The 137243-nt window shown below is 55.0% G+C and overlaps 7 protein-coding genes and 1 pseudogene across 11 annotated transcripts; 6 read left to right on the forward strand and 2 right to left on the reverse strand.

The window, feature by feature from the left end:
* Positions 1-1808: 1808 nt before the first annotated feature.
* Positions 1809-14504, forward strand: TMC8 (transmembrane channel like 8). Of its 3 annotated transcripts, none has more exons than XM_003931684.4 (16): positions 1809-2672; positions 3139-3598; positions 3755-3903; positions 4201-4350; positions 4620-4702; positions 5235-5371; positions 5685-5832; positions 6236-6406; positions 6719-6858; positions 10651-10774; positions 11125-11222; positions 11428-11611; positions 11741-11871; positions 11964-12122; positions 12555-12633; positions 13962-14504. In XM_003931684.4, exons 2-16 carry the CDS (start codon positions 3450-3452, stop codon positions 14238-14240), a joined length of 2181 nt encoding a protein of 726 aa, XP_003931733.3. In that variant the 5' UTR covers positions 1809-2672; positions 3139-3449; the 3' UTR covers positions 14241-14504. The 3 variants fall into 3 exon arrangements, with proteins under 3 accessions (XP_003931733.3, XP_010340655.3, XP_010340656.3); XM_010342353.3 differs by having other exon boundaries at positions 13965-14504; XM_010342354.3 differs by having other exon boundaries at positions 11813-11871.
* Positions 14505-19143: 4639 nt separating this feature from the next.
* Positions 19144-39816, forward strand: C17H17orf99 (chromosome 17 C17orf99 homolog). Its single transcript, XM_003931683.4, is given in 7 exon segments — positions 19144-19734; positions 20173-20205; positions 33302-33601; positions 37125-37394; positions 39526-39552; positions 39555-39627; positions 39629-39816. Coding segments are annotated over 7 exon segments (792 nt in total). The 5' UTR covers positions 19144-19697; the 3' UTR covers positions 39681-39816.
* Positions 39817-41714: 1898 nt separating this feature from the next.
* SYNGR2 (synaptogyrin 2) lies at positions 41715-46175 on the forward strand. Its single transcript, XM_039475731.2, has 4 exons — positions 41715-41871; positions 44243-44480; positions 44971-45110; positions 45198-46175. Exons 1-4 carry the CDS (start codon positions 41773-41775, stop codon positions 45393-45395), a joined length of 675 nt encoding a protein of 224 aa, XP_039331665.1. The 5' UTR covers positions 41715-41772; the 3' UTR covers positions 45396-46175.
* On the reverse strand, positions 44968-59202 carry TK1 (thymidine kinase 1). Its single transcript, XM_003931682.4, has 7 exons — positions 58905-59202; positions 58764-58795; positions 56471-56581; positions 54687-54780; positions 48974-49063; positions 48475-48594; positions 44968-48376 (listed from the first exon to the last, which is right to left on the reverse strand). The coding sequence occupies exons 1-7, from the start codon at positions 58968-58970 to the stop codon at positions 48185-48187; spliced, it is 705 nt and encodes a 234-aa protein (XP_003931731.1). The 5' UTR covers positions 58971-59202; the 3' UTR covers positions 44968-48184.
* A 108-nt stretch (positions 59203-59310) lies between these two features.
* Positions 59311-74307, forward strand: AFMID (arylformamidase). 2 transcript variants are annotated; one of them, XM_039475732.2, is made up of 11 exons: positions 59311-59418; positions 61396-61486; positions 69531-69638; positions 69734-69782; positions 71671-71756; positions 71842-71914; positions 72107-72204; positions 72427-72505; positions 72590-72725; positions 72929-73033; positions 73827-74307. In XM_039475732.2, the coding sequence occupies exons 1-11, from the start codon at positions 59356-59358 to the stop codon at positions 73851-73853; spliced, it is 915 nt and encodes a 304-aa protein (XP_039331666.2). In that variant the 5' UTR covers positions 59311-59355; the 3' UTR covers positions 73854-74307. The 2 variants fall into 2 exon arrangements, with proteins under 2 accessions (XP_039331666.2, XP_039331667.2); XM_039475733.2 differs by lacking the exons at positions 72590-72725; positions 73827-74307 and having other exon boundaries at positions 72929-73032.
* An 11575-nt stretch (positions 74308-85882) lies between these two features.
* On the forward strand, positions 85883-96761 carry BIRC5 (baculoviral IAP repeat containing 5). Of its 2 annotated transcripts, XM_039476473.2 has the most exons (4): positions 85886-86069; positions 86948-87057; positions 88915-89032; positions 95369-95556. In XM_039476473.2, exons 1-4 carry the CDS (start codon positions 85959-85961, stop codon positions 95456-95458), a joined length of 429 nt encoding a protein of 142 aa, XP_039332407.1. In that variant the 5' UTR covers positions 85886-85958; the 3' UTR covers positions 95459-95556. The 2 variants fall into 2 exon arrangements, with proteins under 2 accessions (XP_039332409.1, XP_039332407.1); XM_039476475.2 differs by lacking the exon at positions 88915-89032 and having other exon boundaries at positions 85883-86069; positions 95369-96761.
* A 6097-nt stretch (positions 96762-102858) lies between these two features.
* On the forward strand, positions 102859-109259 carry TMEM235 (transmembrane protein 235). Its single transcript, XM_074388017.1, is given in 8 exon segments — positions 102859-102961; positions 103052-103419; positions 105437-105510; positions 106074-106106; positions 106109-106219; positions 108763-108946; positions 108948-108998; positions 109229-109259. Coding segments are annotated over 7 exon segments (744 nt in total). The 5' UTR covers positions 102859-102961; positions 103052-103159.
* A 27866-nt stretch (positions 109260-137125) lies between these two features.
* The window catches only part of LOC101030752 (uncharacterized), a 1185-nt pseudogene continuing 1067 nt past the window's right edge, over positions 137126-137243 (reverse strand).

A 137243-nucleotide genomic window follows, 5' to 3' on the forward strand; every position in this document is an offset into this window, starting at 1 on the left:
CCCAGGGAGAGCCGCAACCGGGCCCCGGAGCCCAGGGCGGCGGCAACTCGGGGCCACCGGTCCCCGCCCAGCCGGCCTCCCTGTTCCCCGCCCCTCGCGGCCAGTGGTCCCGCACGCGCGACCCGGCCTCCCCGCCCCTTCCCATCCCGGCCGCTTCCCTCCCTTCCCCGGTGCCCCGGGGCCCGGCTGGGGGTTCTGGGGCTGCCCTCCCCGCCCCTCCCGCTCCCAGCTCGGTCCAAAGCCGGAGAGTCAACCCCTGGGAGCTCCGGGAGCAGCGGGGAGTGAACCCGGCTGCCAAGGAGCCCCAGTGGCCGAAAGGAGTTCGGGAGGGGTTGCCGCCGTCCCCGCAGGGGAAAAGCGACCGCGGCTGGCAAGACCCGCGCGCCGCCCCCACGCCCACCCCGCCGCGAGCTGCAGCCCCGCGGGACCCGGAACCGGGATCGCGGCCGCTCACCTGGGACGCGCGGGGAGGAGGGGCCGCGCGCGCAGCCGGGCTCACCTGTGCCCCGCCAGGGCCGCCGGGAACCGAGGGAGGGGCCGCGGGGTCCGTGGGAGGGAGTGGCAAAGGACCCCAGGGGGCCCCTGGGCCGACGCAGGTCTGGCGGGGCCGGGTGGAGCTGCAGCGCCCGGCCCACTGGGCGACTGGCCTCGGCTGTCACGTGGTCCTGCCCGCGGCGCCCCCTTCCCTCCTCCGGGCGCCCCGCGGCGACTGTGCCTTCCTCCTCTGCCAACTTGCGACCCCTCCTCGCACCGCATTCTGAGGTCTGAGCCGGGTGAGGGGGGCCGAGTGTCTGGATTCATCCAAGTCCCTGGTGGAAGTCCCCACTTTTTGTGAGACTCAGTTTCCCCAAGTTCCAAAAAGGGACGATAATTCCAGACCCATCTGCTTCCCATGGTTAGGGATCATCCATGAAAGATGCCGCTGAAAGCCCGAGGAACACAGAGTCTTTCACACCAGATTGGGCAAACCCCCCCCCCACACACACACACACACACACAACTGCAAGCCTCCGGCTGACTCTCCCCGACCCACGCTGGGGGGGCCTGGTTATCTCCCCCTCCTGACACCCCGGTGGGGCTCATTGTTTATCTGTAAGAGTTCTGGCTCACTTCCTGTGTGCTGTGTGGAGAGGAGGGGGTGAAATGAGGTCACAGTGACAGTTAACGTGAACGTCCCCAGGTGCTGGACCCGAAAGTGCTTTACCTGTTGCTCTGTTTTCTGTTATTCCCCATGAGCCAGGAAGGTATGCACTGATATTCCCATTTTGCAGGTGAGGAAACTGAGGCTGAGGGAGATTAATCACCCTTTAGGGTGCCCCCATGCAAAGCATGAGACTTGGTGGTCCACCTGGGAACCCTATGGAGGAAAGTGGCTTTGGGATGGCAGCCCCCACCCCAAGCCCATTTGAAAGGGAGGGTCATTCCTGGTGGGGAGAGGCCATGAAGCAGGAGAGTGAATGTGAGCTGGGGCCCAGGAGGGCAGGAGAGGGTGCTGCTGCCAGGGAGAGCAGGCAGGCAGAAGCGAGGCCCAGGCAGGGGCCGAGGACAGGGCCTTTTGCAGCTGCCAGTGTGGTCCTCAGATGGCTACCCCAAGCTGGTTCTTGACAAGTGGCACCCTGGCATGGAGGCCAAGCCCCTGCCTCTCCTCCCACTCTTCCCCTTCCCTGCATACCCACACTGAATTTGCATGAATGCCACCTCCTCTGGGGAGCCTCCCCAGATTGAACCCTGGTGGAGCACCTGCCACTTCCTATTGACATGCACATCTGTGGCACTGTGCCCCCTCCCACCCCAGCCCACTGTGTGCCCAGCACCAGCACACGGCTCCGACCTGACACACAGCAAGGACTCTGGAAATCAGGAAGGATGCCTCGGGCAGAGAGGGAGAAAAGCTATGAACATTCAGACCTGAGATGACTGGGCCCTATAGCAGGTGGAGACAGAGCAGGGAGGAAGGGCTGTGGGCCCCCCAGGGGCCGGGGACAGGAAATTGGCAAAGGTGTGTCTTAAACATCTAGCCTGGGCAAGCACGAATGGAGCCGATTCCTGGGCACTTACTATGGACCAGGTGCCAGGCCTGGGCCTTGGCACAATGGTAGTACCAACGACAGAGGCAAGAAGTCCAGCAGTAACATCAGGAGTATCTGGAAACCCAGCAGCTGGGTTTCAGGGGACCCCACCATTCTGTCATATCACACCCTCCAGGGACCCTGTGGCAGGCAGATAAAGAGCTTGGCCCCTGCGCCCCTGGCGTCCACATCCCCACCCATGTCAGCCTCCCAGGTCAGGCCCCAAGGGCAAACAGAGAGGGCCTCAGCCAGGGGGCAGACCCGGACCAGTGGACCCTAAGGCCACAGGAGACCAGGCTCCTGCGCAGAGGGGAAGGAAGGGCCCATCCCCAGACCAGTGCACACGGAGCTGCCAGGGAGCACGAGCCGACAGCGCCTGTCACCTGCAACTCTGCGTCTCAGGGGCCCTCAGGAAGTGCCTGCTCAGCCTCAGTTTAGAGCAGAGGAAACAGTGGGGTGGGAAGGGAGGAGGGAGGTAGTGGAGGGGAAGCTGTGGTTCCTGTCACGTGAGCCCTCCCCTGGACTCCCTTACGGCCTTGCCTGCTTCGGCAGGAGCCATCTGAGAACGGGACTCCTCCAGGGACTTGATCCCTTGGTCCCCAGGTGAGCTGGATGTCGAGTGGAGGGAGGATGCAGAGGGTGACGGGCTGTGGAGGGCCGGCTAGAGCCTCACAAGGGCAGCAGTGGGTCCCCTGCTCCTGTCCCCACGGCTGGGGCTATAGCCACAGCTCCTCCTCGGGAGGTCTTGGGGATACCTGGGCAGACCCAGGCTTGGAGGCTGGACCAGGAGAAGGAAGATGGAAGGGGATCCCCTGACATCAGATGCAGCAGATGCTGAGTCCCAAGAACTGTGGGGTTGGGGACACGGGCTCTTCCAGAAGGGCAAACTGGCACATGGAGAAAAGCGGGAATTGTCTCTCCGCAGGGCGCAGGTGGGCGCCGGCGGGCTCGGGCACAGGTGGGCACCGGTGGGCTTGGGCACAGGTGGGCGCACAGTGCAGCAGGTCTTGGCTTTGCCTGTAACCGTCCTTCTTTCTGTGCCCTTTGGGTCTTTCACCCCATTTGACAGATGGGGAGACTGAGGCCGGGGCTGTGTGTCCCTCTGAGAGTTGGAGCAGGACTGAGTCCGGATTCGACCACACCAGGATTCTCTCTCCTCATTTCCGAGCCCCGGAGGCGGCCAGGCCACAGACCCCTGCAAGTGGACCCTCGGGCGGCGGGAGACCAGGCCCTGACGCCAGTGTGGAGGGGAAGGAAGGGCCCGCCCCCAGCCCAGCGCGCACAGAGGCCAGGGCCGAGGCCTTGCGACTCATCCACCCAGGGCCCCACATCCCCCCCACCCGCAGCCCCGCGCCCCAGCCTCTACCCACACCCGCCGAGATGCTGCGACCACAGTCGGTGACGTCGGAACGGGGCCCTGGGGGGCCGGAGCCCGAGGAGCTGTGGGAGGCGGAGATGGAGCGGCTGCGATGCTCCGGGGCACCCGTGCGCGGGCTGCCCTATGCCATGATGGACAAGCGCCTCATCTGGTGGGTGCCACGCGGGCGCCGGATGGTGGATGGGGGGCGCTTCGAGGCTGCCCCGTCAGATGGGGCGGGAAGACTCCCCCAGCCCGTGCGCGTCTGCCTGGCGCGGGCGGGCAGGGCGGGTGACTCAGGGTCGCCCCTGTCCCCACCCGCGTCCAGGCAGCTGCGTGAGCCCGCGGGAACGCAGACCTTGCGCTGGCAGCGGTGGCAGCGCCGGCGGCAGACGGTGGAAAGGCGCCTGCGGGAGGCGGCACAGCGGCTGGCCCGGGGCCTGGGGCTCTGGGAGGGGGCTCTCTACGAGATCGGGGGTAGGACCCGCGCGGACCCCGCCTCCCCTTGCCCTCTCCGGAGCCCCACTGCCCAGATCGGAAAAAATGAGTGAGGCGTCATCCCACCCGGGTCCCCAGACCAATCAGCCCCTCCTCCCTCCTGCCCCTCCGCCCTCGGGCACCGCAAACCCCAGGCCCACGCAGCACCCCCAGGTGGCTGTCAGCCGCGCCGCCGGACTCGCGTGGGTGGGAGCCGGGCGGCCACCCCGCCCTTGGACTCTCAGCCCGGTCCCGGCCTCCCCGGCCCACCCTGCTCCCCCTCCCACGCCCCCGCAGGCCTGTTCGGCACCGGAATCCAGTCCTACTTCACCTTCCTCCGCTTCCTGCTGCTACTCAACCTGCTGAGCCTGCTGCCCACCGCCAGCTTCGTGCTGCTACCCCTGGCCTGGCTCAGCCCCGCTGACCCAGGCCCCGCCCTGAACTTGAGTAAGCGCGGGGCCCACCAGGGGGAGAGCTCCGGTGCCCACCTGCGCCACCGGGGGGCTGGCCCAGGACCCAGAGCGCGGGGCAACCCTGGGCGTGCTCCCGCCATGCCAGGCCGGGGCTCTCTCTCCCTGACCCCGCCTTGTGTGGGGCACACCCCGGCACAACCATAGCGCCCTGCTCAGGCCTCCCCGGGGTCGGGGCTGTGGAGCGGTATCCGGTATCTGCACCGCCGCGCGGATCCCTCTCGATCAGCACCTCCCTCCCAACAGCCCTCCAGTGCCCCGGAAGCAGCCAGTCCCAGACCGGCGTTTTGAAGTTCCACAATCAAGTTTGGCATGTTTTAACTGGCAGGGTGAGTGGTGTCCGTCCTGGCTGTGGTCCACAGAGTCTGGGAGACCCAGGGAAGTGGCTTCAGGGGACACAAGTCTCAGAGGATCTCTACCTCTCCAGGGGCATTTCGGCTCCTCCGTGATGGTCTTACACAGACAGACTGGGCTGGCCATTGGTGGGGTTAGAGACAGGCAGAGGCCGCTGTGCCCCACACGGACTCAGGGGCACGTGCCCATGGCCCCCGGAGCCCAGCTGGTGTAGGGTTGCAAGGGACAAAAGGGGAAAAGTGTTCCCGCCTCTGGGAGAAGCACTTCCCCACCCTCATCGGGGAAGCCGTTGGGGGAGTGGTTCCCATCGGGGGTCCTGGGTTCCAGTCCTGGCTCTTTCTCAAAGCCCTGTGACCTGGGGCAGTTGCCAAACCTCTGTGGGCCTCTGTACGATGGGACACTCCCTACCTGGTGGGGATTTCAGGGGGTAAATGAGATCCTCTATGGAAAGCCTCTGAGCAGCGCCTGGCGCTCACCTGGGCTGGGCATCTCCATCGCTGTCCCCAGGCCCTCACCAACACCTACCTCTTCTATGGAGCGTACCGGGTGGGGCCTGAGAGCAGCTCAGCATACAGCATCCGCCTGGCCTACCTCCTCAGCCCACTGGCCTGCCTGCTCCTCTGCTTCTGTGGAACTCTGCAGCGGTGAGAGCGAAGCCCACGCCTTCACCCATTGCCGGGGCCATCTTCCCTGATCACCCCTTCCTTGGCAGGGTACCCTCCCACTGGCAGGAAGGCCCCTGGCCCCGCACCGCTGGCTTCTGGGTGATTCCTTAGCCCAGGCTCTGGCAGACCTTATGAACACGGCCACCACCCCCTGCCCCGACTCCTCACTCACCAGGGCCTGCACCTGGGGCTGCCAGGGCTGTCCCCACCCCAGACCCAGAGCCCAGCCGAGGCTGACGCTGGATGGTAGAGGTGCCCCTCCTCCAGAATCCCCTGGTCTCCTGCCCCGCAGGATGGTGAAGGGGCTGCCGCAGAAGACTCTGCTGGGTCAGGACTACAAGGTGCCTCTCAGCAGCAAGGTCTTCTCCTCCTGGGACTTCTGCATCCGGGTGCAGGAAGCGGCCACCATCAAGAAGCATGAGATCCGAAATGAGTTCAAGGTGTGTGTGTGAGCCTGTGTGACCACGCCAGGGTGTGTGAGCGTGTGTGACCGGTGTGACCGCGCCAGCGTATGTGAGCAGGTGTGACCGCACCAGCGTGTGTGAGCAGGTGTGACCCCGCCAGCCTGTGTGAGCGTGTGTGACCGACGTGACCATGCTAGTGTGTGTGAACGTGTGTGGGAGCCTGTGGGAACGTGACCGAGAGCGTGTGAATGTGTGCGGATGTGTGGCTGCATGTGAGGCCACATGTGGCTGAATGTGTGAAGCTGAGTGTCTGCGGGAGCGTGGCAGTGTGGGAGCGTGTTTCTGCATGCGACAGCGTTTCCTGCACCTGTCCCTCCCACACCCACCCCGCCGGGCCCACCCTGCCCTCAGCTGCCTCTGTCCCCACCCTTTCTGGCAGGTGGAGCTGGAGGAGGGCCGTCACTTCCAGCTGATGCAGCAGCAGACCCGGGCCCAGAGGGTCTGCCACCTGCTCTCCTACCTGAGGGTCAACGTACTCATCGGGCTCCTGGTGGTTGGGGCCATCAGCGCCATCTTCTGGGCTACCAAGTACTCACAGGACAACAAGGAGGTGCCGGGCAACTACATTCATTTAATCCTGGCCAGAACTGCGTGGTGGGGGGGAGATGGGATGATCCCATTTTACAGATGAGAAAACTGAGGCTCAGAGAAGTTAAATTGGTCGCGGCCACCACAGGTCACTGCCAGGGCAGGCGGGCCCCCACCGGATATCCCCGCAGACTGCCAGGCTGCTGAAGGGAATGGCCTGTGGGCTTCCTTATTCCCAGCCTGTCCCAGAGTTACACTTTAGGGGGCTATGGGGGGCAGGGAGCCGACAGGGCCACCCCAGCATGCAGCTCCCCTGACCTGCCTTTTCCTGCAGGAGTCCTTGTTTCTGCTGCTCCAGTACCTGCCCCCTGGGGCCATCGCCCTGGTCAACTTCCTGGGTCCCCTGCTGTTCACATCCCTGGTCCAGCTGGAGAAGTACCCTCCCAACACCGAGGTCAACCTCACCCTGATCTGGTGAGTGCCAGCTGTGGCGGGGACAAGTGGGCACGTGGTGGCCCACATCCTGCTGCTCTGTGTTCGTTTTTGTTTTTTGGAGTGCAGTGGCACGATCTCGAGTCACTGCAACCTCTGCCTCTCCACGTCTCGGGTTCAAGCAAGTCTCCTGCCTCAGCCTCCCAAGGAGCTGGGACTACAGTCTCCCGCCACCGTGCCTGGCTACGTTTTCCATTTTTTTTTTTTTTTCTAAAGATGGGGTTTCACCATGATGGCCAGGCTGGTCTTGAACTCCTGACATCAGGTGATCCACCCACCTCGGCCTCCCAAAGTGCTAGGATTACAGGCGGGAGCCACTGTGCCCGGCCTAATTTTTGCATTTTTAATAGAGACAGGGTTTCACCATGTTGGCCAGGCTGGTCTCGAACTTCTGACCTCAGGTGATCCACCGCCTAGGCCTCCCAAAGTGCTGAGATCACAGGCATAAGCCACTACACCTGGCCACCATTCTCTTTCGGTTGTCACCTGGCACCTGGGGTCCCCCAGCTGAGAGGCTTCCCCGTTCACTAGTGGCCCAAGGGAAGGCAGGTGGACACCTCACAGCACACAACTTCGGGGCCCCAGGTCTAAGGCTTTCCAATCCCCCAGCTCCGAAGGAGGCCGCCAGTCTGGACCAAGCTCCGGCCATTCAGCAGGGCAAGGCACTGCAGCCAGGGGTGCGGGGAACGGGCTTCTCACACCGAAAAACCGGCAACACGGGACACGCAGAGCTTCTGCACCCTGAGGGCTTACACCCTTACCTGGACAGCCCTCACGTGACATGTCTCTACTAAAATAGTGAAACCCCGTCTCTACTCAAAATACAAAACCCCAGGCTGGGACAGTGGCTCATGCCTGTAATCCCAGCACTTTGAGAGGCCGAGGTGGGCAGATCACCTGAGGTCAGGAGTTTGAGACCAGCCTGGCCAACATGGTGAAACCCCATCTCTCCAAAAAAAAAATATAGATAGATAGATCCCCTTTGAGGGATGAGGAAACTGAGGTTCACATGGGTGAAGTGCCCAGCCAAAGTCAAGCCCATGGTGCCTGCCGGCAGCAAGTTAAAAGCAAGCCCTTGACCTCCTGGGCTCCAGCCCTCCTCCCGCTGGAGCCGCCGGGACCGCCACCCCAAGGCTCTGCCACCTTCTGTCTCAGCACGTGGATCCTGTCTAGATTCCCTACTTCTCCACCCCTCACCCAGCCAGAGGAATTCTGTGTGAAGCCCACCTGAGCTCCCACTGGCGCCTCTCCCGCCCCCAACCCTCACCCGCCACTTGCCCTAACTGCTTTTCCCTCTGCTTCCTCAAAGTCAGCTGTGTTTGGTTTGCTCTGAAACTAGTTTTTGAGGACAGGTGCGGTGGCTCACACCTGTAATCCCAGCACTTTGGGAGGCCAAGGTGGGCGGATCACCTGAGGTCAGGAGTTTGAGACCAGCCTGGCCAACATGGTGAAATCCCGCCTCTACTAAAAATACAAAAATTAGTCGGACATGATGTGGGATGCCTGTAATCCCAGCTACTCGGGAGGCTGAAGCAGGAGAATCACTTGAACCTGGGGGCGGACATTGCAGTGAGTAGTCATTGTGCCGCTGGATGAGAGAGTCAGACCCTGTCTCAAAAAAAAAAGAAAAGAAAAAGAAAAACAAGAAACACCTTTATTTTTTGAAGCGTTTATAACACATGCGTGTACTAAAAAATTCAAAATGCTCGGCCGGGTACAGTGGCTCATACCTGTAATTCCAACATTTTGAGAGGCTAAGGTGGGCGGGTCATGAGGTCAGGAGTTCGAGATCAATCTGGCCAACCTAGTGAAACCCCGTCTCTACTAAAAATGCAAAAAATTAGCCAGGTGTGGTGGTGTGCACCTGTAATCCCAGCTATTCATGAGGCTGAGGCAGGAGAATCGTGTGAACCTGGGAGGCGGAGGTTGCAGTGAGCTGAGATTGTGCCATTGCGCTCCAGCCTGGGTGACGGTACAAGACTTCTGCTCAAAAAAAAAAAAAAAAAGGCCGGGCGCGGTGGCTCAAGCCTGTAATCCCAGCACTTTGGGAGGCCGAGGCGGGTGGATCACGAGGTCGAGGGATCAAGACCAACCTGGTCAACATGGTGAAACCCCGTCTCTACTAAAAATACAAAAAAGTAGCTGGGCATGGTGGCACATGCCTGTAATCCGAGCTACTCAGGAGGCTGAGGCAGGAGAATTGCCTGAACCCAGGGGGCGGAGGTTGCGGTGAGCTGAGATCGTGCCATTGCACTCCAGCCTGGGTAACAAGAGCGAAACTCCGTCTCAAAAAAAAAAAAAAAAAAAAAAATCAAAAAGCTTAACAGGATGAAGATTTAAAAAATAAACCCTTGGACCGAGCTGAGTGGCTCCCGCCTATAATCCCAACACTTTGGGAGGCCGAGGTGGGAGTATTGCTTGAGCCCAGGAGTTTAAGACCAGCCTGGCAAACACAGCAAGACCCCCATCTCTACAAAAAATTAAAAAATTAGCCGACTTTGGTGGTGCACACCTGTAGTCCCAGCTGCTTGGGAGGCTGAGGGAATAGGATGGCTTGAGCCCAGGAGTTTGAAGACGCACTAGGGCACTCCAGTCGTGGTGACAGAGCAATACCTTGTCTCTAAATAAAAAAGCTCTCACCTACCCCTGCCTCACTCAACAGGAAAAGCATTGTTCCCAGCCGCTCTCTAGCCCTGTATCAGCAGTGGGAATGTCCACCCTTAGAGATCACATGCGGCCGGGCACAGTGGCTCACGCCTGTAACCCCGACACTTTGGAAGGCCAAGATGGGAGAATCACTCAAGCCCAGGCATCTGAGACCAGCCCGGGCGACATGACAAGACCCCATCTCTACAAAAAAAATACAAAAAAATTAGCTGTGCATGGTGGCACACAGTCCTAGCTACTAGAGGAGCTGAGGTGGGAGGATCACTTAAGCCTGGGAGGTCAAGGCTACAAGGAGCTGTGATTGCATCACTGCACTCCAGCTGAGCAATGGAGTAAGACCCTATCTCAAAAACAAACATCAGACAACAGGCATGTGATGATGTTTCAGTTTAGGCAATCACACCTATGTGGTCTGGCCGTGCGTCGTGAAGTGCCTACGTGTGGCACAGACGTATGACGTGCAGGCTGACGTCAGTGGACTTGGAGGTCCGCAGGTGGTGGAGGAAGGAGGCGCTTGCCTGCAGTCAGGGTCCTGAAAAGGCCACAGGCTTCTCCACGGCAGGGCATGGCGTCGGTGTTCTCCACACCAGGTGTGGGGGGACGTGGCTGGACTGTGCAGTGTTTCTCAGACTGCTTTAAAAACAGAACCCTTGGTCGGGCGCAGTGGCCCACGCCTGTAATCCCACCACTTTGGGAGGCCGAGGCGGGTGGATCACCTGAGGTCAGGAGTTCCAGACCAGCCTGGCCATCATGGTGAAACCCTGTCTCTACTAAAAACACAAAAATCAGTCAGAAATCACTTGAACCCGGGAGGCAGAGGTGGCAGTGAGCCGAGGTCACGCCGCTGAACTCCAGCCTGGGCGGCAGAGTGAGACTCAGTCTCAAAAAAACCGCAGAACCCTTTTCCCGTGAGTCATCTGGAGACTCAGACCCTGGGAACATACTTCAAACCATGCTGCCGCACACAGAGCTGGTTGGAAGGAGGCTGGGCCCAAGGCACAACACGATCTCACGATGCCACTCAGACATCAGCCACGTTTGTAGCCTGGGGGGAGCCCGGTGTCCATGTGCCTGGGCCCCTCTGCCTGACAAGGTCCCCGCCCCCAGGTGCGTGGTACTGAAGCTGGCCAGCTTGGGGATGTTCTCCTTCTCTCTGGGTCAGACCATCCTGTGCATTGGCAGAGACAAGACCAGCTGTGAGTCCTACGGCTACAACGCTTGTGACTATCAGGTGGCTGGCAGCCCCGTGGGGCCTGTCCCTCCCCTCCTTCTCCCCAAAAGCCCACCTCCAACTGTGCTGAGCCCTGTTCCTGCCCCTTAGTCACCTTTGAGAGCAGCTGTGAGCAGAGCTGCCTGCACCGTGGCACACCCCTAGGGGGCGCCACTGCTGCCATGTGGTGTCATGAGGCTGCCCTGGTTGGGGCTTTTCTGCTCTAATCCCATTCTCAAGGACTGGGTTTCCACCTAGCGATTCTATCAGACTCCAGGCAAGGCGCCTGTGCCACAGAGACCCCCACAAGAGGCTAAGGGAAGGGAGGGCGGGCCGTGAGTGGTGACTGGTCCCCTTCCTCTGCACCCCAGTGCTGGGAGAACTCCGTAGGAGAGGAGCTGTACAAACTGAGTATCTTCAACTTCCTCCTCACCGTGGCTTTCGCCTTCCTGGTCACCTTGCCTCGGAGGTGAGTGACGGGGGCACCCCTCGGGGAGGGGGAGGGTGCTTCGGGCATGTTGGGGGATGGCCAGTGGCTACAGCCAAGGGTGAGCGGGTCCAGCGTGGAGCCCAGGAGCGAATGACAGGCTGCAGCCACCACGACCGATACGGCCCACGCATCCGCCTGCAGTGGGGGGTACCTGGATCCTCCGTGGGCCCTCTCGTGCCTGCAGGTTGCTGGTGGACCGGTTCTCAGGCCGGTTCTGGGCCTGGCTGGACCGGGAGGAGTTCCTGGTGCCCAAGAATGTGCTGGACATCGTGGCGGCGCAGACGGTCACCTGGATGGGTCTCTTCTACTGCCCCCTGCTGCCCCTGCTGAATAGCGTCTTCCTCTTCCTCACCTTCTACATCAAAAAGGTGATGGCTCGCGGCTGGGTGGGCGCCTTCAGCCGGCCTCGCTCCCTGCTCCTGCCCGCTTCCCTGGCCTCAGTCCCCTGGGGTCCGCACACCTGGCTGACTCCTGGTTGCTGTTGCTTGTGCCCCCAGTACACCCTCCTGAAGAACTCCAGGGCGTCTTCGCGGCCCTTCCGAGCCTCCAGCTCCACTTTCTTCTTCCAGCTGGTGCTCCTCCTGGGCCTGCTCCTGGCCGTGGTGCCCCTGGGCTATGTGGTCAGCAGGTGAGGGGAGGAGGAGGGGCACCTGGAGGCTGGCAGGGGCAGCTCCTCGCCCAGGACCATGACGCCAGCCCCCCTTGGCCATCTCTCTCCAGCATCCACTCCTCCTTGGACTGTGGCCTCTTCACTAACTATTCAGCCCCCTGGCAAGTGGTCCCGGAGCTGGTGGCCCTTGGACTCCCGCCCCTTGGCCAGCGTGCCCTCCACTACCTGGGCTCCCACGCCTTCAGCTTCCCGCTCCTCGTCATGCTCAGGTGCTCAGGGCAGCAGGGCTCGTGGAAGGGGCACCTGGAAGGGGAGGTTCTTCTTTTCTTCCATGGGGGTGGCGAGCCTGTGCACCCCCAGCCAGGAGCCAGATTTGGGAAGCCAAGGGAAGCAGGGGCCCCCGAAAAGGAGGCACCTCCTGGGCCCACTGTCTGTGCTGCCGTGGGGATTGCAGGATCACCAGGGAAGCACCATGTCTGGGCAGCAGCAGCCGCTGAGCTATTGGTATTGCTGTGCTAGAGGTGAGGGGATGGGGGACCCTGTGAGGAAGGAGAGGACGGTCCCATCCTCAGATACAGCAGTGTGCAGTGAGGAGACCCCAGTATCGAATGTTGAAGAGATTGAAGTGGGGAGAGAGGAAGTCAGGGAGAGGCGCCTGTGGCCCCAGGGGCCACTGACAATGAATCTCCTTCCAACCCAAGCCTTGTCCTAACCGTGTGCATCTCCCAGACCCAGGCCAATGCCAGGGCCATCCACAGGCTCCGGAAGCAGCTGGTGTGGGTGAGTGGCTGGCAAGGGGATGGCAAGGGGATGGCAGCTTCGGTGGAAACCCTTCCGTGTGTGTGTGGCCTAGGGCCTAGGACAGGGCTGAGCTGGAGGGCGTGGCCTCAGGCTGAGGGTAAAGATGGGGAAGGGGAGGAAGGGAATGGCTGGGGCTCCTGAGACAGGGGCCGGGCCTCGGCCTGTGATCCCAATGCTTTGGAGGCCCAGGCAGGAGGATTGGATAGCTTAAAGCCATGAGTTCAAAGCCAGCCTGGGCAACAAAGCAAGACCCCCATCTCTACCAAAAACCAATAATTAATTATTTAAAAAGAGAATATGGCTGAGTGCAGTGGGTCCCGCCGAGGCATGAAGACTGCCTGAGTTCAGGAGTTTGAGACCAGGCTGAGCAACATAGCAAGATCTCCTCTCTACTGGGCCGGGCGCGGTGGCTCAAGCCTGTAATCCCAGCACTTTGGGAGGCCGAGGCGGGTGGATCACAAGGTCAAGAGATCGAGACCATCCTGGTGAACAAGGTGAAACCCCGTCTCTACTAAAAATACAAAAAATTAGCTGGGCATGGTGGAGCGTGCCTATAATCCCAGCTACTCAGGAGGCTGAGGCAGGAGAATTGCCTGAGCCCAGGAGGCGGAGGTTGCGGTGAGCCGAGATCGCGCCATTGCACTCCAGCCTGGGTAACAAGAGTGAAACTCTGTCTCAAAAAAAAAAAAAAAGAAAGAAAAGAAAAAAGAAAAAAAAGATCTCCTCTCTACTAAAAATTAAAGAAATGAGCTAGGCATGGTGGCTCGCACCTGTGGTTGCAGCTACTCTAGAGGCTGAGGTGGGAGGATCGCTTGAGCCTAAGAGGTGGAGGCTGCAGTGAGCTGTGTCTTGCTACTGCACTCCTGCCTGGGCAACAGAGCGAGACCCAGTCTCAAAAAAAAAAAAAAAAAAAAAAAGATACGACTTTAGGCCTGGGGACAGAGGCTTAATAGAGCTCGGGCGGAAAAGCGACATGGCTAAGGCGTGGCCTCAGGGTGGGGCCTCTAACGGGGCGTGGCCTTGGGCTGCAGACCCTTAGAGGGCGTGGTCTCTATCTGCATGGGGTGGGACCCTGGTGGGGCGTGGTCTCAGGATGCGTTGTGGGCGGGCCTCTTGGAGGGCGTGGTCTAGGTCTGTATGGGGCGGGACTCTGGTGGGGCGTGGCCGCGGGGGGTGTGCTATCGGGCGGGGGCGGGGCCTCTGCCTACTTCCGGGGCGGGCGGTCCCGTGGGCCACGGAGCCGCTGCCGATCCACGCGCTCGTGGGAAGCCGCACCTGTTGCAGTTCGTTGCTCGCTCTCTTCGCAGCAGGTTCAGGAGAAGTGGCACCTGGTGGAGGACCTGTCGAGACTGCTGCCGGAGCCAGGCCCGAGGGACTCTCTGGGCCCGGAGTCCCCTGCTTCTCGGGCTTCGCGCCCACGGTCCTTTTGCCCAGGATTCCCGTGCCCTGGCTCCCCGGGATCCCGGGACCCGCGGCCGGGCCCCTCCGTCGTGGATGCCCTGGGGCTGCGCTCCCCTTGCCCTGGACCACGTGGTACCCCGGCCTCCACCCACAGAGTCCGCTTCCCCAGCGGCCCGGAGCTGTAAACCGGACCCGCATCCTCGAGGCCTCCCTGGGACCCTTCCAGGTCTCCTTACTCCACCTTCCAGGATCCTGGTGACCACTGACCCCTCATTGGCCCCAGGGCCTCCCTCTGGGGTCCCCAAAGATGGACACACACCCCCAGGGGCATCAGGAAGAACATATGAAAATATTCTATCTGTATTTTTATCTCATCCCTTTAAAATGTCTAATTTTTATTGCGTATTTTATAATATACCTAATCTATTAGAATAGTGTCTCGTGAATGCAATTTTTTTAGAGTGTGTTCTGATTTTTTTTAGAGCTGTGAGTGCAGTTTATATGCATTTATTGGGAATGCTCAGAAGTTGTTCACTGATGGGAGTGCCATCAGAAGAATTTGGGGACCAGCTCCTAAGGAAGGGAAGAGCTGGCCGCAGTTCGAGCAAGCCTGTCTAGGGGACCCGCTCTCTGTTCCAGCTACAAACTGCCTGCATCATCCCCTCCTGTTACTCTTCCTTCACCTGAGACAGTTGAGGCCACAGCGTCAGCCAGGGCCAGAGCTGGGCTTTGAACCCAGGCACCCGGGCTCCAGAGTCACACTGCCCCAGCGTGGGGCTTACAGGCTGCTCCTGGCCCTAACTGAGGGGCCAACTGAAGCCTGGAGAGCAGGTGCTGGGCCAGCCTCTCCCTGGCGGGAATCCTCTCCATCCAGTCTAACCCAGCAGCCTCAGGTCCACAGAGCTGCCTTGGGAAACTCAGCAGAGCCCTGGCTTCCTGCAGAGTCCTGTTTTTCTAGCCTGCTTCACGGCTCCCTGGTTGAGCCAAGCTTGCAGATCCGTGGGGTGAAGGTACCTGCACTGCCTGGGCCTTAGTGGTGTGTACGGGCCTGCAGTGTAATAAGGTTACCAAGTGTGAGCAGCAGGGGGGGGCCCATGCAGGTGAGGCAGCTGGCAGCAAGGGCAGGGCTGGGACCCCCTCCCAAGGCTGTGTCTGACATTCTTGAGCCTGTTCAGGGTTCCTTTTCCAAGCCTCCTGCCCTCCTGCCCCCACCCCTGCCATGCTGCAGTGACTCTAAACCTGTGGCTCTCAGCCTTGGAGAAGCTGCTATAAGCTGGCCGCATCCCAGCGACTCTGATGTGGTTGGTCTGGGTGTGGCCAGCAGCCAGGGCATTGGGACTTTTCGAAGCTCCCAGGCGACTCACCGGCAGCTGGGGCTGAGAACTGTCAGGAGGGAAAGTCAGAAATCCCAGGACGCACCTGAAAAGCCTCTAGCTCCACCAGTGACCAGCTCCTGGCCAGACTCTTGGCCTGGACTCAGCCAGCACCCGAGAGGCCTCTCGCCCTCAGGGCTGGGTGCTTCTTCACGTGGTCATCAAAGACTTGGCCAGTTCTGCCTCTCCGGCTGCTGTCCTTGTCCCACCCTGCATCACATGACCCAGTAATTCACCAGAAAACATGATGAAGCGCTGCCAGTGCCGGGTCCTGTTCTGGGGACTGGCAATGAGACCAAGCAGGAAGCAGGGAGCTCTGGGTTCCAGCTGGGGGGTGACAAGCCTGGACCAGATAAAAGTGACTCATGGCCGGGCGCGGTGGCTCAAGCCTGTAATCCCAGCACTTTGGGAGGCCGAGGCGGGTGGATCACGAGGTCGAGAGATCGAGACCATCCTGGTCAACATGGTGAAACCCCGTCTCTACTAAAAATACAAAAAATTAGCTGGGCATGGTGGCATGTGCCTGTAGTCCCAGCTACTCAGGAGGCTGAGGCAGGAGAATTGCCTGAACCCGGGAGGCGGAGGTTGCGGTGAGCTGAGATCGCGCCATTGCACTCCAGCCTGGGTAACAAGAGCGAAACTCCGTCTCAAAAAAAAAAAAAAAAAAAAAAAAAGTGACTCATGTTGTTAATTAGCAGCTTAGGCCCAAAGGTGGCCCCTGGACCAGTGGCCTCAGCACTCCTGGGAAAAGGTTAGAAATGCACATTCCAGGTCCCACCTTGGCCTCCTGAATCAGAGCATCCCTTCGGCAAAACATACTGAGAAGCAACCACGGGCATCACCGAGCACTGCGAAGAAGACACACTTTGAGACCTTGAAGGAATCACGAAACTCTGGGCCTCCGTGTGCTCCCCCAGGGCGTGATGAAGATGCCATGCTCCCCCACGTGGCCTCCAAGATTAAGTGAGCAATGACTTGTTTTTTTGAGACAGTCTCTTTTCGTCGCCCAGGCTGGAGTACAGTGGCAAGATCTTGGCTCACTGCAACCTCTGCCTCCCGGGTTCAAGCCATCCTCCTGCCTCAGCCTCCCGAGTAGCTGGGACTACAGGTGCCCAACACCACACCCGGCTAATTTTTTGTATTTTTGGTAGAGATGGCGTTTCACCATGTTGGCCAGGCTGGTCTCAAACTCCTGACCTTAGATGATCCACCTGCCTCATCCTCCCAAAGTGCTGGCATTACAGGCATGAGCCACTGTGCCCAGCCCATGCAGTGACTTTTGAAGTGTCCCCATGGGGACGTAGAAGTGCAGTGGTGGCTCCTGTTACAACTTGGTCACTGGCCTGAAGGAGCCGAATGGGAGATGATGGGGAGTGGACCTGGGGCCCCCTGTGATTGGGACCACCCAGAATGACAGCCCAGGGGCCTTGGGGGATGGGCCTCTTCCCTCAGGAGGGCTCATGGAGCCAGTGACAAGCAGGGCTTTGGAGAAAGGGAGGCTTTGGACAGGAGCTGAGGGCAGAGACGGAGCCTGGGCAGATATGGTGAAGGGACCACAGGGAAGACTGGGAAGCTGGGAATCTGAGGCCTCTAGACTGGGATGGAGGACACACGGTGACAGCCAGTGTGAAGATGGAACCAGTGCTCCGGGCTGGGAGGATTTGCTGTAGATGACAGGCAGCTGGAGGGCCATGACCTAATGAGGGGCTTGCCAGGAGCTTAGATGTCCCACCAGGCAGAGAGGGACTCTCTAGGGCTAATGTAGCAGGTGCAGTAAAGGTCTCACCAGATGGGACAGCCCACTGCAGGTGTGGTGTCCCAGCTGCCCCTAGCCTTGGGGACTCCTAGGCCCTTCCCTGCCCAGCCCTGAGAGACACCCCCGCATCTTTCTGTGCCCCTAAAACCCCACTATGCTGGCCGGGGAAGCCCAGAGCAGACTCTCACCCGCAGGACCCTTCCAGGGACAGTACAGGGAAGGAAACGTGGAGATGCTGGGAAGAGCCCTTGTTACTGAGGACAGTGGCCTCTGCGAGCAAAACTCACAGAATATCAGCCTGAAGCAGGTAGCTGGAGAGCTTTTGGGGATCCCCAGACTCCACGAAAGGTGGCCTGGGGGTGACCTTGGAGGTGTGGCTATATCCTGGCCTACTTTGCAGGCTGGACAGAGGGGCGACGCCATCCAGAGAACTGGTCCACCAGATGGGTGCACAAGTGATCCCTGGGGGTGCAGGTCTCAGGAGGGATGATGGGGTCCCCCGACGTCTGGGGAAGATGGCCCACGAGTCCGCCTCGCGCTCCGACTCCAGCTTCCTCACACTCTGGAAAGAAGAAGGGGTTCTCAAGAGCGGCCTTATCTCAAGGTTCCCCTGAACACCACAAGGAGAGAGAGTGAGTTTCCCCTCGGGCGAGAGATTGCCAGCAGCCCCGGCGGGCAGCCAGCCAGCCCCACAGCCACCTGTCCACCCTGTCTTCAGTCCCCTCCCCCACCCGCCTTCAGCAGAAGTGAGAACAGACGGTTGGGAAGGGAAGGGAGTTTTGCTGGGAAACTAAGAGATAACGCTCTTGCTCCCCAGCTGGAACTGAAAGCAGAGAGGTCGGCGGGGGCCCAGCAGGCAGGCTCCATCCCCGGGACCATGGGCAGCAAGCGGCAGAAACGGACTCAGGCCAGCTGGGAGAGGAGGCCACCGAGGGGTCAACAGAGCCAGTCTGCAGCGACCTCCAGGACACCTGCACCTGCCCCCCCGCACTGTCCTTCAGCCAGGCCACCCCGTCAGACCAGCTTCCCATGCACCCAGGCCTCGGGCACAGCGCGTCCCCCTGAGAAAGGCCAAGAGGAGACCTGGGGCAGGTCTGCCTTCCTCGGTCCGGTGTCCACTCCCGGACTGTGCCCAGGGGCAGGGAGTGTGTTTGACCAGTTGGGTGCCACAGGTGGCAGCAGCTCCGGAGGCCACTGGTCACCTGGCCTCGGGGGATACATTCCTCAAGGAGGCAGGCAGAAAGGGCATTTCCCACACAAAGTAACAGCCTGGCAAGAAAGCTACAAGCTGGTCCTGGCCAAGGTGGGGCACAAAGGCCGGTGCAGTGGCCCAGAGAGGAGCTGGCAGGGTCCTGGCCTCCCTTCCCTGCGCTCACAGATCTCTCTGTGTTCTGGGGACTGCCTGGCCCCAGCGCTGGCCTCAGGGCTCTGGGAGGCCCTGCTCACCTCCACCCTCCCTGCAGGGCCAGGAGGCTTGGCCGCTCAGGCTCTGCACACCGTCTGCGATGCAGCCAGGTCTGCTGGGGCCGAGGCCAGCACTGGGGCCAGGTCCCCGGGGAATGACCATCCATATGACCTCTTAGTACCCTCAGTGGGGCCTGAGGAACTTCTGAAGGGCAGAGCTTGGCACACCACATCATACTCCAGGAGCAGGGGCCTCGTGGCTCTGGGGTTTCATTCTGGGGCTGGGTGCAGCCTTGACCCCCCGGCTCTGAACCATCATGGGATGGGCGGGGCTGCCTCGCCTCAGCCCTGCAGGTCCCCAGCTGGGAAAGGACCCAGTGATTACATGAGGGTCACCTGGGCCATCTAGACAGCCTCCTTCTCTCAAAATGAGGAGATTCGCAGCCTTAATTCCCCTTGCCAAGTAACACGGAGCTCACCGGCTCCAGTGATTAGCGCACGGACACTTTTTTTTTTTTTTTTTTTAGATGGAGTCTCGCTCTGTCTTCAGGCTGGAGCGCAGTGGCGCTGCAACCTCCACCACCCAGGTTCAAGCAATTCTCCTTGCCTCAGGCTCCCAAGTAGCTGGGACTACAGGTAGCACGTGCCACCATGCCCGGCTGATTTTTGTATTTTTAGTACAGACAGGGTTTCGCCATGTTGGCCAGGCTGTTCTCGAACTCCTGACTTCAGGTGATCCACCCACCTCAGCCCCCCAAAGTGCTGGGATTCCAGGTGTGAGCCACGCGCCTGGCTGAGCATGGATATCTGCCCACCACATGAGCCCAGGGTCCTGCGGCTCAGAGCTGACTGCTGAGTCTAAGCCCTGGTCTTGCTTCAAGGTCCAAACTCCTTCTACTTCTCTGGGGACTGAGGGAGAGTTTGCTGTACTGAGCCTGCTGGGGCTCTCGGGGCCCGGCCCTGGTAGCTGAGGCCCTGCGGTGCTGCCACCTCCAGGTTATCTCCCCGCTGCAGGCACCCGCCCAAGGAGCGTCCCGGGGCCCCAGGGCAGGGAGGCAAGGAGCCAGGAGGTCCTCACCGCCTGAGCAGAGGCCCCACACCCACGAGGCATGAGGCTCCCTGCGCTGCTCTGCCTGGCTGTGCTAGGTAAGTCCACCGGGGACGTGCTGGTGGGGCTGCTGCCAGGGCCTTGGGGCCACAGGCTCAGGTGGGGGTACTGGGAGCACAGGGGAGATGAGGCCTGAACCAAGGGAAACCTCTGGAAACACAGGACAGAGAGGGAAAGATCGGGGCTTGAGTCTCGGACCAGCCCCTATACTTGCTGCCTGTGTGGTCGCAGGACTGCGTCAGCATTCAGGGCCCACTACTTACCCATCTACATAATGGGCTGATGACTGATAGGAAATGGCGGGGGCAGGGGGCACACAGGAGCTTTTGTGAGTGATGGTGCTGGTTGAGTCCTGCGGCCTCACTACCAGCAGTCAGCCTGCTCCTCCCTCCTGGCTTCCGCAGGTGGGTCTCGAGGCTGTCTCCGGCCCCCTTCCATCCCAGGCTCTCTCCTCACCACCCTCACCTCTCTTACAGCCGCCAGCAGCTTCTCCGAGGTGCAGGAGGAAGGTAAGTGGCCCTGCACGCTGGAGGGAGAAGTCCCCCAGCTGGGACCCTGGTGTCAGAACCCCCACTGTGGAGGGTGCCTCGGCTGGGGAGGAAGTTGCTGGTGGGGAGGTGTGTGCTGGAGGATGGCTGGGCAGTTTTCCAGCCTGCGGGGCCCTAGGGGTGATGGAGAGGGGTGGGCTGAGCAGGCCAGTGTGGAGACCTCCGGGGGACACAGTCGGGGGAGGCGCTCAGCTTCTGGCTGGGGCTGGGCTGTTTGGAGGGGGGATTCCCTGGGCAGATGCATCCTCGTCACCCTGCCCAGGTCCCTGAGTGGGAGCAGAGGCCCCGCTGGGAGCCCCACAGCTCTGCCCGTGGGTGAGGCCCTGTGGAGGGCTGGGGGATTCTGGGGGGGCCTGGGAGGTTGGGATCCTCCCTCCGGAAAGAGGCCATGGGAGAACGACCAAGTCGAGGCTTCTCCAGGACCTGACATACAGGAGGCGGCCTTCCTCAGGGAGACAGCCAGAGAGTGGATAGCGTCTGGGGCCCAGCTGGGTACAGGACCAGGGAGGAGGGGACGCTGGGGAAGGTCCCTGGCAGCCCCTGGCCTGGCCTGCTTTCTCATCTCTGTGCACCCCGCCCTTCTGCCGGCACTTTTCTGCCCCGTCCTTCCGTCCCCTCCCCTCTCCTCCCATCAGGTCCCTTAAGGTGAGGATGGGGCCGGGCGCGGTGGCTCACACCTGTAATCCCAGCACTTTGGGAGGCTGAGGCGGGCAGATCATGAGGTCAAGAGACCGAGACCATCCTGGCCAACATGGTGAAATGGTGTCTCTACTAAAATACAAAAGTTCGCTGGTTGCAGTGGCGCGTGCCTATGATCCCGACTACTCGGGAGGCTGAGGCAGGAGAATCACTTGATCACAGTGAGCCGAGATCACACCACTGCACTCCAGCCTAGTGACAGAGCAAGACTCTGTATCAAAAAAGAAAGTGAAGATGGACAGCCACCTCCCTGTGTTGTCACACCAACCCTTACCCCTTGTCACTAGGCCACCAGATTACAGAGCAGGGCCTTCCCCTCTATTTTGCTAAAGGGCAGGTACCGGGTAATGGTGACGCTGGGACCTCACTGAATGACGCCCAGGCTGAACCATTGTTTCCTCATTTGCTTTAAAAACCGAAACGTTGGTGTGGTTGCTAAAAAGAGGAGCAGGCAGCTGGGGCGGGGAGGTACCTGCGGGTCAGAGCGGCCTCTCCTTCTTGGCTGCCTCCCCACTTCTGCTACGATTCCTGCCAACCAAGTCCTGCTAACTAAACTCCTAAGAGACTGACTGATAAATCATTTATTCATTCAACAAATACTTGAGCACCTGTTTGGTTGCAGGCACCATTCCAGGCCCTGAGAATCTGGCGAGGCATGGAGACAAACCCTCCTGTATCTTACATTCTGCTGGCGGTTGGGGTGAGCGGTGATAAAAATAAACACATTCAGTGGTTATACCTGTCACCCCAGCACTTTGGGAGGCTGAGGCCAGAGGATCAGTTGAGCCCAGGAGTTCAAGACCAGCCTGAGCGACACAGTGAGACCCCATCTCTACAAAAAAAACCTTTTTTTTTTTTTTTTTTTTGAGACGGAGTCTCACTCTGTCGCCCAGGCTGGAGTGCAATGGCTCGATCTCAGCTCACTGGAACCTTCACCTCCTGGGTTCAGGGAATGCTCCCACCTTAGCCTCCTGAGTAGCTGGGATTACAGATGTTCGCCGCCACACCCGGCTAATATTTTTGTATAAAAAATTTTTTTTTCTTAATTAACTGGGCATGGTGGGTGGTGCACCTGTGGTCCCAGCTACTTAGAGGGCTGAGTTGGGAGCATTGCTTGTCCAGGAAGGTGAGGCCGCAGTGAGCTGTAATGGTAACACTGCACTTCAGCCTGGGTGACAGAGTAAAGAGAGCACATTCTATAGTACGTTAGAATGGCCGGGCGCGGTGGCTCAAGCCTGTAATCCCAGCACTTTGGGAGGCCGAGATGGGTGGATCACGAGGTCAAGAGACTGAGACCATCCTGGTCAACATGGTGAAACCCCGTCTCTACTAAAAATACAAAAAAATTAGCTGGGCATGGTGGCACGTGCCTGTAATCCCAGCTACTCAGGAGGCTGAGGCAGGAGAATTGCCTGAACCCAGGAGGCGGAGGTTGCGGTGAGCCGAGATCGCGCCATTGCACTCCAGCCTGGGTACAAGAGTGAAACTCCGTGTCAAAAAAAAAAAAAAAGCAGGACCATAGCATGTTAGAATGTTCTAGAGAGAAGCAAGCAGGGTAGAAGGAAAGGGAACCCAGGGCAGGTAGAGGGAAGGAGGGCAGTGTCTGGGGAGGGGCCATGCAGCAAGGACCCAAAGGAGCTAACAGAGCAGGATGTACCTGGGCAGGGATCCGGTGTGACAGAGCACAGGAAGCAAGGTGCAAAGAGTGTTGGATGAAGCCAGAGGCGTGGCGTGGGGTTGACTGGGGAGGGCCCTGTGGGGCGCAGCCGTGGGAGGTTTGGAGGGGAAAACGCAATCTGATTGGCCCTTGATGAGATCACTTGGCCACTGTGTTGGGAAGGAGATCAAAGGCAAAATCCAAGAGAGGCATTAGGCTACCCTGGGGATCCAGGGAGAGACTGGGCATGCGGGAGAGGCCGGGAGACGGGGTGGCTGTGATTCTGGAAGCCAACAGCGGCCACTGGCAGATGGCATGGGATACGGTGGGATGAGAACACCCATGAAAGATCGCGCCAAGCCAGGTGCAGTGGCTCACACCCGTGATCCCAGCAGCACTTTGGGAGGCTGAGGCAGGCAGATCACCTGAGGTCAGGAGTTTGAGACCAGCCTGACCAATATGGTGAAACCCTGTCTCTACTGAAAATAAAAAAATTGGCCGGGCGAGGTGGTTCACGCCTGTAATCCCAGCACTTTGGGAGGCTGAGGCAGGCAGATCACGAGGTCAGGAGATTAAGACCATCCTGGCCAACATGGCAAAACCCAGTGTCTACTAAAAAAATACAAAAATTAGCTGGGCATAGTGGCACGCACCTGTAGTCCCACCTACTTGGGAGGCTGAGGCAGGCAGAGGTTGCAGTAAGCCCAGATCGTGCCACTGCACTCCAGCCTGGTGCCTGGTGACAGAGCGAGACTCTGTCTCAAAAAAAGAAAAGAAAGCCGGGCGCGGTGGCTCAAGCCTGTAATCTCAGCACTTTGGGAGGCCGAGGCGGGTGGATCACAAGGTCAAGAGATCGAGACCATCCTGGTCAACATGGTGAAACCCCGTCTCTACTAAAAATACAAAAAATTAGCTGGGCATGGTGGTGTGTGCCTGTAATCCCAGCTACTCAGGAGGCTGAGGCAGGAGAATTGCCTGAACCCAGGAGGCGGAGGTTGCGGTGAGCCGAGATCGCGCCATTGCACTCCAGCCTGGGTAAGAAGAGCGAAACTCCGTCTCAAAAAAAAAAAAAAAAAAAAGAAAAGAAAAGAAAATACAAAAATTAGCCAGGCACGGTGGCGGATGCCTATCATCCCAGCTACTCAGGAGGCTGAGACAGGAGAATCCCTTGAACCCGGGAGGTGGAGGTTGCAGTGAGCCGAGATTGTGCCACTGCGCTCCTGCCTGGACAACAAGATGGACTGGCTAAATAAAGTGCAGTCTGACGCCGGCATCTTCTGCAGCTGAAACAGCTTCAGTGGGAGCGGCAAGTGGGCACCAGTGAAGGAACTGAGGAATCAGGATGTTAGAAGGATGATCTCGATGTAGGCTGGGTTTTTGTTTTGCTTCGTTTTGCTTTCAGACACAGGCTTCATTCTGTCACTGAGGCTGGAGTGCAGTGGTATAGTCACCACTCCCTGCAGCCTTGACCTCCAGGGCCTTAAGCAGTCCTCCTGCCTCAACCTCCCAAGTACCTGGGACTGCAGGCACATACCATCACACCCAGTTAATATTTAATTTTTTTTCAAGACAGGGTCTTGCTGTGTTGCCCAGGTTGGAATGCAGTGGCACGATCTTGGCTCACTGCAGCCTCCATCTACCAGGCTCAAGCCATCATCCTGCCTCAGCCTCCAGAGTAGCTGGGACTTCAGGCACGCACCACCATGCCTAGCTAATTTTTGTATTTTTTGTAGAGACAGGGTTTTGCTGTGTTGGCCAGGCTCTTCTCAAACTCAAGCTCAAGTGATCCAACCACCTCGGCCTCCCAAAGTGCTGGGATTACAGGCACAAGCCACCCTGCCTAGCCTAATCTTTTTTGTAGAGATTGGTTCTTCCTATTTTGCCCAGGCTGGTCTTGAACTCCTGTCCTCAAGCAATCCTCCCTCCTTGGCCTCCCAAAGTGCTGGAATTATAGATGTGAGCCACCATGCCTGTATATTTTGAAATCCCCAAGAATTCTGGCAAGTGTAGTATTAAACACGGTAGGAACCACGGACAGGCATCTTCAAGGAGGGATGGATGTCGGTAGATAATTGTAACCCAGAAGGCAGAGTGGAATGTCTTTGAAGACGTAGCTGTTGTTTAGCAAGAGGGGGGGACATTTAGGAAAGGAGAAATGTCAAGAGGATATTGTCCCCCTTTGTCCCAGCCCAGTGCCATGAAGGCTGCCAGGATCCCCATCGCCAAGACAGCTGAAGGGGTAGGCAGTGCGCTTGGGAGGAGGGACCTGGTTTCCATCAGACGTAGAGGATGGAGGATGCTGCTTGGAAGGTCGAGGACACAGCGGATTTTGATTCTGGCTGAGCCTACAGTCCAAAGGGCACAGAAGAGGCCAGGCATGGTGGCTCATGCCTGTAATCCAGCACTTTGGGAGGCCAAGGCAGTTGGATCACTTGAGGTCAGAAGTTCAAGACCAGCCTGGCCAACATGGTGAAACCCCATTTCTACTAAAAATAAAAAAAAATTAGCCAGATGTGATTGTGATGGCAGGCACCTATAATCCCAGCTACTCAGGAGGCTGAGGCAGGAGAATCACTTGAACCTGGGAGGTGGAGGTTGCAGTGAGCTGGGATGGTGCCACTGCATTCCAGCCTGGGCAAGAGAGTGAAACTCCATCTCAAAACAAAACCAGAACAAACAAGGCTGGGCATGGCGGCTCACGCCTGAAATCCCAGCACTTTGGGAGGCTGAGGTAGCCAGATGACCTAAGGTCAGGAGTTCCAGACCAGCATGGCTGATACGGTAAAACCACATCTCTACCAAAAACACAAAAATCAGCCGGGCATGGCGGTACCACTCTGTAATCCCAGCTACTTGGGAGGCTGAAGCACAAAAATCCCTTGAACCCAGGAGGCAGAGGTTGCAGTGAAGCGATATTGCATCACTGCACTCCAGTCTGAGCGACAGAGCAAGACTCCGTCTCTGAAAAACAAAACAAAACAAAACAAAACAAAAAAAAAACAGCAAAAGACAATCAAAAAACAATAGCAATTAAAGGAAACAGTCTCTGACAGTGCTGGAAGCTGAATTCCAAGGCCCAGCGTCCGAGGCTGGGTCGTCCCCAGGCCCTGCGGGAGCACCTGCTCCTGGCTCCTCCCCTATTTCTGGGGATGGCCTCCCTCACTGCGGTTTCCCTCTGAGTGTCTGGGTCTCCTTTCCTCTTCTCATCAGGCCCCACCCTAATCCAGCAGGAATTACTGGAGTTAATATTTAACTTGAGAGAGGGCAAAGCCATCTGTACAAACCTGATTTCCAAATTTGTTCCCGTGGGCAGGTCCTGGGGTCACCACTGGAACCTGTCTTTTTGGAGGACATAATTCAACCCTCCATGGATGGCGGCTTATTCAAAATCAGATCCCCAGGCCCCCTCCTTGGGTCTAATCAGTTGCAGCCTCCAGGGTTGGGACTGGAATTTCCAAGCTTCCTGTTGTCACGGAGACCAGTCTGGAGTGGGGTGGTGCAATCTGGAAGAAGCTTGGAGCCATGCTGGGCACCAGCACCGTGTCTGGGCCTGAATGTGAGCCCTTGGCCGCTTCCCTGTAGAGACCCCAAAGCCCAGCCTGGGCATGACTTAGCTTCCTGTCCCGAGGGCAGCCGAGTCGTCACTTTATCAGATTTTGAGTGTGCCATCCCATTGTTCAAATGCTCTCGCACAGCAGATGAATTTTATTTATTTATTTGCTTACTTACTTGAGACAGGGTCTTGCTGTGTCACCCAGGCTGGAGTACAGTGGAGTGATCACAGCTGACTAAAGCCTTGACTTCCTAGGCTCAAGCAATCCTCCCACGTCAGCCTCCTGAGTAGCTGGTACACACTCCTATGCCAATTTTTTTTTTTTTTTTGAGACAGATTCTCACTTTGTCACCTAGGCTGGAATGCAGTGGCAGGATCTTGACTCACTGCAGCCTCAACCTCCCAGGTTCAAGAGATCCTCCCACCTCAGCCTCCTTAGCAGCTGGGTCTACAGGCTTGTGCCACCACACCAGGCTAATTTTTCTACTTTAATAGAGATGGGGTTACGCCATGTTGCTTAGGCTGGTCTCAAACTCCTGGGCTCAAGGGATTCCCCTGCCCCAGCCTCCCAAAGCGCTGGGATTACATGCATGAGCCACCACACCCAGCCAAGCAGAGAATTTTAAATTAAATGATAGGCCAGGCGTGGTGGCTCATGCCTGTAATCCCAGCACTTTGGGAGGCTGAGGTGGGTGAGATCACTTGAGTTCAGGGGTTCAAGACCAGCCTGGTAAACATGGTAAAACCCCACCTCTACTAAAAATGAAAAATTAGCCAAGCATGGTGGCATGCACCTGTAATCCCAGCTACTTAGGAGGTTGAGGCAGGAGGCTCACCTGAAACAGGGAGGCAGAGGTTGCAATGAATTGAGATCGCACCACTGCACTCAGGCGTGGAAAACAAAGCAAGACCCTGTCTCAAAGAAAAAAATAATAATTAAAAAAAAATAAATGATAGAACATCCCTTATTGACAGGCTAGATCTGTAAACAATCAAAAGGAAAAAAACCCACACAACTCTTGTGAGGATAAAAAGTGAATGTCCGCTTGGGCGCGATGGCTCACTCTGTAATCCCAGCACTTTAGGAGGTCAAGGGGGCGGATCATCTGAGGTCAGGAGTTCAAGACCAGCCTTGCCAACATGGCAAAACCCCATCTCTACTAAAAACACAAAAATTAGCTGGGTGTGGTGGTACATGCCTGTAATCCCAGCTACTCAGGAGGCTGAGGCAGGAGAATCGCTTGAACCTGGGAGGTGGAAGTTGCAGTGAACTGAGATCTCGCCACGGCACTCCAACCTGGGCAACAGAGCAAGACTCCATCTCAAAAAAAGGGAAAAAAAAAGTGAATGTCTCTGGTACAGTGTGCTTTAAAAATGGTTCCTGTCTGTGAACTTATGCAAATCAAGCTTCTATTAATGAACACTGAAATGGAAATGAAGAAAGGGCAGTTTTTCTTTCTACTTTTATAAGTCAAGATCGTTTCCCTTCACAAAAGGAGCAAAAAGAAAGGGCGATCACATGTCAGCCCCGGACTCTCACTTCCCTACGTGAGGCTTCTGGCCCCTGCCGAGGTCTTTGGACTGTGAAGTGGAGGCCCCTTGAGGGTTAAATTGACTAAATTAATCAGCAGACATCTGTAAGAGGGTGCTCCTGAGGGTACCTTCATCACCAGACCCAGCTTCACTTTTTGCAAAGATTTTCCATGAAAACCAGTTTGGGAAAAAAAAGTATTTCTTTTTTTTTTTTTTTTTTGAGACAGAGTCTCGCTTGTCAAGTAGGCTGGAGTGTAGCAATGTGATCTCAGCTCACCGCAGCCTCTGCCTCTCAGGTTCAAGTGATTCTCATGCCTCAGCCTCTCCAGTAGCTGGGACTATAGGCTCAAGCCACTATGCCAGTCTAATTTTTGTGTTTTTAGTAAAGATGGGGTTTCACCATGTTGCCCAGGCTGGTTTTGAACTCCTAGCCTCAAATGATCCACCCTCCTCAGCCTCCCAAAGTGCTGGAATTATAAGCATGAGCCTGGCCTTAAAAAAAAAAAAAATGTCGGGCGCGGTGGCTCAAGCCTGTAATCCCAGCACTTTGGGAGGCCGAGGCAGGTGGATCATGAGGTCAAGAGATTGAGACCATCCTGGTCAACATGGTGAAACCCCATCTCTACTAAAAACACAAAAAAATTAGCTGGGCCTGGTGGCGCGTGCCTGTAATCCCAGCTACTCAGGAGGCTGAGGCAGGAGAATTGCCTAAACCCAGGAGGCGGAGGTTGCGGTGAGCCGAGATCGCGCCATTGCACTCCAGCCTGGGTAACGAGAGCGAAACTCCGTCTCAAAAAAAAAAAAAAAAAAAAAAAAAAAAATTCTTCCCCATCTAAAAAGGAGAGCTCTGGCCAGGTGCAGTGGCCCACATCTGTAATCCCAGCACTTTGGGAGGCCAAGGTGGGTGGATCACCTCAGGTGAGGAGTTGGAGACCAGCCTGGCCAACATGGGGAAACCCCATCTCTACTTAAAATACAAAAATTAGCCAGGTGTGGTGGTGTGTGCCTGTAATCCCAGCTACTCAGGAGGCTGAGGCAGGAGAATCACTTGAACTCGGGAGGCAGAGGTTGCAGTGAGCCACGATTGCGCCACTATACGCTAGCCTGTGTGGCAGAGTGAGACTTCATCTCAAATGAATGAATAAATGAATGAAAGAATGAATGAGAGTTCTCATAAAGTTTTCAAGGAGGCACAAATGAGAAAATAATTGTTGGTGTCTGGGCAGCCCTGGGCAGGGGAAGATGTCCTGATTCTAGAAGGCTGCTGCCATTTGTCTAGACCACCATTGTCAACCTCAGCACTCCTGCCGCCGGAGGCCGGATGATTCTTCGCAGTGGGGCTGACCGCGCACCGCGGGATGTTTAGCGGCACCCTTGGCCTCCACCCACTAAACGTCAGCAGAAACCCCGTCTTTTTTTGTTTTTGTAGAGACGGGGTCTTGCTGTTGGCCCAAGCTAGGAGTTCACCTCCCAATCTTGACAACCAAAAATGTCCCCAGACCCAAAGCTGTCCTGGAGGCAGAATGGCCCCTGGTTGAGAGTTACTGGTCTGGAATGGAACGTGCTTAGTGGTCACACACTCCAGTTTGTTCGAGGCCTCTGCTCAATCAGCAGTTCCCTGACTGCAGGGTGGTTTCCAGAGCAGGCATGCCCAGCAGAGCAAAGGCGACTCATGACATCTGTGATGTTCAGATTTCACAGGACCTTCTTCCACCCCTCCCCCAAGCACTGCCAACCACACACTCTTCTTTTTTTCTTTTTAATTTTTCTTTTGATTAAATAGGGGTGGGGTCTCACTATGTTGCCCAGGCTGGTCTGGAACCCCTGGGTTCAAGCATTCCTCCTGCCTCAGCCTCCCACAGTTGGTATTACAGGCCTGAGCTACTGTGCCCGGCCAATACACACTATTCTCTTTCTTTTTTCTTCCTTCTTCCTTCCTTCCTTCTCTTTTCTTTCTTTCTTTCTTTCTTTTTTTTTTTTCAAATGGATGAGATAGAGTCTGGCTCTGTCCCAGTGTCCCAGGCTGGAATGCAGTGGAGAGATCTCATCTCACTGCAACCTCTGCCTCCCAGGTTCAATTGACTCTCCTGCCTCAGCCTCCCCAGTATCTGGGGTTACAGGCTCATGACACCACACCTGGCTAATATTTTGTACTTTTAGTAGAAATGGGGTTTCACCATGTTAGCCAGGCTAGTCTTGAATTCCTGACTTCAGGTGATCTGCCCGGCTTGGCCTCCCAAAGTGCTGGGATTATAAGCGTCAGCCACCATGCCTGGCCCCTCCCTGCCTCCCTCTCTCCCTCCTTCTCTCTCTCCCTCCCTCCCTCCCTCCCTCTCTCTTTCCCTCCTTCTCTCTCTCTCCCTCTCTCCCTCCCTCCCTCTCTCCCTCTCGCCATTTCTCCTTTCTCCTCACCCTGCTGGAGTACAGCGGCAGGATATTGGCTCACTGCAACCTCTGTCTCCTGGGTAAAAGTGATTCTCCTGCCTCAGCCTCCCAAGTAGCTGGGACTATAGGCATGTACCACAATGCCAGCTAATTTTTGTATTTCAGTAGAGACAGGGTTTTTCTATGTTGGCCAGGCTGGTCTCGAACTCCTGACCTCAGGTGATCCACCTGCCTCAGCCTCCCAAAGTGCTGGGATGACAGGCGTGAGCCACCATGCCCAGCCTACACACTGTTCTTGAAAATGCAAACAGGTCCCCACCATTGGCATAATACAACCCTCTCCCTCAAACCCCTATCCCATAATTTTTTTTTTAATTTTTTTTTTCTTTTTTAAAATAAAGACGGGGTTTCACCATGTTGGTCAGGCTGGTCTTGAACTCCTGACCCCAGGTTATCCACCTGCCTTGGCCTCCAAAGTGCTTGGATTACAGGTGTGAGCCACCATGCCTAGCCTCCAGAAACATATTTGTTTAATCCTGACTACTGTCTTAAAGAATCAGTAATGACAGCCGGGCGCGGTGGCTCAAGCCTGTAATCCCAGCACTTTGGGAGGCTGAGGCGGGTGGATCACAAGGCCAAGAGATTGAGACCATACTGGTCAACATGGTGAAACCCCGTCTCTACTAAAAATACAAAAATTAGCTGGGCATGGTGGCGTACACCTGTAGTACCAGCTACTCAGGAGGCTGAGGCAGGAGAATTGCCTGAATCCAGGAGGCGGAGGTTGCGGTGAGCCGAGATCGCGCCACTGCACTCCAGCCTGGGTAACAAGAGCGAAACTCCGTCTCAAAAAAAAAAAAAAAGAATCAGTAATGACAAGGCACAGTGGTTTATACCTATAATCCCAGCACTTTGGGAGGCCCAGGTGGGTGGATCACCTGTGGTCAAGAGTTCGAGACCAGCCTGACCAACATGGTGAAACCCCGTCTCTGCGAAAAATACAAAAATTAGCTGGGTGTGGTAGTAGGTGCCTATAGTCCCTGCTACTTGGGAGGCTGAGACATGAGAATCGCTTGAACCCAGGAGCTGGAGGTTGCAGTGAGCTGAGATGGTGCTACTGTACTTCAGCCTGGGCGACAGAGTAAGACTCTGTCTCTAAATGAATAAATAAAAGTGGGCCAGATGCAGTGTCTCAAACCTGTAATCCCAGCACTTTGGGAGGCCAAGGCGGGCAGATCACCTGAGGTCAGGAGTTCGAGACCAGTTTGGCCAACATAGTAAAACCCCATGTCTAGTAAAAATACAAACATTGCTGGGCGTGGTGGCTCAAGCCTGTAATCCCAGCACTTTGGGAGGCCGAGGCGGGTGGATCACAAGGTCAAGAGATCGAGACCATCCTGGTTAACATGGTGAAACCCCGTCTCTACTAAAAATACAAAAAATTAGCTGGGCATGGTGGTGTGTGCCTGTAATCCCAGCTACTCAGGAGGCTGAGGCAGGAGAATTGCCTGAACCCAGGAGGTGGAGGTTGCAGTGAGCCGAGATCGTGCCATTGCACTCCATCCTGGGTAACAAGAGCGAAACTCCTCCTCAAAAAAAAAAAAAAAAAAAAAAACATTAGCTGGGCGCGGTGGCGGGTGCCTATAATCCCAGCTACTCTGGAGGCTGAGGCACGAGAATCCTTGAACCTGGAGGGCAAAAGTGTAAGACTCTATCTCAAAAAAAAAAGTGATAATTCAGCAGCATTTAGTGCATTCACAATACGATGTTGCATGATCACCACACTATCTAGTTCCCAGAGATTTTCATCACCCCGAAAGGAAACCCTGCACCCACCAGGCAGTTACTCTCCATTTCCCCTGCCCCTGGGCCCTAGTAACCAGTCTGCTTTCTGCCTCTGCGGCTTTTCCTCTTCTGAGCTTTGCACACAGAGTCAGGCAAGGGCTGCCCTCCGTGTCTGCCTTTCTGTTTAGCGGAATGCTGTATGCTTATCCCTGCCACAGTCTGCATCTGTGCTCATTTCTTTCTAAGGCTGAGTAAGATTCCTTATACGGCTCAACCCCATTTATCTACCCATTTTTCCGTTGATAGACATTTGAGCCATTTCCACCTTTCGGCTGCGGTGAATCACGCTGCCGTGAACGTGCGTGTACAGGTGTCTGTTCGATCCCTGTTCTCTATTCTTTGGTATATGTCTAGGAGCGGAATTGCTGGGTCATATGGTAAGTTGGTTTAACTTTTTGAGGAATGACTAAATCAGTATTTTTTCTTTTTCTTTTTTTTTCTTTGAGGTCTACTGGTTACATTTATTTATTTTTAGCTTTTAGGTTCGGGGTGCATGTGCAGGTTTGTTTATATAAGTAAATTGCATGTTACGGGGTAATGTTCCACTACCCAGGTAATCAGCATAGCACCCCTGATAGGTAGTTTCATTTTTTGAGACAGAGTCTTGCTCTGCTGCCCAGGCCAGAGTGCAGGGGCATGATCTCAGCTCAATGCAATCTCACCTCCTGGGTTCAAGTAATTCTCCTGCCTCAGCCTCCTGAATAGCTGGGACTGCGGTTGCACACCACCATGCCTGGCTAATTTTTGTATTTTTAGTAGAAACAGCGTTTTACCATGCTGGCCAGGCTAGTCTCAAACTCCTGACCTCAAGTGACCCATCTGCCTTGGCTTCCCAAAGTGCTGGGATTACAGGTGTGAGGCACCGCCCCCAGCCAGGTAGGTAAGTCTTTGATCCTCATGCTCCTTCCCATCTCTACCTTAAGTAGGCGTTGGTGTCTGCTGCTCCCTTCTTTGTGTCCATGTGTACTCTGTGTTCACCTCCCAAGTACAAGTGAGAACGTGCTAAACCCAGTATCTTTTTTTTTTTTTTTTTGAGACAGAGTCTCCCTCTGTTGCCCAGGCTGGAGTGCAGTCGTGCAACCTCAGCTCACTGCAACCTCTGCCTCCCGATTCAAGCAATTCTCCTGCCTCAGCCTCCTGAGTAACAGGGATTACAGGCACCAGCCACCATGCCTGGCTAATTTTTGTATTTTTAGTAGAGACGGGGTTTCACCATGTTGGCTAGACTGGTCTCAAACTCCTGACCTCATGATCCGCCTGCCTGGGACTCCCAAAGTGCTGGGATTACAGGCATGAGCCACCAAGCCTGGCCAAACCAGTATCTTCTTAAAGTGCTGGATCAATGTCGGTTTATTTCTTCCTCCTCGGATCTTTTCATCTCCCAGAAATCACCCCTGAGGTCTCCATTGCCTACAAAGTCCTGGAAGTTTTCCCCAAAGGCCGCCGGGTGCTCATAACCTGCCATGCACCGCAGACGCCTCCGCCCGTCACCTACTCCCTCTGTGGAACCAAGAACATCAGGGTGGCCAAGAAGGTGGCGAAGATCCGCGAGCCGGCCTCCTTCAGCCTCAACATCACACTCAAGTCCAGTCCAGACCTGCTCACCTACTTCTGCCGGGCGGCCTCCACCTCGGGTGCCCACGTGGACAGTGCCAGGCTGCAGATGTACTGGGAACTGTGGTCCAGTGAGTGTGGTGGGGGGCACGGGGCTGAGGAGGCAGGTGAGGTGCGGATCAGTGGGGAGTCCCGGGAGTGGGAATTGTGAACTTCGCTGGGGTTAGAGAGAGCCAGGGCGTGAGGGTGTGGACGAGGACAGGCTGCTGCCTCCGAGACCACTCTCAGCCCCTTGGGGCCTTTTCTCAGGGCTCACTGTCCCTGGCTGGGGGCTCTCAGGGCACTTTCCCCTGGCAGGAGCCTGAGGGCACAGTGTAAAGAGCCCAACAGATGGCAGAAATGACTGGATCCCCGTTGTCAGCTGGATCTCAAGGTGATAAACTAGGCACGAATCTCAGCACTGAGGAAGTCCGAGGTGGGCTGATGGCTTGAGACCAGCCTGGGCAACACGGGGAAACCCCCTCTCTACTAAAAATACAAAGATGAGCCGGGCGTGGTAGGGTGCACCTCTAGTCCCAGCTACTCGGAGGCTGAGGCAGGAGAATCGCTTGAACACAGGAGGCGGAGGTTGCAGTGAGAGATCGCGCCGCTGCACTCCAGCCTGAGTGACAGAGCAAGACTGTCTCCAAAAAAAAAAAAAAAGAAAAGAAAAAAAGTTAGGCATTACTTCACTTGATCTTCACTGCAGTGTCAGGGTGGGGTCTGGGACTCTGGGTCCGTAGCTATGAAAGCTAAAGCTCGGGCAAGTTGGAAAGTCGCCCCAGGCCACGTGGCTGGCAAGTGGACAAGGCTGCTTTCAAACCCACCCTGTCCAGCCCCAGACCCTGCCTTCTTCCTGTTTCCATCTTGATCGTCAGTCAGGTAACCTTCTTGGTGGGAGCCATGAGGTATGGGAACCCGGAAGTTGCCAGACCTCGGGTGGGATGAGGAAACTCCCTATTCATTGTTTGCCCAACACCCTCAGAACACCAGGAAAAGACAGCCTAGGGGAGATGAGCCCAGGGTCTGCATCCAACAGGTCCGGGGTTCAAATCCCTATACTTACTGGCTGGGATCTTGGGCAAGTCATTGGACCTCTGAGCTTCAACTGCTTTATCTGCAAAAGGAAAATAGTAACAGAGGCCGGTGAGGTGGCTCACACCTATATTCCCAGCACTTTGGGAGACCAAGGTGGGAGAATCCTTTGAGGCCAGGAGTTTGAGACCAGTGTGGACAGCAGAGTAAGACTTGATGTCTACAAAATTTATTTTTTCTTTTTTTGAGATGGCATCTTGTCTATTTATTTTATTTTTTCTTTTTTTGAGATGGTGTCTTGCTCTGTCGCCCAGGCTGGAATGCAGTGGTGCGATTTCAGCTCACTGCAACCTCCGCCTCCTGGGTTCATGCGATTCTCCTGCCTCAGCCTTCCGAGCAGCTGGGATTACAGGCCGGTGCCTCCATGCCTGGCTAATCTTTGCATTTTTAGTAGAGACAGGGTTTCACCATGTTGACCAGGCTGTTCCCAAACTCCTGACCTCAAGTGACCCACCCGCCTCAGGCTCCTAAGGTGCTGGGATTACAGGAGTGAGCCACCACACCTGGCCTACAGCTATTTTTTTAAAAAAAGTTAAGTTGGAGCCGGGCGCGGTGGCTCAAGCCTGTAATCCCAGCACTTTGGGAGGCTGAGGCGGGTGGATCACGAGGTCGAGAGATCGAGACCATCCTGGTCAACATGGTGAAACCCCGTCTCTACTAAAGATACAAAAAATTAGCTGGGCATGGTGGCGCGTGCCTGTAATCCCAGCTACTCAGGAGGCTGAGGCAGGAGAATTGCCTGAACCCAGGAGGCGGAGGTTGCGGTGAGCCGAGATCGCGCCATTGCACTCCAGCCTGGGTAACAAGAGCGAAACTCCGTCTCAAAAAAAAAAAAAAGTTAAGTTGGGTGTGGTGGCTCATGCCTGTGGTAATAGCTACTTGGGAGGCTGAGGTGGAAGGATCATTTGAGCCCAGGGGTTGGAGGCTGTGGTGAGCCGTGATCACACCATGGCTCTCTAGCCCAGGCAACAAGACACGCTGTTTCTTTCTTTTTTTTTTTTGAGACGGAGTTTCGCTCTTGTTACCCAGGCTGGAGTGCAATGGTGCGATCTCGGCTCACCGCAACCTCCGCCTCCTGGGTTCATGCAATTCTCCTGTCTCAGCCTCCTGAGTAGCTGGGATTACAGGCACGCGCCACCACGCCCAGCTAAGTTTTAGTATTTTTAGTAGAGACAGGGTTTCACCATGTTGACCAGGATGGTCTCGATCTCTCGACCTCGTGATCCACCCGCCTCGGCCTCCCAAAGTGCTGGGATTACAGGCTTGAGCCACCGCGCCCGGCCAAGACACGCTGTTTCTAAAATAATAATAATAATAATAGGCCCTGCCCCAGAAGGCCTGTTAAATGGAAGCCTTTTAGCAGGTGGAAAGGGTGGGGTTTGTTACTAATCAGTAAGAATATCTACAGCATTAGGCTCAAGGCCTGGGGGATTTTAGAATCTTTGTGACAGTTCATGTCCTGAAGTAGCTTGCCTTTCGGTAAAGACGATGCCTGAAGCTGGGTGCGGTGGCTCATGCCTGTAATCCCAGCACTTTGGGTGGCAGAGGCGGGTGAATCATGAGGTCAGGAGTTTGAGACTAGCCTGGCCAACATGGTGAAACCTCGTCGCTACTAAAAACACAAGAAATTAGCTGGGAGTGGTGGTGGGTGCCTGTAATCTCAGCTACTCAGGAGGCTGAGGCAGGAGAATCACTCAAACCCTGGAACCGGAGGTCGCAGTGAGCCAGGACGGTGCCAGTGCACTCCAGCCCAGGCCACAGTGTGAGACTCTGTCTCAAAAAAGAAAAAAGAAAAAAAAAGACAAGACTGAATGAATAGAGTGACAAGATAAATTTTATATAAGACATGTATAGTGAAAAAATTACCCACTATTTATCTGAAATTAAAATTTAGGTGTATTTTTATTTGCTAAGTCTGGTGATCTGAAGTATACTACACAAAAATAAACCAGGCTGGGCATGGTGGCTCACGCCTGTAATCCCAGCACTTTGGGAGGCTGAGGCAGAAGATTGCTTGAGCCCAGGAGTTCAAGACCAGCCTGGCCAACACGGTGAAACCCCATCTCTACAAAAATTGCAAAAATTAGCTGGGTGTGGTGGTGCGCACCTGTAGTCCTAGCTACTCGGGAGGCTGAGATGGGAGAACTGCTTGAGCCGGGGAAGCTGACGTTGCAGTGAGCCTAGATTGTGCCATTGCACTCCAGTCTGGGTGACAGAGCAAGACCCTGTCTCAAAATAAAACCAAAAAAAAAAAAAAAAAAAAGAAAAGAAAGAAAAGAAGACAAAAAAAAAAAGAAAAATAAAGAAAAAGATAAAACCAAATGTGGAATTATGTGGTACACAAGGCAGGTAAAGCAGCAGTCCAGAAACAAGGTGGAGGGCAAACTCTGAAAGGCAGCCTGGAGGAGGCAGCAGTCTCCAATAAGCTCATTAGGTATTTTATAATGCAAAGAACTTACTGGGGAGGAGGGATTTAAAACTGCCCAGACATGCCTGTGCTGCCTTCTTCCATCCTGCCAGAGCCAGTGTCTGAGCTGCGGGCCAACTTCGCTCTGTGGGACAGAGGGTCAGGCCCCAGGGTGGAGGTGTCCTGCCAGGTGTCCTCGGGCAGCCCACCCATCACCTACAGCCTGGTCGGGAAGGATGGCCAGGTCCACCTGCAGCAGAGACCACGCCACGGGGAGCCTGCCAACTTCTCCTTCCCACCGAGCCAGACATCAGACTGGTTCCAGTGCCAGGCTGAAAACAACGTCAGTGTCCAGCACAGCGCCCTCACGCTGGTGCCCCCAGGTGAGACGGCCCTTGGATTTCCAGACGGGCAGCTGGTGCTTCTGTGCTGCGAGGGTGCTAGTGTCCCAGAGGCAGGTCGGTGGGAGGTGGGACAGCTCTGCCTGACACTGCCGAGAGCAGAGGGGGCATAGGAGGCAACCATGCCCACCCCGGCCCCTGCCTAAAGCACGCCCAACCCAGCTGCCTCCACCCCCTGCCCAGGAGAGTTGCCCGAAGCACCTGCCATCGTGCTGGCTGGCAGCCTTGCCTCCATTGCGGCTGTCACGTCCGGGATGCTGGGCTGGACCTCGTGGACCAGGTAGGGAATGGGTGCTGGGCACAGGGAGGAGGGAGGGCTGCTGATGGCCTGAGAGGTCCAACCGGGCCCTGGCTGGGGAGCTAAGGCGGTGGGCTTGCAGGGCAGGGCTGTGGCCAGGGCAAAGGAGGACTGTCACCGCTGCCACACGACTCCAAGACCTTTATGACGGCATACTGGGAGCCTCGGGCCTGCTGAGGCTTGCCCATTCAAGGCATTATCAGACCCTGGCCAATGCTCCCAGCTGCCCCATAACGGAGTCTGCTGGCCCCTTGAGGGGGGCATGCTCCTAAGTTTTTTTTTTTTTTTTGAGACGGAGTTTCGCTCTTGTTACCCAGGCTGGAGTGCAATGGCGCGATCTCGGCTCACCGCAACCTCCGCCTCCTGGGTTCAGGCAATTCTCCTGCCTCAGCCTCCTGAGTAGCTGGGATTACAGGCACGTGCCACCATGCCCAGCTAATTTTTTGTATTTTTAGTAGAGACGGGGTTTCACCATGTTGACCAGGATGGTCTCGATCTCTCGACCTCGTGATCCACCCGCCTCGGCCTCCCAAAGTGCTGGGATTACAGGCTTGAGCCACCGCGCCCGGCCTTTTTTTTTTTTTTTTTTTTTTTTTTTTTTTTTGAGACAGAGTCTCACTCCGTCACCCGGGCTAGAGTGCAGTGGCATAATCTGGCTCACTGCAACCTCTGCCTCCCAGGTTCAAGCGATTCTCATGCTTCATCCTTCCAAGTAGCTGGAAGTACATGTGTGTACCACCATACCCGGCTAATTTTTCTATTTTCAGTAGAGATGGGGTTTCCCCATGTTGACCAGGCTGGTCTTGAGCTCCTGAGCTCAGGTGATCTGCCTCCCAAAGTGCTGCGATTACAGGTGTGAGCCACCACGCCCAGCCTCACCTAAGTTCTTTATGGGGTCTGAGCAGGGATACAGGATTGATGTCTCCAGGAGAGCGACGGGGACCAGGAGCTCCTGCCTTCTGTGAAAGCCACTTTGTGCAGTCTTTTCTGGGTAGAGGCAAGAGGCTGGGGCCAGCCTCCTAGGGTCCCCTCCCCAAGGCCATGGCTATACTGACGTGTAAGGTGATGAGGGCCTTTGTGGTCTCTGAGCGCAGGCATCCTAGGCCTGTGTGTCCCACCGGTCTGGCCTTGGTGGTGGCCGGCCCTGCCTCTGTGAAGTCGCTTCTTGGTTTGGAGCTGTGTCTTGATTCTCATCCTCCGCTTGTGGCCAGCCCCTTCTGTGGCTCTGCCAGGAATCTGTCCTTGGCACTCTCCCATCTCACTTCTGGGTCCCTTCCTGCCAAGTCTGTTCTTCCCAGGAGCCAGACTGATGGGTGAGCCATGTCTTACTAAGCCTCGGTTTTTCCTTCTGTAAAATGGTGTACAGACTTAATTTAGTGGGGTGAGTAAGCCTCATGCCTCTCCTGCTGGGGCACTAACGTGCCTGGCACCATAAAACTCCCAGCGGCAGGCCAGGCACAGTGACTCACTCCTGTAATCCTAGTATTTTGGGAGGTTCAGGCAGGCGGATCACCTGAGGTCAGGAGTTCAAGACTAGCCTGGCCAACATGGTAAAACCCCGTCTCTACTAAAAATACAAAATGAGCCAGGCGTGGTGGCGTGTGCCTGTAATCCCAGCTTCTCGGGAGGCTGAGGCAGGAGAAGCACTTGAACCCAGGAGGCAGAGGTTGCAATGAGCTGAGATCGTGTCATTGCACTCCAGCCTGGGCAAAAAGAGTGAAACGCCACTCAAAACAAACACTCCCAGAGGCCTCGGGAGGGTATGGCTGGGAGCGGAGCCTGCCTGAGCTAAATCCTCACTGCTTTGTCACCAAGGTCGTGACCAGAAGATGCAGGACTGCCAAGGCCTCTGGAGTGCCCCGTCCTTGCCTTGCTGCCCTACGGGAGCGCCCACCGTCTGAAAAGGAGCCTGGAGGGTTTTCAGGGTAGGGAACGGGGAGGTCAGAGGTCGCAAAGCAGCAGCCACATAGAATGAGCTGTCCAGAGAGCCGAGCAGGGCAGAGGACTGTGGACCATCAGAATGTACCGTCTGTATTTAGAATTCACGCAAAATGAGTGTGTTTTAGCTGCTCTTGCCACAAATACAAAAAAAATGGGTAACTATGAGAGGTGGTGGATATGTTAACATGCTTCACTATCGGAATCTTTGTGCTGTCTGTATAAATTCCGTAATGTCAGGTTGTCTACCTTAAATAAACAAAAGAACATTTATTTTAAAAAAAAGAAAAAAAGAGGCCGGGCACAGTGGCTCACGCTTGTAATCCCAACACTTTGGGAGACCAAGACGGGTGGATCACAAGGTCAGGAGTTCGAGACCAGCCTGGCCAACACAGCGAAACCCTGTCTCTACTAAAAATACAAAAATTAGCAGGACGTAGGGGCACGGGCCTGCAATCCCAGCTACTCCGGAGGCTGAGGCAGGAGAATCACTTGAACCCGGGAGGCGGAGGTTGCAGTGAGCCCAGCACCACTGCACTCCAGCCTGGGCAACAGAGCTAGACTCTGCCTCAAAAAAAAGAGAAAAGAAAAAAAGAAAGAGCGTGCCAGCTGGGATTCTTGGACCCCTGGTGGCCTTCAGCAAATGTGGACAGCGTTGGTGTGAGGGCTTGAGGAGTAACACAGAAAGGAGGGGGTCTGTGTGGCCCTGTGTTCGCCACTCAGGTGCTGCCACATCTCTCCAGGTGTGGGGAGAGAGACACGGACACACTGGGAAAAGGCCCAGCCCCCCACGCACCTGCTCCCCTCTTCCCTGGAGGGGCACCCCACCTCCTGGTGGCCCAGAAGTCTGGTTCAACTCTCCCGGGGTCCAGCTCACCTGGGTGGACTCTGAGCCTCAACCTGGCACACCTGCTCTTGTTAATCTGCACCTGCAGCTAACGAGGGGCGTCTGGAATTCTTCCGGGTCAGTCAGCCCGGGACCCCACACCTGTCTCTACAGCCTCCACTCCCACTCCAACACACACAGCCTGCCCGGCCTTCCCTGCGCCGGACCCTCTGGACCGGCTTTTCTTGGGATGGAAGTGGAGACGGATGGAAGCGAGAGGGGGCTGGAACTGGATTAAACTTTGCTCCCCACCCGTCGCCCTGAAAACTTCCTTTCGGTTTGCACGCTGCCATCTTTTTTTTTTTTTTTTTTTTTTGGTTACAGGGTCTTACTCTGTCACCCATGCTGGGGTGCAGCGGGTGCAACCTCTGCCTCCTGGGCTCAGGCGATCCTCCCACCGCAGCCTGTGGAGTAGCTGGAACTACCAGTAGCTGCCACCACAGCCGCTCACTTTGGTTTTTGGTTTTTGAGACAAAGTCTCCTCTGTCGCGCAGGCTGTATTACCTGTCATCCCGGCTACTCTGGGGTCACAGACATGCGCCACCACGCCCAGCTAATTTTTTAATATTTTTAGTAGAGACGGGGCTTCGCCATATTACCCAGTCTCGAACTCCTGACCTCAGGTGATCCACCCGCCTCAGCCTCCCAAAGTGCTGCGAATACAGGCGTGAGCCAGGGCGCCCGGCCTTGCGCACCGCACGGCCCTTCACAGCCTCGGGGCTCCGCCCAGACCAGGAGGAACAGGGACGGGGTCTTTGACCCCACCGTACGTTTAGCCCCGGGGAGGAGGAAAGAGTGGCAGGCCAGGCAGGGAGGGGTCTCCAGGGTGTGGCCTGGGTTTTTCAGTGGGATGGGGGAGGGGGTGCTTATGAGCCTGGGTGGGTTCTTGGGAGGTGGTGGGCTTCCTGGAGGCGGCGGCGGAAGGGCAGGGGCAAAGAGGGTGAGCGGTCCTCCGTCCGTCCCTCTTCCTGGGGGACTCTCCCTGGTTGTGCTGCGGCCGGCGTAGCCCGGGGAGGAGACCCCCGACCCGGAGGCGGGGTGGACACAGGTGCGCCGCGGCCAGAGCCCCTCCCGGCCGCTAGAAGCGCCGTCCCGAGGCCCGCTCGTTGCTCGTGAGGGCCGCACTTTGCCCTCGGTCCCTGGCGGCGCCTGGCCACGCCCCCGGCGGGCGGGGCGGGGCGGGGCGCCGGGCAGGTTTCTCGGCGTTCCGCGGCGGCGGCGGCGGCGGCGACGGCGACATGGAGAGCGGGGCCTACGGCGCGGCCAAGGCGGGCGGCTCCTTCGACCTGCGGCGCTTCCTGACGCAGCCGCAGGTGGTGACGCGCGCCGTGTGCCTGGTAAGCCCGGGGAGAGAGGGCCGGGGCGCCCCTGGGATGTGCCCCCCGCCGCCGCCAGGCCCGGCGGGGCCGCGAGCCCACGAGCGCGACAGGTGGCGGCGGCCGCGTCCCGGGCCTGGCGAGGCGGGTGAGCCGGCGTCCAGCGTCCCGAGCCCCGCCTTCTCGCCCTCCACAGTCGGCCCCGCTGTCCCCTCGGGGTCGTGGGGCCCGCCACCCACTCCACCCCCAGCCTCGCGCCCCGACGCGGGGTGTCCGGAGGCTCCGCAGGGAGCGGGCCCTTGCCCCGCTGGCAGTGGGAGGAGCTTGGGGGCAGCTCCGGGACAGGTGGCCCGCACGCCCCGACTCCCAGCTTGGGGAGTTGACCAGCACGGGGCTTTCCGAAGCCACGTGGGTGAGGGAGGGGGCAGGGATGACCCCACGCCCTGAAACAGGGTCTCCTTCCCACTCGGAGCAGGCAGCTTCCCCCTCCCACCCGAAGTTGAGGGACCCCAAGATGTACCCCCTCCTTATAAGCTGGGAAATACCCCCAAAACCAGGTTTCGGGGGCCACCAGCGCTGAAAGCTGGAGGAGGTGTCATGAGGGGCAGACCGAGGCGGGCCTGCTGTACCCAGACCATGCCTGGGACTGGAGCTTCTGAGGCCTCCCAGGGCGCCCACACACCCTCCCAGCCAGGCCGTGGGGTCTGACCGCCTCTGTCCTGGGCTGTGCCCAAGAATCAGGTGCCCAGTGGGTCGGGATGGCAGTGCCAGGAGTCCTGGATGGGCACCCTGCTCCCAGCATCCCGGAGGTCCGGCTTTGTCTCCAGCTGGGGGCGGGGCCTGTGACTGCCAGCTCCAGAGCCCTGTGGAGAGCTCCCTGGGAGGGCTGGGGAGGACTGGCAGGGGAGAGGCCTGGGGCCATCCCAGACGGAGCCTGATGCCCACAGACCTGTCCCACACCTGCTGAGGTGGAGCAGGCATGGGTGGTGCCCTTGAAGTCTAGGGAGGTGGCATGGGGCTCTTTCCAAGGGGCTGGAGCCCCCTACACTCACCCTGGGTTCTCCAGGGGTCTGAGTTCAGAGCTGTATCCACAGGCCTGAGTCAGGCCCCTTGGAGTGCCCTGTGCATGCAGGACCCTCTGTGGGATGGGAGACAGACTGGGCTCTCTCAACCAGGAGGGACCAGGGTGCCACAGAGACTGGAAGTCCTTGTGTGGAGACAGCTGTCCGGGCTGAACCAGGGAAGGGTTAGAGGGGTTTCCAGGAGATGTAGGCAGAGGGCACACCTTGGCCGTCCCAAGAGGGCCTCCCCACCTTCACCAGGGTGTTCCAGCAGAGGCTGGGCGCTGTAGAAGTGACTTGGGCTGAAGGTGTCGGAGGCTGGCTGAGACTCTGTGGCTTGGTGGCCTGTCTTGCTTAAACCTCTTTCAAGGTGAGGTTGGGCTAGGGGTAGAAGGACTGCCCTTCATCCATTAGGTCCCTGAGCAGGATGAGTCCTGCAGGGAGGCAGCTGGAGCAGGAGCCGCCCCCTGCCTAGGTCCCACCATTCCCCACCCCTCCCCCACCCCGGATTTCCAGGGACAGGCCCCTGGTGCCTGGAGAGTCTGATCTCCGGGTGTACCAGGAAGCACTTTACTCATCAGCTCACCTCCACAAGTACGGAGGGGCTGAGATGCCAGCCTCCAAAAGGGGACAGCAGGCTGGGTGACGTGGCTCATGTCTGTATTTCCAACACTTTGGGAGGCAAGGTAGGCAAATCACCTGAGGTCAAGAGTTCAAGACCAGTCTGGCCAACATGGTGAAACCCCATCGCTACCAAAAATACAAAAATTATGGCTGGGCGCAGTGGTTCACACCTGTAATCCCAGCACTTTGGGAGGCCGAGGTAGGCAGATCACCTGAGGTCAGGAGTTCAAGACCAGCCTGACCAACATGGTGAAACCCCGTCTTTACTAAAAATACAAAATTATCTGGGCATGGTGGCACATGGCTGTACTCCCAGCTACTTGGGAGGCTGAGGCAGGAGCATCGCTTGAACCTGGGAGACAGAGGTTGCAGTGAAACCGAGATCATGCCATTGCACTCCAAACTGGGCAACAAGAATGAAACTCCATCTCAAAAAATAATAATAATAATAATAAGCAGGCATGGTGGTGGGCATCTCTAATCCCAGCTACTCAGGAAGCTGAGGCAGAACTGCTTGAACCCAGGAGGTGGAGATTGCAGTGAGCCAAAATCACACCATCGCACTCCAGCATGGGCAGCAAGAGGGAGACTCCATCTCAAAAAAATCAAAAGGGGACAGCAGTGGTTGGCGAGGCCAGCGTCTGAACACCCCGTCAGGGTCCCCGCCGTGTGCGTCCCCAGCCCTAACGGATCCTCCCCTCCTGCAGGTCTTTGCCTTGATCGTGTTCTCCTGCATCTATGGCGAGGGCTACAGCAACACCCACAAGTCTAAGCAGATGTACTGCGTGTTTAACCACAACGAGGATGCCTGCCGCTATGGCAGTGCCATCGGGGTGCTGGCCTTCCTGGCCTCGGCCTTCTTCTTGGTGGTCGATGCGTATTTTCCCCAGATCAGCAGCGCCGCTGACCGCAAGTACCTGGTCATTGGTGACCTGCTCTTCTCAGGTATCTGCCTATAGCACCTCCATCTGATCTTGGGAGGTGACTAGGAGGGGGAGGCATTAACTCTAGGGCTCCCTGGGTCCGGGGTGGGGGGGTTTGGCCTCTCTGGGAGGGGCAGGGAGCAGCTCACTCCTCCAGGGCATTTTTAGGAAAGGGTTTTCAGCTAGTGTCTCTCCTTGCTTGCATAGCGCCAGCCCTGCCTGGAGTAGCTAGCAGCTGAGCGGAGCCCCAGCACACCCAAACAGATGGGCTGTGCCTCTTCCCTGTTGTCCCCTGAGCTGTCTGCTGGGACCCACTGTGCTGAGGCCCCAGTACAGGTGGGCTTTGGAGGCGGATCCCAGCTGGGCTTCCAAGTCCTCCTCTCCATGTTGTGGAGGCTCCCCGGAGGCTCCTGCCTAGGCCCTGCCCTACCTGCCCATGTCCCCTCCCAGAGTCCTGGAAAGCCCCTCCCCTTCCGTGGAACTGACGCCCCACCCGTTCCCCCCCACCCCAGCTCTCTGGACCTTCCTGTGGTTTGTTGGCTTCTGCTTCCTCACCAACCAGTGGGCGGTCACCGACCCGGCGGACGTGCTGGTGGGGGCCGACTCTGCGAGGGCGGCCATCACCTTCAGCTTCTTTTCCATCTTCTCCTGGGTAGGTGGGCCAGGGGCCGGTTCTTGGGTAAAGGGTGGTGGAAGGTGGGGTTCCCTACCCACCTGTACCCGTGTGCTCCCCCTGCAGGGTGCACTGGCCTTCCTGGCCTACCAGCGCTACAAGGCTGGCGTAGATGACTTCATCCAGAACTACGTCGACCCCACCCCAGACCCCAGCAGTGCCTACGCCTCCTACCCAAGCGCATCTGCGGACAACTACCAACAGCCGCCCTTCACCCAGAATGTGGAGAGTACCGAGGGCTACCAGCCGCCCCCTGTGTACTGAGAGGTGGCCTGGGTGGGAAGTGGGGTAGAGAGGGCCCTCCCCTCTGCCCTGAACCTTCCCGAGAGCCTCCTGGAGCTGCCAGCCCCTCTCCTTTGCCTGTCACGTCCTGTGCAGCTGACACACAGCTAAGGAACCTCCCTGCCTGGGGGGCTGGCAGAGCCACACCCCAAGTGCCTTCGCCCAGAGCTTCGTCAGTCACTCACTCCTCCAGGGCACTTTTAGGAAAGAGTTTTTAGCTAGTGTTTCTCCTTGCTTTTAATGACCCCAGACCCGCCTGAAGTGGCTAGGAGCCAGCAGGCACCCACATGCTACTGACCGTGCCTCAGCTTTCCCCCAGCCCAGGTCAGGCTGTGGGAGCCACTGTTATCTGTGTTCTCTGCCAAAGACTCTTGCAGGGGCCTTACACCTGCCCTGTGCATCGGGGTTGGACCAGGCTCCTGCGTCCTCACTCAGGTTTGCTCCCACTATGCCCACTGCTGTATGATCTGGGGGCCACCACCCTGGGCCAGTGGCCTCTGGGCTGCCCCCCACGGTGTGGGGCAGGGCTAGTGCCCACAGCACTTCCTCCTTGCTCCCACCCCTGGCAGCAGGGAAGGGCTTTGCCTGACAACACCCAGCTTTATGTAAATATTCTGCAGTTGTTACTTAGGAAGCATGGGGAGGGCAGGGGTGTCCCATGCCCCATGGCTCCCACTCTGTGCCGAATGTATTATAAAGCCTTGGGGGCGATGCCCAGCCCTGGGATGCTGTTTGGAGAGGGAATAAATGTTTTCTCATTCAGTCTCCATTGCCATTGGTTGAGCCAGAGCCTAGGAGTCAGAGGAAGAGACTCCACTCTGGGTACACCCTTAGGGGCTGGCTTGATGAAGCTTGTAGTTTACACAAGGCAGTGGCAGTGCGCCCTCTCCAGCATGCCTGGCTGGCCCCCTTTCAATCTGGGGTCGCATTCCGCACAAGCCTTTCATCCAGCTCTTAAAATAGCAACTGTGCTCATCTTGTTTACAAGATGATTTTTCTGGCCTGCAGTGCCAGGGTCCTGCTGCTCCCTTCCTAGTGTTGGGGTGGGGGTACCTGGGAGTTACCCGCTGAATGCCCTTTCCCAGCACTGAATGAGGGGTACAAGGGGTAAGGCCACATTTCTGCCTTCCTCCAGGGCTCAGCACCTCTGCACCCTTCCTGGGTCACAGCAGGAAGTGGGCCCCTCGGAGATAAGGCCCATCTCTGGAAGAGGTCAGCGCCCTAAAGCAACTCCCGGCTTCCTCTTTTGAGCAATGACAGAGTCGTCAATGGCAAGTCCCGAACCCGAACGTTTAAAAATCCCCAGTACAAAGTAACAGGGCGCTGCTCCCAACCACACCCGGTGGCTTTGGCTTGGGACACATCACTAGCAAAGGGGAGAGGAAGGCTGGGGAGGCCCTGGCAGTGGTGACCCTGCCTGCCCAGGGCACACCCCACCCCAGCAATGTCTGAGCCCAAGTGAGCTGCCAACAGCCCATCTCTGAGGCACAGCTGAGAGGTGTCTTGACTCCTGAACTACCCAGAGTGTGTTTCACAAACAAAAACTGACCTTGAAGCCCCAGCAGGCAGGTATGTGCCTCGTCCTTCCAGCTGGGCCCTGGGCTCCCCTGTGCAACCATTTTTGTCCTGACACTGGCCCAGACAGGAAGGCAGACAATGTTCCCCTTAGGACACACCCCATGATCATTTCTTAGTTAACCGGCTGTGGTTACGAGATCAGTATTACTACAAAAAGATCTGGGGGCCAGGCCCAGTGCCTCACACCTGTAATCCCAGCACTTTGGGAGGCCGAGACAGGCAGATCACTTGAGATCGGAAGTTCAAGACCAGCCTGGTCAACATGGTAAAACTCCATCTCTACTAAAAATACAGAAATTCGCCAGGTGTGGTGGCACACACCAGTAATCCTGCCTACTCGGGAGGCTGAGCGGGGAAAATCACTTGAAATGGGAAAGTAGAGGCTGCAGTGAGCTGAGATGGCACCACTGTACTCCAGCCTGGGTGACAGAGAATTCTCTATCTCAAAACAAAACAAAAAGATCTGGAAGAAAATCCCCACCCACATCAAGTTGGCGCTGTCCATGAGACCCGGGGAAACCCAGCTTAAAGAGAAATGGGCGTCCACCAACCAGTGAATTTTAAATTAATTAATTTCATACACAACAGCGGAGACGTTGACCCTGCCCTCTCCCCACGAAGAGACAAGCACCTATGATCCAAGTCCCAGCGAGGCTGGTGCCACCCATGTGAAAGATGCTGTCGTTCCTGTGGAAACCATCACCAGAGGTAGGAAGGGCTTTGAGCCCAAAAGGAAGCAAGAGGGCATGAGTCCAGGCCATCCTCAGGGAGGGCAGGGGCCCATCCCAGGCAGAGGGGCCTAAACCTCTATGGCCCAAGGCTTAAAGATGCTAGCGGAAGCTTCCCAGGGAGAACAGAAACTCAGCAGTGCAAGCCACAGAGGGGAAGAAGCAGGCTGATGTCAACAGCGTGTGGCTGTCCCTCACCCCAAGCAGGGGGAGTGTGCCAGATCCCAGGTCACCAGGCAGGGCCAGCTCCAGCCTGGGCAACCGTCCCAGCAGCAGAGAGGGAAGCTAAGCAGGCCGGTGGGCAGGAGAGGAGAGAGCACGCGGCAGGTGGGGCAGCCGCACAAAGGCGACTTCCCAAAGGCCGAGCGAGGTGTGGTCACCCTCCTGGGGCGGCCAGGCAGCATGGAGAGCAGTGTCCACTAGGCGGCAGTGGCTGGAAGAGAGTGGGCAGCCCTTCCAGGCCTCTCAGTTGGTGAAGCTACATTGCAGAATCTGCTGCGGGGTAAAGAGCTTCCTGGCAGCTGTGGCCTCTCCTGGCTTTCCTGGCACGGGGCAGTTCTCTTTGTTGTCCAGCCCGGCAGCCTGGCCTGAGGCCTTCTTGAAGTAGCAGAGGCGACACACAGAGTGATACTTGTCTGCTCCTCCAATCACTTCAACCTAGCCGCAGGGACAGGGGATGGGTAAAGGGCCGGGACAGGAAGGAGACAGAGCCACACCCCCACCCCACCGGCCTGCAGGGAAGACGGGGGACCTACCTCCTTCTCCGTGCCAAGCCTCTTGGTGTAGGCGGCTTCCCGGAAGCACTCCATGCATACTGCGGTCAGCTTCACCACGCTCTCAGCCAGTGGCACCAGGTTCAGGATGGTCCCGAATGCCTGCACTCCCATGGAAAGACAGTGGGTGCTCAGATACCTCACCAGGCAGGGTTTTCTTTTAAACCCTTTGATTCACAAGCACTGAAGCCAGGAAAGTTTGCTCTGACCTTAGTCCTCCCCCCAACCCCCAGAGCACCATGCCCAGCTCTGTCCCCTTGCCAATTCAAACCACCTGCCGCAACAGATGGCACCTGGTCTGCACAGACCAGGGAGTCCCTAGGCTCAGGCAAGGCCTGGTCTGAGCGGCTCGGTCGTGCCCCTGCAGTGGCTGGGGCCTGGCCACCCGGGGCTGGTGTCTCTGTGCACTGTCCTGTGCCCACCCAGAAGCCCACTCCCCTCCTGGATCCACCAAGCTCCAGACCTGGATCAGACCCCTTACCTTCCTCTGGAAGGTCCCGTCCAGTGCAGCCACAATGACCGTCTTCCCAGCGTTGGCCATGGCCTCACAGAACTCCACGATGTCAGGGAACTGGAAAGGGCAGGTGGAGAAAGAGCGTGAGAGCTTCCACCCTAGCAGCAGCTCCCTGAAGCCCCGGCGAAGACGCTGCCAGGTCCTACAACTCCCGACATTCAGCCTGGAGCAACTCTAAATCTTCCACGAGGCTCCCCAGGCTGGGGACTGTCCGTCTGTGCCCTCCCAGCAGACAGCAGGCACATCCACAACTGCCCAGCCCCTTCGCCCTGCAGCCAGCTTCTGCTCCAAGTTCAGGTGCCCAGGACTCAGCATCAGACTTCTACACCTGCTGTGCTGTTTAACACTGCAGCGGCCAAAGGCTGGGGCCAGACACCTGCTGCCTGGGGCTCGGACACTGCTGGGAATCTGTGTGACCTTGGCAGTGACTTAAAGTCTCTGTGCGCGACCTTGGCAGTGACTTAACGTCTCTGAACCTGTTTCCTCTTCACTACGAGATAGCAAGAAAGGTCCTGTTGTGTAAGGACAGAAGGCACTAAGTTACACACATGCACTTCAGCGAGTAGCTGGGCGTTTCCTGCTCTTGCCCCCCCACTTTTAAACGGGCAATGTGCCTTGAGAAGGGGCGGGGGTCCTACTGGCCATTTACAGAGCAGGATGACACAGCACAGCCTTCTAAATACAGGGCCGGCACAGAGCACATTTACTGCCCACATCAAATTTCACTTTGGCCCAGGGAGAGGCTGAAACTCTAGCACAGGCGTCCCCAAACTTTTTACACAGGGGGCCTGTTCACTGTCCCTCAGACCGTTGGAGGGCCGCCACATACTGTGCTCCTCTCACTGACCACCAATGAAAGAGGTGCCCCTTCCTGAAGTGCGGCGGGGGGCCAGATAAATGGCCTTAGGGGGCCGCATGTGGCCTGCGGGCCGTAGTTTGGGGACGCCTGCTCTAGCAAGCGCTTTGGTGATTCTCATCAATCAGTCATATTGCTTTTAGCTGGTTGAGTTCACATGTCCAGACTGGCCTTTGGGTTGGCTGAAGCGGGGCTGTTCCTGTCCTTGGGCGCAGGTCTCTCTCCCGGAACCCCTCAGGCTTTCCTCAGCCCAGGTACTGAGGTTTGAGGTTATTAAGACGTGAGGGCTTAGCAAGGCGAGGACTAGGGCATAGCCAGGAAAATTCCAGTAGGATCCAGGTGAAGCCCAACGTGACCGACTGCGCTCAGCAGACTGCAGGGGCCTCTAGAAAGGAAACCCAGAGACTCCAGCATGCCGGGCCCTGCCCCGCCGCGCACCTGTTCCGTCTTTTTCTCTGAGGACTCATCACGTGTCACGAAAATGCAGCTCCCAGTCTCGATCCCCATTACTCAAGCTGGAGGTCAGTGGCTCAACCATGACTCACAGCCTGGACCGACAGGGCTGAGCTGATGCTCCCACCTCAGCCTCCCAACTAGCTGGGACTACAGGTTATGTGCCACCACATCTGGCTAATTTTTGTATTTTTGGTAGAGGCAGGGTTTCACCATATTGCCTGGGCTGATCTCAAATTCCTAGTCTCAAGTGATTTGTGTGCCTCGGCTTCCCAAAGTGCTGGCATAACAGGCGTGAGCCAGTGCCAGACTCTAACTTTTTCCAGATTAAACTTAAGAAGTCTCTAATCGAAAGGGCTCCAAAACCTCAAACGTTTTGAGTGCACGCCACAAGTGGAAAATTTTGCACCTGACTTTATGGGACAGGTCGCAGTCAAAACTCTGGCTCATGCCCAAATAACCAAATAGCATACAAAATCACTCCCAGGCTTTCTGAATCAGATGTCTATAAAACCTAAACGGATCTTGTTTTTACAGTTGGGACTCATTCCCAAGGTCTCATTATATCATATACATGCAAATATTCCCAAATCTGAAAAAATCAGAAATCCAAACACTTCTGGTCCCAGGCATTTAGGACAAGGAATACTCGACCTGTATTACTTGTGTAGTAGAACAGAAAACAAAAAAAGGTTTTGTCTTTTTTTTTCTTTTTTGAGACAATCTCTTACTCTGTCACCAGGCTGGAGTGCAGTGGCATGATCTTGGCTCACCACAACCTCTGCCTCCCAGGTTCAAGTGATGATTCTGCCTCAGCCTCCAAAGTAGCTGGAATAACAGGTGCGTGCCACCACACCTGGCTAATTTTTGTATTTTCCATAGAGACAGGATTTCACTATGTTGGCCCGGCTGGTCTCAAACTCCTGACCTCAAGTGATCCGCCAGCCTTGGCCTTCCAAAACACTGGGATTATAGGCGTGAGCCACCGTGCCCAGCCAGAAAAAAAGTTTAAAAAATCAGAGCCTCCACTATTGCCAAGCAACCCTGCAGGCCCGCCAGACACTGTGCAGCTGTTGATGAACACGTGGGAGAGGTGCTGGGGCCAGGGTGCTCACCCACCACCGGCATCTGAAGCATAGCACCCCCAGCTAGTGGCTTTGGGGTCTCCATATGACTCTCTCTTGGATGCCAACGACTTCTACAAAGCAGTGTGAGCACCTCTGTGCCTCACCCGGCATACAAAGCAGCACAGAAGCTTCTGACCCAGGGCCTTCCTCAGAATGGCATGGTGGCTACTCTGTGAAAGGCTTTCCCTGCTGACCCAGAAAACAGGAAGGAACAAGGCAGGTCAGGCTGGGCTTCTTCCACTGTCCACGTAGACAATGAAGGAGGGAAGGACAGTCCTTCTGTGGGGCCCACATGCTAGGAACCCCTCTCCTCCATCTAGAAATGCTTGCAATGGGAAGATGCTAAACTTCTAGAAGGGAACAAGGGTACACAGAGGCCAGAGCAGAATGGCATAAGGCTGATGTCTGGATAGGGGTGTCATAAATACTCCCTGAGTGAACTAAAGTTACTTGCGGGCCAGGGAGGAAGTAGACTGAGAAATCCCTCCTTCAGGCTGGAACAGGGGACAGGACTTAATCTGCTGGCTCCTGACTCGGGGCATCTGGATGTTAAGGAAGAAGGAAGGAGAAGGGAAAGGTTTCTGCCTGGGGTGTCTGGGTCAGCATCTGTCAACAAGGTTTACGCAGAGCCAGGAGAACAGAGCTCTTGAGCAACTCACAGCGGCAGGTCCGAAGGCAGGGAGAGCCTTGCCAGAGCTGAAGCTTCCTTGCTCTTCCTTGTTCTGAGAGGGCCATGCCCCAAAAGCTGATGCAGAATCCCTGGATGCATTCCAAGGCCACAGTTTGGGAGCAAAAGAAAACAGCTGCAGCCCTGTTCCCAGCCTGGGCCCACCTTCTCACCTGGAGTGTCTCAGCCACACAGCGGCAACAGCATCTCCGTGGTGCAGAGGCATGCGGGTGCCCAGAAGCGCACCTCTGAAGGTCAGAAATGGAAGGTGCACACCCAAGCGGGGAGCAGATGCCAGCTACCGGGTGGTCTGGAACCCACAACGGACACCAACAGCTTGGAGTCCAACTCCACACGGTAAGGGACCCGTCAGCCTCCCCATGGGAATGGAATTTGGGGCTGTGACTCATAGAGAATGTTGGGTAAGAGCAGAACGAGGAAGGCAGGACTGCCCAGCTGGGGGGAACAGGCCCTGTGATGTCCGGGCAGGGTTTTCCAGCCGGAGCAGCCTGGCTCTGTGCTGGGAGGCAGGGTGGGTAGAGATCTTGAACCACTCACCAAACAAACTCATTTATTCTTCCTCCAGGGTATAGAACTAGACTAAGTATACAGTCAAGGGTATAAAAATAGACTAAGTGTACCCGGGCACGGTGCCTCCCGCCTGTAATCCTAGCACTTTTGGGAGGCCAAGGCAGGCGGATCACCTGAGGTCAGGAGTTCAAGACCAGGCTGGCCAACATAGCGAAACCCCATCTCTACTAAAAATACAAAAAAATAGCTGGGCATAGTGGTAGGAGCCTGTAATCCCAGCTACTTGGGAGTCTGAGGTGGGAGAATCACTTGAACCTGGGAGGCAGAGGTTGCAGTGAGCTGAGATCGTGCCACTTCACTCCAGCCTGGGCCACAAAGCAAGACTCTGTTTCAGAAAAAAAAAACTAGACTAGGTGTACTAGACTAAAAGTATAGGTGACCCTGTGCCCTGTGCCCAGATTCTAGTCTTTGTGTTTATGTTTATATCAAACCACCACACTGTATACTTAGAGGCAATCCTAAAAGTACCTAAGGGGTTAAGTCTGCTAAGCCCCTTGGGAAGTGAGTTTCAGTTTCATTCATTTGTGATAAACTAATAAAAATTTTAAAAAACTCCAAAGTAAAGGAAGGAAAACTAAGATAACAGAAAATAACCCAGAAAATCAACCAGAGAATGTGTTCTGAGGAAACAGAAAAATCTAGGAAAAGTATAAGGAAAGATTTTTCGAAACATAATGGAAGGAACAGCATAAACTTAAATATAACCCCACAGTAACTTGTCAAACAAAATGGAGGATTCTGAATTAGAGCAGCAGGTATAAAGTCATTGAAACAAGACACACTTTGGAAGATGGAATCCAGAATACCTCAGAGAGGGACGAGGAGAGAAATACCTGAAGATAATGGCTCCGTCTCTTCCCCAGAAATGATAAGGCATACCAGTTATAAAGTTGGATACATGAAAACAAAGCTTCCCCTGGACACACAGTGCTAATCGAGAACAGACAGAATGCCTGACCAGAGGTAACCTTAACCATTAGACAGATGGTGGCCTTCCCTTAAGCAAAAACACAGCGACCAGCACTACTACTTTTCAGAGCAACAGGATCAAGGCTGGGCGAGGTGGCTGACACCTGTAATGCCAGCAATTTGGGAGGCCAAGGCAGGTGGATCACCTGAGGTCGGGGGCAACAGACCGGCCTGGCCAACATGGTAAAACCCCATCTACTAAAAATACAAAAATTGGGCTGGGCGCCGTGGCTCACGCCTGTAATCTCAGCACTTTGGGAGGCCAAGGCGGGCAGATCACGAGGTCAAGAGATCAAGACCATCCTAGCCAACATGGTGAAACCCCATCTCATAAGTAAATAAATAAAGCAAAAATTAGCCAGGCGTGGTAGTGCATACCTGTGATCCCAGCCACTCAGGAGGCTGAGGCAGGAGAATTGCTTGAACTCAGGAGGTAGAGGCTGCTGAGTCGAGATCACGTCACTACACTCCAGCCTAGGTGACAGAGCAAGACTCTATCACATACACACACACACACACACACACACAAAGGCTGGCACACTGGCTCACACCTGTAATCTCAGCACTTTGGGAGGCTGAGATGGGCGGATCACCTGAGGTTGGGAGTTCAAGACCAGCCTGGCCAACATGGAGAAACCCTGTCTCTACCAAAAATACAAAATTAGCCAGATGTGGTAGTGCATGCCTGTAATCACAGCTACTTGGGAGGCCGAGGCAGGAGAATTGCTTGATTGGGGAGGTGGAGGTTGTGGTGAAATGAGATTTCGCCATTGCACTCCAGCCTGGGCAACAAGAGCAAAACTCCATCTCAAAAAAAAAAAAAAAAAGGCAAAATGAAACCTACATGACTATGACAGGGAAACTAGAAACGGGCCTTCAGAGAGTGTTCCAACACCAGCTGTAGCTATTTAACCTTGTTATTTTACTAACAGATCAGACAACCTCCAAACCAGTGGGGGAAAATGGAGGACAGAGCAGGAGCTGGCAGAAGAGTGCCACCAGGACAAACCAACTCACAAACTGCCCCTCGTCAATGCCTATGACAGCCACTCCCAGGGCCTCCTGGGTCACATCTCGGAGCAGGCAGGCAGGCAGCGCCTCCATGGTGTTCCTGGGAAGAGAAAGCCAGAGCGTGAGCGAAGCCAGGCGGGCCAGGGCCAGGATGCAGTGGCCAGGGAACGACCCGCGACGTGCAAAGCCAGATCAGTGTTCACCTAGCAGGGATTTTCCCACAACCTATGGGACAGGCCCTTGTCCAGAAAACCAGTTAATTAATTAATTAATTAATTAATTTCCTTGAGACAGAGCCTTGCTCTGTTGCTCAGGCTGGAGTGCGGTCGTACCATCTCGGCTTGCTGCAGTCTCCACTTCCCAGTTCTCAAGTTCAAGCAATTCTCCGGCCTCAGCCTCAGGAGTAGCTGGGACTGCAGGTCCATGCCACCATGCCCAGCTAATTTTTATATTTTTCTTAGTGAAGGGGTTTCACCATGTTGCCCAGGCTGGTCTCAAACTCCTAACTTTATGTGATCCGCCCACTTCGGCCCCCCAAAGAGGAAAACCAGTTATTTATAAAAGCCAGTTCACTTGATGCTTTGGATTAGAAATTAGTAGTGTCCAATACAAAGCTCAGTGAGACTAGAAACTCTTCCACTGTTGAGTGAGCTGGGGGCAGACAAGGTCAATTTCATCAGGTACCAAGCCCATAATACCATTAGGGGCCGGCCAAATGTTTCCTTTTAAAATTCACAAGAATGAGTAACTAGAACTGGGCCTAGGTTATACTTGTCCTTCTATCAACTGTATTACATAATATAAATTTTTTTTTTTTTTTGAGACGGAGTTTCGCTCTTGTTACCCAGGCTGGAGTGCAATGGCACGATCTCGGCTCACCGCAACCTCCGCTTCCTGGGTTCAGGCAATTCTCCTGCCTCAGCCTCCTGAGTAGCTGGGATTACAGGCACGTGCCACCATGCCCAGCTAATTTTTTGTATTTTTTTTTTAGTAGAGACGGGGTTTCACCATGTTGACCAGGATGGTCTCGATCTCTCAACCTCGTGATCCACCCGCCTCGGCCTCCCAAAGTGCTGGGATTACAAGCTTGAGCCACCGCGCCCGGCTGCATAATATAAATTTTTAACATCTGTCAGGCACAGCAGCTCATGCCTGTAATCCTAGCACTTCGGGAGGCCAAGATGGGAGGATCACCTGAACTCGGGAGTTCAAGACCAGACTGGGTAACACAGTGAGACCTTGTCTGACAAAAGTCTAAAAATGAGCTGGGCATGGTATGCACCTGTAGTCCCACCTACTCAGTGCACTGAAGTGGGAGGATCACTTGAGCTGAAGGGTTTAGGGTTGCATAATAGCGAGCTAGGATTGAGCCATTGCACTCCAGCCCGGGTGACAGAGACCCTGTCTCAAAACCAAACAAGCGGCCGGGTGCTATGGCTCACACTTGTAATCCCAGCACTGTAGGCCCCTCAGCACCAGCGTCCCTGACCTCTACACATTAAAGGCCAGTAGCATCCCCTCCCGCTCCAGTTGCAACAACTAGAAATGTCTTCAGACATTGCCAAATGGACCCTGGGGGCAAAATCACCCCCAGATGAGATCCACTGGCTCTAGCCCAGGGAATGGAGTGGGCACCAGCTCGCCAAGCACGGTGGAACGTGTGCTGGTCTGAACCGGTTCGTTCAATGCCTCGCCAGCATGATTGACCATCCCCACTAAAGAGAGCTCCAACGGTGTGTCCTGTGCCTTGTGATTTTCTACTGGACAGGACCGCAGGGGCAGGGACTGACCGGTCATGTGTGCAGAAGCTGCTGCTGTAGCGAGTGTCCTTGGCATACTTGATCACCAGGCACTTGTACTGAGCGATCTGGAAGCGACGAACACGCCTCATCAGCTCCGTACTGCGAGAGGAGAGAGGGTCAGGTGAGGCCCACGGCGGAAGGAGTGGGAGAAGGAGACCCCCTCCCCAACAAGCCTGGCTCCTCACCACCCGCCTAGTGGTATGCAGCCTGAGCCTACCACAGCCGGGAAAGAACAGGGCAGAGCAGGCAGGGTGTAAGATCCCTACTAAAAATACAAAAATTAGCCAGAATTCTCTATGGGGAAGGTGTCCAGGAATGACACTCAGGTGGTCCCAGAAAGTGTGGGAGGAGCAAGCTTCTCCGGGATGTAGTGGGGAAGGCAGAGGGGCAAAGGCCACACATGTAGAGGGGGCCTGCAGCTGCATTCCAAAGTAACCTCATCCCAGAGGTGTTCCCAGAATTCAGAGCTTTTCTTTCTTTTTCTTTCTTTTTTTTGAGACGTAGTTTCGTTCTTGTTACCCAGGCTGGAGCGCAATGGCGCGATCTCGGCTCACTGCAACCTCCGCCTCCTGGGTTCAGGCATTTCTCCTGCCTCAGCCTCCGGAGTAGCTGGGATTACAGGCACGCACCACCATGCCCAGCTAATTTTTTGCACCTTTAGTAGAGACGGGGTTTCACCATGTTGACCAGGATGGTCTCGATCTCTTGACCTCGTGATCCACCCGCCTCGGCCTCCCAAAGTGCTGGGATTACAGGCTTGAGCCACCGCGCCCGGCTCTTTCTTTTTCTTGAGGCAGAGTCTCACTCTGTCGCCTAGGTTAGAGCACAGTGGTGCGATCTCAGCTAACTGCAACCCCTGCCGCCCGGGGTTCAAGCAACTCTCCTGCCTCAACCTCCGGAGTAGCTGGGATTACAAGAGCCTGCCACCACACCCAAATAATTTTTGTATTTTTTTTTCAGTAGAGACAGGGTTTCACCTTGTTGCCCAGGCTGGTCTCAAACTCCTGACCTCAAGTGATCCACCTGCCTCAGCCTTCCAAAGTGCTGGGATTACAAGCTTGAGCCACCGCGCCCAGCCTAGAGCTTTTCTAAAGTAACTTCCGAAAACCTTTGTGTGCCGTGTCAAAATCACTTGCTTCTGGGTCCCAGAAGTCCACCCCGGCCGCGCGAGGTGGCTCATGCCTGTAATCCCACCACTTTGGGAGGCCGAGGTGGGTGGATCATGAGGTTAGGAGTTCAAGAACAGCCTGACCAACATGATGAAACCCCATCTCCACTAAAAATACAAAAATTAGCCAGGTGTGGTGGCGCACGCCTGTAATCTCAACTACCCAGGAGGCTGAGGCAAGAGAATTGTTTGAACTGGGGAGGCTGAGGTGGCAGTGAGCCGAGATCGTGCCACTGCACTCCAGCCTGGGAGACAGAGCAAGATTCCATCTCAAAAAAGAAGAAAAAAAAAAGTCCAACCCTGAGCCTCATCTTCCTGAGCCAGGGGTTTGAACTGAAGTGATCCCCAGGGCCACGTAAGACTGTTTGGGCAGGGCATGGTGGCTAACGTCTGTAACTCCAGCACTCTGGGAGGCCAAAGCAGGAGGATTGCTTGAGACCAGGAGTTCAAGACCAGCTGGGCAACAGAGCAAGACTCCCAGCTCTACAAAAATAAAATAAAATTAGCTGGGTGGGGTGGTGCACGTCTGTAGTCCCAGCTACTTGGGAGGCTGAGGTGAGAGAATTGTTTGAGACCAGACCAGCCTGGGCAACACAGCAAGATCCTACCTCTACAAAAACAAAACAAAAGGGATGGTGGTGGGTGGGTGGTTTACCCAGGAATCTCACTAGCTGGATCAGGGAATGGTTCTATCACCTCAAGAGAGCAGAGGCTTCCTGGCTTCAGACTCCTCTGTGCAGAAAGCCATGGCGTTTCCTTGGCCTTATAAGGAAACAGCCACATTGAAGAGGGGGGTACAGAGAGACCTGGCCTACAGTGGGCACACGGGGTTGCCCCCTTCCCAGGGGACTTGACAGGGAAGAGAGCTAAGCTATGATCGGCTGCGATCTGCTGTGACCAGCTCCAAGAGGCAGCGGCGTCCCCAGGGGAGGAGGGGCTTGACCCGGACGGAAGGGGGCGGAGGCTTCCTCTCGGACCGAATTCCAGGGAGGAGGAGAACCCCGGGCGGGAGCTGTGGGAGGCTGCGCTGGTCCTTGCAGGGGAAGCGAAGGAAGGGACAAGGGTCCCCGGGGAAGAGGAAGGAGGTCCACCCCAGCCCCGCGAAGCCGTTACCTTTTTCCAGAGAACATCGGCCCGAGAATCACCTAGGAGAGAAAGTGAGGTCACTTGGGGACCCGCCCTGCGCGGATGCCCGGGCACAGGCCGTCACCCCATCCCATCATCCCCAGCTCCGCACAGGCCCGGCCCCCGCACCTGGATCTGTCCCCGGGTCTTGCTGGGGGATCCGGGCAGCACGGTGGGCAGGTTAATGCAGCTCATAGTGTCTCCGGAAGTTCACGGATCCAAGAACGCTCCAAGCCGCCCCGCAGGAAGCCTCCGCGGCTCGCGCCTCCAGGGCTTTTAGCCACGGCGTGCTGGCCGAGCCCCGCCGCCCTGGGGCCAATCAGCGCGAGCCCCGCCGCCCCGGGGCCAATCAGCGCCCGCCAGCGGACCTGGCGGGAAATGTTATCTCAGCCCGCCCGGTGGTGGGAGGGATCCGGGACGCGAGCGCGGGGAGTGGGAAGACTCCCGGGTGGCCTATCGGGGCGGGGCCTGGCCTGAGCCCCGCCTCGCTCCGCCCACCAAGTTTAAAAGGGGCGGAGCGAGGCGGGGCTCAGCCTATATAAAGGAGCGGGACGCACAGCCCCCAGCTGTAGACGGCGCGATGGAGGTTTCCGGTGGTGCGGGTCTTCCGGGCGAGGCTCCTTGGAAGAAGATGTCTGCAGAGGTGGGTGGATTGCAGGGAGGGACTGAGGCGCTGGGGTGGCGTTAACTTATTGATTAGATGGGAAGATTCTAAGAAGGAAGCTTAGAAGCCATGTAGGCCACACCTGTGGGAGTGCTGAACGCCTAGGTTAGTGTGTGCCAGGTCCCCAGTGCTTGGTCACCACGTTGTCTTTTGCCTTCTCCTAGAGATTTATGTTAGCCTGATTTTCAGGATAGAGAAAATTGAAGTCCTGGCTTTGCTAATAATATCCGTAGAGCCAGCTAGGCGCGGTGGCTTACGCCTGTAATCCCAGCGCTTTGGAAGTCCAATGTGAGTGGATCGTGAGGTCAGGAGTTCGAGACCAGCCTGGCTATCATGATGAAACCCGGTCTGTACTAAAAATACAAAAATTAGCCAGGCGTGGGATGTGCACCTGTAATCTTAGCTACTCAGGAGGCTGAGACAGGAGAATCATTTGAATCCAGGAGGTGGAAGTTGCAGTGAGCCGAGATCACCATTGCACTCCAGCCTCGGAGCCTGGGTGAAAGACCGATACTTCGTCTAAAAAAAAAAAAGAAAGAAAGAAAGAAATCCGTAGACCCGCAGGAGGTTAGGGGCCAAAGTTCTGGACCTTGATCTGAGGTTACATAATGTTTTTGGGTCTGTACTTATATGGGAAAGGCTGAAGGAGACAGAACAGAACAGCTGTGGGGTTAAAAAAAAGAAATACCCAGGCCGGGCGCGGTGGCTCAAGCCTGTAATCCCAGCACTTTGGGAGGCCGAGGCGGGTGGATCACGAGGTCAAGAGATCGAGACCATCCTGGTCAACATGGTGAAACCCCGTCTCTACTAAAAATACAAAAAATTAGCTGGGCATGGTGGCGCGTGCCTGTAATCCCAGCTACTCAGGAGGCTGAGGCAGGAGAATTGCCTGAACCCAGGAGGCGGAGGTTGCGGTGAGCCGAGATCGCGCCATTGCACTCCAGCCTGGGTAACAAGAGCGAAACTCCGTCTCCAAAAAAAAAAAAAAAAAAAAAAAAAAAAAAAAAAAAAAAGAAATACCCGTTAAAAAAGAAAAAGAAAAATCCATTGCATAATCCATCCTGATCATAAATAACAGCAACAAAGATGATGGTAGTGATCACAGAGTGTACCAGGCAGGGCTATAAGGACCTTACAGGTAATAACCTTTCCAGATACAGATTGGAAGAATCTGTTCTTTGGTTCTCGTCCTGGTCTGGCTGTTTTCCCATGTACTGCTTCTGTTCTGTGACTGCTCTCGGCATGCCTCCTACTACAAACTACTTTATGGTTATGTGGGAGGATTCTACAAATCAGCACTAAATGCGTCAGTGCGGCTCCGACTACAATACCTATATGATTATACAGAAAGAGTATATGGATCTAAATATGCTAGATATAAGTACTAAGTATGATTATATAAGCTAGATATATGTAAGCAGCAAGTTATACTTCAGGCACTAATTCTATAAACTAATATGTGATTATGTATAAAGGATTATATAAAGGAAATAACTGAGTAATAACACTGCAAACTAAGATATTCTTCAGGCACTAATTGTGCCTGGGGTTTGCACAGCTCTCTTTCCTCGGTGCCCATGTGGCGGGTTACCCACAGGCTGCCAGCTGGCTAAGGGCACAGCTGTCACTGGTATACCTGTAGACCAGGCGTCCCCAAACGTTTTACACAGGGGGCCAGTTCACTGTCCCTCAGACTGTTGGAGGGCCGCCACATACTGTGCTCCTCTCACTGACCACCAATGAAAGAGGTGCCCCTTCCTGAAGTGCGGCGGGGGGCCGCATGCGGCCCGCGGGCCGTAGTTTGGGGACACCTGCTGTAGACCATGAATCCAAGGGCATCTTGGAGACCTTGGGATACTGGGGAGGGGGCTTCTAAGGCAGAGAGGAGCAGGGAGGTGGCGGGGGATACACTATTGAGAAGGAAATCTTACGGAACCCCGTGTCCTTGTCCCACAGGAGCTGGAGCACCAGTACCTCCCTAGCCGATGGGCTGTCCGACTGGGAGCGGAGGAAGCCTTGAGGACCTACTCACAGATAGGAATTGAGGGTAACGCTGTGACCTCTCTGTGGCCGCATTGGGTGGCCTTTAGCATGTGGCAGTGGTTCAGAGTGCTGGAGGTGTAGGGGCTGCACTGACTGCACCACCTGGGCCTCAAGGGCCATTTCCCACGTAAACCCCCTGCTCAGGAGCAAGTGCCTGGGACCCCTTGCTGCAGGGACCAGTGGAGGCAGGAGAGGTCCAGGGAAGGTCCATGGCTCAGTTGACCACGCCTGGCCTTTCCTGCTCGGCCAGCCATGCCCAGGCCCCTAAGTCTGCATGCTGTGGTTGGCATAGGGAGGTGAAGTGAGTAGAGGAATATTCCTCCTCCACTACTGAATGTGGAATGAGGTCACTATTCATAAAAAGCAATACTTTGGGAGGCCACAGCGGGCATATCACTTGAGGCCAGGAGTTCAAGAACCAGCCTGGCCAACGTGGCAAAACCCCATCTCTACAAAAAAATACAAAAATTAGCTGACACCTGTAATCCCAGCTACTCGGAAACCCAAGGCATGAAAATTGCTTGAACCTGGGAGGCAGAGGTTGCAGTGAGCTGAGATTGCATCACTGCGCTCCAGCCTGGGTAAGAGTGAGACCCTGTCTCAGGGGGGGAAAAAAAAGCAATGAAGTCTTTTTTTTTTTTTTTTTGAGATGGAGTCTTGCTCTCTTTCCCAGGCTGGAGTGCAGAGGCATGATCTCGGCTCACCACAACCTCCGCCTCCTAGGTTCAGGCAATTCTCCTACCTCAGCCTCCTGAGTAGCTGGGACTACAGGCACGCGCCACCATGCCCAACTAATTTTTGTATTTTTAGTAGAGACGGGGTTTTGCCATGTTGGCCAGGATGGTCTCAATCTCTTGACCTCGTGATCCACCCACCTTGGCCTTTCAAAATGCTGGGGTTACAGGGATGAGCTACCGAGCCCAGCTTTTTTTTTTTTTTTTTTTAAAGAGGAAATCTCGATCTGTCGCACCCAGGCAGGAGTGCAGTGGTTCGATCTCGGCTCACTGCATCCTCTGCCTCCCAGGTTCAAGCGATTCTCCTGCCTCAGTCTCCCAAGTAGCTGGGATTACAGGTGCCCACCACCACGTAGAGAAGGGGTTTTACCATATTGGCCAGGCTGGTCTATAACTCCCAACCTAAGGTGACCCGTCGTCCCCTCCTCGACCTCCCAAAGTGCTGGGATTACAGGTGTGCCCTGCCTTTTCTTTCTTTCTTTTTTTTGGAGACGGAGTTTCACTCTTGTTGAGGTGGAGGCTACAGTGAGCCCAGGTTCAAGTGATTCTCCTGCCTCAGCCTCCCGAGTAGTTGGGATTACAGGCATGTGCCACCATGCCTGGCTGATTTTGTACTTTTAGTAGAGATGGGGTTTCTTCATGTTGGTCAGGCTGGTCTTGAACTCCTGACCTTGTGATCCACCAGTCTCGGCCTCCCAAAGTGCTGGGGTTATAGGCGTGAGCCACCGCGCCTGGACTTTCACCTTTTCTTTCTTTAAAGAGATCTGGACTGGGGAACCTGTAAACTAGTGAAGTCTTAAGGTACATTTCTGTCTCTGCCCTGTGTCTGCAGAGTGCTGCACCACCATTTGAACACTTGGTAACGCATCTGTGCTGGGATGGGGAGCTGACCCTGACGCGGAAGTGTGGGTGAGGAAGCAGCCAGCTATGCCTGGCCAATTGGCTCCGCTGCAGCAGGCTCAGCACAGCCTTTCAGAGGCAGCTGCCTTGGCTCCTGGGCTTGGTGGTTTTCTAAACAGAGAAAACCCAGGAGGAGGAACAGACTTGTTAGAAGTGTGTTCCAGCACATTCCACCATCCTCCTGTCTCAATAGATTGGGGTGGAGCTGTTTCCTGGGCTCTTCATGGTTCCTTGCTGTGCCCAGCTCTGTGCCAAATTCATCTATTTGCTCAATAAATATGAGTGTGGCGAAACATACAAGAGCCAGAAGCAAACCTGTTTGCCTGTCCTAATTGTCTTGAGAGATAAAGAGCTATCCCTATTGAGAAACGAAGTCAGATGTAAAAAGCGCGCTTGATTGAACTTTTAAAGGAAAAGATTTTTTAAAAAGAGAGAGAGAGCCAGGCACTGTCACGAACGCCTGTGATCCCAGCCTTGCGGGAGGTCAAAGCAGGAGGATCCTTTGAGGCCAGGGGTTTGAGAGTAGCCTGAGCAATATAGCAAGAACCTACTTCAACAAAAAATTTACAAATTAGCATGGCGTGGGTAGTGTGCATCTCTAGTTCCACCTACTCGGGAGGCTGAGGTGGGAGGATGGCTGCTGCCCAGGAGTTCAAGGCTGCATATTTCTTTATGTATTGGTTATTTATTTATTTATTTATTTTACGAGGCAAGGCCTTCCTCTGTTGCCCAGGCTGGAGTGCAGTGGTTTGATTTTGGCTCACTGCAGCCTCCACCTCCTGGGTTCAAGCAATTCTTGTGTCTCAGCCTTGCGAGTATCTGGGATTACAGATGCCCGCCGTCATTCCTGGCTAACTTTTGTATTTTTAGTAGAGACAGGGTTTCACCATCTTGGCCAGGTCTTGAACCCCTGACTTCATGATCCACCTTCCTTGGCCTCCCAAAGTGCTGGGATTATAGGTTTGAGCCACTGCGCCCGGCCTACACTAGCTTTTAAATTTGTTTTACTGTGACCCTCCAGTCTGGTCAACAGAGTGAGACTCTGTATAAAAAAAAAAAAAAAAAAAAGAAAAGAAAAGAAAGAACTGTCCCCTTTAAACACTCACTCCCATCCTCCCTCCCCTTGCCCCTAGCAACCACCGTTCCACTTCTTGTCTTTATGAATTTGACTTCCCTAGGGACCTCATTTAAATGAAATCATGCAGAATTTGAACTTTTTTTTTTTTTTTTTTTTTGAGATGGAGTTTCGCTCTTGTCACCCAGGCTGGAGTGCAATGGCGCGATCTCGGCTCACCGCAACCTCCGCCTCCTGGGTTCAGGCAATTCTCCTGCCTCAGCCTCCTGAGTAGCTGGGATTACAGGCACACGCCACCATGCCCAGCTAATTTTTTGTATTTTTAGTAGAGACGGGGTTTCACCATGTTGACCAGGATGGTCTCGATCTCTCGACCTCGTGATCCACCCGCCTCAGCCTCCCAAAGTGCTGGGATTACAGGCTTGAGCCACCGCGCCCGGCAGAATTTGAACTTTTGTATCTGGATAAAAAATATATACAGCATTTTGCTAACTGTAAAATGTATTTTTACTAATAATTTCTAACGCTGTGCATGGTACTAAAAACAGGACTGTCAGGCTGCATGTGGCAGCTCACGCCTATAATCTCAGCACTTTGGGAGGTCAAGGTGGGGGATCACTTGAGGTCAGGAGTTCGAGACCCGCCTGGCCAACATGGTGAAACCCCGTCTCTAGTAAAAATACAAAAATAGCCAGGCATGATGGCACATGCCTGTAATCTCAGCTATTTGGGAGGCCGAAGTAGGAGAATCGCTTGAACCCAGGAGAGAAAGCTTGCAGTGAGCCAAGAGCGCACCACTGCGCTCCAGCCTGGGCAACAAGAGTAAAACTCTGTCTGAAAAAGAGAGAGAAAAAAAATTATTTCTAACCCAAAGCAATTGAAAACAGGTACTCAAACAAGCACATGTACACGTGTGTTCATAGCACGATTTCCTCATAACTTGAGTTGTAAATAACAGCAACGCAGTGTTCGCCTTAATGAGGGCGGAAGCTTGCCGTAAGGTTGGTTCTGGGGTGTCTTGCTGAAGCCCTGCTGCGTTCTTGTCCTGGGGTTCATGGCCTGGAGGGCCCTCTGTGGGGGCATGAGTCACTTCATTCTCTGTCACTGCACCCCAGCTGTCCTCTCCTAGAGAGAGGCAATTTCTCTTTCTTGGGGTCAGTAGAATTCTTTTTTTTTTTTTTTTTTTTTTTTGAGACGGAGTTTCGCTCTTGTTACCCAGGCTGGAGTGCAGTTGCCTCCTGGGTTCAGGCAATTCTCCTGCCTCAGCTTCCTGAGTAGCTGGGATTACAGGCACGCGCCACCATGCCCAGCTAATTTTTTTGTATTTTTAGTAGAGACGGGGTTTCACCATGTTGACCAGGATAGTCTCGATCTCTTGACCTCGTGATCCACCCGCCTTGGCCTCCCAAAGTGCTGGGATTACAGGCTTGAGCCACCGCACCCGGCCAGTAGAATTTTCAGTAGCTAAGGAGGCTTCTGCCTGATAATGAACACCTGAAGCTGCTTGGTTGTAACTGCTATTCCATTTAGAACATACATTTCAGGATGTTTTTCTTAGGTGTAGCACGACATTAATCTAGTCCATTTATATGCTTTAAGAACTCCTGTGTTAATTAAATCTCGACCTTCTGATGAGCCTGTGAGGCGCATCGTCTTCACACTGTGCTGGAGGCAGGGTTGTTGGCAAACCCCCCTGGAGGACGGCTGGCAGTGGCCTTGGAAGGACAGAGGCGTCTGCCTTTTGACCCAGTATTCCACCCCTGAGAGTGTGCCCTACAGATGCTTGCAAGTGGTGTGGTGATGCGTGTACAAGGCTGTTCACAGCAGGGGTGTTGGTGGTGGCATGGCCCGGGAGGCTGCCCAGGTACCTTTCAGCAGAGTATAGGTGGCAGGTCTGCAGCCCTGGGGCTTATCAGACACCAGTGCTGCTGGCACCTTGATCTTGGACTTCCAGTCTGCAGAACTGTGAGAAGATAAAATTTCCGTGGTTCTAAGTCTCCAGCATCTGCGGTATTTTGTTACAGCTGCCCAGGCTGACTTAGACAGGAACCCTGGTGGATGTGAGCGTGTTATAAGCAGCTCGCATGTGGGGCTGTCAGGAGTCCGAGTAGAAGCTGGAAGAGCCTAGAGAAGCATCTGCTGCCTTCCAGGGAACAGGCCAAAGGGGATCCGACCACAGCAGACTCGGTGCAGGTGGGGAGGAGACTCTAGGCCCGGGACAAGCAGTGGAGGGGAGTCCAGGGATCTCCTGATGATCAGATATTTGAGAAAGAGAGGAGGCTGGGTCCGGTGGCGCGCACCTGTAATCCCAGACTTTAGGAAACCGAAACAGGAGGATAGCTTGAGCCCAGGAGTTTGAAACCAGCTGGACAACATAGCAAGAACTGGTCTCTACAAAAAAAAATTTTAAATTAACTGGGTTGGCTGGGTGCAGTGGCTCACACCTGTAATCCCAGTACTTTGGGAGGCCAAGGTGGGCGGATCACCTGAGGTTGGCAGATCACCTGAGGTCGGGAGTTCGAGACCAACCTGACCAATATGGAGAAACCCCGTCTCTACTAAAAATACAAAATTAGCCGAGTGTGGTGGCACGCGCCTGTAATCTCAGCCACTCAGGACTCTGAGGCAGGGAATCACTTGAACCCAGGAGGAGGAAGTTACAGTGAGCCAAGATCACGCCGTTGTACTCCAGCCTGGGCAACAAGAGCAAAACTCTGTCTCCAAAAAAGCAACAAAAACTAGCTGGGTGTGGTGTTGCATGCCTGTGGTCCCATCTACTTGGGAGGCTGAGGTGGGAGGACCACTTGAGCCTTGGAGTTCGAGAACAGCCTGGGCAACATGGCGAAACTCTGTCTCTACAAAAAATACAAATATTAGCCAGGCGTGGTGGCATATGCCTGTAGTCTTAGCTACTCTGGTGGCTGAGGTGAGAGGCTTGTTTGAACCTGGGAGATCAAGGCTGCAGTGAGCTGAGATGGCACCACTACACTCCTGCCTGTGTGACAGAGTGAAACCATGTCTCAAAAATAAAAAGTGAATTCAAGAGTTAAAGACCAGCCTGACCAACACCATGAAACCCCATCTCTACTAAAAATACAAAAACTAGCGGGCGTCAGGCACAATGGCTCACACCTATAATCCCAGCACTTTTTGGCGGCCGAGGCAGGCATATCATACAAGGTCAGGAGTCCGAGACCAACCTGGCCAACATGGCAAAACCCCATCTCTACTAAAAATACAAAAAAAAAAAAAAATTAGCCAGGCATGGTGGTGGGTGTCTGTAATCCTGGCTGAGGCAGGAGAATTGCTTGAACCCAGGAGGCACAGATTGAAGTGAGCGCAAATTGCGCCATTGCACTCCAGCCTGGGTGACAAGAGCAAAGCTCTGTCTCAAAGAAAAAAAAAAATTAGCTGGGCGTGGTGGCGGCCCCCCATAGTCTCAGCTGCTTAGAAGGCGGAGACAGGAGAAGGCCTGAACCCAGGAGGCGGAGGCTGCAGTGAGCCGAAATTGCGTCACTGGACTCCAGCTTGGGTGACGGAGCAAGACTCCATCTCAAAAAAACAAAAGAAAAACCACACAAGGCTTTTCGGTGAAATGCCCCCTCCTCCTCCCTTTCATCCGCCCAGTTCCCCTGGCCCCCCAGCCACTGTTAGTAACATGGACATAGACTCCCCTCCCTTTCATCCAAACGGCCCTGTAGTATACACATTTCCACCCTGCCAATTTCACTTCGTATTTCTGGGTGATGTTTCCTCATCTATACATAGAGAGCTTCTTGTCGGTACACAGGGAGCCCTTCAGGGGCAGTGGCTGGTAACTTGGGTGCTGGCAAAACAGGTTTTGCAACCTCACTGGTGTTATGCTAAGGCAGCTTCCTGCCTGGGTTTGGCACATGGCGGCTTCCCTTCAATTTCCCTCGCCTTTGATCCATCCAGCCAAAGTGGAGACGGCCTGCGTTACAGTTCTGCATGCTGGCATAGCTGCCATTCCCACATGCTGGCATAGATGCCATTCCCACATGCTGGCATAGATGCCATTCCCGCATGCTGGCATAGACGCAATTCCTAGGAGCGCTCAGTCCCAGGCTTCTTTCTTCCTCTGCTGTATTTACCCTTCTGGAGTTGCAGAATGAATCATTCACCCGAGGGAAGCACAGGCCTTTTTTTCTAGGCCTACTGTGGCCACCAAGGTTGGGGACCAGGGGGCCTCCAGGGACAGGGATCCCAAGTTGCAGGGTAATACACTGAGCCCTTTCTGAGATGCAGGTTCTACAGGGAGCTGGATTCCACCTCTTTTGGGGAGATCAACCCAGCACCCCAAGGGTCCCCCGATGGTACCTGAACACAGCTGTGAGGAGAGGGTGTCTGGATCCTAGGGGTACAGGATGTGAAAAGTGGGGCATGGACCTGCACGATGGGCCCCAGAGGCCTTAGGTCTCTGCTGACTAGCTGGAATTCTGAAAAGTGTGTTATGTAAAACATTTAGCATATGCAGTGCCAAATAAAGATGACCCCTACCACAACACCGAGAAAAGAGACATGTCCAAATCCTAACCCTGGGAACCTGTATCCTTATTCGGTGTTTTCTTGTTTCATTTTGTTTGAGGCATGGTCTCACTCTGTCGCCCAGGTGGGAGTGCAGTGGTGCGATCTCAGTTCACTGCCACCTCTGCCTCTGGGTTCAAGTGATTCTCCCACCTCAGCCTCCCTAGTAGCTGGGATTACATGCACCCGCCGCTTCGCCCAGCTATTTTTTGTATTTTTAGTAGAGATGGGTTTTCACCATGTTGGCCAGGCTGGTTTTGAACTCCTGACCTCCGGTGATCTGCCCACCTCAACTTCCCAAAGTGCTGGGATTACAGCGCCCCCTGGTATTTCCTTATTTGAAAGGCCATCTTTGTGGGCGTTATTAGCTAAAGTCAAGTCATTCTGGGTTAGTGTGGGCCCTAAATCCCGTAACTGGTATCCTGCTACGAGACAGAAGAGGGAGGGGCACACAGGGAGGGGACCACGTGAAGACAGGCAGAGGCAAATGGGGTGATGTATCCACAGGCCTAGGAATGCCTAGAGCCACCAAGAGCTGCAGGAGGCAAGGGAGGATCCTTCCCTAGAGGCATGTAAGTGTGGAGTCAAGTCCTGCTGAAGAGTCCTCGCAAAACCACGGTTCACTGGTTGACAGGCGTCAGGACCAGAAGTCTTCTTTCCATGGGAGGTGTTCAGAGCTAAAGCTCACACATAACTTCAGGGAGCTTTCGGCGGGAAGGTTTGTACCCGAGCTGAAATAGAAGCTGCCGCCACCTGAGCTTGTGTTAACAGCAACTTGTTCATTTCTGTGACAGCTACCGTGAGGGCCCGGGCCACCTGGAAGAGCCTGCTGCACGTCCCCTATGGAGATGGAGACGGGGAGAGAGTGGACATCTACTTTCCCAACAAGGCGGCTGAAGGTGGTCAGTGAAGGGGCCGGGGGTCCCGGGGCTGGGGGTCCGGAGGCAGAGCTCCGCAGGGCCGGCCCCGCCCATGTGCCCCCTGCTTGGTTCTGCAGGCCTGCCTTTCTTCTTGTTCTTTCACGGAGGATACTGGCAGAACGGAAGGTGAGTCGGGGGATGTGGATGGTGCAGTGCAAAAGAGATGTCCTGGGGGACTCCTCTTCCCAACAACTGCCGCAGCTGGGTGGCTTCCTGCAGGCAGGTGTCTCGCGGAGCGGGAGGGCGGAAGTCTGAAGGCAATGTGGGCAGGGTTGGTTCCTAGGAAGGCGGCTCTAAGGAGGATCCTTCCTGCCTCCTCCAGCTTGCAGTGGCCACAGGCCGTCCTGGGCTGGTCTGCATGGCTCCGGCCCCTGCTGCCATTCATGTGTGATCCTCGTGTCTCAGATCTTCCTCTCCTTTTTTTTTTTTTTTTTTTTTTTTTGAGACAGAGTCTCACTGTTTCCCAGGCTGGAGTGCAGTGGTGCAACCTCAGCTCACTGCAACCTCCGCCTCCCAGGTTCAAGTGATTCTCCTGCCTCAGCCTCCTGAGTAGCTGGGATTACAGGTACCCACCACCATGCCCAGCTAAGTTTTGTATTTTTAGTAGAGACAGGGGTTCACTGTGTTGGCCAGGCTGGTCTTGAACTCCTGACCTCAAGTGATCCACCCACCTCAGCCTTCCAAAGTGCTGGGATTACAGGCGTGAGCCACTGTGCCCAGCCTCCTTTTTTTTAATGAGGTCATATTCATAGGTTCTGAGGGTTAGGATTTGGACATCTCTTTTGAGGGGACACAGTTCAACCCACTACACCCAATGAGAAGCATGTTCAGCCTCCTGTTGAATCAAGGGAAGAGCCAGAGTGACCAACCACTGTCCGGTTTGCTTGGGACTAAGGAGGAGTTTCCCAGAACGTGGGGTTTTCAGTGCTTTAGGGGAAAAAAAAAGGGAGTCCCAAGTAAAACTGGACAGTCAGCCACTGTAAGACAAGCAGTGGGAATCTGGGATCTTGGCAGACCGTGCTGTTCTCTAGGACCTTCCTACAGAGTTGCCTTCAAGCTTGTTCATGTTAATGGCTTACAGTTAATGACCAGGAGTGGTGGCTCATGCCTGTATCCCCAACACTTTTGAAGGGTGAGGCGGGCGGATCACTTGAGGTCAGGAGTTCGAGACCAGCCTGGCCAACATGGTGAAACCCTATCTCTACTAAAAATACAAAAATCAGATTAACGTGGTGGCGTGTGCCTGTAATCCCAGCTACTTAGGAAGCTGAGGCAGGAGAATCACTTGAACCCAGGAGATGGAGGTTACAGTGAGCCAGGATTGTGCCGCTGCACTTCAGCCTGTGTGAGAGAGCAAGACCCTGTCTCAAAAAAAAGCTTAGAAAAAGCTTATATTTATTGCCCACAGAACTCTCTACACTGCTAGTCTTTAATTCTCAAAACAGTTCCCTAAGAGAGGGAACATAATTGCCCCTATTTTATAGATGAGGAAACCACGCTTAGAAGTTACATAAATTGCCAGGCACAGTGGCTCACACCTATAATCCCACACTTTGGGAGACGGAGGCAGAAGGATTGCCAGGAGTTAGAAACCAGCATGGTCAACATAGCAAGACCCTCAAGACCCCCACCTCTACGAAAGAAAAAATAAATTTGCTGGGCGTAGTGGTGCACATCTGTACTCCTGCTTGGGAAGCTAAGGCAGGAGGATCCCTTGAGCCCAGGAGGTCGAGGCTGCAGTGAACCATGATCATACCATTGCACTCCAGCCTGGGCGATAGAGCGAGGCCCTACTGCTTAAAAAAAAAAAGTTACATGAAGTCTCCCCAGTGTCCCATAGCTCGCATGCGATGTGGCAGGGAGAGAGCCTGTCCTCATCACCGTGTCACGCGGGGCTGGAGAGGGGTGATGCCGTGTGTGGACGCGACATCTGGCAAGTGGTGTGTTCAGGATGCAGGAAGCAGGACAGTGGCCAGGTCGCCTCCAGCCTTCACGTCTGTGCCTCTCTCTGCAGTAAGGACCAGTCCGCCTTCATGGTCGACCCACTGGCAGCACAGGGAGTGGCCGTGGTGATAGTGGGTTATGACATCGCCCCTAAAGGTAATAGGGGTGGCTGCGCAGGTCCAAGAGCCATGGGCTTTAGGGGGCCCGAGAGCCCCTGACCCGGCTTATCCTCTCTGTGCAGGCACCCTGGACCAGATGGTAGACCAGGTGACCCGCAGCGTCGCGTTCGTCCAGAAGCGGTATCCAAGCAATGAGTGGGTGTTGCCAGCAGAGTTTCTTCCTGTCGGACCCTGCTGGGTGGGAGAACAGTGGAATCAGTCCTTTGGACACAGCCAAGCTGCCCCTCTGGCCTGTGGAGCAGAAGGCAAATTGGGACAATTTGAGGTGGGCCTGGTGTTGTGTGGAAACTGAGTGCAAGTCCAGCTCTCTGCTCTGACCCATCCCAGGGGAATTTACCTGTGTGGACACTCAGCCGGGGCCCACCTGGCCGCCATGATGCTCCTGGCCGACTGGACCAAGCATGGAGTCACGCCCAACCTCAAAGGTTTCCGGGGGGCTGCAGCCTGGCTGGGCAGCCTTCATCTCCCACGGGCCTTGGGGTTTGGCCCAGCTGCCTGAAATCCTCCCAGCTGTGAGTGGCTTGACCGCAGGGCTCTGAGCCCTGTGAGCCAGGCCTTCTCTGCTTCCTGTGTGCCCCCTCCCCTGCCCCTGCCCCTGGCTTGCTCTGCCTGGAGCCTGGCCCTGTGACAACTCTGCACCTTCACAGGCTTCTTCCTGGTGAGCGGAGTCTTTGACCTGGAGCCTATGGTGTATACGTCACAGAACGTTGCTCTCCAGCTGACCCTGTGAGCCACTCGCCCACCAGCAGCCCTGGGTCACCTGGAGACTGTCTTGTCTCTGTCCTGACCCCCGTCTACTCCCTGCCCCAGGGAGGACGCTCGGAGGAACAGCCCCCAGCTGAAGGTGGCCCAGGTGCAGCCGGCGGACCCCGCCTGCCCTGTGCTGGTGGTCGTGGGCCAGTTCGACTCCCCCGAATTCCACCGACAGTCCTGGGAGTTTTACCAGGTACTCCCAGGACAGGTTTGTGGCCAGAGGTTGAGGGTCACGTGAGCTCATTATTTTCCTCTTTCTTTCGCCCAAGTGGACAAGACTGTCCATCATTTATTCAGCACATAATGAGTGAACCCTGACCTGTGCTGGGCATGGCCCCAAGCCCTGCCCCGCCTCCCGCCACAGCGCAGGCCCCTCCTCCTGTCTCTCCTGCCCAGACCCTGTGTCAAGGAGGGTGGAAAGCCTCGTTTGAAAAGCTCCGCGACGTGGATCACTTTGAAATCATTGAGATTGTGACCCAGAAGGACAGCACGCTCACCCAGGTGGGGCCTCATCCCTGGCCTTCCTCAGCCTTTTCATGGTAGACAGCATGGGTCCTGTTGGAGCCCCTTAGATGTGCAAACCAGGCCAAGTTCAAGACCAGCCTGGCCAACATAGACAAACTCCATCTCTACTGAAAATGCAAAATCTTAGCCAGATATGGTGGCACGCGCCTGTAATCCCAGCTACTCAGGAGGCTGAGGCATGAGAATTGCTTGAACCCAGGAGGCAGAGGTTGCAGTGAGCCAAGATTGTACGTCCAGCCTGGGTGACAAAGCAAGACTCCGTCTCAAAAACAAAACAAAACAAAACAAACCTGAGAATCTTAGAAAGACAGAACCTAAGAAAAACCACCTTGTTTTTTTTTTTTTTTTCTTTTTTTGAGAGACAAGAGTCTCCTCTGTTGCACCCAGGCTGGAGTACAGTGGCAAAATCTTAGTTCTTTGCCGCCTCTTGGGCTCAAGTGGTGAACCTGCCTCAGCCTCCCAAGTAGCTGGGACTACAAAGGTGTGCCACCATGCCCTGCTAATTTTTATATTTTTTATAGAGATGGGTCTCTCTATGTTCCCCAGGCTGGTCTTACCTTTTTTCTTTTTTTAAAATCTCACCATATTATACCTCTAGCCAGGCTGTCTTGAACTCCTGACCTCAAGTGATCTTCCTGCCTCAGCCTCCCAACGTGTTAGGATTACAGGCATGAGCCACTGCATCCAGCTCCATTCCATTTCCTTCATCAAATTCCTGCCAAGAGCTGCTCCATTTCTGGGGCTTTTGTGTCTTCTCTTCCTGTTCCAGATTATCTTGAAAACAATCTTCCAGTAGTTCTGACAATACCTGGAGCCTGGTCCACATGCACCCCACCTTGGGAAGCCTCACCACAGAGCTCTCAGAGCTGAAGCTGATGATTTGAGTTTTCCCCAGCACCCAGGAGAGCCTTGCTGTGTCTGCCTGCCCGGAAACAGTCCATTCTCACTGCTGGGACACTCGTAAAAATCTCCAGATCCTCCCTCTTTCCAGCCGGGATGGAGCTCTAGGGAGGATCCAGGGAAGTGAGTCAATGCTCTGAGATGCTGGAGCCGCCTCTTAGCCTCGTCTGGCCCCTTGTCTGCTGCCAGAACGTGACTTACCTCCAGCGTTCTTGTATGACCCACAAGCTAAGAATGACTTTGCATTTTTAGATGGTTCATAGTCACAAAAGAGTATTATTTCATAACATGTAAAAATTATATCAAACTTAAATTTCCATGTCGATAAATAAAGTTGTATTGGAACCCTGCTCAGTTCATTTATGTATTGTCTAGGGCAGCTTTTGAGCTGCCGGGTATTGCTGAGTGGTGGTGACAGTGACCTCCTGGCCTGTAGTGCCTGAAGCATTTTCTTTCTTTTTTTTTTTTTTTTTTGAGATGAAGTTTCACTTTTGCTTCTCAGGCTGGAGTGCAATGGTGCGATCTTGGCTCACCACAACCTCCACCTCCCAGGTTCAAAAAATTCTCATGCCTCAACCTCCCGAGCAGCTGGGATTACAGGCATGTGCCGCCATACCTGGCTAATTTTTGTATTTTTAGTGGAGTTGGACTTTCTACATATTGGTCAGGCTGGTCTCGAACTTTCGATCTCAGGTAATCCACCCACCTCGGCCTCCAAAAGTGCTGGGATTACAGGTGTGAGCCACCGAGCCCAGCCTTGGTATTTCCTATCTGGCCCTTTTCAGGAAAAGTTTGCTGACCCCTGGGTAAGGGCTTCCCCAAGCCAGCCTTCGGCTTCAGCCTCCTCTCTGCTGTGTCCTCTATCTCCCTGACATTTGGGTCTGTCCCTCAGTGTCCTGTGGTCTCAGCATTGGGGCCAACGCCTTGACCTTGACAGGACAATGCCACCTACATGTAGGACAAGCTTCCTCTGCACCCTGAGGGTGGTGTGCACGTCCCAAGGAGCTGGCTACATCCATCCACCACCCACCTGAATACACCGCCTCTTTCTCCCATGCCAAATAACATTCAAGAATTTCCACTGTGGGCTGGGCATTGTGGCTTATGCCTGGAATCCCAGCACTTGAGGCCGAGGCAGGTGAATCGCCTGAGGTTAGGAATTCAAGACCAGCCTAGCCAACACGGCAAAGCACTTTCTCTACTAAAAATACAAAAATTAGCCAGGCGTGGTGGCAGGCGCCTGTAATCCCAGCTACCTGGGAGGCTGAGGCAGGAGAATCACTTGAACCCAGAAGGTGGAGGTTACAATGAGCCAAGATTGCGCCCCTGCACTCCAGCCTAGGCAACAGACTCCGTGTCAGAAAAAAGCAAGTAATTTCCACTGCGTCTGTGCAGCAAACCATCATGACACACGTTTCCCCGTGTAACAAACCTGCATGTATGCCCTGGAACTTAAAGTTGGGAGAGAAAAAAATTAGAACTTCCACTGTGGCATTATTGAGTATGGCAAAAAAAAAAAAGAGAAGAAACAGTCTAGTGTTCGTTGGGGAATAAATGCATCCAAGCAGCATGAAACCCTGCAGCCATTACAAAGAGATCTGTGTTTACCATGTGGAAAACCGCCAAGATCCACAGAGCTCCCTTACCCATGGGGCTTCGCTCCAAGACCCCCTGAAACCATGGATAATACTGAACCCTGAATACGCTGTTTTTTCCTATATGATAAGTTTAAACCTATGACGAAGTTTAATTTATAAATTAGGCAAAGAGTAGATGAATATTCCTTCTAAGAGATTAATAATAACTAAGAAAATAGAACGATTTTAACAATATACTGTGAAGCCAGGCACGGTGGGTGGCTTATGCCTGTAATCCCAGCACTTTGGGAGGCTGAGGCGGACGGGTCACCTCAGGTCAGGAATTCGAGACCAGCCTGGTCAACATGACCGAACTCTGTCTACTAAAAATATAAAAATTAGCCGGGCATAGTGACGGGAGCCTGTAATCCCAGCTACTTGGGAGGCTGAGGCAAGAGAATCACTTGAACCTGGGAGGCAGAAGTTGCAGTGAGCCAAGGTCATGCCATTGCACTCCAGCCTGGGCAACAAGAGTGAAACTCCATCTCAAAAACAAAACAAAGCAAAACAAAACAAAATTTATGTGAATGGGGTCGCTCTCTTTCTCTGAAAATATCCTTTTCTGGCCGGGTGCAGTAGCTCACACTGGTAATCCCAGCACTTTGAGAGGCCGAGGCAAGTGGATCACCTGAGGTCAGGAGTTCAAGACCAGCCTGGAGAAACCCCGTCTCTACTAAAAACACAAAAAATTAGCTGGGAATAGTGTTGCATGCCTGTAATCCCAACTACTTGGGAAGCTGAGGCAGGAGAATTGCTTGAACTTGGGAGGTGGAAGTTGCAGTGAGCCTGTATCGTGCCACTGCACTCCAGCCGGAGTGACAGAATATATATATATATATATATATATATTTTTTTTTTTTTTTTTTTTTTTGAGGTAGAGTCTTGCTCTGTCACCAGGCTGGAGTGCGGTGGTGAAATCTCGGCTCACTGCAACCTCTGCCTCCCGGGTTCAAGTGATTCTTCCACCTCAGCCTACGGAGTAGCTGGGACCACAGGTGCGTGCCACCACACCCGGCTAATTTTTTTTATATTTTTAGCAGAGACGGGGTTTCACTGTGTTGGCCAGGATGGTGTCGATCTCTTGACCTTGTGATCCACCTGCCTCGGCCTCCCAAAGTGCTGGGATTACAGGCTTGAGCCACTGTGCCCAGCTATATTCTCTTTTTTTTTGAGACAGGGACTTGCTCTGTTGCCCAGGCTGGAGTGCTAGTGGCCTAGTCATGGCTCACTGCAGCCTTGACCTCCCAGGATCAAGTGATCTCCCACCTCAGCCTCCTGAGTAGTTGTGACTACAGGTGCATGCCTGGCTAATTTTTTTTTTTTTTGAGATGGAGTTTCACTCTTTTTGCCCTGGCTGGAATGCAATGGCAGGATCTCAGCTCACTGCAACCTCTGCCTCCTAGTGTTCGATCAATTCTCATGCCTCAGCCTGCTGAGTAGCTGGGATCACAGACGCCCACCACCACCCCTGGCTAGTTTTTTGTATTTTTAGTAGAGACAGGGTTTCACTATGTTGGGCCAGGTCTCGAACTCCTGACCTCAGGTGATCCACCTGCCTCAGCCTCCCAAAGTGCTGGGATTACAGGCGTGAGCCACCAGGCACAGCCTTGCCTGGCTAATTTTCTTTTTTCTTTCTTTTCTTTTCTTTCTTTTCTTTTTTTTTTTTTTTAATAGAGATGGGGTTTCACCATGTTGGCCAGGATGGTCTTCATCAACCTCTCATGATCCGCCCACCTCGGCCTCCCAAAGTGCTGGGATTATAGGCGTGAGCCACCACACCCAGCCTGCCTGGCTAATTTTTAAAATGTTTTATAGAGATGGGGTCTCACTGTGTTGCACAGGCTGACCTTGAACTCCTAGGTTCATGTGATCTTCCCTCCTTGGTCTCCCAAGGTGCCGAGATTACAGGCGTGAGCCACCGCCCTGGGCTGGGAAATACTTTTTTAAACCAGGGCAGTGTGAATGTGAAATGCCAATCGAGGAAAGATCTGTTCGCCTGACGTCCTGTTTGATCCTGGGTGACAGGATAGCACCTACTGACCTGGGAAGAAGCTGGGCCACTCTCCAAAGGCGGTAGGAGGTGGAGGGGTGAGCTGAAGGCAAGGAGAATCTAGAAGATGGGGAACCTGGAGACGGGCTGCCTAGCAGGGCTCGGGGTTGACACCCCCACAGATACAGTTCTGTTCACTGGGGCTCAAACATAAGAGGAACCCAACTGTTGTGGGAGGAAAAGACCCTTCTGCCCTTTCAAAACAGTGTTCGTTCCCTCACAGCCTTCTCTCATATAGGAAGCCGCCACCGCAGGCATAATTTGTCCAGTGGATGATATGCAAATATTTCATGCACCTGTGGATCACAGGAATGGTATGTACTCGGTACGCACTGATCTTGGGGTGGAAGGAAGAGGGGAAAGGAAGCAAAGACCCACACTTGCATGGGATATATACACATCAGGGGTGGGCGTATGTTTACATACCCGGATGGAGAGGAAGAGCGAGGGAGAGAAAAGGTGGGAGAGGCAGAGAGAAAGGAAGACAGAAGACGGAAGGAGACAGGGAGAGAGTGGGGAGGAGAGAGGGAGGAGAGACTGAATGTTAAAGGAACTAGTCAAACGTAAACAGAAAATCTGGGTGGAGGGCGGATGAGTATTCTCTGTACTCTTCTTGCAATTTTCCTTTATTTAAATTGACGTCAGGCCAGGCATGGCGCTCACACCTGTAATTGCCACACTTTCGGAGGCCAAGGCACGCAGATCACCAGAGGTCAGGAGTTGCAGACCAGCCTGACCAACATGGTGAAACCCCATCTCTACTAAAACTACTAAACTTAGTTGGCCATGGTGGCACATACCCGTAGACTCAGCTACTTGGGAAGCTGAGGCAGGAGAATCACTTGAAACCGGGAGGCGGAGGTTGCAGTGAGCGCAGGGGGGTTGCACCACGGCACTCCAGCCTGCGCGCCAGAGTGAGACTCAGCTTCAAATAAATAAACATCAAAATAAAGTTACAAAAAAGTCACTACATTAAAGAATGGGGACACGTAGGGGGTGGAAACAGCAGGCCTGTGTGGAGCTGGAGGTCTAATAGGGCCAGGCCTCATCTCTGGCCAGAAAACCAGAGAAGCGAGCGGACGTGAGAGGTCCCCACCTCTAATGGCCAGCTCCGGAAGTGACTCAGAACACCCTGTTCCAAAGCAGAGGACACACTGATTTGTTTTTTCTTTTGGCTGTCAACAACAATTTTTTTAAAAACATAGGCTGCAGGACTTACTGTTGGAGGGATGCCCTGCTTTGCAGAGGGAAAGGAGGATTTGCCCTGAGCACTGGCCCCCATGCTCCACTGGGCTTTCCCCGGCTCCCTTGTCTTCTCATCATGTTGGTGGTGGCCCAGTCCCTGGCCCCTGGCTCCGGAAGGCGGCTCTCCTGGAAACCCAGGTCGTGTGGTCAGTGACGTCTGCCAGGACAGCGATGTCAGCTGCACCTTCCCTGTCCAGTTGTCCTCACGCCCGTCTGGGGTGGTTGCTTTTTGTAGAGGTGGCGTCCTGTAAAGCCCTGCTGTCTGACTTGTGCCGGGCAGGCCTGTCGTGGCCCTCTCTGGTTCTCTAACACTGGAAGCAACATGTGGGTCTGTTCCTTGCACCTGATTTCACTTTCTGGCTCCTGTGCCTTCCAGGTTCCTGCCAGGGGCTCCACTCCCTGTTTATCCACCCAAAAAATAACTGGCTGCGGCAGGAGTGGGCAGACTGATGGACAGAACCCAGATCGTTGAAACATGTCCCAACCCATGAAGGAACTTTGGAAAGTGACGGAGGTGGTGTTTCTTTTCTTTTTTCTTTTATTCCCAAACTGGAGTGCAATAGCACAATCTCAGCTGACTGCAACCTCCGCCTCCCGGGTTCAATCGATTCTCCTGGCTCAGCCTCCCGAGTAGGTGGGATTACAGGCATGTGCCACCATGCCTGGCTAATTTTTGTATTTTTAGTACAGACAGGGTTTCACCATGTTGGCCAGGCTGGTCTTGAACTCCTGACCTCAGGTGATCCACCAAGGTGGTGTTTCAAACCTGTTATACAGGCCGGACAGGGTGGCTCATGCCTTTAATCCCAGCCCTTTGAAAGGCCAAGATGGCAGATCACTTGAGCCCAGGAGTTTGAGACCAGCCTGGGCAACGTGGCAAAATCCTGTCTCTACAAAAAATACAAAAATTAGCCAAGTGCGACCCAGCTACTCAGGAGACTAAAGTGGAAGAGTCACTTGAGGCGGGGAGGTGGAGGTTGCAGCGAGCCAAGATCACACCACCTCACTCCAGCCTGGGCAACAGAGGGAGATCCTGTCTCAAAAAACAAAAACAGAAACAAAACCCATTGTACAAAGCTGGCTATTGAATGAACTGGCCAGAGCTTGGAAAACATAAATATGAACCGTTTTACTGCCGTGATTGACACTCTTCCCAGAGGGGTCAAGTTCTCAACATAAAAACCAAAACCAGGAAAAACCAGAAGGCATCTTCACTGAATCAGTCTTTCTTTCTCTCTTTCTTCCTTTCTTTCTTTCTCTCTTTTTCTTTTTCTTTCTTTTCTTTCTCTTTCTTTCTTTTTCTCTTTGTCTCTCTTCTTTCTTTCCTTCCTTCTTTCTTTCTCTCTCTCTTTTTTCTTTCTTCTTTCTCTCTCTCTCTCTCTCTCTTTCTTTTTTGAGACAGAGTCTCCCTCTGTGGCCCAGGCTAGGGTGCAGTGGCACAATCTCTGCTTACTGTAACCTCCGCCTCCCGGGTTCAAGCGATTCTCCTGCCTCAGCCTCCCGAGTAGGTGGGATTACAGGCACCCTCCACCATGCTCAGCTAATTTTTGTATTTTTAGTAGAGACAAGTTTCACCATGTTGGCCAGGCTGGTCTTGAACTCCTGACCTCAAGTGATCCACCTTGGCCTCTCAAGGTATTGGAATTACAGGCATGAGCCACAGTGCCCAGCCTCAGTATCTTTTATAAATCATCTTGGAATGGACAAAGTCCTTCTAAGCAAGATAAAAGCAAGACCGACCAGAAATAGAAAACGAAAATCAGAAAGAAACAGTGATGACTATGACAGCATAAAGATTTAAAACTTTTGGCCAGGCAAGGTGACTCACACTTGTAATCCCAGCACTTTCAGAGGCTGAGGTGTGCAGATCACCTGAGGTCAGGAGTTCAAGACCAGCCTGGTAAACATGATGAAACCCCATCCCTACAAAAATATAAAAATTAGCTGAGCATGATGGTGGGTGACTATAACCCCAGCTACTTGGGAGGCTGAGGTGGAAAAATCTCTTGAATCCAGGAAGCGGGGTTTGCAGTGGACCAAGATCATGCCTCTGTACTCCAGCCTAGGTGACAGAGTGAGACTCCGTCTCAAAAAAAAAAAAAACCCTAAAAGCCTGGGCACAGTGGTTCACGTGTGTAATCCCAGCATGTTGGGAGGCCGAGGCAGGCAGATCACAAAATCAGGAGTTCAAGACCAGCCTGGCCAACATGGTGAAACGCTGTTTCTACTAAAAATGCAAAACTTAGCTGGGCATGGTGGTGCATGCCTGTAGTCCACTACTCAGGAGGTTGAGGCAGGAGAATCGCTTGAACCTAGGAGGCGGAGGTTGCAGTGAGCTGAAATTGCACCACTGCACTCCAGCCTGGGTGACAGAATGAGACTCCGTTAAAAAAAAAAAAAAAAAAAAAAAAAGATTTTAAACTTTTGCAGGAAAGAAACCACACCACAAAGTCAAAAGGCAAATAAAAAACCAACACAGAGGGGTGGGGATGAGGGGGAGAGGTAAAGCAAATTCCCTTCTATATAAAAACCCATACGAAGCAGTAGGAAAACCATTAGTAATCCAACAGAAAAGGAGGCAAGGGACTCCCAGGAATGGGCAATTCACAGAAATTAAGTGACCGATGAACTTGAGAAGAGGTGACCAGCCTGCCTTTTAAATAAAGAGAAACAAGTTAAACACAGGTTGTTTTGTTCTCTCAGACTGGCAACGATCAAAACATTTTGAAGAACTCTCAAGCATGGACTTGACCTTTTCATGGTGACCAGGGAGACCTTTGACTCTGAAAATTCAGCAGCCAATAGAAGCAGTTCAACCTCACACCTCCCTGTTGTCCTGTTTGGGTCTCTGTGTTTTCCTTGCCCTCATTCCCCCTCTCAACCTTGCTTCACAAAACTGCTCACAATTTTGTGAATTAAGCTGAGAAATAAATTCAAGCTACTAATTTGTCATCTAATTCATAACGATTGTTCCTGGTAGAAATGAACAAAACAAAATGTATGTGATAACAGCTAAAAATGTACATAGTAAATGTCTTTGCAAAAGCTGATATGAGCCTCAAGGATTTTTTAGCTACTAAATTTAGATGTTAAAAGTTTGACTCCAGCCGGGCGCGGTGGCTCAAGCCTGTAATCCCAGCACTTTGGGAGGCTGAGGCGGGTGGATCACGAGGTCAAGAGATCGAGACCGTCCTGGTCAACATGGTGAAACCCCGTCTCTACTAAAAAAAATACAAAAATTAGCTGGGCATGGTGGCACATGCCTGTAATCCCAGCTACTCGGGAGGCTGAGGCAGGAGAATTGCCTGAACCCAGGAGGCGGAGGCTGCGGTGAGCCGAGATCACGCCATTGCACTCCAGCCTGGGAAACAAGAGCGAAACTCCGTCTCAAAAAAAAAAAAAAAAAAGTTTGACTCCCAGACAATCAGAACTTGGTAGAGATAATGTAGAAGGCTCAAAATAGCAGAAGATATTATTGATAAATAATAATTGATATTGCCAAAAGCTGACCTATAAATTAAATATGTGTTACAAAATCTTGGCTGGGTGCAGTGGCTAAGGCCTGTAATACCAGCACTTTGGGAGGCTGAGGTGGCTGGATCACCTGAGGTCAGGGATTCGAGACCAACCTGACCAACATGGTAAAACTGTCTCTACTAAAAATACAAAATTAGCCGGACACGTGACGCACACCTGTAAAAACTCTGTCTCAGCTATTTAGGAGGCTGAGGCAGGAGAATCACTTGAACCTGGGAGGCAGAGGTTGCAGTGAACGGAGACCCTGCCATTGCACTCCAGCCTGGGCAACAAGAACGAAACTCCCATCACACACACACACACACACACACACAAAAAAAAAAAAAAAATGCCAGGCACGGTGGTGGCTAATACCTGTAATCCTAACACGTTGGGAGGCTGAATCAGAGGGATCACCTGAGGTCAGGAGTTCGAGACCAGCCTGGTCAACATAGTGAAACCTGTGTTTACTACAAATACAAATCTTGGTGGGGCGCGGTGGCTCACGCCTGTAATCCCAGCACTTTGGGAGGCTGAGGGAGTTTGAGATCAACTGGCCAACATAGTAAGACCCTGTCTCAATTAAAAAAAAGAATTAGGCCGGGCGCGGTGGCTCAAGCCTGTAATCCCAGCACTTTGGGAGGCCGAGGCGGGTGGATCACGAGGTCGAGAGATCGAGACCATCCTGGTCAACGTGGTGAAACCCCGTCTCTACTAAAGATACAAAAAATTAGCTGGGCATGGTGGCACGTGCCTGTAATCCCAGCTACTCAGGAGGCTGAGGCAGGAGAATTGCCTGAGCCCAGGAGGCGGAGGTTGCGGTGAGCCGAGATCGCGCCATTGCACTCCAGCCTGGGTAACAAGAGCGAAACTCCGTCAAAAAAAAAAAAAAAAAAAAAAAAAAAAAAAAAAAAGAATTAATACACAAATGAAAATGGAAAAACACAATAACCTTTCTTTCTCTTTCCTTCTTTCCTTCCTTCTTTTCTTTCTTTCTCTCTCTCTCTCTCTCTCTCTTTCTCTCTTTCTTATCAAGACAGGCTCTCACTCTGTTGTCCAAACTGGAGTGTGGTGGTGCCATCTCAGCTCACTGCAACCTCTGCCTCTCAGGCTCAAGCAATCCTCCTGCCTCAGCCTCCCTAGTAGCTGGGACCACAGGCATGCAATACCATGCCTGGCTAATTTTTGCTTCTTTTTTTTTTTTTTTTTTTTTTTTTGTAGAGACAGGGTTTCACCGTGTTGCCCAGGCTGTGTTGCCCAGGCTGATCTCGAATTCCCGAGCTCAAGCGATCTGCCTGCCTTGACCTCCCAAAGTGCTGGAATTTCAGGTGTGCACCACTGTGCCTGGCCAATAACCTGATCTCTGTTCCCTGTTTTTCCACTCTCAATCTTATACTTAGGTGCCTTTTGACCCCAGGGGAAAAATATCTAGCCATCAGAACTGCCAATAACAGGAAGAATATATATATTTTTTTGAGAATGAAATGTTGCCCTTCATAGCAGATGCTTCAGCATGTTCTCCATGAATGTGGCTACTGGATGTGTTTTGGCATAACCGTCATGTGTTTGGCATGGATAGCACCCAGTTTGGTGTCTTCAAGAAGGCCAACCAGGCGGGCCTCACTTGCCTCCTGCAAAGTGCGAGGAGCTGTGTCCTGGAAGCCCAGATGTGTTGTGAAGACCTCAGCAATTCCAGTGGCGTTATTTTTGGTTTATTTTTGTTTTTTCTTTACTTCAAATCTTTTTCTTTTTTGAGACAGTGTCATACTGTGTTGCCCAGGCTGGAGTGCAGTGGCATGATCTCGGCTCACTGCAGTCTCCCTCTACGGCTAAAGCGACCCTCCAACCTCAGCCTTCAGAGAAGCTGGGACCACAGGTGTGCACCACCATGTGCCACTAATTTTTTTTTTTTGGTACTTTTTGTAGAGATGGGGTTCTCACTATGTTGCCCATGCTGGTCTCGAACTTCTGAGCTCAAGCGATCTGCCCACCTTGGCCTCTCAAAGTGCTGGGATCACAGGTGTGCGCCACCAGTAGACTTCTGAGAATGTCTGAGGTCACGGGCCCAGTACCCGCTCATAAGGATGGGGTTTCTTCACCTTCGGGCAGAAGGCACACACTTGACAGTGGCAAACATTGCTTCCTGGGTGCTTTGTCACAGGTACATTTGTGGAACCGTGGGCTTTGTGGTATAGAGACTGCCTTACCCACCCTTCTCCTTCTGCGGGAGCTTGGGAGCCAGAGGCAGTGCTGGCCTTAGAGAGCGGCAGCCGTAAACCCAGCCCTAAATGTTGAGGATTTACTGCCCATTAGAATGTCCACTAACTTCATAATGTGCATCTCGTTAGTATTATATGTGTAACTCATGTGAATGGTATCAATATAAGAAATAATATTTTTTGTTTACTCTTAGGGGAAAGTCTGGGCAACATAGCCAGACCCTGTCTCTACAAACAAAACAAAAGAAAAGAAAACAAGCCAGGCATGACAGTGGTCCTAGCTACTTGGGAGGCTGAGGTGGGAGGATCGCTCGAGCCCAGGAAGTCGAGGCTGCAGTGAGCCATAATCACACGACTGCACTCTAGCCTGGGCAACAGAGCAAGACACTGTCTCAAGAAAAAGGGGGTGGGGTGGGGGACCAGTTAATAGCTCACAAGACAGTGGAATTAACTGTGGATTCATTTAACCTGACGTCTTTTCCCCAGCGGGTGCAGGACCGAGGGGTGATGCCCATCTGCCAGCATTTCTAACAGGGCAGGTACAGGGAGAGGGGAAGCTGGTTCGAAGCGATGTCAAGAGTGGGGAACACAAAAAACCAAAAACGAATGAGTTTGCAGGCTAAGGGCTTAGCACGAGTGTGCTGGACAGGGGCCGGCTGCTCCTTGAACCCACTACGGGCACTTCAGTCCATCCTCAGCTGTTTTTTGCACGCAGTCTTTGTTTTTTATTTTTCTTTCTTTTTTTATTTTTATTATGAGACAGTCTTATTTATTTATTTATTTATTTAATTTTTGGAAACAGTCTCATTCTGTTGCCCAGGCTGGAGAGCAGTGGTGCAATCTCAGCTCACTGCAACCTCTGCCTCCTAGGTTCAAGCACTTCTCCAGTAATAACTGGGAGTACAAGCGTGCGCCACCACACCCCGCTAATTTTTGTATTTTTAGTAAAGACAAGGTTTTGCCTCGATGGCCAGGCTGGTCTCGAACTCCTGGCCTCAAGTGATCCTCCCGCCTCGGCCTCCCAAAGTGTTGGGATTACAAACTTAAGCCACTGCGCCCGACCTGCACGCGCTCTTTGCAAGAAGTCGAGGAGACGCTAAGTGTGGGCAGGGGCGAGCTGGCGCGGGGTCGCCGGGTGCACAGCTCCCCCGGGGCCGAGCAACACGGCGGGCGGACTACAATTCCCGGCACGCCCCGCGCCGCTCCGCCTCTAATCCCAGACGGCCGCGCGGGGTACCGCCTAAGAGGGCGTGCGCTCCCGACATGCCCCGCGGCGCGCCATTAACCGCCAGATTTGAGTCGCCGGACTGTTTGGCAGAGGTGGCGGCGGCGGCATGGGTGCCCCGACGTTGCCCCCTGCCTGGCAGCCCTTTCTCAAGGACCACCGCATCTCTACATTCAAGAACTGGCCCTTCTTGGAGGGCTGCGCCTGCACCCCGGAGCGGGTGAGACTGCCGGGACTCTCGGGGTCCCTCAGGCCCGCCTTGCCCTGTGCCTAGCGGGGCCACTGTGACTGGGCCCCGGGGGTACGAGCCGCCCTCCCCTCCCCGTCCTGTCCCCAGCGAGGCCGCTGTGACTGGGCCCCGGGGGTACGAGCCGCCCTCCCCTCCCCGTCCTGTCCCCAGCGAGGCCGCTGTGACTGGGCCCCGGGGGTACGAGCCGCCCTCCCCTCCCCGTCCTGTCCCCAGCGAGGCCGCTGTGACTGGGCCCCGGGGGTACGAGCCGCCCTCCCCTCCCCGTCCTGTCCCCAGCGAGGCCACTGGGACTGGGCACCGCGGGTCCGGGCCGCCCTCCTCTCCCCGTCCTGTCCCCAGCGAGGCCGCTGTGACTGAGCCCCGGGGGTACGAGCCGCCCTCCCCTCCCCGTCCTGTCCCCAGCGAGGCCACTGGGACTGGGCCCCGCGGTCCGGGCCGCCCTCCTCTCCCCGTCCTGTCCCCAGCGAGACCACTGGGACTGGGCCCCGCGGGTCCGGGCCGCCCTCCCCTCCCCGTCCTGTCCCCAGCGAGACCACTGGGACTGGGCCCCGCGGTCCGGGCCGCCCTCCTCTCCCCGTCCTGTCCCCAGCGAGACCACTGGGACTGGGCCCCGCGGGTCCGGGCCGCCCTCCCCTCCCCGTCCTGTCCCCAGCGAGACCACTGGGACTGGGCCCCGCGGTCCGGGCCGCCCTCCCCTCCCCGTCCTGTCCCCAGCGAGACCACTGGGACTGGGCCCCGCGGTCCGGGCCGCCCTCCCCTCCCCGCCCTGTCCCCATCAAGGCCTCTGTGGCTGGGCCTCTGGGTTCCAGGCTGCCGTGTCCACTCACGAGCTGTGCTGTCCCTTGCAGATGGCCGAGGCGGGCTTCATCCACTGCCCGACTGAGAACGAGCCGGACTTGGCCCAGTGTTTCTTCTGCTTCAAGGAGCTGGAAGGCTGGGAGCCAGATGACGACCCCATGTAAGTCCCCTCTGGCCAGTCTCGATGGGCTTTAGCTGTCAGATTTGAAATATGAAGACGCTTAATAGTGGGAGTTTTGCTTTCCAGCCTCACTGTTTCTTAAACAGCCATTGTGAACAGATACCTCTCTAAATGCTGGTGCCTTGGTGTTGCTTACAGCCTAATTAAATGTCATTTGACCAAAATGCCCTTAGGGTGGATGTGAAAGTCTCATTCACTTAAGATGCCTGATGCCTTTCAGGTTCAACAGAATACATTAGAAGACCCTGCTGCTGTGAGCTCCCAGGAATGTCCAAGCACTTCCCTTGAGATTTTTTTTAAAAAAACAGTTTAATTGAAATATAACCCACAGAACACAAAAATTACCCTTTGAAAGGGTAGTTTTTCACATTTTGGGAGGCTGAGGCCAGCAGATCACCTGAGATCAGGAGTTTGAGACCAGCCTGGCCAACATGGTGAAACCCTATCTCTACTAAAAATACAAAAATTAGCCGGGCATGGTAACATGCACCTGTAATTCTAGCCACTCTGGAGGCTGAGGCAGGAGAATTGCTTGAACCTGTGAGGCGGAGGTTGCAGTGAGCCGGAATAGCACGACTGCACTCCAGCTTGGGCGACAGAGCGAGACTCCGTCTTAAACATTTAAAAAAAAAAAAAAAGTGTACACTTCAGTGTTGTTTTGGATTTTGTTCTTCAAGATGCCTAGTTAATTAAAATGAAGTTCTGTGCTTGAATGATATTTGTTTTCTACGCTGTCATGCCATATTCTTTTCTCACCTTTTTTTTTCTGTCAGAATCAGTTGCTTCCACAACTTTAATTTTTTCCCCTAGAGAATCACCCCAGTTGTTTTTCTTCCTGATCAGAAGAGTGTAGCTGTTTTTTTCTTATTATATTCACTATGGTGGTTATACTGCATCCCCGTGATCACTGGGAAAATGTCAGTGGTATTCTTTTTTTTTTTTTTTTTTTGAGACGGAGTTTCGCTCTTATTACCCAGGCTGGAGTGCAATGGCGCGATCTCGGCTCACCGCAACCTCCGCCTCCTGGGCTCAGGCAATTCTCCTGCCTCAGCCTCCTGAGTAGCTGGGATTACAGGCACGTGCCACCATGCCCAGCTAATGTTTTGTATTTTTAGTTGAGACGGGGTTTCACCATGTTGACCAGGATGGTCTTGATCTCTTGACCTTGTGATCCACCCACCTCGGCCTCCCAAAGTGCTGGGATTACAGGCTTGAGCCACCGCACCCGGCCCCAGTGGTATTCTTGAAAATGAATGTGTTATCACATTTTCAGATTAGAGCTAACTACTGGCTGTCCTTTCGTACTTTGTGTGGCCATGTTTTCATTGTAATACCGCTCTGGTAACGGCAATAATCAGTTATGCAGGGAGACAAGCAGCAAATGAGAATCTGAGCTAGAGGGGTCCCTTGGAGAACCCTGGTGGATAATACCCTTATTTGCTGTTAATCCTTACAGTGGATTTCATAACAATTCCAGTGAAATGAAATTACTTCAAACAGTTCCTTGAGAATGTTAGAGGGATTTGACACGTGATTCTTTTGGACTTACACCGTATAACACTTTCTCACCTAATTGCTAAAGAAGTCCAGGTAAAATGGATATGTTAGCCACATGGACGTAGGGAGAGAGGTCCACAGTGAGGGAGAAGCTGCTAAGAGGGGCCGTACGGGAATGTGGCTTGGACACAGCACTGATTCCATCAACTTCAGACTTGATGTTTTGCTCCTGAGGCAGAGCAGGGTGTTCCGGGGGAGGGCGGGAAGGTGACCTATGAGGAGTGGACTGCCGCCTTCATTCCTTCAGCTGCCTTTCCGCTGTTGTTCTGATTTTTCTAGAGAGGAACATAAAAAGCATTCATCTGGTTGCGCTTTCCTTTCTGTCAAGAAGCAGTTTGAAGAATTAACCCTCGGTGAATTTCTGAAACTGGACAGAGAAAGAGCCAAGAACAAAATTGTATGTATTGGGAATAAGAGCTGTTCAAACCCTGTTCAATGTCTTTAGCGCTAAACTAGTCCAGGGACCCCTGTTTTTCCTCAGGAAGCTTTTTTTTTTTGTTTTTTTTTTTAAACAGTTTCACTCTGTTGGCCAGGTTAGAGTGGAATGGCTTCATCTTGGCTCACTGCAACCTCTACCTCCTGGGTTCAAGAGATTCTCCTGCCTCAGCCTCCTAAGTAGCCAGGATTACAGGCACACACCACCACACCTGGCTAATTTTTGTGTTTTTGGTGGAGACGGGGTTTTGCTGTATTGGCCAGGCTGGTCTTGAACTCCTGACCTCAGGTGATCTGCCCACCGTGGCCTCCTAGAGTGCCAATATTATAGGCATGAGCCACCACGCCCGGCCTGGGCATCATATAGTCTTATTTGCTAAGTCTGGCAGCCCTACACAGAATAAGTGTAGCAAAGCTCTGGGTGGAGAGTCAGGAGATGTCAATTCTCTGCCACTTGCAGACTTAGTGAATTTAAGCCAGTTGTCATACTTTCCTTACTAAATAGAGGTTAGACACCCCCCCAATCCAATGGTTTCTGAGGTCCCTTTTCAGCTTGAAAATTGTGTTCCTTTTTAGAGATAGGTGTAAAATAATTCTGTCCAATATAATGGCTTTTTTTTTTTTTTTTTTTGAGATGGAGTCTCTCCCTGTCACCCAGGCTGGAGGGCAATGGTATGATCTCAGCTCACTGCAACCTCCACCTCCCGGGTTCAAGTGATTCTCCTGCCTCAGCCTCCTGAGTAGCTGGGATTACAGGTGTGTGTCACCATGCCTGGCTAATTTTTTGTATCTTTAGTAGATATGGAGTTTCACCACGTTGGCCAGGCTGGTCTCAAACTCCTGACCTCATGATCCACCCACCTCAGCCTCCCAAAGCGCTGGGATCAGGGCATGAGCCACTGTGCCTGACCATCGTGGTTTGTTTTTGTTTTGTTTTAAGACAGTTTCACTCATTCACCCAGGCTGGAGTGCTATGGTGCGATCTAGGCTCACTGGAACCTCTGTCTCCCAGGTTCAAGTGATTCCATGCCTCAGGCTCTCAAGTAGCTGGGATTACAGGTGTATACCACCAGGCCTAGCTAATTTTGGTATTTTTAGTAGAGATGGGGTTTTGCCATGTTGGCCAGGCTGGTCTCAAACTCCTGGCCTCAGCAGATCTGCCTGCCTTGGCCTCCCAACGTGCTGGGATTACAGGTGTGAACCACCATGACTGGCCTCAATATAGTGGCTTTTAATATTACATTTTGTCAGAAAGAGGGAAGCCGTCAGTGGTAGGTGCAGCGGGCTGTGGGAGAGCTTGTCACCTGGTTAAGGTTGTGGGAACTGCAGCGTGGGAACTGGAAAATGGGCTGGGGAGCATCTTTTTCTGGGTCAGAGGTCAGCCAACTCTTCTGTAATGTACCATAGACCATCTCTTAGCCTTCGTGGGTCAGAGTCTCTGCTGCATATTGTGTTTTTGTTGTAGCTTTTCACAACATTTTAGAAACATAAAAAGCATTCCTAGCCTGTATGCTGGACAATAAAAGGCAATGATGGGCTGGATGGATTTGGCCAGCAGGCCCTTGTTTGCCAAACCCTGTTGTAGATGAGGAGTAGCTTGTGTGCCCGGAACCTGCATGAGCGCGGGGGAGGAGCAGTGGATGTGGCGTTGTGAGCTGGAAGCCAGGTTCCAGAGCACTGAGAAAGCCAGGGTTGTTGCCGTTGCAAACAGAGCAGCTGAAATCTGACACAGGCCAGTTCCAGAAAGCCCTGAAGCGCTGGTGGGTGCTGGGGGTGCTCCATTCCGGGGTTACATTACAGGGATGAAGATGTGGTCTGGTAGGGGAAAGTCAAGTCACCTTTTGGAAGATGTGACTAACAAAAGCAGGCTTTGGGATGTATGAGCCGAAGGGGCAGGAGGCGGAAGTAGAGGCCTCATCCCCTGCGGGAGACCCCCCTTGTCTCCATCTCCTGTGCACTGCAGTCAGACCCAGCCAGACTGGAATGAGGGAAGACATCCCAGCCTTCGAGAAAGGCGGGGAGATTTTTAAAAACTGTCTGGCTTTTATTTTGAACTGTTTTTTGTTCTCGCCTATTTGGAATGCAGAATACTTTTAAATTATGGATTTGTTTTTATTACTTTGTTTAATTGTTGAACAATACAATTTTTTTTTTTTTTGACATAGGCTCTTACTCTGTCACCCAGGCTGAGTGCAGTGGTGCGATCTTGGCTCACCGCAGCCTCTACCTCCTGGGCTCAAATGATCACAACTCGGCCTCCCCAGTAGTTAGGACCACAGGCCTGTGTGTTGCACTATACAAACCCTGAAGACAAGGAGAGATGCTGTTGCTGGTGATGCTGGGGATTCCCAAGCTCCCAGATTTGACAGCAGGACTCCCCTGTCGGCCGCCTTGCCAGCGTGCCGGGAGGGCGCTGCTGTGGAGGCTGAGGTCTGGCCACCCCGGGCTATGTGCTGGGCACTGATTCTTGTTTTGCTGCTGCCTTGCTGCTTCAGCTTTTGAATCAATGCAACATTAGAACCAATGTGAAAATCCACCAGTTTAGGGAATAAATTTGATGTGGAAATAAACAGAGCAACTTAGTTCTTCATCAGAGTTTTCTTTGTGAATACTTGTGATGGGGACAAAACGACGCACTAGAAGGAGCGGTGAGGTGTAGACCTGGGTGGCAGGAGTTTTTGTTTGTTTTCAGAGACAGGGTCTTGCTCTGTTGCCCAGGCTGGAATACAATGGTGCAGTCACAGCTCACTATAGCCTCAATCTCCTGGAATCAAGCGATCCTCCTGCCTCAGCCTCCCCAGTAGCTGGGACGACAGTCCCATGCCACCATGCCTGGCTTTTTTTTTTTTTGAGACAGAGTTTCACCCTTGTCACCCTTGCTGGAGTGCCATGGTGCATTCATGGCTCACCGCAACCTCCGCCTTTCAAGTTCAAGTGATTGTCCTGCCTCAGCCTCCCAAGTAGCTGGGATTAAGACGCCTGCCACCACAGTTGGCTAATTTTTTTTTGTATTTTTAATAGAGATGGGGTTTCACCATGTTGGCCAGGCTGGTCTTACACTCTTGGCCTCGGGTGATCTGCCTGCCTCAGCCTCCCAAAGTGCTGAAATTACAAGCATGAGCCACCGTGCCTGGCCCAATTAATTTTTTTGTAGAGGCTGGGCGCGGTGGCTCAAGCTTGTAATCCCAGCACTTTGGGAGGCCGAGGCGGGTGGATCACGAGGTCAAGAGATCGAGACCATCCTGGTCAACAAGGTGAAACCCCGTCTCTACTAAAAATACAAAAAATTAGCTGGGCATGGTGGCGCGTGCCTGTGATCCCAGCTACTCAGGAGGCTGAGGCAGGAGAATTGCCTGAACCCAGGAGGCAGAGGTTGCGGTGAGCCGAGATTGTGCCATTGCACTCCAGCCTGGGTAACAAGAGCGAAACTCCGCCTCAAAAAAAAAAAAAATTTTTTTGTAGAGACAGGGGTCTTGCTATATTGGCCAGGGTTGTCTTGTATTCCTGGGCTCAACTGATTCTCCTGCTTTGGCCTCCAAAAGTGCTGGGGTTATAGGCATGAGCCACCACATCCAGCTGTAAGTTTTGTCAGTGAGTTTTGTTTTTTCTTTTCTTTTTTCTTTTTTTCGAGATGGAGTCTCGTTCTGTCACGCTGGAGTGCAGTGGCACAATCTTGGCTCACTGCAACCTCCGCCTCCTGGGTTCAAGCAATTCTCCCACCTCAGCCTCCCAGGTAGCTGGGATTACAGGTGCATGCTACCACACCTAGCTAATTTTTTGTATTTTTAGTAGAGACAGGGTTTTGCCATATTGGCCAGGCTGGTCTCAAACTCCTGACCTCAGGTGATCCACCTTCCTTGGCTTCCCAAAGTGCCGGGATTACAGGTGTGAGCCACCGTGCCTGTCCTGTTTTATTTTTCAATAGTGAGAGTTCTTGTGTTTGCTTCGCCCCTCCCTTTATTGGAAAAAAGTATAAAATGGAGATATTGGCCTCCACATTGGGGTGGTTAAAATTACAGCATGTATGCGAAGGAGCTTAATTTTAGGCTTTTTTGAAAGAGAAGAAGAAACTGAATAATCTGTGTGTGTGTGTGTGTGTGTGTGTGTGTATTTAAAGCCATGGTTATCTTTCCATACTAGGAGAGGTGAGGCTCCCAGGACTGCAGAGATGTCTGTTAGAGTCCATTGCAAGGTGCACTGTTGGGCCAGATGTGCTGGCTTGTGCCTGAATCCCAGCACTGTGGGAGGCCAAGGCAGGAGGATTGTTTGAGCCCAGGAGTTTTTAGGCCAGCCTGGGCAATGTGGCCAGACCTCATCTCTTTATAAAATACACAAATTAGCCAGGCATGGTGCCAGGTGCCTGTAGTGTCAACTACTCAGGAGGCTCAGGTGGGAGGATCGCTTAAGCCCTGGGGGTCAAAGCTGCAATGAGCCATGATCTTGCCAACGAATTCCAGCCTGGGCGACAGAGTGAGACCCTGTCTCTAAAACAAAACACAAAGTACACTGTTTTATTTTTTTCTTATCAATTTATTATTTTAAAATTAAATTTTCTTTTCAGAAGATACAAATAAGACTTATACATGAGGTAAAACATAGGTTATGTTAAGATATATAAAGTATATATTGAGTCGGGCTCAGTGGCGTGTGCCTGTGGTCCCAGCTACTCAGGAGGCTGAGGCTGGAGGATCTCTTTTTTTTTCTTTTTTTGAGACGGAGTTTTGCTCTTGTTACCCAGGCTGGAGTGCAGTGGCGCGATCTCGGCTTACCGCAGCCTCCACCTCCTGGGTTCAGGCAATTCTCCTGCCTCAGCCTCCTGAGTAGCTGGGATTACAGGCACGCGCCACCATGCCCAGCTTATGTTTTGTATTTTTAGTAGAGACGGGGTTTCACCGTGTTGACCAGGAAGGTCTCAATCTCTTGACCTCGTTATCTACCTGCCTCAGGCTTCCAAAGTGCTAGGATTACAGGCTTGAGCCACCACGACCGGCTTTTTTTTTTTTTTGAGACGGAGTCTCACTCTATCACCCAGGCTGGAGTGCAACGGCGCGATCTCAGCTCACTGCAACCTCTGCCTCCCAGGTTCAAACGATTCCCCTGCCTCAGCCTCCTGAGTAGCTGGGATTACAGGCATGTGCCACCGCCCCCAGCTAATTTTTGTACTTTTAGTAGAGACGGGATTTCAACATTTTGGCCAGGCTGGTCTCGAACTCCTGACCTTGTGATCCACCCGCCTCGGCCTCCCAAAGTGCTGGGATTACAGGTGTGAGCCACCGCGCCCAGCCTGGAAGATCTCTTGAGCCCGGGAGTTCTGGGCTGTAGTGCGCTATGCTGATCAGGTGTCTGCACTAAGTTTGGCATCAATATGGTGACCTCCTGGGAGCAGGGTACCACCAGATTGCCTAAGGAGGGGTGAATTGGCCCACATCGGAAATGGAGCAGGTCAAAACTCCCTTGCTTATCGTAGTGGGATTGTGCCTGTGAATAGCCACTGCATTCTAGCCTGGACAACCTAGTGAGACCCTGTCTCTTAAAAATAAAAAAAAAGAAAAAATTGAAGTACATATTGAAAGATAATTTTTCAAGTTAGCTTCTATCAGAAAACAAATTTAATCCAATAGCGGTCTTTGTTTTTTAAGGTAGCAGAGGAGTTAGGATGAATAAAAAATGTGATAGGGAAGAGGGTCTCTGGATTTGCTAATGTGATTGTCATTTGCCCCTTAGGAAAGAGCTCTGTTAGCAGAATGAAAAAGTTGGAAGCCAGATGCAGGGAGGGACTGGAAGCAAAAATAGTTTCTGTTTGAGGAAGATCCTGATGTTTACCAGGGTCTGTTTAACCGGACATGAAGAAGGCTTTGGACTCTAGTAGTTTCAGGACAAGGTATGTCGGTGGTTAAGAGCAGAGCTCTACAGACTAGCTGGGGAACCCTGAGTGGCTGCTTCCGCTGGACCTTGGTTTCCTCATCTCTGTGATAGAGGCATGGGAGCACCCACCGCAGGACCACTGCGAACATAAATCAGTTAATGGGCAAAGCAGGTAGAATGGTGCTGGGTACATACCAAGCCCTCCATCGGTGTTTTCTGTTATTCGATGATTCATGAGGCAGCTTAAACTAGAAGGTGTTGAGTTGAATCAGGATGTTCATCCCATGTAGCTGGGAGTCTGCCCTAGCCAGTGCCCAGCTTATTCAGGTGCTCAGTCAGTGTTCCCTGATTGTTTGTTCCTTTGTCATCTTATCTACAGGATATGAATGGGAAGCTCTGGTTTCAGTGTCATGTGTCTGTTCTTTATTTCCAGGCAAAGGAAACCAACAATAAGAAGAAAGAATTTGAAGAAACTGCGAAGAAAGTACGCCATGCCATCGAGCAGCTGGCTGCCATGGAGTGAGGCCTCTGGCCGGAGCTACCTGGTCCCAGAGTGGCTGCACCACTTCCAGGGTTTGTTCCCTGTTGCCACCAACCTTCCTGTGGGACCCTTAGCAATGCTGTAGGAAAGGAGGTCAACATTTTCAAATCAGATACTTCAACTATACTCTTGTTTTATCTTGAAAGTGGCACCAGAGGTGCTTCTACCTGTGCAGCTGGTGCTGCTTATAACAATGACTGCTTCTCTCTCTCTCTCTCTCTCTCTCTCGCTCGCTTGCTCTCTCGCTCTCTGTCTCTCTCTCTCTCTCTTTTTTTTTTTTTTTTTTTTTAAGAGACGGAGTTTCACCATGTTGGTCAGGCTGGTCTTGAACTCTTGACTTCAGGTGATCCGCCCGCCTCGGCCTCCCAGGGTGCTGGGATTACAGACGTGAGCCACCACGCCCAGCTGATTTTTGCTTTCTTGATTCCTGGACTTACCAGGTGAGAAGTGGGGGAGGAAGAAGGCGGCGTCTCTTTTGCTAGAGCTGATGGCTTTGTTTGCGTGGGCAGAGCCTTGGCAGTGAATGTATCTGGACCTCATGCTGTGGACTGGCTGTCACTCAGTCCTGAGTGTGGACTTGGCAGATGCCTGTTGAATCTGAGCTGCAGGTTCCTCAACTGCTACGTCTGTGCTGCCTCAGCGGCCTTTTTTTTTTTTTTGGTAGAAGCATGACTTGTGTATAATGAGGAGGGGAATGGAGACAGAGCCCCAGCTCCTCTGCAGTTTCTCGACGTGGTTTTCTTCTTTTGTTTGAATTCCTAATTCACAGAATAGCACAAACTGCAATTAGAACTCAGCACAAAGCCATTGTAAGTGATTGGGGAAATCCAGGTGAACTTCAGGTGGATGTGGAGACAGAATAAGGTGACAGGAAGCCTCTAGCAGAAACTCCTTCAGGCAGCTGCTGTGTGATTAGACAGGCCCAGCGAGCCTCAGGGCGTACGCTGGCTGTTCTCCTTGAGAAAAAGGCAGTGGCCTGAATCCTTTGTAAATGACTTGGCTCGGTGCTGCGGGGGACTGGCTGGGCAGCTGCAGGCTGTGTGTCTGTCAGTCCAACCTGTACATCTGTCATGTTCTCCACGTGGGGGAAGGATGTACCCTGCCCAGGTCCCTGCTTTCTTCGGAGGCAGCAGCTCCAGCAGGGCTGAAGCCTGGCATAAGTTGATGGATTTGATTTCCCCTCCTCCCTATGGTAGAGCTGCAGGGTGGATTGTTACAGCTTCGTTGGAAACCTCTGGAGGTCCTCTCGGCTGTTCCTGAGAAATAAAAAGCGTGTGATTTCAAACACTGCTGCAGACCCTACTGGGTTTTTAAAATTTTGTCGGTTTTTCATTGTGGTCTCTAGCCTGCCAACAGCCATCTCCTCAGACAGCCCCAGTGAGGATGAGCGTCCTGGAAAAGACGCAGTTGGCCCTGGGTGCTCACCAGAGCCACGAACCCCAGACCTGTTTGTATCACCCGGGCTCCTTCTAGGTAGGAACAGCTGTGAAAATGCACCTCAGACTCACTTATTTCTGCCACATATGAGTCAGGGCCTGAGAGAATATTTTTCCCTCTGAACTTAGAGAATATCACAGTGGTTTGTGTTGGCAGAAAACGCACTCCAGCCTCTGTACTCACCTAGGCTGCTTATTTTTGATATTTGTGCCGGTCTGTAAATGGATAATAACTGTTGCTTAGAAATTGGCTTTGTGGAGAAACTGGAAAATAATGGTTTTATCTTCACCTCCTTTGCACACCAGGGGGTGATGTGGACCTCAGCTTCTGCCAGCGCCGGCCTGTGCTATGGGCAGGGCTCAGCTGGATCCCCCACTCTCAGCCGGTCTGCCACGGCTTTTCCTTAAAGGCCATTCTTAAAACTGGACCCTCTTGGCTGCCAGCACCTGAAAGCTTCATCGATATCTGTTAATAAAGCCATAGGCCCTCATCTAACGGCAACTGCCTAGGCTTTCCTTCAGATATGTGTCCATGTGTCCATAATTCAGGTTCTTTAAGTCGCAGTGGAGTCTGGGAAGGGTTGTGAGTGGAGGGTCCGGGGCTGTCGATGAGGTTCCAATGGCAGGTTAGAACCCTTCGGGCCACCCGCCACCCTGGAAAGCAGAGACGGCCCTGCCCACTGCCCAGAAGAGACCAGCAAGCCAAATTGGAACCCCATGGCAGGCTGCTGCCATGCGGAAGGAATAACTCACGATTGCCAGTAAAAGTCTAATGTGGTTTTATCTATTTTTTTTTTTTTTTTTTTTTTTTGGAGACAAGGCCTTGCCCTCCCAGGCTGGAGTGCAGTGGCATGATCATAGCTCACTGCAACCTCAAATTCTTGGGTTCAAGCAAACCTCCCACCTCAGCCTTCCAAGAAGCTGGGACTACAGGCGCACGCCATCACACCTGGCTAATTGAAAACAATTTTTTTATACAGATGGGATCTCACTTTGTTGCCCAGACTGGTCTCAAACTCCTGGCCTGAAGTGATCATCCTGCTTCAGCATCCAAATTGTTGATATTACAGGCATGAGCCACTGCACCTGGCCTAGCTGCCATTTTTTTAAATGCAGAATGTAGATTTTTTAGAGGTGAAATAACTTGTCCAAGACAATAGAACAAGTAAGTTTTAGGGTTGGGATTTGAATCCAGGCAATCTGGCCCCAGAGCTGGGCCCTCACTGCTGAAAGACACTGCCAGCTTGGGGGTGTGGCTGTGCCCGGCTATCTTTAAAGCACCCCGTTCCATTTTCAGACAGCTTTGTCCAAAAGGCTGCCATATGGAGCTGACACCTCCCCAAGGCTTCCGTAGATCCTCACTGTACATTTTAACCTTTTATTTTGAAATGCAAGTTCGCAGGGAGTTGTAAGGCTAGTACAGGGGGTCCCGCATACCATTCCCCTCCTTTTCCCCATTGTAAGGACTACGCTGTGTTCACTTTCAACACCCACGGCCTGTGTGGAGAGGAGGAGTTGTGCAGCCCAGCTTGCCCCAAGCCCGTCTTGCCACCACGAAGGGTTTCCTGACTCAGATGAATCTACCTCAACAAAGCCAAGGACCAGCTAAGCTGCAGATTTTCTCCACTGGGCTTGGCTTACGTTATTTGCACAGTTTTCAGCTGGATGGGACCAAACGGGGCCTTGACTTCCAGAATGTCCACATTATTCCCAAAGGGGTGACATCTATTTGTTCACTCAAGTATTTGTGAGTGTACCTGCTGTGTGCCAGGTGCCAGGTCCTGAATCGAAGCCGGAACAACTCTTGGCAGTGAGCTCCCAGGGGTCTGGTTTTCTGAACTGTGGGAAGACAGGTCAGCAGATAGCCATGCACATCTGCACATGTGTGGCTGGTGTGTGCAGGAGTACCGAGAAGACGGTGAGCTCCACCCTGGATGCCACAGGAAAGGGCGTTCCTGCACAGCTGTCGGTCCTGGCACATGTAGCAGGCTGCAAGCGGGGCCAGGAAGATGCACAGGCCGGAGGGGACAGAAGCGCACGTCCCGGGCACTGCAGGTGTGCTCTGCAGTGGGTCGCACAGGCTGGTTCCGGGGAGATGTCAGCGAGGCCCTGCAGCCTAGGGCACTGCCTGCTTGTCTCCCAGAAAGACATTCAGTCACTCAAAGCCAGTGCAGGTCCCAGCTTTGTCCGGGGAGGAACTTTCACTCTAGAAAACACGAAGTCATTTCCCTTTGAGGAAGTTATTCCTCCAGGTTATCATTTCCAGCCATCACCCAGGACGCGGAGAAGGTGCTGCAGTGCCCAAAGCACGGCTGTCCGAGAAGCTTGTCCCTTAGAAACCCCATGTGGGCTGGGAGGTGCCTGTCTGCCTCCCTGAGAGCAGAACCCTGTCCCCTTCGGGCTGCCAGACTGGCTAGGCAGGTGCTGGGGAAGTCTGGGTGGCCGTGCGGAGCCCCTCATAGGCCTTGGAGTTGAGACCTCCTAGCTCTTCGGCTGCCTCCCAATCATGGTCACATCTCATGATACCAATGTCCACGAGAAATGAAAAAGTACGTGATTCCAACCTGTGGCCTGACCCACCTAAGAGGCCTTAGAATGCTGGGTTTTGACTGGAACAGTGGCTTTGAGTCTACTGAGGGGATTCGCTTCCTAATGTCCCGAGTGAATGAATTAACCTGTTGGGCAGGGAAACTTAGGTTCATTTTCTGTGGGGGGACATTTGCCAAATGCAGTGAAATCAGTTGACACTGAGCTACTCTGACAGTGACTCAGCCTCAGCTCCAGCTGCTTCCCCAGCCCTGTGGTGGAGGTGGCAGATGATGTCATCAGCCTGGAGCAGAGGGCTCTGCCCACTGGCATCACAAGGGCCAGACCTGCTGGTCCTTCAGCTGCTGGCTCCAAGTAGTTAAATAGGAGTTTGAAAGAAGAGACCCAGGGCTGGGTGCAGTGGCTTATGCTTGTAATCCCAGCACTTTAGGAGGCCGAGGTGGGTGATCAGTTGAGGTCAGGATTCAAGACCAGCCTGGCCAACATGGTGAAACTCTGCCTCTACTAAAAATATATTAAAAAAAAAAAAAAGCCGGGAGTGGTGGTGGGTGCCCGTAGTCCCAGCTATTTGGGAGGCTGAGGTAGGAGAATTGCTTGAACCTGGGAGGCAGAGGTTACAATGAGCCAAGATCAGCCACTGCACTCCAGCCTGGGCAACAGAGCCAGACTCTGTCTAAGTAAATAAATAAATAAATAAATAAATAAATAAATAAAAATAAGAGAGGCAGGGTGTGGTGGCTCACACCTGTAATCCCAGCACTTTGGGAAGCCAAGTTGGGAGGATTGCTTGAGGCCAGGAGTTTGAGACCAGCCTGGGTAACAAAGCAAGACCCTGTGTCTACCAAAATAATAATTTAAAAAATTATCCCGGCATGGTGTGATGTGCCTGTGGTCCCAGCTACTCTGGAGGCTGAGGTGGGAGAATTGCTCATACCTAGGAGGTTGATGCTGCAGTGAGCCGTGATCACACAACTGCACCACTCTAGCCTGGCGACAGAGCAAGATTTCATCTCTGGAAGAAAAAAAAAAAAAAAAAGGCTTGGATGCAGCTTTGTTTTTTGTCACTTATAACTGGAATTATGTCTATCAAAAGCCTATTGTGCCCGACTGCAGCGGTAGTGGTCTGACGCGGGCTTTGAAGAGGGCCTGACAGCCTAGGGACAGGCTTGGCGTTCCAAGTTGATGAAAGAAAGATGAATGGTGAAAAATAATGGGTTGTTCTCAAGCAGTGCCTTTTCACACTGGACCAAGGTATAATTTGGGTCCATTTCAAGGGAAATATGCTAGCAGAATTCATCAGAGTAGCCCCTCGAAGACTGGTGCCTAATGCCTAGGGGACAATTTAATCAGTGGTTCCAGCTGCACATCTAGGGTTGGAAACACTGAACCCAGGCTTTCTCACACAGATGGCGCATAGATGCTAACGTGGCTTGTCTCACAGGCCTGCAGCACGAGTGAAACACACATCTTTTCTACAGAGACGCGGCTCTGTGGTGCTGAAACCTCCTTCTAGATTACAGTGGCATTAAGCTGTTTTTTTTTCCTTTTTCTTTCTTTTTTTTTTGAGATGGAGTCTTGCTCTGTCACCCAGGCTGGAGTGCAGTGGTGTGATCTCGGCTCACTGCAACCTCCACCTGGGAGGTTCAAGCGATTCTCCTGCCTCAGCCTCCTGAGTAGCTGGGACTACAGGCAGGAGCCACCACACCTGGCTAATTTTTGTATTGTTAATAGAGACAGGGTTTCGCCATGTTGGCCAGGCTGGTCTTGAACTCCTGACCTCAAGTGTTCTGCCTGCCTCGGCCTCCAAAAGTGCTGAGATTATAGGCGTGAGCCACCCAACCTGGCCTTTTTTCTTTCTTTCTTTTTTTTTTTTTAAATAAGACAAGATCTCATTCTGTTGATCACAGCCACAGCTCACTGCAGCCTCCGCCTCCTGCCTGGGCTCAATCGATCCTTTCACCTTGGCCTCCCCCGTAGCTGAGACCACAGGTACGAGCCACCACATCTGGCCCTACTTAAACTTTATGTAGGTGCAATAACAGAGCTTCTGAAACCAGCCCTCAGCTCAAGAGAAGGGGAAGCCGGGTGCAATGGCTCAAGCCTGTAATTCCAGCACTTTGGGAAGCCAAGGCAGGAGGATCACTTGAACCCTGGAGTTCGAGACCAGCCTGAGCAGCAAAGGGAGACCATGTCTCTAAAAAAATAAATAAATAAAAAACAGAGAGAAGGGAAGTCATTGGGAGGATGCAGGTGGGGCACGCAGCCCAAACCGGGTGCCTCTGTTCTTCCCGCCCAGTCAGTTCGTGCCTTGCACATGCACAAAGGTGTCGACCGAACCAAAGCAATATTGATTCTTTTTTTTTTTTTTTTTTTTTTTTTTGAGACGGAGTTTCGCTCTAGTTACCCAGGCTGGAGTGCAATGGCGCGATCTCGGCTCACCGCAACCTCCGCCTCCTGGGTTCAGGCAATTCTCCTGCCTCAGCCTCCTGAGTAGCTGGGATTACAGGCATGTGCCACCATGCCCAGCTAGTTTTTTTTTTTTTGTATTTTTAGTAGAGACGGGGTTTCACCATGTTGACCAGGCTGGTCTCGATCTCTCGACCGCGTGATCCACCCGTCTCGGCCTCCCAAAGTGCTGGGATTACAGGCTTGAGCCACCGCGCCCGGCGCAATATTGATTCTTGTTATATCGCTGTATTGTGGCGTCAGTGTTAGAGTACCACGAGTTTTCATTAGCCACCGTTCCTTCCCCAGCTGTAGTCAGTTTAGGGAGGGAAAGAGGCCCTACCCCCCATCCCTATTCCTCCTGCCTTCATAGCGGCTGCTACTCTCTGAGTACCCGTTGAGTTCTTTCACCTTCCAGGTCTAACATGCTCTCCCACACCCCTGGAGAGCAGGGCTGCTGGATGCCACAGGGCTCCTAGAGAGGAGCTGTGGTCAGGGAAGCCCCAGCTCCAAGGGGGGCCGGAAAACCCCAGAGCCATCCACTGCAGCAACAGTCTTTGGTGCTGCAGGTGAGGACAGCTACAAAACACCTGAGCCATTCTGTCACTCGGTCTCAACTCCGTTTGAAATACTGTTTCAGTAACTGCTAAGATGGTTTTTCCTTCCTGACTATAATCCTCAAACCAACAAGAGCCCAGCAGAGGAAAAGGTGGCCAAAACACCCCCAGAGGAGAGCTTTGGCTTGACCTCAAAGGGCCACCATCGGGGAGGATGTCCTCAAACCTCTGACCCCCTCTCTGCAGGCTCTGCCCAGCCCTGTGTAGCGACCCAAAGGAAGCCTCTCCTTCGTTTAAGATTTAACCCCAGGCGTCCCGCGATGGCTGCCGCCTGTCCCTTCCACCTGCATGGCTGCCCCCAGGGGGAGTGCTCATCTGACTACTCCGGATGAGAGGCTCCCCGCAGGGCCGGGCGGGGGGCCTCTCCGCGGCTCCTCTGCCTCCTACCCCCAGTGGCACCCAACGCCTGTCCTAGAAGGTTCTTTCTGCCTGTTTGCTCGGTGAGTGGCTGGAGAGGCAGAGGCCGGCCTTGCTGGAGGGAGCGTTCGTAATTAGGAGCCAATCTAAAGCAGGGTCTTTTCCTTCCGCAGCCTCCGGCGCAGCCACGGGGCTCACTCACTGCACGTTACCGATGCCTTCGGCTTGGTCCTCGGGACTGATACAGACCAGGACCCAGGGCCAGCCCGGGCCAGGCTCCTATGCTTCCAGCAGCGCGGGGTCCTGCTGCCCTCGGCCTCTGGCGGCCCCTTCCTCCTCCTCCGCAGCCCCGCACAGCAGGGCCGGGCAGGTGCTTCCCGTTTGGCTGCCGAAGAGCCGAGAGTTCACAGATTGAGGAACGAGCCCAGGGACCCGGCCAGCCCGTGCGGGCGCTGGGACCGGAGCCCAGGTCCCGGGTTCGCCGCGCGACTCCCGACTTCCTCTCCTTTCGCCCAGCGGGGAGCTCGGCCACCGCAGAGAGGTGAGGTGGATCTTACCTCCCTGCGACCCAGGGGCCCCGCAAGGCCACCGCGCGGGCGGGAGCCGGGACGGACCCAGAAGAGCCTGCGGGAAACGCCTGCCCCCCGCCCCCGGCTCCCGCGCGCCCCCCGGCTGCCACGCCCCAGCGCCCTGGCTCCGCGCATCCCCCGCCGACCCTGGTCCTAACCCCGCTGGGCGCGCTGCTCAGCTTCGAGCTCCTGGCAGCTGCGGTCGCCAGCGACTGCTGGTACATCCTGGAGGTGGCGGACGCCGGCGACCGCAGCTCCGGGCCGGGGAGCGCAGAGCAGCTCTCCTCGAACTCGGGGCTCTGGCGCATCCGCGAAGTAACCGGCCGCCCCGCCCGCCCTCCTCCCTTCGCGACCTCTCCCCTCTGACCCCCACCCCGTCCGTGTCGCCCCGCCCTCTCCCCTCTGACCCCCGCCCCGCCCCGCCGCGTCGCCCTGCCAGACCCCCTCCCAGAACCCCTCCCTTGCATCCCACTCTGCCCCATGGGGTCTCTCAGTTCCCTCCCCATCACCCAGCGTCTCCCCCCACAGCTGTTGCAATGGCAGCCTGGGGGCTGCAGGAGGGAGGGAGCTCTGATCAGGGCGCCTCAGCCGGAGGAGCGGGCTGTGGCGGGGTCGGGGGTGCGGAGTGGGGAGGTGGGAAGCCCCATGTGTGTAGCTGGGGGTGCTCATCCAAGTGGCCACGGGTTGTTTCCGGATCACCTTCCTAGGGGTGTGGGCCTGGCAGCCCCTTGTCCCTTACCCTGGCAGGCACCGTCAGAGCTGCTCTCCACACACCGGAGACCGCAGGGGTGAGGGCAGGGGTTCCAAATGTGTGCAGAGGCTTCAGGATTCCAGCAGGCTGGAGGGTCCCCAGGGCCCCTCCATTCCCCCGGCTCCCTCCTCAGGAGCTGGGGCTAGCCCGGGGAGCTTCCCCTGCACAGGGCGAGCGCTGGCAGGGCAGGGATGTGTGTGAGTGCATGTGCGTGTGTGAGTGTGCCTACATGTGCGTATGAATGTGTCTGCATGTGCTGAACATGAACATGTGTGAGCACCCAGCTGTGTTTGTAAATATTGTATCTGTGTGTGTGCAATTGTGTGTGCATGTGAATGAGTGCGTGTGAGCATGTCAGTGTGCATGTGAGTGTCAGCTTGTATGTGAGCGCATGCGTGGGTGGTGCGCGTGTGCTGTGGCTTCCTAAGTGCACCTGGGGGGGAGTTAGGAGCCGCGTGTTCATCCATCCAACAGACCGCCTAGCTGTTCTCCTCCAAAGACCTCCTTACATGGCCAGGCGCGGTGGGTTGCGCCTGTAATCCCAGCACCTTGGGAGACCTAGGCGGGTGGATCACTTGAGGCCAAGAGTTGGAGACCAGCCTGGCCAACATGGTGAAACCCTGTCTCTACTAAATATACAAAAATTAGCGGGGCGGCGTGGTGGTGCAGCTACTTGAGAGGCTGAGGCTGGAGAATTGCTTGAACCTGAGAGGTGGAGGTTGCGGTGAGCCGAGATTGCACCACTGCACTCCAGCCTGGACAACAGAGCCCGACTGTGTCTCCAAAAAAAAAAAAAAAAAAGCCCTCCTGACAGGCATGTGTAGGCCAGTGGCTCTTCACACGTGTGAGAATCAGCACGTATGCCCACGTGACGGGAGTCACGATGATTCCGGGGAGGCTGCCCAGTGAGCCCATTTCACACACACCTTTTTCCTTTCAGGGAAAGCCTGACTTCCACACACACATGGATTACAGGGACCCCTGTCTGAGGCGCCCTGGGGGGCCTCCATGGAGCATTTGAAATTTTAAACATGGCATCTGTGCAGGTGTCCCATGCACGTGAAAATAAACAAGACAAAAGGTGTCAGACCTTCCATCCCGCTTGGAGTCTCAGCTCCGAGTTTCAGTAGGAGACAGAACATGGCAGGGCCCTGTGGTGCCGGGGGGTCCCCTGGGCTCGGGCGGGCTGCTGGGTGCCCCTGGCGTCTGGGCCCCAAGCTGAGTCTTCTGTTTCCCAGGACAGAACAGCTGCATAGCTTCGCCAGTGAGAGCCTGGACGCCTCCGCCTCTGCCTCAGTGCAGCACCTCATCCGTGAGTCCTGGGGGGGGGGCCACCTTCCCTTCCTTCCTGAATATTCAGGCAAGGCTGGATCCCAGCCACCCCCATCCCCACCCCACAGCACTGCTTCCACCGGCCCCTACATTTCCCCGAGGAGGTTTCCACACATACCTGCTGTCCCTAGCCACAGGGGCCCGGCTCCCAGCCTGTCCTGTTCTTCCCCTGTCTCAGTTTCCCTCTCAGTGGCGATGCTCACTCCTTTGTTGTTGGGGAAACCAGGCAGCTCCAAGCGTGGCTGGATCCTGCGGGCCCTGCAGACTCCCGGCTCCCCATTTCTGGCGCCTCCCACCTGTAGGGTTGAGGGACATGTGAGGCTCCAGAATGGGGGTTGGCAGGGTGCTGGGGACAACTCCCTCTCCTAGCCTCAGGAAGCCCCTGCCAGGGTGAGAGGGCGCCACTGGGAGGGTCCACTGGTTTTCACAGAGAGATGTGCCAGCTGCTTTTCTTAGAAGGTGGGACAGCAAGTTGCTGTCCTCCGGCACACAGGTGCTGAAGGGCCCACGGGGACCCTCTCACGCGAGCCCCCTCTCCCGCAGCACTGCACGGTGTGGTCATGGTGTTCCTGCCCCTGAGCTGCTCCTTCCTGTGTGTGGCTGGATCTGTGGACTGCTCAGCTCCCTGGCCCAGAGAGCGCCTCTGCTGCTCTCCACCCGCTGCTGCTTCCTGCTGGGGCCCTGGGGGAGTGGCTTCAAAGATGGGAGCTGGGCCACAGGTCCTAGGAGTGGGTGCTGCTTCTTCTGTTGTCCTTGTCCCCCGCTGAGCTGGGGATGGAGCCATGGCAGGCAGCTCCCTGTGGTTCCAGAAGGTAGGCATGTGTAGTTGTTCTCCCATTGCCACAAAGAAATGCCTGAGGCTGAATAATTTATGAAGAAAAGAGGTTTAGGCTGGGCGCGGTGGCTCACGCCTGTAATCCCAGTGCTTTGGGAGGCTAAGGTGGGTGGATCACCTGAGGTCAGGAGTTCAAGACCAGCCTGACCAACATGGCGAAACCCCATCTTTACTAAAAATACAAAAATTAGCTGGGCTTATAAAGAGAAGAGGTTTAACTGGCTCATGATTTCGCATGCTGTAGGGGAAGCGTGATACTGACATCTGCTCAGCTTCTGGGGAGGCCTCAGGAAAATGGCAATCATGGGTGGAAGGCCAAGGTGGGGAGCCAGCGTTTCCCATGGCTGGAACAGGAGGAAGAGAGAGTGGGGAGGTGCAACACACTTTTAAACAACCAGATCTCAGAACTGACTATCCAGAGAACAGCGCCAAGGGGAACGGTGCTAACCCATTCCCGAGAAGCCACCGCCACAATCCAATCACCTCCCACCAGGCCCCGCCTTCAACACGGGATTACCCTTCGACATGGGATTTGGGCCGGGTGCCAAACCATAGCACCATGATAGGAGCAGGGCTTCTGGGCCAGAGCCCGGGGTGGGCAGGAGCACCAGGGTCCAAGGTTCTTGGCATGGCGGGCATAAGGGCCTCCAGGGCGAGCCAGGGTCTGCTCTGCTGCATCAGATCATGCTGGGGGCCTGGGGAAAGCCCCTCATCACTGCCTTCTCCTTCCCAGACTGTCCTGCTGGGAGGAGGAAGGGCACACGGGTTTGGCACAGACGAGGCAGGGCCAGGAATGAAGGCAGGTGGGACAGGGCACCAGAGGCTTCAGCACTGACCCCGGCATAAGCTGAGACTGTAACTGGTAACCACCCATCAGCTGACATGGCTCCAGTTCCCGCTGCCTGCCGGGTGCTGGGCCATGTGCTCCCCCGAAGGCTCCCCAGTCCCAGCTACAAGTGAGAGATCCGAGGCCGAGGCCGATGAGGTCCTGGGCTCCCCTTCGCCCCTCCCGGTGCCGTCTCCTCAGTTTCCACGCACTGCCCAGCACTGGCTGTGCCTGGAGATGGACTGGGGGCTCCTGACAGCCCGTCCTCAGCCGCCTCCATCATCCAGGGCCAGCCCGAGCCAGGCCTGGTGTCTCAGGCCAGCTCCACCATCAAGGTTGTGGCCACAAGGAGCAGACCGCCCAGGGCTGGGGGCGCCCTCCCTGCTTCTCTGGGCTTTTGGGGAGGCCTCTGTCACTGAGGAGGCCCAGCTGGGAGCAGAGATTGGGGAAACCAGCAGCCTTGGTGCTGGTCACAGGCCACAGGAGAACAGCATTGAAGCCAAGGGCTCCTCTAGACAATGAAGTCAGGAAGCATCCAAATGACCTGACCGTGGGCCCATCTGGGAGTTTTCAGAATCCAATTAAGAGGACCCTGGAGAGCTGGTGACAGGAGTGATTGGGGTGGAGTTGTAACAGGGAGATGCTGACGGGAGGGAGGGGGTTGGGGTTGTAACCGGGAGACGGTGATGGAGAACGTAGTATCTGTGTTTTGCCTGGGAGTGAAGGCACCGGCTAGGGGGCAGAGGGTCTGGAGGCGGCTGGTGGGTGGGTGGGGGCTCCACTGGGACTCCAGCTTCCCCAGGCAGAGGGGGGCCTCCACTCTGAGAATAAGGGTCAGCTGCGGGCGGAAGCAGAGGGCTCTCAGGATGTCACACCAAGGGCACCTGCCTAGGGTCAGCCCGCCCCTCACCCCTCACTAGCACTGCAAGGATGGGGAATGAGATGGAGGTTCCCAGATGGACTGAGCGCCCTTCCCCGAGACAGGATCATGGAGAGCCTGAAGGACCGACAGGGCCTGGGGTGACAGAGTTCTCTAGAGTTGCCCAGATTGAGGTTGCAGGCGCCCCCTGGCGAGGCCTCCTGCAGGAGGTGTGAGGCGGGAGGTGGGTGTGCATGTGTGGGTGTGCATGTGTACGTGTGTGTTGGATTGTGTACAGGTGTGTGCACGTGGATGTGTGTGGATGTGTGTAAATGTGTACGTGTATGTCTGTGTGCGTGTGCATGTGTGCTGGGGTCCACGGAGGATGCAGGGTGTGGGGGGGCAGTTCTGTGAGCGGGGAGGGGCAGGTGGTGCTGTTTGAAGGAGGCTTTGCAAGATGAGGTCTCTGGGGTTTGAGGACTGAATTGGAGCCTCTTAAAGCTCCACTCCCCGACATGCAGTTGAGCAGCTGTAGCCCCGTCCAGACCCAAGCAGGAGGGGTGTCTGGGAGAGTAACCAGCACAGGAAGGGTGGTACGCAGCCTGCGGCTCTGCCTGAATGCCAGTGTGGCTGGGCTCCAGGCGATGTCTGCAGGACCGCCCGAGCCTGTCGGAGCAGACACGGAGCAGCCGCCCTCCCATGTCTCCCCCAGGTGCCCTGACCCTGGCAGGGGTCAGCATCTACGTCAGGTACACGCACCCGGCCTTCACGGAGACTGCACGGCAGTACGGCCCGAAGCACGTGCGGGGTGTTTGCATCAGCTTCGGCTGGTCCCTGGCCCTGGCCTGGGGCTTCTGCACGTCGGAGGCCCTCGACGGAGCCCTCCTGGTCTCAGCCGCTGAGACCCCCACTCTGTGGTCATCTGAGTCCCCAGCAGGTGGGAGGGAGGTGAGAGGTGGCTGAGCTTCCCTTTGTACGTCCCGGATTGGGCGGTCAGGGCCAGGGCCCCGTGAGAGGCTGGAAATCCCTTCCCTGGGCCTGGCTGGGGTCCTGGCCAGGAAGGAGCCCTGCGGGTAAAAAGGGGTGGGGCAGAGCCAAGAATCCAGCTCCTTGTGTGTCTCCCTAGATGTTTGGGGAGGCCCCCCTGCCCTGGACTAACTGGTTTAACCACCCCTTAGTGATGAGAAGAGTTCAGAAAAGAGGAAGTAAGTGATCTAGGTGAGGCAGAGTTGGGTGGGGGTGCCTCTTAAGAGTGTGGCCTGGCCGGGCGCGGTGGCTCAAGCCTGTAATCCCAGCACTTTGGGAGGCCGAGGCGGGTGGATCACGAGGTCGAGAGATCGAGACCATCCTGGTCAACATGGTGAAACCCCGTCTCTACTAAAAATACAAAACATTAGCTGGGCGTGGTGGCGCGTGCCTGTAATCCCAGCTACTCAGGAGGCTGAGGCAGGAGAATTGCCTGAACCCAGGAGGCGGAGGTTGCGGTGAGCCGAGATCGCGCCATTGCACTCCAGCCTGGGTAACAAGAGCGAAACTCCGTCTCAAAAAAAAAAAAAAAAAAAAAAAAGAGTGTGGCCTGAACTTGCCCCTCCCCCGGCAGGCACAAGAGCCACTGCTGCCTCCATTCCCGGGGTATCCCTGGGAGAAAAGGAGGTCTCTGTTAAATGCCGCGGCGCTGGGCGCCAGGCTACTCTCCAGTCCCGCAGTGGCCCTACTAAATGGATATCCATCCATTTCACAGAGGGAGGACGGAGGCCCAGAGCGGCAGAGACACCCACCCAGGTCACCTGGAGCCAGAGAGATGCCGTCTCAGGCCGTGGCCTCCGAGGCCTCAGTTCTGTTCACTCTCCCGGGAGGGCAGGCTTGGTGGGGAAGAGCTAAGAGGGCATGAGAGGCCCCTGCAATTTGCAGGTATCGGGGGCGAGGATCGGACCAAGCCAGATGTGCCCCCCACCCCCTCCCGTGTCTTCAGGCCTGCTAGGTGCTTTTCACCGAGCGCTTCTGGGCAGAGCAGGCGCACAGACCTCTGTTCTTGTCCTGGCACTGGCCGCCGCTGCTTCCGGCCCTAACCCTTCCTCTCTGCAGCAACCTGGGGGAGGTGTGGAGCTGACAGAGGTGGAAGTCCCTGAAGGGTGGGGTGGGGGTGTCACTCCATGGTGGAGGAGTTTGGGACCACTCCTTGCCTGCCTCAAAGTGGACCTGGCTAAGGGGGCTTACTGGCCACAGGGGCCAGCGCTGCCTAGGGTGGCGCAAGGCTGGGCCTGCAGTTTGAGATCCAGGCTTGTTAAATAGAGGGCAGAACCACAGGCGGGAGGGGCTCAGCTTGCAGGCCCAGGCCCGTAGGCCCGCTGCTGGTCCCAGCGGGAGACAGTTCTCACACACTTGAGTCGCCTGGGGCCACAAAGGCTGGGCCACACCCATCGTTACGCAGATGGACACTTGAGGCAGCGGCACGAGAAGGGTTCCCAGGGCCTGTGCAGTGGCCTGTTTGGGGTTTGGGGGCCCTTCCCAAGTCTTGAGAGGTGCGCTAGGGAAGGTGGTGGCCTCTCTTGGCTTGGTCTCCCTGCCGGCCCCGTCCCACCCCTAGGTCTCTTTATTGATTCAGAGGTTCAGGAAGCTCCTGGGGTCTCAAGGGGGTGACACGGTTTCGGTGGGGCCCAGTGAGGACAAAGCTGGGGGGTGAGTGGGGCCTCCTCTTCCTCCTGGTGTTTGAAAGTTTACCATTCCATGTGGGATTATTGTGCCAGTTTGTCCTTACATGAATCACTTGTGCTGTGTGCCATATAAGCCTTTTATTTTTCTTAGAACTTTTAAAAATAGGTAACACATGCCCGTCTATCACAAGCAGCGCAAAGGCGAGCCAACACTGTCACCAGCTGTCCGTCCGTCCAGAGGTGTTCTGTGAACAAGTGTGCGTGCGTGTCCGCCTACGTGTTTTGGTCCACCGTGAAGCCATCTGCAGACAGAGCAGGGCTCCTTCTTATTCCCAGGTCAGCACAGGGATAGGGGGTCCCTGGGTCTCTGTGTTGGAAACGGGGGCTGGCTTTGTGGGCACGTCCTCTCAGCTTGGGAGGACAGGTGGGGGGGGGGGGCTCTTCCTCTCCTGCTCTCCAGCATTTCCCCAGTGCTGTGGTTTCTCAGAGCTGTGCCTCCAGTCCAAGCCCTCTCCTGAGCTCGGCGCTTGTATTCCTGGCAGCTTCTTAACCACCTCTTCTTGGGATCTCAAAGTTAACACTCTTAAGCTGAAGTCCCTCCTTTACCATTCTAAAATGAATCCTCCTTCTGGGATTCCTATTAAGGGCTTTCCAAAGCCCCGAAGCGATTGCATATCTCCCATCTTTAATACACACACACAGGTTCATATACATATATACATATCTCGAATGAAATAAACAAAAAAATATTAGTGGTTATTCTTGCATGATAAAAATATAGGTAATTTTTATTTTTTATTTTGTTTTATTATTATTATTATTATTTTTGAGATGGAATCTCGCTCTGTTGCCCTGGCTGGAGTGCAGTGGTGGGATCTCAGTTCACTGCCACCTCCACCTCCCAGGTTCAAGCAATTCTCCTACTTCAGCCCCGCTGAGTAGATGGAATTACAGGTGCACACCACCAGGCCCAGATAATTTTTGTATGTTTAGTAGAAACAGGGTTTTGCCATGTTGGCCAGGCTGGTGTTGAACTCCTGACCTCAGGTGATCCACCCACCTTGGCCTGCCAAAGTGCTGGGATTATATGTGTGAGCCACCATGCCCAGCATCTTTATTCTTTTTAATATTATTACAAATTATTTATACTTCCTTTATCTTGTTCTTGATCAGTCTTATTAATGGTTTATCGATTTTATTACCATTTTCAAAGAACCACTTTTGGTTTGTCTGTATATTTTCTCTTTTGATTTATCTCCCTCTTCACTAATTCTCTCTCCAGCTGTGTCTCATCTACTATTAAACCTAGCCACTGGGTTCTTATCATATTTTTCAGTTCTAGAATTTCCATGTGGCCTTCTTACTGTTTCAAGTTTCCTGACAAACTTTATATCTTGCCTTATAATTCCTTGAATATTTTATTTTTATTTTTTTGAGATGGGGTCTCTCTGTGTCATCCAGGCTGGAGCGCAGTGGCACAATCTCAGCTCACTGCAACCTCCACCTCTTGGGCTCAAGCGATCCTCCCACCTCGGTCTCCCATGTAGCTGGGTCTGCAGGTGCACGCTGCCACATCTGGCTAATTTTTGTACTTTTTAGTAGAAATAGAGTTTTGCCATATTGCCCAGGCTGGTCTTGAACTCCTGGGTTCAAGCAATCTGCCTACCTCGGACTCCCAAAGTGCTGGGATTACAGGCATGAGCTGTCACACCCAGCCTAGAATATTTTATTTTATTTGTTTACTTTGAGACAGAGTCTCACTCTGTTGCCCAGGCTGGAGTGCAGTGGCACAATCTTGGCTCAGTGCAACCTCTGCCTCCCGGGTTCAAGCAATTCTCCCTCAGCCTCCAGAGTAGCTGGGATTACAGATACATGCCACCATGCCCAGCTAATTTTTGTATTTTTAGGAGAGACAGGGTGTATTCTCCTTTTTAATATACACAGTTGGCCAGGCTGGTGTCAAACCCCTGATCTCAAGTGATTCACTCACCTCGGCCTCCCAAAGTGCCGGGATGACAGGCGTGAGCCATCATACCTGGGCTATTTTTTTTTTTTTTTTTTTTTTTTTGAGACGGAGTTTTGCTCTTGTTACCCAGGCTGGAGTGCAATGGCGCGATCTCGGCTCACCGCAACCTCCGCCTCCTGGGTTCAGGCAATTCTCCTGCCTCAGCCTCCTGAGTAGCTGGGATTATAGGCACGTGCCACCATGCCCAGCTAATTTTTTGTATTTTTAGTAGAGACGGGGTTTCACCATGTTGACCAGGTTGGTCTCGAGCTCTCGACCTTGTGATCCACCCGCCTCGGCCTCCCAAAGTGCTGGGATTACAGGCTTGAGCCACCGCGCCCGGCCACCTGGGCTATTTTTTAAGAGATGGGTCTCCCTCTGTCACAGAGTCACAGTGCTCCAGGATGCGGACGGGTGGTACAGGCAGGGTCACTGCCACGGTCATCGGCTCGGCCCCGTCCAGGTGGACGCAGGCGCAGTAGGTCTGGGCCAGGAGGTGCACCTGGGGAGGAGGTGCAGGCAGAGTCAGAGGGGCCAGACTAGAGGGAGTTGTGGAGGGAGGAGGGGTCTGGGCTTGGCTGCCTGGGGAATCACAAGGGGTCAGGAGACCTGGCTAGTGACTGGCTCTGGCGATCAGGGCTCCCGAGTAGTCAGGCCGTGGTGCCAGAGCCTCCGTGCCGTGCTCTGGGAGGGGCTGGGGGTGCACATTTAACTCAGTTTCATCAGGAACTGACCACGGGCCAAACGCTGGCCGTGGGCCAACGGTAAATACATGTCACCTCACTTAGGCTGCATGACAACTTTATGAGGGAGACGCCACTGCTCCCATTTCACAGGTGAGGGACGCAAGGCTTGGAGAGGTAGCCGCTGCCTAACTAGCGTCTGGCGAACAGCAGAGCTCAGATGCTGCGACCTCCTCACCTGGCCCCCAGGTGGCAAGGAGCAGGTGGAAGGACTCACACGAGCCTTGTGGGGCGCACGTCTCCAGGCCAGGCCAGCAGGCTCCGGTGCTGCTCTGGGGCCCGGCTCTCAGGGCTTGGGGGTGGGGGCCCTCACCTGGGCCGGTCATTCCCTTTGTGTCTTCGCCTAGGATCATACCTGTCCTTCCTGTGACAGGTCTGGCGGCTGATGGGTGCCCTGGCACAAATCAGAGGGGACTGAACCCCAGGATGGGGCCAGGGGCACAGGAAGCCAGGTTCAGGCTGGTGGGGGTTGCACAGTGGCAGCCGGGCCCATCTGGCATAGGTGTTGATGGGGAGGACCCTGCGCCCAGCTGCCATGTCAGTTCTCCAGTAACTGAGCTGGCAGACCTGCTGGCAGGGGCCCCGGATGCCCGTGTGATCATCCTCTCCAGCTCAGCCAGGTCCAGGGTGCTGCAGGGCAGGGCTGGGAGGGGGTGGGAGTGCACCCCTGCGATCTGTAGGTTGGGGAGGAAACAAGGGCTGAGGGGTCCAGGGGCACCTCCTGGCGGAATGGGGGGGCTCCTCTGGAGTCAGGAGCCCTACCCTGAGTCCTGTGCCTACTCCCCCCAGGCCTGGGCCTTGGAGCTGTTCCTCGGTTCTGGGACAGACGTCTCAACTGGGGGGCACTGGGATCCTCTCCCCTGTTAACTCTTCAGGTGCTGCTGTCTGGCTCCCTCGGGAGCACAGGAGTGCTCCGGGTGCCCACTAGAGGGCAGCAGGGACCGAGCATCCACCCAGGTGTCTGCCGGCCAGCCTGGGGCCAGCCCGAGCCGCTGCCGCCCCCATGTGGCAAATCTGGGGCTCTGGTCTCCTTCCCTCCTCCCCTGGAGAGGCCACCGTTCCAACCAGCTTCTCCGTGGCTGTCTCTTTCTCCCCTCTGCAGGTCCCAGCCTGGAGCCTGGGAAGTGGGTTCGCACCTGAGCAGCCCGTGCTGGCTGGGGGATGTCCAGGGCCCCAGGTGGGCAGTGTTTGCTCCTGACCCGAGCCGCCCCACCGTGCTCCCAGACGTGGAGGTGGCACTCCTGGGAGGAGGAGCTGGGAGCCCCAGTGCTGGCAGTGACACAGCACTGAGACAAGGAGGGCAGGTCTTGGCACTGAGTCTGGAAGCCACGTGCCCCTGCTCAGCGTGGCCAGGCTAAGCCCTAAGGCCACGGCCAGCTCACAGGTATCTGAGGCCAGCGAGGAAACAGCACCTTCGAGACACCTCAGTACCACGTGCCAGAAAACCATCCCATGAAACACACATGTCTAGGATGGCGGCCCTGTGCTGGGAATGGCGGGGCCACACCCAGCCTGCACACCTGAGTCCTGAGGCCCCTCTGCAGAGTGTCACCCGCTGGAGAAGCTGCCGCAATGCTGCCTCTTGGGGGACGAGCAGCTGAGGCACCTGCTGTCATCAGGCCCTGGCCGGAAATAGATGCCATGTGCACACTGGGAAATTGCAAATGTTTAATCATGGGGCGGTTCACAGAGGGAGGCAGGAGCAGGGAAGCCTGGACAGGCCCGAAAGGCGAGAGGAAGGTGTGGCTGCAGGAACCCAGAGCCAGAGTTGTTTGGAGAGGTGCCTGGCACTGGCCCAGAGGCCCTGGGGACCCTCGGAAGAGGAGCTGGGGAGGAGCAGAGCTGCAGCCCCCACTCCCTTCTTCCAGGGCTCCCCACGGGCTGAACTCGACAGAAGTGCCGGGATGTGGCCCATGAGCGGTCACAGCACACATGTGCACTGAGGACTCGCCAGGCAGACAAAAGTCGCCCTGCGCTCACCAGAGATGAGGCTGGCCATAGTGTTGGAGGGCACAGAGGGGCCACTCCAGCCCTAGAAGCTCTGCAGCCTTTCTCTGCAGCTCCTCGGAGGGACAGGGACGCCGCTGTGCTCACACACTCAGGCCGGCAGCACCAGCCACGCTTCGGTGCTTTCCCTGTGTCACACGGGCTGGAGCACACCCTGAGCCCAGGTGAGAACCCTGGCCTGAGGCTCTGGTGAGCAGCCAGGTGGGCTTGGAGCCCTGCCCCCCGGCTGCGCGCTCTGGCTTGGCAACCACATGCAGCTCCTCAGACCCCTCAGTCAACTCTGCGCCCCACCGCCCCTGGGCCATGGCCTCCCTGCTCCCCCTAAGAACCTCTCTTGTGGTTTGCCCCAGTCCCCGGCAGACCTCACGCCGATCTCACTTCCTTTCCCTTCCGTCCTTCGCAGGTGGGGCCTGTGGTTTCTCTGCCGACTTCCCCTCCTCATCAGGAGGGGTGACTGGGGGGCCGGACAGGGCAGGAAGGTACAGCTGGAGGGCAAGGAGGGCTCCTGCTGTTGCTGTAAAGCCCACTGCGGTCCCCCCGACTGTGACATCAAGTCCCTGGCATAACACTCAGGGCTGGCAGGACCTGGCCTCTGCCCTCCCTGCCCCCGCCGTCCCCAGAGCCTCCCGCAGGCTTCACTCCACCCACGTCCCCACCTGCACCCTGAAGACCTTCCTCACCAGTCAGCTTCTGCTCCTGAAGCCTGAAGCTCCCCTGCCCGGTGAGCTGGCACTCCCTTCCCTGCCTGGGGGGCTTCCACTCAGCCTGCAAGAGGGCTCCTCTGCAACCTTCCCCGTGAGCAACAGGCCTGTCCCCATCCTCTGCTTCCCAGGGCACCACTAGAGATTCCATCAGCTCAAGGGTGGCAGTGACTTGTTGACCCTCGAGGCTGCCTGGGAGCATCGAGCTCAGCCTCTGGCAACACTGGGTGGCAGCTGGATACATGCTCAGCCCCAGCCATCCCTTAACCCCTTAGCAGACAGGCCCTCGGGGCTCCACCGGCAACCCCATGGCTTGTCCTGGCCCCACTGAGGGGTGTGCGCCCCCACAGTCAAAAGTGGTTCACTACGGCAACTCACAACCCAGGGCTGGGGCTGGGGTTCGCTGTACCCTGAGACACTCCCTAGGTTATGAGAACCCCTCCCTGCGAGGTGCAGCCTGTAGGGCCTCCCCCTTTCTACAGCTATTTCCCGTTTGCCTTCTGTGCAGTGCAGGAGAACACTCCCTAATAACCTAGGGAGTGAACCACTTTGACTGACGTGTATCCAGCTGCCACCCAGTGTCGCCAGAGGCTGAGCTCGATGCTCCCAGGCAGCCTCGTGGGTTTCACACTCAGAAGAGCCGGGTTCAAAGCTGGGTTCTGCCACTTACTAGGTATGGGGCCTGGAGTGCCTCCCTCCACCTCTCAGAGTCCTCCTCTGCAATACTGGACATCACCCATCTCAGGGGCAGGGGACAGCTGGGTGACAATGCAGGGCCCACCCAACCACCTGACAAGCCTGTAGAAATGCAGGTTCTCCTCAGTGGGCCCTGTGTGGGACCTGTGAATCTGTATTTCTTTTCTTTCTTTCTTTCTTTCTTTTTTTTTTTTTTTTTTTTGAGATGGAGTCTTGCTCTCTTGCCCAGGCTGGAGTGCAGTGGGGTGATCTGGCTCACTGCAACCTCTGCCTCCCGGGTTCAAGTGATTCTCCTGCCTCAGCCTTCTCAGTAGCTGGGATTACAGGCAACTGCCACCATGCCCAGCTAATTTTGTATTTTTAGTAGAGATGGGGTTTCACCATATTGGCTAGGCTGGTCTCGAACTCCTGACCTCAGGTGATCCGCCCACTTCGGCCTCTCAAAGTGTTGGGATTACAGGCTTGAGCCACCGTGCCTGGCCGGAATCTGCATTTCTAAATCGGATGACTGAGCAGCGCACACGCAGAGAGTAAGCTGTCCTGTGGCAGGTGCTCATTCAACCCGTTTATGCTGGAGACTGTAATTTTTTGAATTTCTGCCATTAGACCTTGGCGATGATCTTGAGCAGTAGGACATAAATACCTTCCACATGCTTAGCGTTCCAAAAATGGAACATTAGGAATAAATGGGTTTTAAGCGCCAGCGGAGCCACCTAGTCCTAGGCCACCACGGACAGCGCTCTGCTGTCGCCTTCACGCCGGCCTTCGCTGTAGACGTCGTCCCCCATGACCGCCTTGGCCATAGAGAGCCTCAAAGCCGGCCCAGGCCTGGTCACCGTGTGGCTGTGCAGGTCCACCACGTGGGCCGTGACCCCCGCGCTCAGAGCGCCCCATGTACCGGGGTCGCCGCTCCGGCCAGTCTGCGGAGCATGGCGCAGGCAGCGCCCGGCTCCCCAACCCGGCGGAAGCTGCTGACTCTACTCCCCAGAAAGGGCGGGGGGTGCGGCCAGGAGTCCTAGACCTGGGAAGTGTCTGCCCTGGACCAGGGGTCCAGGAAGCTGGGTCCGCGGCACGCTGGGAGTTGTAGTTTATGCTGCCTCGCGGCGGACATGCGCAAGCCCCTGCGAACGGCCCCGTGGCACGCTGGGAGTTGTAGTTTGCGCTGCCTCGCGGCAGACATGCGCAAGCCTCTGCGAACGGCCCCGTAGCACGCTGGGAGTTGTAGTTCGCGCGCTCTCGCGGCGGCGGGCATGCGGGAGCCTCTGCGAACGGCTCCGTGGCGCACTGGGAGTTGTAGTTCACGCTACGTCGAACCGTAGACTGTAAGGTTCTGCTCATTGAAGGGGAAACCGAGGCCAGCCGAGCTTTGTTGTTGTTTTCGTCGTCGTCGTTGTTGTTGTTTTGAGACGGAGTCTTGCTCTGTGGCCAGGCTGGAGTCCAGTGGAGCAATCTCGGCTCACTGCAACCGCCACCTCCTGGGTTCAAGCGATTCTTCTGCCTCCGCCTCCGGAGTAGCTGGGACCACAGGTGCCGCCGCCACAGCCGGCTAATGTTTGTATTTTTCGTAGAGACGGGGTTTCACCGTGTTGGCCGGGATGGTCTGGATCTCTTGACCTCGTGATCCGCCCGCCTCGGCCTCCCAAAGTGCTGGGATTACAGGCATCAGCCACCACGCCCGGCTGTTTTTTTGTTTGTTTGTTTTGTGTTTTTTTTGAGACAGAGTCTCGCTCTGTCGCCCAGGCTGGAGTGCAGTGGCGCTGTCTTGACTCATGGCAACCTCCGCCTCACGGGTACAAGCAATTCTCCTGTCTCAGCCTCCCGAGTAGCGGGGACTACAGGCGTGCGCCACCACGCCCGGTTAATTTTTGTATTTTTAGTAGAGACGTAGTTTCACCATATTGATCAGGCTGCTCTTGAACTCCTGACCTCAGGTGACCCATCTGCCTCGGCCTCCCAAAGTGCTGGGATTACAGGTGTGGGCCTGGCCCCGGGTAAGCTTTTATAGCGAAGATGCTCATGTGTCACTTGCTGTGTGCTGGGCTCTGTCCCAGGCCCTTTGCAAATGTGTAGCTCAGTGAAACTTCCCACCAAGTCCAGGAGACAAGTGCTATTGCTACCCACGCCTTGCAGATGGGGAACGGGAGACGCGGGAGCTGTTGGACCGCCAGAGGCCACGTGAGTACGAATTGGGTGGGGCTGGGACAGCTGTCTCCAGAGGCCATCCTGGAATCCGTGTCACGCTGCCCCTAAAACACAGCTTCCCATCGCTTACCGTTTTCAGTATGGATTTGTTGAGCATCTGTGGTGTGCCAATCGTTGTCCAGGTGCCAAGCAAGGGGACAGGGTGATGGCTCCATCCGGCTCCCAGCCTAACAGGAGACTGCGAAAAGGGCGAATGGAGAGCCCCTCCTCCATAGGCCCCTGCCCCTGGGCTGGCTGCCTTTATGGGGGCGGCGTGGTGCTGAAGTTCAAGCCCCTCACTTGCCAGCTGTGTGGCCTTGGACAAGCCACATAGCTTCTTTGTGCCTCAGTTTCCTCAGAGTGGGCTGTGGTGAGGATTCAGTGACTTCGTATGTGTTTGGTGCTCACCCAGTGCCTGGCTCGCCATAAGCCCAGGGTGATCACTGCGCTGTGGGTACTTTTTAATTTCTTAAGACAGGGTGTCACTCCGTCCCCCAAGCTGGAGTACAGTGGTGTGATTACAGCTCACTGCAGTCTTGACCTCCTGGGCATGGGGGAGCCTCCCGCCTCAGCCTCCCAAATAGTTGGGACTACAGGCTAATTTTTCTGTAGTTTTGGTATAGACGGGGTCTGGCTGCGTTGCCCAGGCTGGTCTCAAGCTCCTGAACTCAAGCGGTTCTCCTTCTTCAGCCCCACAAAGTGCTGGGATTACAGGCGTGAGCCATGGCGACCTGCCCAGCTGTGGCTGTTATTGTCACTATCGTTACTGATCCCCACTTGGAACCCTGAGGGACCCGGGGCTTTGAGGTGCGCTCTGACTCAGCCCAGACTGTGGGGTGCGCTTCCCTCACACAGGGGGCACAGGTGCCCATTGTCTCTCCCCGGCTTCTCTTTCTGGGGCCACAGCTGCTGGGCCAAGCGTCTGGTGAGGAGGACACCCATCCTACCTCAGTCGTGCCCAGGCCTCTACCACAGGCCAGCTCCGGGTTGGGCCTGGGGACTTAGGGCGAGCAGAGGTGGCCTGCCCTCTAGAGCGCAGGTCCCAGGAGTGGAGAACGAGATGCTGGCCACGAGAGGGTGGCAGTGAGGGAGCAGGGCAGGCTTCCTGGAGGAAGCAGTGATTAGGCTGAGCTTAGAAGATGGAGCCGACTTTGGACAGAGGGAATAGCAGGGGCTGGGCTGGGCTCGGGGTAGAGAGGAGTTGTTGCATTTGCGGCCTTGAGGGCCAGCGTGGCTGGGGAAGTGAGTAGGGGTGGGGATGGAGCCCCAGAGCGACATCCGGGGCCAGGTGGCCTCTCAGGGGCTCTCTGTCTCTCCTCTTTCAGCTGGGTGGGAATCACAAGTCCCTGCAGGGTCTGTGGTCCCACGGACCCCCATCTGACGGACAGGCTTGCTGCCCCCCCTCCCCAGAGCCCTTCTGGCCTGTCCCACAATCTGCACCGAATTCCTGCCCTTAGAAAACAAGCCCCTTATCTCATTGTCTGGCTCCAGAACTTCTGCTGGGAAGTAGGGGGCGGGGAGCGGAGGCCTCTGTGGGAAGGAAGGGAGGTGGATGGGCTGGCGGGGCAAGGGCTGGGAGCCGGGATAGCAGCTCTCAGGGGAGAAAGGGGTCACACAGATGGACCCCAAGCCCCTCGCAGCAGTGGCAGAATCACAGGATGACCTCCCGTTTGCCGTCCGCAAAGCCTGCCCTCTGCAGCTTCCCGTCATGCTCTGGCAGCCTTCAGGGGGAGGATGGGCAGGGAGGTTAGGGTCACAGAGACCTGAGGACCCTGCCCAGGAGGCGTAGCTGGTCACCCACAGGGCCTGCCTTCCTCCAAAGCAGAGCTGTCTCCTCAGATAGGTGGCCTCCCCCTGGGGGACCTGAGGCAGGACAGTGTCCTTCTGCCAGGTCACCGGGGCCAGCCCTGCCTTGTGCCAGTGGGGGCTGACAGTGTGGGGGAGCAGGAGGAGTGGGCTCTCATAGGGAGAGGAGCGTGAGGCACGTGGCGGGTGGACCCCTTGACCACCGCTTGGCCTCTGGGGGTTGGTGTGGGCCCCCGCGTGTGTGTGTGCGCGTGTGTGTACGTGTATGTGTGTCTCTGTGTGTGCCTGTGTGTGTGCGCGTACATGTGACCCTGGCTGCAACTGAGACCTGAGTGATCTTGCTGGTAAGCTGGGGCAGGCCACAGTTCCCAGGCTGGAATGAGAAGCCCACAGCTCTCCGTGAAGCCAGCTCGACTTGGCCCACTCCTGTCCCAGCACCGACCTCTCCTCTCTGCAGTTCTTCTTGACATTCTCACCAGAAGGGTCACTGTCACTGGAGGTCCTGGGGTCATCTCCTGCCCCAGTGCAGGCTGGCCCCGCCCCCACGCGCCAGCTGCTCCCTCCTCTTCCGAGCCCCCGTCCTCCAGGACTGACCCCTGCAGCCCTGCCCTTCCCAAGCTTCTGAGCTCCTCCATCCGAGGGTGCAGTGGGGCCCGTTGGCGGGGCTTCCTCCCCGGCCTCGGTGGGATCCAGCCCTTCTGGGTCCCAGACGCCTCCCCGCCCCACACGCTGGCTTGCAACACTTCTGCTCCCGAATGTGCTGGCCTCTCTCTCACCCCATGATGACTTCTGCACCTGCATTCTGCCCGGAAACCCCCCAACCACCGGCACCTGGTGCCTGAGGACCTTCTCAGTCTTCAGATCTTGGCTGAGACACCTCATTCTCCAGGAAGCCCTCCTGGCCCAGCCCCGGGGAGGACCGAGGGTGCCTAGAGCACCTTTTCTTCCCACCGCCCACGGGTGGGTCACAGCTGCGTGTTTACTCCTCGGACGTCTCCATGTGACCGATGCTGTGCGAGTGGGGCCCGGGCACCGTCGTTCTTTGGTGTGCGCTGGGGGTCTGGGCCTGCGTCGGGCCCACGGGACTCAGTAAACACCAGCCAGATGACTGACGCGGGAGGCACATATGGTTTACCATCCGCGGCCCCGGGACCCCGGGCAGTGTGGGTGCGTCACAAGAGACCCCTGCGCAGAAGCACATGGCGAGGGTTCCAGGAGAACAGGGGCTGGGCTGGCCTCGGGCTCTCGGAGTCAGGTCTGGGGGTCCTGAAGACAGCACCCACCCCCTGCCCCCGTCGGCCTTCCTGAGAGATTTGCGTCTCCCTTGAGCAGGAGGCTGCTAGGCTGGCTGGAGGGGGGCTTGGGATACAAGCCCCAGGTGGGCTGCCTTTCACGGCGCCCCCGGCTCCCTGGCATCCGCCCAGGCGCAGGGCTGGGGTGTGGGCACACACTCTCACGCTGAGTTCAGTGTGCGGATTCCTGTAACGCTGGGCTGCTGGCAGGAAGTGCGCGCCGGGGAGGCTGCTGCTGGGAACCCGGGGCTGGCCCCGCCGAGATAAAGGGAGGCAGGAGATCGCAGCTGGAGATAGCAGCCCTGGGTCCTGGTAAACAGGTGGGGGGAAGGGGGAAAATAAATGTCCTTTCCATCCCATCCTCTTGGCCCGAGCCTGCGGGATCTGTAGGGTCCTAGGCTGGGCTCAGTCCCGGAGCCTGGGAGCCGGAGGGAGCTGTTGGCACTGCCATCATCATTCCCAGTCTGGGGGGCCAGGTGGCAAGAGACAGGGTGCTGGGTCTGGGGGCCTGGCCAGGCCCACAGTGGGCATGCACTTGGCCCATGTGGGGGCCACTGGGTGTCAAGATCTTGTGTGCTGGTGGGAGGGTGGGAGGGGCAAGAAAGGAGCCCCTCCGAGCCCCGCAGTGGGAAAGATGTCCCTCTCCAGGTTCACCTTCAGCACCATCTCGGGAAATCCAGAGTGAGGTGCCAGGAGGGTATGAGACTGGGTGAGTGAGGGGGGCGTGGGGGTGGTTCCCCAGCCAGGTGCAGAGTGGGCGGCTACAGAGCTGGGGAGACCCTGTGCATGACCCCAAGGGGCACCCGCAGGGTGTTCGCCTGCGCTGCATCAGCTCACCATGGCCAGGCAGGAGCTGTGCATGGCACATCCCCAGTGCCCAACACAATGGGTGCTCAAATATGCTTGCTTGTTTAAAAAAGTAAGAAATTTACCACTCATACAAAAATGTGCATGAAGCTTATTTGTACAGTGTTACAAATAAATACATATAAAATAAACTCCCATGCCTGAGCCACTCAGATCAAGAAATTGACCATGGGCCGGGCACACTGGCTCACGCCCTGTAATCCCAGCACTTTGGGAGCCTGAGGCAGGTGGATCACCTGAGGTCAGGTGTTTGAGACCAGCCTGGTCAACATGGTGAAACCCCGTCTCTACCACAAATATAAAAAATTAGCTGGGCACAGTGATGGAAGCTTGTAATCCCAGCTATCCAGGAGGCCGAGGCAGGAGAATTGCTTGAACCTAGGAGATGGAGGTTGCAGTGAGCCAAGATCACGCCACTACACATCAGCCTGGTGACAGAGCAAGACTCCATCACACACACAAAAAAGAAAAAGACCATGGCCAGGATTCCAGAAGGTTCCTTCCTATTCACAACCCCTCCCTCTGCAAAAGTTACTGCTGCCCTGACATCTCTCTCTTTCTTTCTCTTTCCCTCCTTCCTTCCTTCCTTCTTCTCTCTCTCTCTCTCTCTCTCTCTCTCTCTCTCTCTCTCTCTATATATATATATATATATATATATATATATATATATTTTTTTTTTTTTTTTGAGATAGAGTCTAGCTATGTTGCCCAGGCTGGTTTGGAACTCCTGAACGCAAGTGGTCTTCCCACCTCTGCCTCCCAAAGCTCTAGGATTACAGATATGAACCACGGGGTCTGGCCTGCCCTGACTTTTATGACCAGGACTTACTTTGTTTCATGATTTTGCCACCCTCGGTAGCAGCTGAGTGTTGAGTGTGGCTGTGTGTGAACGTTGCGGCAGTGGAATCCGGGCGTCTCCTTTTGTCTGGCTTCTTGAGGCCGTACTGTTTGCGAGTGTCACCCTCACCGTGGCTGCCGTTTATTCTCTGCTGCTGGGTACTTCTCCACCGGGTTCCTAGAGCAGTTTATTTCTCCATTCTGCCTGTTTAGGGACATTCGGGTTTTTGTTTCCAGGCTGGCAGTGGGCTGTGGTGCTGGTGGGCGCTCTTATTCCTGTCTGCTGGGGCACAGCTGCCTGCTTCTGGAGGGCAGACGCCTAGCAGTGGGGGCCGCTGACTCCGGGGTCACTCATGGACAGCTTTACTAGGTGGGCCAAAGCCTTTCCCAAAGTGCTGGGATTACATGCTCGTCCATCTCAGGAACATGCGGCGTCATCAGCCTTCTCAGTCTTAGCCGTCCTTGTGCTATGTGGCGTGATCTCCTCACATTGGCAATTTTAATCTGATCTTTCTTTTCTTTTTTTTTTTGATGGGGTCTCTTGTTCCGTCGCCCAGGCTGGAGTGCAGTGACGCGATCTCGGCTCACTGCAACCTCCGTCTCTCGGGTTCAAGCAACTATTGGCCTCCTGAGTAGTTGGATTTACAGGTGCCTGCCACCACGCCCGGCTAATTGTATTTTTAGTGGAGACGGAGTTTCTCCATGTTGGTCAGGCTGGTCTCGAACTCCCGATCTCAGGTGATCCGCCCTCTTCAGCCTCCCAAAGTGGTGGGATTACAGGTAGGAGCCACTGTGCCAGCCTCTTTTTTTTTTTTTTTTTGAGACGGAGTTTCGCTCTTGTTGCCCAGGCTGGAGTGCAATGGCGCGATCTCGGCTCACCGCAACCTCCGCCTCCTGGATTCAGGCAATTCTCCTGCCTCAGCCTCCTGAGTAGCTGGGATTACAGGCATGCGCCACCATGCCCAGCTAATTTTTTGTGTTTTTAGTAGAGACGGGGTTTCACCATGTTGACCAGGATGGTCTCGATCTCTTGACCTCGTGATCTACCCGTCTCGGCCTCCCAAAGTGCTGGGATTACAGACTTGAGCCACCGCGCCCGGCCTTTTTTTTTTTTTTTTTTTTAAGAGACTGAGTCTTGCTCTGTCACCCAGGCTGCCGTGCAGTGATGCAGTCACAGCTCATTGCAGCCTGAATTCCGGAGCTCAAGCACTCTGCCTGCCTCAGCCTCCCAAGGTGCTGGGATTCTAGGTCTGAGCCACTGCGCCCGGCCCTGCTTGTTCTGTTAACTGCTGAAGGAGAGTGCTGTTTCTTACGTTTTAGCCATTTGGATTCCTCTTTGTGAAGAGCCCATTCTAGTCTTTTCACACTAACTGGGGAGGCTGCTTTGTGTGTGTAGCATACTGACCTTTGTGGGTTCTGTGTGTTGCAAATGTTTCCCCCCAGGGCCAGGCACGGTGGCTCACACCTGCAATCCCAGCACTTTGGGAGGCCAAGGAGGGCGGATCATGAGGTCAGGAGTTCGAGACCAGTCTGGCCAACATAATGAAACCCCGTCTCTACTAAAAATACAAAAAATTAGCCAGGTGTGATGGTGTGTGCCTACAATCCCAGCTACTCAGGAGGGTGAGGCAGAAGAATCGCTTGAACCCGGGAGGCAGTGGTTGCAGTGAGCCAAGATTGTGCCATTGCACTCCAGCCTGGGCGACAGAGCGAGACTCTGTCTCAAAAAAAAAAAAAAAAAAAAAAAAAAAAATTCACCCCCATGCCAGGTGAGGTGGCTCTCACCTGTAATCCCAGCCCTTTGGGAGGCCGAGGCAGGCTGATCACTTGAGGTCAGGAGTTCAAAACCAGCCTGGCCAAGATGGTGAAAACTCCATCTCTAGTAAAAATATAAAAATTAGTCAGGCATGGTGGCACATGCCTGTAATCCCAGCTACTGGGGAGGATGAGGTAGGAGAATTGCTTGAACCCAGGAGGCCGAGGCTGCACAGAGCTGAGATCACGCTACTGCACTCCAGCCTAGGCAACAGAGTGACTCTGTTTAAAAAAATATATTTCCCCCCTTGGCTGTGGTTTGTCTTTTGTCGTTGTTGCTGTTTGAGACAAGGTCTGACTCTCTTGCTCAGGCTGGAGTGCAATGATGTGATCAAAGCTCGCTGCAGCTTCTCCTGGGCTCAGGCAGGCAGTGGTGTGATCACAGCTCACTGCAGCTTCTCCTGGGCTCAAGCAGTTCTCTGGCCTCAATCTCCAGAGTAGCAGGGACATGCCACCATGCTCGGCTAACTTATTTTATTTTTTTGTAGACACGAGGTCTTGCTATGTTGCCCAGGCTGGTCTCAAACCCTTGTCTTCAAGCAGTCCTCCCAACTTGGCCTCCCAAAGTGCTGGGATTACAGGCATGAGCCACTGCAGCTGGCCGGCTTTTCTTTTTCTTTCTTTCTTTCTTTTTTTTTTTTGAGATGGAGTTACGTCTGTCACCCAGGCTGGAGTGCAATGGGGCGATCTCGGCTCACTGCAACCTCCACCTCCTGGGTTCGCACGATTCTCTGCCTCAGCCTCCTGGGTTCGAGTGATTCTCTGTCTCAGCCTCCTAAGTAGCTGAGATTACAGGCGCCCACCACCACACCCAGCTAATTTTTGTATTTTTAATAGAGACAGGGTTTTGCCATGTTGCCCAGGCTGGTCTTGAACGCCTGGCCTCAAGTGATCCACCCACCTTGGCCTCCCAAAGTGCTGGGATTTCAGGTGTGAGCCACTGAGCATAGCACCCACTTCTATCTTTAGAGAGGGGTGGAGGCTGTGGTGTGTGTGGACAGGGGAGTGGACACTTGAGCATTGGGCTGGGGGGACCCTCAGGAACCCCCCCTACTGCCTTCCAGGTGCCCCCAGCTCGGGCCGAGACCAGGGCACCCCCTTGTGCCTTCTGCCCCACCCGCTCCCTCCTGGGCCCACCAGCCTGCCGCCACGTGGGCTCCTGACAGCTGGGACGTGTGCCGGGGTCTGGCGTTATCTACTGCGGCAGCTTCCTCCTCCTTCCAGGAACTTGTCCTCTGACTTCGGGCGGCATCGAAGCCTCTCATCTCTCGGGTCTCATTTACTGGCATTGGCCTCTCGCTTCCTCTCACGAGGCCCGGACTGAGGCACGGGGTCAGCTCCGTGCGCGGCGCCTCGCCTGTTCCTGGGTCCTCTGTCCTGGCCCCTCGGCAGGGAGGACGGAGGGTCAGATGCCGGGCGTCAGGCACGGCAGCCATCTGGGGTGGGGCCAGCTCCAGAGGCAGGGGGCCCGAGGCTGAGCCAGCTACGGGTTCTGCTCCCTGGAGTCCAGGGTCCACCATGCGGACCAGGTTTCTCCTCTGCCCTTCCTGGCTTGGCAGAGTGTCACGGAGGGAGGGTGGCCTTTCCTAGACTGCCCCCCGTCCCCTCCTCCCACTCCTGCAGCCACCAGGCCCAGAGCCCTTGTGGGAAAGGACAGGGAAGGCTCAGGAGTTGGGGCATGGACAAGATCCCAGCTTTTCTTTTTCTTTTTTGAGACGGAGTCACGTGCTGGGATTTCAGGTTGCTCACTGCAACCTCCCCCTCCCCCTGGAGATGTGGAATTCCCAGGGCTTGCCCACCTTCTCCGCCCTGAGGAGTGATGGCATCTCGGGCCACCAGGGCGTGAACAAGAGTGGCCGCCCAGCCCCCGCCGAGGGCCTGCAGCCAGGGCCAGGCAAAGCCCTCCTTGTTGAGGCGCGGAATGTGCAGTAAGGGCTGTGTGTGCCGAGCACCCGCTGTGCGCCCCGCGGTCGGTCGCTCATCCCAGAGACGGATTCAAACCCAGGTCGCCCAGCCCATGGAAACAGCATTCATTCTCCTTCTGCATTGTGAAGGAAGCTTTGTCTTCTACAGAGCCCAGCCCTTCTGCTTTCTGGTCCTCAGCCAGCCTGCTCTGTCCCTGTGCTACAAGCAAGACCAATTCCTCTCCCAGGGTGGCCCTGCAGAGGATGGGAGGTGACCCCTGGGCACCCCAGGCATGCCTGCCCGGCTGGTGAAGAAGAGCTGGAACAGGCCAGGCGCGGTGGCTCACACCTGTAATCCCAGCACCTTGGGAGGCAGAGGCGGGCTGATCACTTGAGGTCAGGAGTTCGAGAACAGTCTGGCCAACATGGTGAAAGCCCATCTCTACTAAAGATGCAAATATTAGCCAGGCATGGTGGCAGATACCTGTAATCCCAGCTACTCGGGAGGCTGAGGCAGGAGAATCGCTTGAACCCAGGAGGCGGAGGTTGCAGCGAGCCGAGATCGCGCCACTGCACTCCAGTCTGGGTGACAAAGAGCAGGACTCTGTCTCAAAAAAAAACCCGAAACAGCTGGGATCAGGAAAAGTACGGTCTTCATAGTGAGAGAGTTCACAGGGGGAGTGGGAGGGGGTCTTTGGTAGAAAAGAATTTTGGAACTTGAGGCTGGGGGATGGGTCAGAGGGGAGGGGCTCCATCATAGCTGGGAGTGGAGGGCTGGCCCGCTGACACTGGCCTTGACAATGGGATCTACAGGATGACCCACTGGAGCGGGGAGGAGAATTTTATACTTAGCATTTAAAGCTCGTTCTTTTTAAATGCCTATCTGACGTGAATGTTTTACAATGCAAGTAATGTATTCACACAGTCGTGGACACTTGCAATCTGAAGATAATTATCATATATCATTTTTATTGATAAGGGCGCATGATCAAAATAGCATGGAGGTTTGAAGGTCACGTTCTCCTAGGTCTTACTGTTTCTTTAATTAATTTTATTTATTTATTTATTTTTTTAGAGACGGGGTCTTGCTTTGTAGCCCAAGCTAACCCTCACGGCGGCTTCGAACTCCTGCCTCAGGAGATCCTCCCACCTCAGCCTCTAGGGTGGGCGGGACTGTAGGCATGTGTACTGCGTCTGGCTCCGGGTCTTATAATTTCTGTCCTTGGCCACCCACCTGGCGGGATGAAGGAAGGTCCCACATCTGGGGACCGCAGGACTGGCTGCAGGCCCCCAAATGTGGGAAGGGCTAGCTTCATGGGCAGCACAGGTGGGCCTGAAGGCTGAGAGGTGACGTGGGCACAGATGGGGACTGGGCCTCCCTCTGCTAAGTGCTTGTCCCTACTGGAAGCAGAGGCGAGGCCCTGGCTGGGCTCACTGTTTTGTTTTGTTTTGTTGTCTGAGACGGAGTTTCTCTCTTGTTACCCAGGCTGGAGTGCAGTGGCGCGATCTCGGCTCACCGCAACCTCCGCCTCCCGGGTTCAAGTAATTCTCCTCCCTCAGCCTCCTGAGTAGCTGGGATTACAGGCATGCGCCACCACGTTCAGCTAATTTTTGTATTTTTAGTAGACACGAGGTTTCGCCATGTCGGCCCAGCTGGTCTCAAACTCCTGACCTCGGGTAATCCGCCCGCCTTGGCCTCCCAGAGTGCTGGATTACAGGCATGAGCCACCGCGCCCGGCTGCAGGCCTTTTGATTAGAAACCCAAGACTCGCTGGGCGCGGTGGCTCAAGCCTGTAATCCCAGCACTTTGGGAGGCCGAGGCGGGTGGATCACGAGGTCGAGAGATCGAGACCATCCCGGTCAACATGGTGAAACCCCGTCTCTACTAAAAGTGCAAAAAATTAGCTGGGCGTGGTGGCACGTGCCTGTAATCCCAGCTACTCAGGAGGCTGAGGCAGGAGAATTGCCTGAGCCCAGGAGGCGGAGGTTGCGGTGAGCCGAGATCGCGCCACTGCACTCCAGCCTGGGTAACAAGGGCGAAACCCCGTCTCAAAAAAAAAAAAAAAAAAGAAAACTCTGATGAAGAACTAAGTTGCTCTGTTTATTTCCACATCAAATTTATTCCCTAAACTGGTGGATTTTCACATTGGTTCTAATGTTGCATTGATTCAAAAGCTGAAGCAGCAAGGCAGCAGCAAAACAAGAATCAGTGCCCAGCACATAGCCCGGGGTGGCCAGACCTCAGCCTCCACAGCAGCACCCTCCAGCCTGGGTAACAAGAGCAAAACTCTGTCTCAAAAAAAAAAAAAAAAAAAAAAAAAAAAGGGCCGGGCGCGGTGGCTCAAGCCTGTAATCCCAGCACTTTGGGAGGCCGAGGCGGGTGGATCACGAGGTCAACAGATCGAGACCATCCTGGTCAACATGGTGAAACCCCGTCTCTAATAAAAATACTAAAAATTAGCTGGGCATGGTGGCGTGTGCCTGTAATCCCAGCTACTCAGGAGGCTGAGGCAGGAGAATTGCCTGAACCCAGGAGGCGGAGGTTGCAGTGAGCCGAGATCGCGCCAGTGCACTCCAGCCTGGGCAACAAGAGCGAAACTCCGTCTCAAAAAAAAAAAAAAAAAAAAAAGAAACCCAAGACTCTTTTCTTGGCGTCATCTCTGGAGAGCCTCATTCCACAAGCAAATATCTGTCATGCTCCTGCCGGGACCCAGGACAGGAGCAGAGGTGGTGTGTGCTGCCACGCATTCCTGGGCTGGCGGGTGATTGACATGGATGAGACGCCAGCAGTCGTGAGAGCTAGGTGCCTTCCCTCACCTCCCGGTGAGCGGAGGTGAGTTTCCACTGACGAAGGCAGGTTCAGGAAGATAACCCCAATCCACCCACCGGTCAGTGGATGGCAAATATAACCCATGGGCACTGCTGAGGTCCACCAGCCCCTGGGTGCTGGGGTCAGCGTCCTTCGTCTTCTGCTAAGGGAGGGGACCTTGAATGGATCATGATCCCATTTCACTGGGGAGGAGACAGATCAGGCAGGAAGGGGACCTTGCTGATACGCGGTAAAGCCAGGGTCGGAGCCCACGCCGCTCAGCTCTCTGCTTCCCTCTAGGATCCACTCTGGCTGTGTGCACGCCAGGTGTGTGTGGCATCCGCCAGCAGGGCCCCTAGACACTGTCCAGCCTCCTCCTCTTCTGCACTTGGAAGAATTCCAGCTGTTTTTCAGCCTCTCTCTTCCTCCAGGAAGCCTTGCGTGATAGCTCTACCCCTCTGCCAAGACACATGCCCTCTTCTCCCTTTTTCCTTGGCTCCGGGCTTATCACAGAGTTGCCTTTGTCATGGGTTGCTTGTCAGTGCCCCTCACTGGGCTGCAGGCTCCAGGAGGGCGAGGCCCGTCTCGTTCTCAGGATCCCTAGCAGGGGGCTTAGGACAGAATGGGCATTCGGGAAATAACTGTAGAAACTGGACGAGAAGGTGGATAGCGGAGGGTGGAGAGGCTCTTGCTTCTGAAGGTGAGAAGTGACCCTCGAGAGAAGACCAGAAGTGACGTGCACTGAAGGGGGTGGGGGTGGGAGTTGTGGGGAGGCCTCTAGGGGACAGCTCCAGGGAGGGCATGGACGTCGTGTGAGCAGCAGCCCTGTCCCTCCTGGGACGGCCCCATGGGACAGAGGACCTCGAAAGCCAGGCAGAGGGATGGCATCAGCTAGTGACATCCATAGGGAACCCTGGCAGGTCCTTCAGCAGGGGCATGGCAGGGCAAGCCTGTGCCAGCCCATCGTGGCAGCTTTTGGAATGACAGCAGTGGTATAGGGTTTACGATGATGCTATAAAATGTCTGAAAAGTTGCCTAGAATATATTTTGTTACAAATTTGAAATAAAACAAATTTGATGTTAAAAAAAAAATGGGGGCAGCTGCTCCCTCCTTGAGTTCTTCTAGCGTGCCTGCCATCGGCCAGAGCTCAGGACTCACACTCCTGGTACCTGGAGTTGTGGGATTCCTCTTTATTCAGTAAACAGCTTACTGGGAACCCACAGTGGGGCTAGAGCCTGCCTGATGTTGGGGTTGGGGACCCTGCCGAGGGGCTCGGCCTCTGTGATGTGTGAGGGCCACTCCATGGGGGGTTGGCATCCCCATCCTAGCCAGGGCTCAGCGCCCCTGCCACACTGCCCCTGCCCACTCTGGAAGCCAGGCCCCCTGGTGCTTCGGGAGACAGTGGCTTGGGGAAGACCCCCGGCTGGTCCTCCCAGAAAGGAGCGTCTGTGGGGTGGGCCTCCAGGGGGGTGGGGTGAGCCTCCGCAGCCCTGCCGGGCCCCACACAGGCGGCTGTTCCCGGAATGGGGGTTTGAGTGTTTCCTTTTGTTGGCGAATATGCATGTGGCCTTAATTATTTATACGCAGCACTCATCTCCCCCAAATGTTTTATTGGGATTCGGCACACCGGAGTGTGCAGGCAGCGGCTGCGGGGGTGGGAGCACGGGGAGGCCCCAGAAGTTGGGGTGTGCCCCAAATCAGCTGACGACCCCGAGGAAGGAAAGAGCCTGGTGAACAATGGTTAGGTTGACTCTTTCAGGCCCTGCCCCGAGTTGCAAAATTGCACCTGGGTGTTCAGGCCTATTGCCCCTTTCTGATATCTGGCCTGTGCCCAAATCCCCCTGCCCTCCAGGGCCCTGGTGGGCTGGAGGGACGGTGAGGAGCCACATCTCTCAGCAGCAACCCAGGACTTATGAAGAGCCACTGCCCTCTTCGGGTGGGGGTGACGAGGCACAACCAGCGTGACCTTGAAATCCGTCACCTACTATCCTCATGTCACCTGACCTCATTGGGTGTCCCCCAACCCCGGAAGTAGGCTTATCCAGCCCATTTTTATTTTTTATTTATTTATTTGTTTATTTTTTTTGAGACGGAGTCTCCCTCTATTGCCCAGGCTGGAGTGCAGTGGTGCAATCTCGGCTCACTGCAACCTCCACCTCCTGGGTTCAAGCAATTCTCCTGCCTCAGCCTCCCAAGTAGCTGGGACTGCAGGCATGGGCCACCATGCCTGGCTAGTTTTTTTTTTTTTTTGTATTTTTAGTAGAGACGGAGTTTCACCATACTGACAAGGCTGGTCTCGAACTCCTGGCCTTGTGATCAGCCCGCCTCGGCCTCCCAGAGTGCTGGGATTACAGGCGTGAGCCACCACACCCAACTCTTGCCCAGTTTTAGGTGAGGAAACCAGGGTGGGAGGAGGCACAGATCTGAGGAACTCCCGCAGAGCAGGGAGGTGCCCAGGTGGGTTTGCTGGCAGGCAGGTGAGGGCGGGCAGCCTTTCTGTTGGGGCAGCATCCCAGGAGAAAAGGACAAAGGCGGGGGGCGTGGCTCCCCTTACTTCCCCCTCCCCTGTCCCCTCCTCCCCCGCCCCGCCGTCCCTGCTGGGCCAGAGCCTTTTGGGCAGTGCCACTGGAGATTCCTGGAAGTGCCTTTGGGACACACACACACACACAGACACACACACACACACAGACACACACACAGACACACACACACACACACACAGACACACACACAGACACACACACACAGACACACACACACACATACACACACACACATACACACAGACACACACACAGACTCACACACACACACACACAGACACACACACACAGACACACACACACACAGACACACACACAGACACACACACACAGACACACACACAGACACACACACAGACTCACACACACACACAGACACACACACACACACACACAGACACACAGACACACACAAACAGACACACACACACACACCCTCCAGGGCCCTCCCGGCCCCCCACCCTGCACCTCCCCGGTTTGCAGGAGGGTTTTAAGGCCGGCCTGGAGCCCTGCAGGACCCGGGAGGAAGCTGAGCCTGGAGGGCCTGGGAGCCGGCTGTGTCTGCTCTCAGGTGTCCCTCGTTCCTTGGCCAGTCCCCCGTCCCGTGCACGCTGCACCCAGTAGGCCTTCTGGGGCCGGGGTTGAATCAGCTGTGGGGCCTCAGCAGGGCATCGCAGAGGGTCCCGACGGGAGGTTTAGCCCGGGGCACTCTCAATGGCGTGGGACGCTGGGCAGGGTTGATCCCAGCCACTGAGAAGTCTTCCCGGGCAGCGAGCGGGCAGGGGGCATTGGGATTTGGAGGTGCCCCTGGGAGCCTCCTGTCCCTTCGGGGCCACCTCCCTTACCCTGATTTCCCTTGCAGGGAAGGGTGTGTGGGTTTGTGGTGGGGTGGGGAGGACTTCCTAGAATTTGTCGCTTTGATTGGAATCTTCCCTACTGGGGCTTGGCCGGGGTGAGCTCTTGCCCACCCCGCCCGCCCCCCACCGCCGGAATCCCAGGCTCCCTCCGTTGGGTGGTGCTGGGGTGGAGGAGCTTCATTTATGGCATCCCCTGAATGCACCCCAGGCTTTGAAGTCAGGCTCTCTCCAGATGAAAAGCTCTTCCAAGAGGGAGATTCCCTGGAGCTCCTGAGCCTCCGCCTGGTAATTGGTGCTTCGATTAAGAGCTCGGGTGCAGGGGGCACTGGAGTGGGGGGCGGGGCGGCTGAGTCAGGGGCCCAGCCCTAGGGAGATGTTACGGGAGGGAGGCCGGAGTGGGAGGTGAGAGGTTGGTCATTCCAGATTGGGGAGGGTCTCCGTAGCTCTCGGAGCAGGTGAGGACCCCTGGGAGGCAGCTATGGGGTCCCCCAGGGCCTGCCGGGCCCCCTTGGGCCCCTGGCAGAGTGGGTTGTCACTAGCCGACCTGTTCCCACAGCCAGAAGTTGCCATGGTGACCCCCTCCCACCTTCAGCTACAGCTTTTCCAGTAAAACCACTGCAGAAATCCATACTTCCCGACAGGCACGCCCGGCCCCCCACCCCCCACTCTGCGCGGTCTTGTAGCCTCCTGGAGTTAACCCTGCACATGCCGGTGTCTGTTGTTTGGGGGAGACGGGAGTGAGAGCCGGCAATGTGGGCCCCCGGCCGGAGAGGAGTGGGTGGATGGGGACAAGGCCAGCGGCCCTGTCCCTGAAGGCCCCAGCAAGTGACTTGAGCAAGTCCAGGAAGTTGGAGCATAGCAGTGAAGCTCACTCTGACCCAGGGGCCCCCTTGGCATAGAGGAGGCCTAGCTGGGGCCCACAGCACAGCTCCCCTTGGAACCTGAGCGCGGCTGGGGCGTCATCCCTCCTAGAGTCACTCTTGTAGCAGTCACGGGGACACGGGACCCTTCCTGGCCTGGCTAGAGCTGCTGTCCTGTATAACCGCTCCCCTGTTCCTCTGCTCCCCTCCCGGCACAAACCTTTTTCTTGGAGGCAGAGAGGGCTCAGCCTCAGGTCCCCGTGGCCCTGCTGCCGGCATGTGGTGGCCCCAGAGCCACTGTGCACCTGGAGCCCAGCTTCGCGTCCACAGGTCTCTCTGGGGGGCTGTTGGACCCTAGAAGTCGCTGCCCGCTCAGGGTCTCCGTGTCCTCCCCCTGAGAAGCGGGGATAATGATCCCCCTAGAAGGTACCGTCCTGCTGCCTCTGCCAGGTAGAGGGGCCCTTGCGGACACCCGAGGCTTCAGGGACCCAGGGCGCTCCGTTCGGTTCTGTGGCCCAGGCCCAGCCTCACTTCTGCAGCGAGAGCCGAGCAAGGAGATGCTCTAATTGTTCTCTCTGTAGCCCAGGATGAATAATTGAGCGGTCTTTGAAGAGAATTAATTAGCCAGCTTATTGACTGTAAGCGATTTGCTGCAGATGATAAAGGGAGGATGGAAGCCCGCGTGGGGCCCGCTGGCCGGCTGGGGCCGAACCAGACATTTAATTCACACCCACGGTTGCTCAGCATGACCAGGGACTCGCCCCGCCCGGGACCTGCTCGCTCCTGCTCAGGTGGAAGTCGGGGTGGGGGTGGCTGAGTCCCACCTTGGCACCCTGCTGTTGGTTCTGTCCTGACTTCTGGTATGGGGCGGTAGCACCCCTTAGCCTCAACTCGGTTCCCTCTGTCTTCTAAGAGGCAAGATGGGGACCCCTCCAGGAGTGGGGGTGGGGCATGGCTCACTCTTGGGAGCAGTTCCCCTGCAGGAGACTCTGGTCCTGGGTCAGGCTCTGGGCTCCTTCAGTCCAGCCCACCCCACCGCCTGAGCCCCAGCCCCTTTTCGGGAACTAGGGAGTGACAGGAAAAGACAAAAGCGTTCTTGCCTGCAGGCAGCAGTGGGTCAGACGTGTCAACGTCCCTGGTGAGGCTAAGGAGGGCCCGTTCTCATGGAATGGACGGGGCTGGGGCGCTTGGCAGGAAGTGCGGGATCACTAGCCCCGGTTACCAGTAATTAATAGTGGTAGTAAACATTCCTCCAGCAGGCCCTGTGCTAAGCACACTGCATGCAGTAACTCCTGCAGACCCAGGGAAGGCAGCGGGTGGGCGCGTTCCGCAGCTGGGTCTGCAGAGCCTCAGGGCAGAACCCGGCACAGATAAAGGTTTGTTGATTGAATGAATGAGTGAATCAATGAAATCAGCATCAGGAAACTAAGTGGCAAAGCTAGACTCACACACCAGTTTTGGTTTGTTTTTTCGTTTGTTTTGTTTTTTTTTGAGACTAAATCTCTGTCCCCCAGGCTGGAGTGTAGTGGCTCGATCTCTGTTCACTGCAACCTCCACCTCCCAGGTTCAAGTAATCCTCCTGCCTCAGCCTCCCGCGTAGCTGGGATTACAGGTGTGAGCCACCACACCTGGCTAATTTTTGTATTTTTAGTAGAGACAGGGTTTCACCATGTTGGCCAGGCTGGTCTTGAACTCCTGACCTCAGGTGATTCACCCACTGTAGCAGGAGCGGCCTTGGGAAACGGATCTCTCGAACACTGAATAAAGGGGGGAAGAGTTTATTCGGCTGAGAGACCAGGCAGTAATTTGTTGAAAGCCCAGCTCATTTAACAAAGGAAAGGTCTGCCTTTATATAGGCTTATACTTTAGATGTTACACATGGAAGAATCTTAGGTTTATAGCTGTAGGAATCACATATGAAAGGGTTCTGGTTTACAGTTTTAGGACTCACATGTGAAAAGGTCTCTGGTTTGATCTTGTTTTAAGTAAAAATAGTGTCTTCCAGAGTGTTTTTCCAAGACCAAGCGTGTTATTTTCAGGAAGGAGATTCAGGAGGCGCCAGCTGGCCTGCTCTCTCTTCTGTCGAGCTGCACAGTGGATGACAGAGGGGGAGGGAATCCCAGAGGCCTGGGTCTCCTTCCTCACCACCTCGGCCTCCAAAAGTGCTGGGATTACAGGCGTGAGCCACCAGCCCCTCCTCACAACCATTTTTTTTTTTTTTTTTTGAGACGGAGTTTTTGCTCTTGTTACCCAGGCTGGAGTGCAATGGCGCGATCTCGGCTCACCGCAACCTCCACCTCCTGGGTTCAGGCAATTCTCCTGCCTCAGCCTCCCGAGTAGCTGGGATTACAGGCACGCGCCACCATGCCCACCTGATTTTTTATATTTTTAGTAGAGACGGGGTTTCACCATGTTGACCAGGATGGTCTTGATCTCTTGACCTCGTGATCCACCCGCCTCGGCCTCCCAAAGTGCTGGGATTACAGGCTTGAGCCACTGCACCCGGCCTCACAACCATTTTTAACCTGGCTCAAGGACCCATGCTCTGATGCGTCTTCCAGTCCCAGGGAACATCAACATGGAAGATGAGGGCAAGAGGCAAACAGCTCTAGAGG

Source organism: Saimiri boliviensis, chromosome 17 (assembly GCF_048565385.1).
Source record: "Saimiri boliviensis isolate mSaiBol1 chromosome 17, mSaiBol1.pri, whole genome shotgun sequence".
Taxonomy (NCBI): Eukaryota; Metazoa; Chordata; class Mammalia; order Primates; family Cebidae; genus Saimiri; species Saimiri boliviensis.

Coding starts and splice junctions, on each gene's coding strand:
- TMC8 (XM_003931684.4), top strand. CDS start 3,450: ATGCTGCGACCACAGTCGGTGACGTCGGAACGGGGCCCTGGGGGGCCG. Junction 6,407..6,718: donor ACTCACAGGACAACAAGGAG/GTGCCGGGCAAC, acceptor CTTTTCCTGCAG/GAGTCCTTGTTTCTGCTGCT. Junction 11,612..11,740: donor TCACCTTCTACATCAAAAAG/GTGATGGCTCGC, acceptor TTGTGCCCCCAG/TACACCCTCCTGAAGAACTC.
- SYNGR2 (XM_039475731.2), top strand. CDS start 41,773: ATGGAGAGCGGGGCCTACGGCGCGGCCAAGGCGGGCGGCTCCTTCGAC. Junction 44,481..44,970: donor TGGTGACCTGCTCTTCTCAG/GTATCTGCCTAT, acceptor CCCCCACCCCAG/CTCTCTGGACCTTCCTGTGG. Junction 45,111..45,197: donor TCTTTTCCATCTTCTCCTGG/GTAGGTGGGCCA, acceptor CTCCCCCTGCAG/GGTGCACTGGCCTTCCTGGC.
- TK1 (XM_003931682.4), bottom strand. CDS start 58,970: ATGAGCTGCATTAACCTGCCCACCGTGCTGCCCGGATCCCCCAGCAAG. Junction 54,781..56,470: donor AGCTTCTGCACACATGACCG/GTCAGTCCCTGC, acceptor TTCTCTTCCCAG/GAACACCATGGAGGCGCTGC. Junction 48,377..48,474: donor GGCTTGGCACGGAGAAGGAG/GTAGGTCCCCCG, acceptor CCCTGCGGCTAG/GTTGAAGTGATTGGAGGAGC.
- AFMID (XM_039475732.2), top strand. CDS start 59,356: ATGGAGGTTTCCGGTGGTGCGGGTCTTCCGGGCGAGGCTCCTTGGAAG. Junction 69,639..69,733: donor CAACAAGGCGGCTGAAGGTG/GTCAGTGAAGGG, acceptor TTGGTTCTGCAG/GCCTGCCTTTCTTCTTGTTC. Junction 71,915..72,106: donor AAGCGGTATCCAAGCAATGA/GTGGGTGTTGCC, acceptor GACCCATCCCAG/GGGAATTTACCTGTGTGGAC.
- BIRC5 (XM_039476473.2), top strand. CDS start 85,959: ATGGGTGCCCCGACGTTGCCCCCTGCCTGGCAGCCCTTTCTCAAGGAC. Junction 87,058..88,914: donor GAGCCAGATGACGACCCCAT/GTAAGTCCCCTC, acceptor TGATTTTTCTAG/AGAGGAACATAAAAAGCATT. Junction 89,033..95,368: donor AAAGAGCCAAGAACAAAATT/GTATGTATTGGG, acceptor CTTTATTTCCAG/GCAAAGGAAACCAACAATAA.